Raw genomic sequence first — 144,179 nt, forward strand, 5'->3', positions numbered from 1 at the left:
GAGGAATGGTAGCTTTAAAAATGTACTTACTGTAATGGAAAGCAGACAGGAACAACTCTGAGCTGCTATTATTGACCACCGGTTTGCTTTGGTTTCCTGTCGTACCCCTGCAGGCTACAGACACATGAATATGTGAAAAGGGAAAGGGACTCCCTCTAAACGTCTATCAAAACCCTATCTATCCAATTATTGGCATTAGATCTGGGATGTCCAACCAACGGCAGCCTCCAATGAGAGGAGGTGCAGCCCATGGCGATGCCCGTGATATTCCAACCATGTGGACAATGAGTCAATTAAAAACAGCCCCTCAATGGCTGGCAGACCTTCAAGACAGGAAAGTCATTGGATATTTATTCAGTGACACTGCACTTGGAATGAATTCACAAGAGGTTTCAGTCCATTTGAAGAAGATGAGAATACAACGGAGTAATTGAAGCAAGAAATATAATCCCCATCTTTTGAAAAGATGGACATAGTATGAAAATTTAACTCAATTCAATATTTTTTTTCATAAAATTGTGTTGGATAGGCACACACTCAAAGGGGATTCTTTTCTGAACACATTTCACCATTGATAGTTGCCAGAGGGTAACACTTTTTCTGTTGTATGAGAAGCGCATTGAAAAAGCAGGAGAAAGAATCTGTGTATCATTGTGCGTGACTGTATCCGTGCATATGTATATGATTGTTGGAGAGGAATGAGAAAGAAAAAAAATGTGGGGGGAAAAAAATCACAAGAAGAGAAGTGGTGCAAAAATAAAACACAAAAAAAAAACAAACAAAAATAATGAAATAAAATGCTTTGGACACCTGTTCAAAGACATGTTGCTATTTCTCTACCATGAGAAAAACATGAGTCACACTGGCATAGGATCAGTTGATTGGAGGTGTGTCATCTAGCAACCCCGACATCTCTGACAGTTAGCGATCCCACACAACAATCTATTTTAACCACAACAACAACACAATTCAGTGTGCAGAGAAGCTGTGCTTGACACAAACCTGTCCGGCGCTAACAAGAGCCAGACGCATCAGCCTGAGTGCTATTCTTGGCAGTTTCTACTGGTCGTCTCTGACAGACAGATCACAAAGCAAGGCCATGAAGACTACCAGAGGGATTTTACTTCAACCACTACGGTGGTTAGTGAATGCAATGATTGTTTTTTATGTTATTGTTACAGATTGCGGCTCCCAGTTCTTCACGAATGGAAGCACGGGACTGCGGGTTAACTTCAGACAGATGGACTGGACGTCAGAGAGATAGTTTCAATGTCTCTCTGATGTCAAACATTTCTCTTGAAAATGGCAAAATATAAATGGCAAGAGATGGGAACGTTTCCTGCTGTGTTGCCATTCACATATTGGCATTTGGAAGATCTTTTTCTGCCAAATCGAAACCTGTAATATGGATGGATCACTATTGGATTGGTCTTCAACCCAACACTGTGTGTTAACACTCAACTGTTTTGATGGCCTGCCAGTTGATATTCATAAATTAGTGACACATAAAATGAGAAAACATAATAAAGTGATAAACCACTAAAACCAACTTGATGACTACTTCCCTCTTCCCTCACTTTCCCAGGAGCAGGACTTGGGATAGCTGACTGAGTAAACCCCCTCTCCAGCATCTGTTTCAGCTCCTCCAGGGGACCTCAGTGTGTTCTCAGGCCACTTCATTGTCTCTCCAGCATGTTCTAGGTCCATCACAGGGCCTCCCGCCGGTTCTTTGTGTCTGGAATATTTTCAAAAGGAGGCATCTAGTAAGATACTTAAACCACCTCAGCTGGCTCCTCTTGACTTGAAGAATCAGCGTCCATGTTTGCGCTCCTCACCCCCACAAAGGCTAAGCCCGGGACAACCTGCAGAGAACTCTGATGAGGTTGCTGAGATTCCTCATGGAGTAGATGTATCCATCTTGCTATCATACTGATATTAGTTTCTGTTTCATTTCTTCAAAGCCGAGCTGATGATACCAAATTTTGCTGCATAAGAATGTGGCGCAATATTAACATATGAAGAAATGTAAATATCATTCAGGGTCGGAGAAAATCCCCATTTGCATTTGGATACGTTTTCATCAAACTGAAATTAGACTTCACGTCATGACTTAATGCATTCCTTGGAAAGGTGAAACTGTGGCTACGTGTTCAAAAATAAAGATTAATACTCCCGAAGCATCATTGCAGCAGCTTTACCAAAGATGACATTATTTACCTTTTTCAGGTTTTGCAATAGATGCTCATCCTTTAAATTGTAATTTTTATGAGCAATAAAGTTTGCTTTTATTTTTTAATGAATTAACTCACATCCTTTCTCACTTGGACAGCATTTTGATGGGAACTGCCGCAATCAATATATTTATTGATTTATATTTTTATTATTCACCCTTCTCAGGACTGAATTGAGTATCAAATTTATCAAGTTAAGTCCAGCGGCAAGTCTGTCGAGTTGAGTGACAACTCGATTTGAATCCTCAAATAAAATTTAAATATATTTTCAGACGTTTCAAGATGCAAGAGCTATGAGTTCTCTCAGCACCTGAAACAGCTCACATCACTTTAGATTTCAGAAGCCGCTCACTTCAAGACCTTGTCATATCTATCACCACCTATGACCTCTTATTTAAGTGGATCCTCAAGCGGCTAAAATGAAGTTGTGCAAGATAGAAATTTCAACATTATACCTTACTTTTTAGTCTGTTTTGTTTTGTTTGTAGATCAGAAATATCGGTGGAAGCCGGACATCTGCAGATCAATCGCAGAGGTTTTGGAGGATTTGTTTGCTCTCCTTCCACGTACTTCGTAATTCCAGAGAATGTTAAAATAGCTGATCAAACACTCTTCTGGATGCAAATAACAAGACCAGCAGCCAATTGGAGAAAAAGAAATGTGTGACATTGCACTGAAAATAAGAAAAATGTGACAGATAACATGTTTTCATCAAATCTTTTCAGTTGTAATGTAAGCACATTTTTCTTCTTTGCAAAAGCTTTAATGGCCTTTTTGGTTCAACCTTTAAATCAAATAAACCCTACAGATCCTTCTATACTGATATAATGGCATTTTGAGAGGGAACTTTCCACAGTAGCTGCAACAACATGTTTTTACAAAACACCTCAGTAGTAGAAGACATTCCTGTTCCTCTGTCACCGTTGGCCAGTCCTTGTATCAAACCTGCCTTCCATGCATTTAGATTCTATTAATTAATTGCGAAATCAGAATGAGTAAGCAGCTGCCCGCGCCGATCAGTCGGGTGAAAAGCAAACGACATTTGTCAGGTTTATATGGTTGCCAGGCTAGTCCGATGTTGAATACTGAATATTGTTATTTTCTCTCCCGTTCCTTTTCTTTCTATTCTCATAAATGTCTCTTTCTATCAGCGGAGATGTTTCTTCATGCACCTGTGACCTTTTGCCACTTGTGGAATATGCAGCTTTGTGGCACAGATTTACCAAGGTTTCTCTTCAGTGTGACTTGGACAGTACCTTATACAGTGGGATGTTTTGATCAACAGTGCCTCCAAAAGAAAAAAAAAAAATCCAAAGGTTATTGAATCTCACTCCAGCAAGCCACTAAAATGAAGATGGTAAAATATTGTCAGAGCTGAAAAGAATCTGTAACGCATTAGGAGCCTGCTCAGAGGAGCAGATGAAAGGGACTGCCCTTGTATTGGAAGAACTGCCGGGGAGGTGAAGGATTCTTCTCGGGAGAAATCAGAAACACTCCTTCGCCCCCTGGCACACTGACAGTAACTCACCATGCCGTCAATCTGTTTTAATCAAATTACTGTGATGTTTTTAATGGTCTATTTTAAAGATACAATGACATAAATCAGAGAAGCTGCTGGTTTCACATTGTGAGGGCTGTTTCGGATTAGATTCCGATAATATTTCCTTGTCTTTCAAGCTTGGCTTTACTGCCTTTATGAGGTTCGGATTAGCAAAGAGATAAGGCGAGTCGAGTGGGAGCTTCGGCCACATAATTACAACATCAAATAGTCACCGCTTTTGAAAAGAGAAAATTCAGGTAGACAGTGCAGATTATATTAAGCACTAAATCAGCAGCCAATTATTTCCGTTGAAAGTGGGAGACTCAAAGAACTTTTTGCTTAGTGTATGATTTTAGAGGGAAATGTGTGGTTTTTTTGAAACTATTTCTCTAAAGGTGCGTTGTTTCAGCCAAGTTACAATCAGTGTGTATTTCTGTGTGTGTGTGTGTGTGTGTGTGTCTGTGTGTGTGTGTGTGTGTGTGTGTGCGCGCGCGCACATGTGGAGTCATTAAATATCAAACAATTTAAAAACGCAAAAAAAATGTTACTGCTGCTATCAGATGACTTTTCAAAAAGTACAGAGTTTCCTAATTAACTGAGCCTTTAGAATAGCATGCTCCATAGTCGAGATGACGGAAATAAAAAGCAGATTTTGTCAAAAAATATCCGCTTAGTAGCTGATAATGTCATAGATCCCAAAGGTAGGAGGTGGTAAGGGGCCATTTTCCATCAAAGCAAATAAAAGGGGAGATCACTCCAGGTTTTTCAGTGTTGTGGAAACCTGTTTAACATGTAATCCATATGTTTTGCACCTCATGAGTGTCATAAACATGTTACAGACTGAAATGGCACAGTGGCCTGTCCTGACACGAAATAGCAGGATTCCCTCAGCCCATCTAAATCCTTGAATCACTCAACACCTCAACGCAAATGGAACTGTTTATGTTGCAAAACAGGGTTTCAAAAAAGGAGTATGTGTAGTGGTGTATTTAAAAAAGGGGATTTATTATAAAGGTTTCACAAATCTACCTTATGTTGTTCAGTCACACTGTACAGGTTCAACACTAAATATATTCACAGTTAATATATGGTAATAACTTCTTCAATAAGTTAAATGATATCTTGACCATCCATAATATAATCAGATTTTTTTTTTTATTTTAAATGGAGTCTGATATTCATTTGTATGACTAACATGATGAGTCTCGGGAAACAGCTAGAGTTCCAACAAACATAAACTGAAGTTACGAGTGTTGTGTCTGGCTTGTGCTCTGCATATTTTACGAAAACTTCATAAAGGCCTCAACTTGTAACTAATAGTATTATTTAAACATTTTAAAATATGTAATAGGGCAGGAATAAAACTCAATAAGAACAGTCTTTTGGACAAACGCTTCACTTGTAGGTCCTTATATTAATGTCATAATAAATGTTACAACTCTGGGGTTTATTATTATTATCACTTTTGAATAAGTCATGAATTAAGTTGTATTATGCTCGTAATTTATAATATTGAGCAAAGAGCCACGGTGCAATAAAGCAAATGCCAACACAAAATCCTATAAATAGTTTATTAAGCTACTGACACTTTCATAACACATATAGTTATAATTAAATGCACCATTACATGCAACTTTTATAACCCCTTTTAGAATTTTGTTCTGATTTTGTTGATTAAACCACATACATTTTATCTTCCTTTTCATAGTTTTTAAGACATCACAGAATGAAGTGCCAGCAGCCCTGCCAGCTTGGCTGCGTCTGGCACACGAGGAGGACGAGAGGAAAGTGACTTTCACCATCCCAGCCCTCTGTTTGACATCATGTTTTGTTAATGAGAGCCAGCTGCCCTCGGCATCAGCATTCAACTTAAAAACATGAAAGTGAGGACTTTAAATATGTCCAGATTCTTTTGTGCGCCACAGGCAGAACCAGCCTGCTCGTCAGCATTACAATCAATGGTGCCTATGATGATCAAGGGTGGAAATGAGCCCTTAGCCTCTGAGCTACACACACATAGACACACAGAGGGACTTGCACACAATGACACAATGAAATATTGTATATTCATTATAGAAACACTGCGGCTTGCTGAGCCATGTTCTGGCTTTCTTCATAATATATTTAATCAGCGTCTTATTACAATATGAAAATAAAGGTATTATTCAAGAACTTTTTTTTTGGGTAGAGTCAGTTCCATGTTTCGAAGGGCTATAAAGTTTAAGAATTTATGTTCCTGTTTCACAACTGGATCCGTAACATTAGTGTTTTCCAACCTCATCTTTATTCTATTACATTCTGATCATGAATGGTTTTTTAGTCATACATCATACATTAATTGTGACTTATAATTCATACATTAATTGTGACTTATAATAACCGCTGATGCCTTTTTATCCTATTTAAAGGCCTGAGTACATGTTTGACTTCGGGAACCAGATGCTGATTTACTGCATTCTCCCATCTGAGGAAAGAACACAGCAGAGAGACATTTGGATTTAATCTCTGCCAATTCAAGAAAATCAAGATTATGTCAAGCAGTAATTGATTTTTGCGTGGGGGGAATAGCGAGTGAAAAGCGAAGGGAATTTTCCATGTTATCTGAGTAATGTTCAGAGCCCGTGCATCGCTCTCATTTCTTCTGTCATGTAGGTTTATTTCCAGACATGGTGGAAGCAGAGGTACTGAAGCATGTTGTTTACGCTTCCAATCAGGCTTGCTATAATTCCCTCTTTTAGGATAACAACCACTTCGGATGGCAGATGTATGATCTTAACACCTCGGAATTAGTGCTCAGAGCAAGAGATGAGTACAGTTTCTTCCGTGTGCTAAAAGTTAAATCCGGCCACTTTGAAAGATTTTGTGACATTTGCCAAAAAGAGGAACTTCTATTCCCCCCTGACAATATCTGTTTCAACATCCTCTGTGTGGATTCCATCTGAACTCAACCTCTGACCTTCCCCTTGTCCCTGAGCCCGAGTGTTGCCCTAATGCTGCCATCCACCCCTCCAGGGTACACAGTGACCTCTGAACTTTGCCTCACCTCTGAGGCTCTGCTACCAACTTTGCACTCTGACTTCACAGGAACACAAGACGGAGAGCTGGCCCTTTTTGCTAGTCAGGCCTGAGGGCGTCACGTGTTGTGCGAAGCTGACAGCCACCTAATTTTCAATGCCAGCTATTGAATAACGACTTATCAAAAGGGGATGCTTTTGGTACCCCAGCTTGTGCATCATTTCATCATGCACTTGGTTGTAAATAAGTAGCAAACACTGCTCAATGGCCGGTGACACTTCCTAACTTCATTAATTAGGACCGGGTCACTTGGGTCAAAATGTTTTTATTCTCAGGAAAGAGCACTAAGAGGATTAACACTAATAGGAGGGATTATAAACAGCTCTTACCCAGCTGGATGGTACTTTCCTGCCTGGTCACTTCACTCCCTGGGCCTGTGAAAAGGATGTTTAGTTAAGAAAAAAGGGATCTGGGTAATGATGCCTCGGGCGAGGTTTGTTTTGCAAACACAAACATAGAAGACCCGATGCTTACCTTTGACCTAAACTCCAAAGAAGTAAGTCCTTAAAACAAAGTGGTTTTCAACTCAGGATAAAGGCCATCGTTCACACTCTCGCATGACTTACTGATTATAAAATCTCCAGATAGTGTGAGTGGTGTGTTGGCTGAATTGGCAAAAAAGTACGTTTCAAGGTGAATCCAATGTTTAGCCACTTGCTTGTTTTTTACTTAAATGACAAAGCTGCAAATAGATTACTGAACTCCATCCATCCATCCATTATCTACCACTTATCCTGCTGTCAGGGTAAGTCATCTTGGCTTATGTGATGTCTAATCAGCAAACAGAAAAACAAACACATTGACAGTATCATATTAAAATGTCTAGCTAGATAGTGTTGATGTGATAATACTGATGGTATTTACAAAACAAAACAAAAAATCAGGTCAATAACTTAAACTGGATGAGTAGATGATAATGGGAAACTTAGCATGAGGAAGACTATGAAGAGGGGATGAATTTCAGTGTATTTTTGCCGTTTTCCTTCGTTATTTTCCTTTAATTACTGGACCTTTTCAACTATTGTTTGTGTGGATTTCCGTGTTGCAGACTGATCCAATCCATTTGAATGAAAATGAATAAATAAAACATTGTACATCATTCCAAGGAACACAGGAGTTTTTAACAGATGGCTCTTCCTCAAAATAAAATTTTACTTGCGTAACAAGAATAAACTGTGCATTTGTGACTAAACAGAGTAGCAGGTTCCTTCTGAAGACTGAAATATCAGGAAAGTATTTCAGGTGCCATGTATTTTTGAAGTAGTGTGGCCCCTTGGTTGTCACCACCTGTGCTTCTTTGTTCAGATATACAGATTTAGCCTCAATATATAGTCACAATTTTTCCCTAAACTAAATCCTATTTCCCCTATGGGGATCGATAAAGTTCATCTTATCTTATCTTATCTTATCTTATCTTATCTTATCTTATCTTATCTTATCTTATCTTATCTTATCTTATCTTATCCTGTTCTGAAAATACTGGCATATACTGTTCTTGCCAAAACCAAACCAAAAATTTGTTTCATGTTGTACTTCTTACTTGGTGATCATGGCTTACAGATAAATTGACCAGAAAGTTGGTTTTGGTTAACTTTACTTAGCTGTGGACTTTATTTATTTGCATAACAAACTGGTAACATAATTATGCTACTTAGCACTGTACAGAAACCTCTGCCGCTGTTCTCTACATATACAACACATATATTTATACATTTCAGTTTTTATACCTTTAATGCTTTTTCTTCTTTTCACCTCAGTACCAGTGCATTGTATTTGCGTGCACTTCAAAGGTTAATGTTTATTGCTCAATGTTTAATGTGCACTTTATAATTATTTTGTTAGCTTCGTGGCACTGCAGGATAATGAATAACGACTTCTCAATTCCCCTGTGTGTTTGGTAGATGTGGAGGAATTGACAGCAAAACCGGCTTTGTCTTTGCGCTTTACTTGTGAATCGTATGTAACTTGTAATCAAATTAAATATTGTGTTTTTTTTTCATCAATAGACTCGAGGGAAAATTTTCCCGGCAACAGTTTCCTCATGGAGCCACAGTGACAAAGGAAATAGTTGCTGGAAGGTAAATAAAACAGATGAAAAAAAAAAAAAACATTAAACAGACAAATGATATTCCTATTTTGGATGTGTCATTTGTTTCTTTGTTGTTCTTTTTTGTTTTATTTTTTCCTCCATGAGCACTTTTTTAATCATACGATTCATATGTGCTTATTGAGTTTAGCTTTGTAACCCTTGGAAAACAAAAGAAAAATATGAATCCAGTCAACAATGTTGTGGCTCAGTATAAAGTGTGGCGTGCATGTTCTCAGGTCTGTGTCTCCTGGTCTTCATTAGACCTCGGCCGAACATCTTTGTGGGCTGACAGAAGGAGTCTTTCATGTGTCCCCTGCCTGTTCCCACTCACCAGAGCCTAAGCAGAAACATGCCACTGCCCAGGGCAAGGTCAGATTTCTCACCATACCACTGCATTAAAGCTACATCACTCCCTAATGGAGACAGAGAGGGGGGCACTGGTTATTTTTCATCAATCTCACAGACAATATATTCCATCTCATCATAATGAAAGAGAAAATGGCAAATGGACACAATCCATGTGGTAATAATCTGGAGAGAATGCCTGGCGCTGCTCTATGATCTCACTGACCTGTAACTCACATCAGAGTGAAATTCGGAGCTTTCAAATCATTCAGGTTACGATCAATGTCATCTGAAAAGGGAAAGGAAAGTCCATCCATTTTCGGTTTTAGCATCGTACTTCAAAGTCAGTCTTGGATCGTAACGCCGGGATCCAAAGGCTGCCCATCCTTTGAGGAATAATGTTACAGCTGCTTTGTAGATGGATGACCTGTAAAAGTGGGATATATTTGATAAATGGTGTAACACACAGCTCGTTGCAACCTCAATCTCCAGATCGGGGCTAAGAGATCAGCAGACATGTATTATTACACTCCATTAAATTAATTTTCTGTTTTTATTCTTGGAGTTAAGCCTCATTTCCTTAGAGTAACCATGGTGTTTGTTATGCAACATAAATTACAGACTTTATGCTGTAGCATTCAGTGCATTCATTAAGGGCAAATCTGAGCACCGCTTGAATCCGTGGCTTCTTCCTTACAACTGAGGTCTGTGTAAAAAGACCCATCAAAATCCCCAACTCAGTTGAAGGAAACAGCCCATGAGCTTATTTGCAGCCTTTGGCTAATTTGCTAACTCATCTATGCGGTCTCGGATATCTGCAGAGAAAGTCCAGTTTCTTTTTTCCTGATATTCGTGACAACTAATCGAAATGAAAATACCAAAAAAAAAAAAGAAAGAAAAAACAGATGAGATACCAAAGAGGTTTCTCATAGGCAGTAATGGAGTTCCTATTGAGTTTTATGATTACACAGAACTATGTGGAAACCAGAACACAAGCCTCATGAACAGAAGATGAATACACATTCTAAAGACCCATTTTATTCAAGGAGCAAACTTACTCATATTTAGAACAATTCTTGAACAATACCCCCTGCCTGTTTTCCACAATGGGGTTTGATATCCCATTATGCAGTTGTTGCATATTTTCTTCTCTCTCTTATATCCTTCCAGACTTGGGCGTATTGCAACATGCCTCAAAGGAGGCTAGAGGCCCTTTTGTTTTGAGGTTTTCACACTTGAGGGTCATGGTATTCGCGGTGTGTGGAGAGAGACTGTGACAGGCTGAAAGGGAGAGGGGCTAGGCTGGCTCACACTGAAAGGAGTCCTAGCTAAACACTGGCCTGGCTTCTAGAAAAGAGAGAGGGATTAGCATGCACAGACCAAGAGGAACTAATCTCCTGTGACATAATAGAACTGTACATAAACAACATCCCTGAGAAGTGAGTGGCGAAGCATTGACTGACTGAAGAGGATGACTGTGTGAAGACAGAGAAATTTGTTGGCAACGTTGGAAAATGGTGATGAGAACAGACTTCATCCCGAAATCTATACGTCTGGTCTCTGAGGATTCTTCACACATACACCTATAAAAACAAACAGGTGTGCAAACACACGCACTTCCCAGACACACACACACACACACATGCAAATTTCATGTCATTCTTCCGGACACAGCATGCAGGCTACCATTTGATTTAACACCAGTTAACTGGACATCAAACAACAGACCTCTCAAAAAACCTGGCAGTCTGAGGACACCCATCTTCTCACATGAAATGTAACATTATTAAAACCTGAATATATATTTTTGTAAAAGAAAGCCATATTTTCCGTTGTTTGGACAAATTGGATAAATTTGAACTGATTACAAAGTTCTGTGATTTGCCTGCTTGTCTGTTTCACTTCAGTGCATCAATATATTGTCCTCCGAGGCTTCAAGTTTGGCTTAAACGAAAGTCAATGTTAGTATAAGGATTGGCAGAGCTGTTATGATTTTTGGAAATGTGTCTGTTGTAATTTGGATTTATTTTTGATCCAGGGGGATTTATTGATGCATTGAGTCTTTGCTGGAATAACCCAAAATAAATAACATCATGCTCAAAGATGTACTTCGTGCAGAGCAAGAGTTTCCTCAACCCATGACATACTGGATGATAGCCCCCTCATTTGCATAATGATGCACAAATGCAAAATGTGAAAAACAAAATAAAAGTAAATACATGACTTGGTGATTAGTGTGGGATATGCAAAGGTAGAAATAAATGAACAAGTTATGACATTGATAAAGAAAAGGAGGGTAAATAGATTGGAATTCAGACAAATAATCATCGATTACTTTTTTCTGTCTGGACTGAGAAAAAAAGTTACATACGGTCCAAAAATAGGACAATTAAACCTATAAAATTCCTGAACAATCAGTTGGCAAGGCTTCTTTTGTGCAGTTGTGCTGCGCGAGTTAAATGCAATGGCTCCTGTTTCTGCAGGAGTTCATCCGTCTTTTTTGTGAATTTTACTTTTGGCAAAGTTTAAAAAAAATAAACATGACATAATGTGAAGAAAATTCTCTCACCTTGTATGAAACTGCTGTGTGTACAAATCATTTCACAGTACCATATTGAAATGAACTTTTAAGCCAAATATAACATTTGCTAAAAAAAATACTTAAGACACACATTTATTGGACAGAATAATTTCATTCATTGAAAAACATTTACACCTGTAGGTGTTTTTGGAGTAAGAAATTCTCACTATCAAAATAAATCTTTTGATTTTTTTGCCCATATATTCTGTCTGCCACATTAAAATCCGAGCAATGTATGAATACGCTAATCTAATAAATGTAATAAATATTTCTGCCTAGTTTTTTTACAATAAAGGCTTTACCTTGAATGTATTTTAACCCTGCATGGATACAGGTTAAAATACATTCAAGGAAAAAAATGGAATCCCTTTGCGGGATAATGTATGATACACAAACAACTTCAATTGAGGTTTAGGAAAAATAAAATCATAAAGTCCACAGAATAGGGGCTTAATTCCAGCCTCACTTTTAGCTTTATCTCCTTGTAAACATTTTCCCTTTTCATTTCATGGGGGTAAATGGCCGCTGAGCGAAGGGGGGATTTAATGCTTTTCAAACACACAAGTGCTCTGAGAAGAAGAGCATTATGTTGAGGGGTGCCTGACTTCAGCAATGGTAAATTCACTGGGGCTGTTGAGCTGGATGACATGTTTATTTGGACTTGCAGAGCGCATGTCCCTGGCTCCTCGAGCCATCAGTGAATACGCTGTATGGGTAGTCTGCCATGGTGGATTTTTACAGCCAAAATAAGCATTAGCAACTGCCAAATACTTCAGCATGGGGAGGAGAAGCATGTCTATTTACTGCTCACGGCGAATTCAATTCAACAAACAGCGAAAGGAACGGGGTTAAGGATTATTTTATTACTTAGCAGTTTGTACAGTTTCTACCATGAAAAAATAACATGTAACGTAAGACAGTATTTACAATTCAATTTTTACAAAATGTCTTTACAAGATTTTTGTTGGTTCAAAAATTTGAGACTGAAACACACAAAACATACACATCCACGCACATTCAAACCAAACTTTGTAATACACACATAAATAAATATAGACATTCACTGACTGTTCCACGACAAACATTTCTACAGCCAAGAACATGTACAGTTCATCATTTCCACACGTTATAATTTCATTAATAAACATTACATATTACTCCCAGTATAATTCTTTGTTAATCTGTTAAGGAAATATTGCTAACATATTGAAAAGACATTATTTCATGCCAACAGAATGCTAACGGAGTCATGCAAAACCATTACAAGCTTTCAATTTGAAGCACAAACTTGTAATTCATTTACTGTTCAAAAATCAAATGTACTACATGCAACATACTATTTGAAATATTCTGGGTTAGACAACAATGACTTTGAGGTTACATCGTCCATCAGTACTGACTGTATGCCTAAGCACCTCTTTAATAGGTAACACAAAATAAATAGATTAATTTCTATTTTTTCTTCATGGAAAAACAATTGTTAACAGTTTCATGTCATTTGCTTCCTCCATTAACAACCGCCTTCAGTAAAGATGGGAAAGTATTGATTTGAGTTGTGATCAAACTGCTGTCCGCTATTTGATCTGACGTGCGTTGAAGTTCTCGCCAATCGAATCCAGCTGAAACTGTGCCTTTGTTAACAATGACTGCTAAATCAACTGGTTGTGCCAGGAACTTCCTTATGAGTTGGGTAGCTGCGTACTAACAATTGCAAAAACATGAGATCTTGCAGTAAAAATTCAACTGTACAGACCAACTCGTATGGCGACGCATCAGTTGGAGGGTTAGGAAGGAATAGCGGATGTATAGTGGAGCCTGGAGGACCCGCGTTTAATTAGCAGGGGGGTCAGTTCATAGTGCTGTGTGCCATTCAGTTCCGCGCCTTCCTTCTCGAGCAGGTAGCAGAATCTCCCTGTTTCCCGGTCCGCCAACTCAGTGTCTCTCTACTGATGGCTTCTGGTGATGAGGCTGGTGCTGTCGGAGCCTGGGCCCTAGAAACATCGGCAGATCGTAAAGCCATCAGTCGCTGTCTGCGATTCGTTTTTTATAAATAACTGACCGCTTTTCCAACGATAAATAAATGTGCTTATTTTACAAATACCCAGTAGTGATTTGTGTGTTATGTAGGTTATAAATACTAATGAATATACTTCTTGTTCTTGGCCAAATATTCAGTAGAAAGGTTTCTGTCCAAAAGTACCACACATTCCTCACAATACTGGCAAAACCAAACACTAAATTATGCATTTCCATTCACTGCTGTTGCAAATATAAGGAGTTGATATGTCGTGACAGATTTGTCCCTCAACCCTCGTGCTGAATCACACAAGGATCTCTGCATTCATCAAGACCGCAGCAAAGTTCAATAAAGGGAAGTTTATGGTCAGACTTTTGATTGGAAACTCAAACCAAATTAAGTTTACTGGAAGTTATTTGTTTGAACAGTCATTTTGACCGCCCATTCAAAATGTCATGTCATCCTCAACTTGGAATCAAACCTCCGAATGCCCTCCGCCCAAGTTTTTTTTCTTCCTTTTTTTTTCAATGCAATTTAAACACTCAGCAGTGTTCCATTGGGTTCACGAAAGCATTCTTGACGTCTATGAGGTAACAATATCTGCGTTGCTCCTATCTGATCTCCAAGTAAGGAAACATTTTACTGTATGTTTTTCTTTATTCTATTTCAAAAGTTTAAATGCAAAACTTGAAAAAAATCGTGGACGGAAACTTGGCCAGTGTTTAGTGGGAATTTGGTGGGGAGTCTATTCTAATGACAAACATGGGGGAACACTACTCTTTAACCAAATTAAATGACTGGTATTCTGGTTGTTTTCATGAGTAAGTGCTGCCTGAAAGCATTTTAAATGTGAATCCTGTTAAGACATAGGTGCCTCAACACACATCTAGCAGACACAGACCAAAGTGTATTTACATGACATGAGTAATTTGATGCCACAACAGTAGAGGGGAACTTACGGTGTTGAATGGCGGGGAGTATGCTTGGAGTCTGAAACGTCTTGACAGTGGCAGGACCTTCCCCCCCAGTCGTTATAACTTGTACCTCCAGTCTGTAGAAGGTGGATGGTCGCAAGTTGGACACTACAAGTGAATTATGATCCTGCCGAGTTAGAAAAAAAAGGGTGAAGAAGAGGAGAAACAATCAGTTAAAATACAACAGAATGTGCCTTTGACTTACACAGGTTCAGTATCAGAATGGGCTGTAAACCAGCCGGCTATCTGCTGTGTAGCTGCCTTTGCAGACAAAAACAAATACTGTGTTTTCATAAGGCTGTCTCTCCTTTTTGCAGTCAGCTTGATAAAGTGTGCAGTGGGTGGTGTTATTTATAGTCGAGCTCCAGAGGCTGGGAGGTGCAGATAGGCGGAACGTGTTGTTGATGGAGCAGATTATGTCAAAAAGCGGCTTTTTCACAGCTCTCATGGACGATAACGATGAAGGGAGATGAAAAGATAGAGGAGGAGAACTTCCAGCAGGACACAACGGTGCTTTAGATCTATCTGCATGTCTGTCGACACACCGGCAGTTATCATTAGATTCATGCAAAGAGGCCACGAGAGCGTTATCCTGATACCTCCCGCACCTCTGCCAAATGCTCAGACATGAAAGTACTTTCGTTACTGCAAGACTAAATATGTGACTTTAAATGTCTGACAAGCACTGGGCAAGACTCTGCATTAAAAAATAGCCGTATGAGTGCCATATTGAATCATGGTATCGTACTATTGACATTGTGATACATTATTGCATCACGAAATCTTTGTAAGAATTATTGTCCATTATCTAGGGTGGGCGGTGTCATTTATAATTAGTGATATCATTAATATTCAGCGCGATGGCGCTGGTTCAAAGTTCTTTCATTTGAATCCTGGTATACATTGCAATCAGAGGCGATTCAGAAATATTCCGATCAAAACAGAATCAAATTCATCCGTACATTTTATTTATTAAAGTTCGGTATTTGATGTCATTTTTCCTTCACTTGTAGATACATATCAGTAAAGGAAATGTGACTTTTTCCGACCCTGCCCACAGATTCAGTAACATGTATACATTGAAAATATTTGATTATGAGGCTGTTTAAGGAGTTACAGTTAAATAAAACCAGTCCACCAGAGTCCAGATATACTCACTGGAGGCAAAATCTGCGACTGGGAGATGATGCTGTTGGGGAGGCTGTTTTGCCGGCTCTCGGTGGTGATCTCAGCCCATGTGACCTGGAAGCCTGTGATTCGCAGATGAGGGGCCACCATGGACACACGCCACAGGAAGCTGCCGGTGATGTTTCTCTCGTTGATAGAAAAGGCAGCTGTCAGGTTTTCTGGCTTTGCCAAAACTTTTGGGACTCCTGTAGCTAAAACAAAGTCAGAGGAAAGGCGGCCTCAGTTTGAATATTACCGATATTAAGGGAATAGTCTGACATATTTGGAAGGAAAAAGCATATTTGCCTTCTTGCCAAAATCTGATGAGAAGATTGTTACTATTTTTATGCATGCATGCTAACTACATAGTAACTAGCTGATATTAAGAAAGACAGCAGACTTATACATCTAGTGTTTCTCACACCAAATGTAACAACATTCAGTCCAGGAATAAAACAGACATGCTGTGGTTTCACTGTGCCAGACATTTTCTTGGAGAAATGTAAAAACTTCCTACAATTCCCACCCGGCATTCTAAGTGCGACAAGCAGCAGTTTCTTTGCCAAGACAAGAAACAGTCCCGTACATAGCCTCTGCGGATGACCCAGGTGTCTTTTTTCTATATAAAGTATCTTTTTTTTTTTTGCAAAGTTTAAACAAACAAAACTTGAGTTTTATTAATAAATGGTATACAGACAAGAGAGTGATATCAATCTTTTTATGGAACCTACTGGCAAGGATCAATGAGACGTTAGTATTACCTAACTTTTTCTTTTAACCTTAAGATTAGGAACATGCCACTATGTCTAACAAGGATATATACACGAAAGGAGACAGATATTAATATGCCCTGACTTCTCATGAGTGCAAATACTCACCTCCCTCCCCAGGACAGGGGATGTGTTTCTGAGTCTTACTCCGGATGGTAGCGCAGGATGGGGTGAGGAAAGTGGTACTCTCATCCTTGGAGCGTCTTTTGGACTTAAGCATGTGGACTGTGACTTTGTACTTGCATGAAAACAGCAGGCGTGGGAGGTTGATGTAGTTTTCCTGAGCCAAGAAACACATTATTCAGGCCTGATGACTTTGACTTGTCACCCAGGTCAAGTCCTGTGGAGCTTCAGAGATAATTAAATACACAGCAAAAGGGCAGATCATGCTCCATCTCAAGCTCAAACAGGCTGCACATTAAAAAAACTACTCTGAACACTCATATGGTAAAGCTTAAACACCATTCTTCTATTCAAACAGCAACATTTTTTTTTTAGCACTGCCAAATGCAACACATTTTTTTGTGTTTCTAGAGTTTATCCGACAAGCAAAATGTGATGCAGCAAAAAATTAAGGATCCATTTGTGATTAGGGATGGGAAATGCCTTTGGATCAATGCTAATGAAGTCAGTGCGGCGCTTTACATTTCGCACTTATTTCAAACCTTCAAGATCTATTTAGCTCAACAACAAAATGCCTTTGTCACTGCTTTTTGAGGAAACAAACACAAAATCCTGCTGACTTGTAGATTTAGACCTTGCATTTGTCATAAAGAAGTTCAACATTAATAGGCAGTCTCTTGAGAGGCAGTGCGTATATTCTCTATGATATAAAACAGCTTTGATTAAAAGTGAATGAGGCACTGTGCTCACATAAAAGCACAGGCCTGGAATCCTTCCCAGTGATCTATAGAAAATGGATGTATATTTCCTAGCAACCACAGTCCTGCTCCGCAAAGAATGTGTTGATTGCCAAGCCTCTGCCATCCAGTATCAGCCTGAGCCCAAAGAGTTAACCCCACCCCCTAGACTCTCCCAAACCCCAACACAAACCCTTTTTCATCCTAAAAGAATCCCTCTGCAGAAGCATGGCTGGGGCTGTTGGAGGTGAATGATTCCCCCATTCCGGGAAAAATTGTTCACGTAAATGCGTTTTATTGGCCATCACCCCACAAACCTGACCACAAGACTGACTCATAATATTGAAAACAACAGCCAGTCATGTGCCCACTGCAAGTCCAATGCAACTGTGCTTCAGGTTCACTCAGTGGAGTCGTATTCTTTTGAGTAGCCGTCCTTACAGCGCAGGAAAAAATAGGGTAGGCGTGTGCTTTGCATTAAACAGAGCTACTGATCCGGCCACGGCACTGCTTTCTATGATCAGACCCTCAGTGGGATCATGTGAAAGAGTGTCTGGTTACTAACCTGTGTGACCGATTTCTCTGGTCCTCGCGTCTCGTTGTGGTTGCAGTACTCCGGCACCCATTGGACATGATAGCGACTAACTCCAGGTTCTGATACAAAGAGAGGAAAAAAAACAGAAAGATCACATGCTGCTGTGAATATAAAAAAATAAAAAATATTAAATATCCAAATGCCAAATATCTATTACAAACAGATTCAATTTTTGCAAAGTTCTGGATTTACTAATCAATTATTCATTTTATTTTTTATTTTTTTTGCTGACCAAACACTTAAACACTGACAGTAAATTAATCAGTGACAGTCTTACCGATTGGATCCAACTTTAATGATCCCAAATGATGCGTCAGATTGTAAATCAAGCAGTGGGTCAAGGCAAAGGGAGTGTATCTTCTTTGTTCAGTTTTGTGATTAACGGCACAACAATTATATTCATTTATTGAGGACCCACTGACATTCTGCCAGAGAAATTACTAAACCTAAACTCAGCACTTCCCTGTTTCTCAAATATTGAAATAGAGTGGATCAGACAGTCTAATATAGTGGATCAGACAGTCTTAAAGTAGTCCTAACGTTTCTATCTGAACCTCTGAAACACTGCATATAGAAAAAAACAGTATGTAAATAAATGCGCAATTCCAACCGTCCAGCCATTCATCCATCTTCCACTGACTATCTGGGGTCAGGTAGGGGGGCTAGAGCCTAAGAAGAGAGGCTAAGACTGCCTTCTGCCCAGCAACTTTGTCCAGCTCCTCCAGGGAGATCCCAAGACATTGCCGTGTCAGCCAAGAGACCGTCTTCCCTGGAGTCTCCTCCCGATGGAACATGTCCAGAGCCTCACACCAAGGAGGCATTGAGAAGGCATCGAGAAGGCAGCTTGACCAGATGCTCAAGCTAACTGAGCTGGCTCCTGCTCTATTGTGAGCCCCTACAAACTCACTCTATCCCTAAAGGACAGCCCAGACTACATGCGGGGGAGACTCATTTCGGACGCGTCATTCCAGCATCTCGTCATTTTGGTCACTACACACACCTCATGACCATAGTTGCAGAAAGGAATGTAGATCAGTTGCTAAATCTAGAGCTTTGCCTTTAAGCTCAGCTCCTTCTTTACCACAACAGACTAGTGCACTCGTTACTGCCTGTCGATCTCCCGCTTAATTTTGTTTCCTGATTGTTGACTAAAACGCTGAGATACTTGAACTCCACCATTCGGGACAGAACCTCATTTCTAACCACGGAGGGTACTCCACCTTGTTCTGGCTGAGGCCCATGACCCCGCATTTGGAGGTGCTGATTCTCAGCTGCTTCACATTCAGCTGCGAACAGCTCCAGTGAGAGCTGGAGGTCACGGTCAGATGAAGTCAACAGAACCGCATCATCTACAAAAAGCGGAGACCCAATGCTAAAGCCACCAAACTTGATCTACTCAACGCCCTGACTGCACCTTCAAATTTTGTCTATAGGGGTTATGTACAGAAGTGGTGACAAAGGGCTGCGCTGGAAACTAATCCAACCTGCTTAATGTATTCTGTCTCCCGGCATAAGGTTGAAGCCTGTAGAAGGTGGGAATCGAGGCTCTGGCCAACGGGGGACTCTGCCAGATGTTCCCGACAGATCCTCATAATATGTCCGGGCCTGTCAGGCCTGACTGCCATCCTCCCCCACCATCTGAGCCAACTCATCAAAAGGTAGTGATCAGTTTACAGCTCCGCCCCTCGCTCCTCACCCAAGTGTCCGAGAAATACGACCACAAGTCCGATGTCAGGACCACAAAGTCAATCATTGAAACTGTAGCCCGGAGTGTCCTGGTGCCAAGTGCACTGTCATCATTATGCCTGACTATGGTGCTTTCTATGGACTGTGGCAAATGAACAAAACGTCACTTAAGTTTAGATCATCCTAATCACTTACTTCTCACTGTCATTGCCCATGTGACTATTGAAGTCCCCTACTAGAATGGGGGTTGCCCACACCTGCTCGGCAGCTTATTGGGTACAACCTCTCTCAGGAAAACTGGTACTTGAGTCCAATCTGTGTGTCGAGATGAGTCTGACTATATCTAGGCAGAGCATTGTGACCACACACTAAAGTTTAGGCTCCTTTACCACTAGTGGGGTGACATTCCATGTCCCTCCTGTCTTAGGCCACCACCCAGCTTACACTGCATCCAACCCCCTTGGCTGCTCCTACAGATGGTGAACCCACTGGAAGGGACATCCACGTTGAACATTCTGAATGTGCCCAGCTGAAGTCCATAATTTCATTATGGGGGTCTCCTGAACCGCCAATCCTGGACTGTCTGATCTCTCACCTAGGACCTATTTGCCCTGGATGACCCTTCCAAGGGCATGCAACCCCCCAACCAATAAGCGCCTATGATCACTGGGACACGCAAAACACTCCACCATGGTAAGGCAGCTGGAGGAGTAAATGCACAAAACAAAGAAATCTAACAATGTGATTCACTTTGTTTGAGATTTTCTAATCATCATTTCAGTCACTGACAGTCACGATAACTTGTAAATCTCTTTGTCTGCCTAAGAGAAGATTATCTAATAGTGCAACAGTGACCCCACATGCATTGTTTACAGGGAAGCAAAGCCTCAAAGCATCAATTTTAAGCATCGGGATCAATACATATATCTATCTGGGTTTCCGTCACAGACTCGTGTGTGAAGATGATAACTTTTGCCTTTTGAAGGAGCAAATATGATGTTGAGTCTCAGCCCTTAATAAGTTCATAAATGCCTGTGGCTGCCCCCAAAGTCAGCTACGAGAGAATGCTTTGCCCCTCCATTCCAAGCTTGTGTACCTTTATACACGCAGAGGCACATTATACCCATATATATGCTGTTGAAAAATAGTTTATTAACAAGATGACAATCATTCTAATGAAGCTCACTTCAATCTTTAGCTCTCTTTACTTTTACAGACCTTTATAGCAGGTTGTACCTCAGTTATGCCAAGCTACAAGAGCACTTTTAACCAGATCTGCTCTAACTGCCCTTGTGTTCTTTTATCGCAAAAAAAAAAACACCCATCTAATGGTCCGGCATTTAGTATTTATTCTTATGTGTTTCTTAAATGTAAAAAATATTTGTCCAAATAAATATAAGGTTTGCCTCAGGTGGCTTGGGTTTCAGTGGGGGGATAAAAGTGGCCCTTTGAAGGCTTTGACGCAGATCTAGCACTTGGAGCCCATGAGCTCTTTGGAAGCAGAAGAGAGGAATCAAAAGGAAGTGGGAACTCCGTGAAAAATAAACACGATATGCTTAGCTGGTGTCTGATGGATAGAGGAAGTGGTAGGTAAAACAGTAAATGGGACATGGAAATGAGGTAAGAACAGAGACTCGGCAGAGTGAGATAAATCATCGGTGGAAGTGAGCCTTCAAAGTGCTGCCACTGACGGGCCGCTGTCTATTGTCCGTGAGTTGGGACGACAGGAATATACATTATCTAATATATTGTATGCTGGAGACAACCCAGAGGCCGGACTGCTTTGTGTCCCGGGCACAATGAATGAGACTTTAAAAACAGTTCAGTCAACTTTCCCCTTTCTTCTGTCACACAAACCAGATGCCCGCGTACTTCATCTCTCCGTGCTATCTGAATGTCTGTGTGTTTACAGTTGTGGAATCCAGAGTCAAATACTGGGTCACCTGTGAAGACTAACAAGTGGCAGCAGCCCACACCATACACTGCAGCACGGGACATGAGCGGAACCAGGATTAACAACCTTCCGCACCACAGTGATTCCCAGCCATGCCTGATCGCACTCAGCATCTATTGGGCCAGGAATACCCCCTCCCTCTCTCTCTCTCTGATTCAGCAGTTGGTGTCTCACCAGGCTTTCTTTCAGCCAGGGTTTGCATTCTTGACTCTAAGATGTAGAGTTTGGCTTGGGTGATGACATATATTAGTAACATAACATAGACCAGCGAATGGGATTTGACAGGTTACCCTGAGAGCGTTGCTTTCAAGGTTTCCATATTTCCACTCTGGTATTAACAGAAGGGCTGGGGAATGGACAGCGCTGGGAGAGGCATTCCTACAGTTTTAACCCCTTGCGGTCCTGCAACCCACAACACCTCTGTTCCCTGTGACCTCAGGTCTCTTAAAACAAAATAGACCACTTCACTGCTAAAGGGAGAGTGAAGATCTATTAAATACAGCTGTCAATAAATCCCGTTCCATGGTTCTGGCTCTGTATGTGTGTATTGTTCTTTACTAAACAGTGGCTCCACTCTATCAAACCATTTGGACGTTTACACCAATTTCACCAGCACTCACATTATATTACTTGCACAAAACCACATTGTTTCATTTATTCCATTTGTGCAATGTGATAACAGTTTAATACATGACAGCCTTCGGTTGGTTGAGTAACTGAGAATTAATCCAAACCGTAAATAAAGTGTACATGAGTCATTGTGATTCATGAGCATACTGGGCTACAAACTGAATTCTAGCAATAAACAAATGCAGACTACATACCTCCCCTGTTCTTCCAGTAAACACGGACTTGCAGCTGACCGTCCTGGTAGAAGGGGGTCCCGATCTCGAGAGGGCCAGAGGTCCGCTTTGTTAAGGTCGAACCGAGAGGCAGTATCTCCCCCTTCTTTGACTTGAGCACCGATTTAACTGGGAAGAGAAAGGAGACGTGTTTGCTCCTGTAGCTAAGACACAACAACTCTGTTGTGGAAGCATAGTAACAGAAAAACAATAATTTCTTTGTATAATCCCAGCAGCTACAACACCTTCTCTATGCATAAATATGGTGTAACTTGATGAGCACGCATAGCACTAACACTGCCAATGTTACAGGTTGAGATCCCTCTAGAGCCACACACACTAAAGTATACACACTGAGGCTCTTAGTCGGCGCTTCCTAAACATGCAGGAGCTCAGAATAATTACATATGTGCTGTATGTATAACCTGGCCAACCCTGTTCTTAAGAGTTTCCCATTTGAGTGTTTCTCCCAAGAAAAATAACATTCTCTGAAGTATAAAAGAAGACAAAAAAATTGGATTTCGCGAGGTTAGCTGAGCTAATCTTATGTGAATCTGCAATCAAATAACTATAACTCCTTCCATGTTTTTTCGGTACACCTTATTCTTGATTGCAGTAACCAAGCCAGTACATTTGGTAGAGTTTTGAGGTGAGCCTTAACCAGCAATAAAGCTGTGTAAACACAGAGTAGGACTAGCAACAATATGAGGGCCATGGAATGTCAAAGAAATTTAGTAATTTGAAACGATTACAGATGAATTGACAACGCAAGCTGGGCGAGTACAGATTTTAAGTATTCCCAAATTGGAGAAACGCCTTTAGGGCAACGTCCAATGGGTGCGAGATAGCTTTGATGGACAAATGAGAAATTTGAGAAACGTATGCAGTGTTACCAAGAAAAACAGCATTAAGAGAGTCCAAGAGCAACCAACTCTCGGTGACTAAACAAATGGTGCGTGGGTGAATAGAGGTTTTAACCAGGGTGCTGTAGACCTCAATATTTGATCTGTTCATTTGATATGATCTGCTGATGGCGCTAGACACCTAGGGGATAATTAGTTCGGGCCTGAATGTCTCAATCCAACTGTATGACAATTACATGAGAAACTGTTAAGTGGTTTTCCCTGAAAACCAAGAAGTTTAACATGACGAGTCTGACAGCTGAATGAACAAGGAAAAAGAAGCAAAACTGATTCATTATGTTTACCTGATTCGTTGTTCTGGGCAGTGCTGAACTGGAGGGAAGCCTTGAGACTCTTCAGTCGCACCTGTCCCCAGTATGCCACAGCCTGCAGTTCCACAGTGTAGCTGCTATTTGCTTGCAAACCCTCCAGGTCGACCCAGCTCTCAGCCTGTGGCAACAGAAAATACTAAATGGATGGCATTTGTATGAAACCGCAATGTCACTTGAGCCTCCTTTCAAATCCTTGTCACGTCCAAGTCGCTGCTCCAACTCAGCTCTACCCCAGCCAAAGCAGGCCTGTGGGAAAGCCCTGTTTATTAAGAACACATGTGGAGCCGAGGAAGGTATCATGGTGAGGAGATAGCCTTCAGGGCCTTGTGAGGGAGCCATGTTATCAGAGCCTCCTAGGGTTTCCTCACTGTGTTTGACTTCTAGCATTCCACCAACAGCGTGAGCTATTGATGAGTTCTTGTTATTGGCTGCATGTTTTGACATTCTTCAACCGGCAGGGTGCTTTCAGAGCCCCAAGGTGCCAAAGTGGAAACCAGGAATACAAGTGTCAATAAGTGTCTGATCTTTCCTAATACTATCTTCTCTGTGCCACATCTGCTATACATTTCAAAAACTAATTCAGGGGAAGACTATGCAGGTGTGTGGGGACTGTCTAGACAATCTGTCTTTCTGCTTGATTTTCTTGTGAAATGATCTTCATAGATACTGATCCGCATGCAGCTGTGAAGCCATATTTTACTGAAAGCGTCATACCAATGGGTCACAAAATGTGGCTTTTAAATTTACTCATATATGAAAAAGATAAATGGGAGTAAAACCAATAACGCGATAGGAGTACTCAGTTATTCATCATAGTTCATTTATAGCTAAAACATGATTACATGATTATGTAACTGCTGTTCATTCCCAGTGATAATAATAATAATTTATCCTTTATTAATCCCCATGGGGAAATTTATTCTCTGCAATTAACCCATCATGGATGAACCGTGAGCAGTAGGCGTACCGTCCACCAGCGCCAGGGGAGCAGTTAGGGGTTCAGTGTCTTGCTAAACAACACATCAACACACTCGGAGGACAAGCCGGGAATTGGACCGGGAATGTTCGTTTCCAAAGACAATTGCTCTACCTCCTGCGCCACCACACTCCACTCACTGCAAACGTGGATATTTTTGCTTTTGACCCTTTTATCCCTATCAAACTGTGATATGTGGATTTTAAACTTTGGGGCTGTTTATTCACACATTTGCAATTTGTGATTTGTTTTCCAGTGGCCACGAAGGGTAACTGCATTGCTTGACATTGAAGTCAAATTTTATAGAGGTTCAGTGAATTATAGCCCAACTCTTCATTTGATTTCTTTGCAAATCAACTGTTTACGATTTATGAACTCAATGGATAGTTTTGCATATGTCAGTACAACATCTTATTCAGTTAGTAAAAATAAACAAAGCAGGGTAGCCTGTGCTTTCCACTGTGGCAGTTTTGGAGTTAATATGTAAACTGTTAATCAGGATAGGGGCTTAGCAATATACGCGCATTACGGCTCAGTCCTCTTGTACAAATATATTCACTCACGGCTCCAAAAATACAAGATGGCAATGGGTAAAATGCCTGCTTAGAGGTCTCAGCATATATTCTGGGAGTTTCAATATCAAGGTTTTGCTTTTCGCTCTGGTTGGTGTGCAGCCATCGCAGTTCAGCATGTAAACTGCCTCTTCCATAAAGGTTATGATTTCATTAATGTGTGCAGGTTTGTCCCTCTCTCTATGCATGATGAAAAAAAACTACACTGCAGTCTTTCACTGAATTCGGGGGAGAGGTGTAGCATTAATCCATGAATAAGTAATTATTCATGGATTCAGCCGACGGCTCATCCCACCCCGGTGCAGAACTGAGAGCTTCAGATGCTCCTTTGTGCCCACGGCCGTCAGACTGTACAACTGGAATCCGGACAACACAAAACTCTGAGCGGCCGGAGGTGCATCTGTGCAACCACAACGTCACTACTTCACTCATTTGCACGTGTCATGCCCAAACTCCGTTGTCTTATTTTTTTTCTTTTATCATTGTTGGTGTCACTCCATTCGCATCATATTTTTGTCATTGTTATTGTCACTCTGTTTCTGTTGTTATTCTTGTTGTCATTTTGATTGTCTATTCTCACCCTGGCTGTCTTTTTTTTTTTTTCCATTCTGTTGTATATTCTTATCCTTGTTGTTTTTCACTCAGCTGTCTATTTATTTGGATGTCTTTTGCTATCTTTTAATTGTCTCTCATTTATATTTACACTCATATTCATTGATACTGTCATTGTCCCGCTGCTGTGACAAAATAATTTTCACGAAGGGGATCAATAAAGAATATCTCAGCATATCTTAATCCAAACTTTTAAAATGTGGGAGCTCCTTAATGTTATTGAGAAATCAAAAGTTACTGTGTATTCTTTCAAATCAAAATAATGAAAAGCCTTACTTACAAGGTTCTCCTCAATCATTTAAGCAATTCCCCCCAAAAAAGAGCAAATTATATGCCGTGTTAATCCCATACTATAATATAATAATCTACACATGCACTTGGTGACCACAGATGCAGTAACTGCCAAAATCTATGCATGAATCCTCATATATTCAAGGTATCTTCAGGCACATTTTAAACATACTCCACTTTGATTTCAACATGCTTAATATTTCAAAATTGGTGACCACATAAGAAGCAGAAAAAATGTTAAAAACAGGGCTTGAAAAACATCTAGTCTTTCTTCCTAATTGAGAGGTTCTATATGACTGAAACTGTATCTACCAGCTGCTCTTGCTTCCAGATTTGTGTATAGCTGTTTTTAGTTTTTTAGCTTAGCTATTAGCACACAGCCAAAACACATCACACGACTCCCGGTCTCTTCCAGCATCCCCGGAGCACCACAGAGCAGACAATCTCCTGCTGTTTACTCGGACAATCCCTACAACCACCGAAGTAACTTGTCACCAGGTGCAGCAACTGAGCTGTGGGGTGAAGCAGCAGGTTTGTCTGAATAAATACCAGAAAATATCAAGCAAAGAAAAGTGTTTACCATGATGTGGGTAACCACGTAGTTACTGATTCATTTCCCAAGGAGTGTGATTATAACACCCTCAAAATGTATAGCAGAAGGGATGTCATGCATTTTGCATCTGAGTATTGACATGTTTAAAAGCAATGTTTTTCTTTTAAAATAGAACAAAAGTTGTGTGTCTGCACTGTGACTAAAACTGCTTCAGACATTGATGACCTCTCCCCAGGCTAAAACCCAACTTTTTTTACCAAGTTTGGCACATTTGCCAGGATGTTGTTTTGTAATCCAGCAAACAGACAGACAGCATGGAAAATATAACCTTCTTTGCCTCTATAAATATATGCAACCCCTTTTCTGTCTTGATCCTCTCTTCAACCAGAGCCTTGCATGGTTATTTATACTGATGTGTTGAGACCAGAGAAGAAGACACTGAGATAATCTTGGAAGAGACCCTGTAGAGAGCAAGAGAGAAGAAACCCCAGAAAAAGAACACATCACTAAGACAGGCTAAGAAGATTACCCCGTTGGTGGTCTTTCTCCTTTTCTTCTTGGATGGAACCATGGACTTGGTGGGTACGGTCCAACTCCAAAACACTTTGTAGTGATGTATGGGGATATCGGGCTCCTCTGGCAGGGTCCACTTAAGACGAGCTGTCACCAGACCTTCATCTCCAAGCGTCACATTGGTGACATGCAGACTGGTTGGCCTCGGTGGCGCGGATGGATCTGATGACAAACAAGTAATAAAAATCAGTGGTAACAAATTTTTTACATCTGCAGACATTTAGGAGTAAATGGGCCCGTGTTTGCAGAATATGTATAATTTCAAGTTGAGGGTGTAACGGGCCAAAACGCTTTTCACCACTTGAAAGTTCACAGGGCATTTAAGGAGGGGAACCAGCGTGACACTGTAAAGTAATTAGTCTTCCACTGACAATCTGCTGTGAGATGTTATGACAGGTGTCACGTAACATCTATGGCCGCGTACGACAGGGCCAGAAATCCTGGGTCGGAGGTTAACAAACACATGCTGCTCATTTTTAGCATAACATTTTAGCATTCTAACCAATGTGTATGTGCAACCGCGGTAAAGCTGGTTCTGGACCTATTCGTGTTTGCTGTGACCCAGCCTGCTGCTGCTTCTGATGTCAGCCTTCTGCAGGAAGAGAGACAGGGCCACATGCCAAACACCAGACCAGAGGGAATACCCCTGTAATGAGAAAATGATTCACGCCACAACCCAGACTCTCTTCTACCCTTCCCTCTCCCACCTGAAACACATTTAAACCGGTCCAAAAATTGGACACATGAGTTCCTCTACCAGCTGATGTTGGCTAGCAAGATAAATAAGCAGAGAGCTTTAACAAATTGCTCTAACAAAGTATAGTACAGAAAATTGCACTCAGATGATATTGCCATACTATAAAAATAACAATCAAATGACAGAATGTCCAGGAACTCATCAAATCTGTGACGGCTCCCATCAATCTATCAATGTCCTGGCACTGATTGGCCTGATTGTGTATCGGTTTTCAGTTCTGATGCAGAATCATTTTCCCACCTGGTGCCCTGCTCTGTCAGACAGGCGTCCAGAACACTCTGGGGAGCAAATGTACGGAGGATTGACGGGACGATTCAACACACACGACACCAAACACATTAATACTTCTTATATTTGGCAGAAGCTATCAATTTTGTTGGAACATGGTAAGCGTTTTGGACTGGCACATATTAAGGAAAGCAAGATTATGTTTCTAGAATAAAATCAAACTGAAAAATTAAAAAAAACAATTTAATTTGCAAATGCCATGTTAAATGAAACACACTTGCACAGTTTGGACTCCAACACACAAAGATTTGGTGTCATTCAACATTGAAGACGCAGGGCATGGGAATCAAGTTACAACACAGGATACCATCAGAGCTTTTTTTTTTCCTAATCTTTAGCAAAGATCTAAAGCGCTCCTAAATTGTGTCACAGTCTCTGGAAGCAAGACAACACTTGCATTCATTTAAACATGCAATATCATGAGTAATTCTGACACATTACATTTTATATGCATGTAAAGAGGGGAAAAACCCTCCTTTGAAGACAAAAATGCTATCTGGTTGCAACACAGAAATATACGCTCTTTACATCCAATCCTTTCTCATTACTAGCATTCAACTGCAACTCCTTGAACCACCCTTTCATTTTACCCCAATGGTAACATGTGTGGAAACTCTGAAAGGATACATTTATAACCGAGGGAACAAAAAAAAAATAAAGCAAAATAATAAGAAAAATATGTCTAAAAAATTGTACTACATAAATGAAGTTAGTCAAGTAAGTTAAAAAATAATTTCTGGCTTTACCCATAATATATCATTCATTGGTTTGTGCTTTTTTTAGCCATAATCTATTCCCTTTTTTGTGTCTCTAAAAAAAGACTTTCAGAGTCAGGCAACATGGAATAAAACAAAATAAAAATTAGGATAAATATAGAAATAGTACTCTGGTACTCTGTAAATTCAGTTAGTCAAAGAAGTTATGAAATAGCTTTACTCTCTTACTCTATTACTCTACCGATAATAACGTTTTTATTAGTTTGTTAAAAAAATCTTGGTGTAATCTATTCCCTTTTTTCTATCTCAAAAAGGGGAAAAATAAGAAATACTTTGACAACAAGACTTTATAGCCCTCAATTAAACTTTTTTGAATTATCACATATTGAATGTCATACATTTGCCAACCATAAACTTCTCTGACATTAATAGAAATAAAATCTGTAACTGACAAATCAATGAGTCCATAATGGCTGTTTTTTTTTAAACAGATACTTAGCTGAGCTACAAGATTTAAGATCTCAAGAAAACACCACACAAAAGGGTGATTAAGAATCCTGTGCTGAATAAAATGATGCATTCCAGTGATGTTGAGTGAAAAAATTGATGAAAAATACAGGCATATAAATAAAGATACTTTTACAACAAAGCATACACTTTCCTTGAGTCAGCGGAAAAGAAAAGAAAGCTTGGCTTACATGCAAATGGAAGAAATGCCACATGCTGCTTGTTTGCATGGACAGGTAAATTGTCAAATCAGGTTTCAAAACTCCTTCCCAGGCAACACCTGCTCCAAGGTCTTAACCATAACAAATGGAGGGCAATGGGTGTCAAACAGCGACTTTACACACAAAGCAAGGCCACACACACAGACATACACACACACACACACACACACACACACACACAGGCGCACAGACACAAACCTCTAGAGGAGCGGAAGTGTTTGCTGGGCGCAGTGAACCCACGGGTCCCGTGGACATTGACTGCAGCAATTCTGAACTGGTACCATCTGCTTGCTCTGATGTCGGCCAGTTGGACGCGTTCCTCTGCAGTCTGAGGGACAGATGGGGAGAGCGCAAACCGTAGGGGTCAGGGTTCATGAAGGGTCAAAGCCCCATGTGAGTTTGCTGCCACATCAGTCATCTATGTGTTTCTCTTTACTGAACTTTAAAAGACACTGTGACTTTGAGGAATGTGCAATTGTCAGAGCAATTGTTTGCAACTGTCTGTCAGTACAATGCAACGCTTTCACAGCCGAATCTTCAGGCATTCTGAAACATATGAGGATACATTTTGAGTGATATTAATTCAGACAAACCCACATAGAGGCAAAAAATTATTTAAATAAAAAAAGATGGAATAAGCAAATAAAAACACATTCTCCCTTACAAGCACACCTCGGTACTACCGACTATAATCTCGTAGCAAGTTTGTAGATTTGATTTGTACCTGAGCCACAGTCTGCCACTCTGTAGCATCATCTTCGCTGGGATGGATTCCATGGTTCCAACGGCGTTGCACCACATAGAGGACAGGCTCCACAGAAATGTTGAACTTGGAAGACCACCGAACCTCCAGATGACCTGATGGCTGCTCCAAAAACACTAGCTCCTTCCTGGGTTTCAAAGGAACTCCTATAAATGAAACCAAAGGAAGATAATATTGTGACAATTAGTGATTGAGGTGAAATTTCACCGCTGTTTGGAGCATCGCAGGTTAGCTTCAGCACACATTTTGTCGTTTCCTCTCTTGGGGGAAAAGCTACTTGGTGAGACGGACGGCAGGCAGATCTGAGAATGAGACATGACCTCACTGTAAGACTTAATTCATGCCGTGGGTCAACAATATCATCTCTCTACTGTGACCGATGTGTTTTGGTAGCTACATTTTCTAATAATGATTCACGCAGTTAGTGTATAGGTATGCACGAGGGTGTGTTCACTGCATATAGGATGGAGCGGATTGCAGAATAAACACCAGCCATGGCAATAATGAATTGGTGAAAAGATTTTAAAAAGAGCTTTGGATACACAAGAGAAGGCTGAATATAGTCAACATTTTGCAATAAACCGCCAAGCACTTCAATTTATTATGTTGGACCGCCTTCGCGGCCGAGCCATCCAACATTGCTCCATCTTTTGTAAACAGCAACAATGCGGGCTCGACATTACCGCAAAGCTTGTGAGTGAACAACCTAATCAAGACTATTTTTGAATGTTTCATCTCCATAAATCTCTTTCCTCATTCAAGGAATAGAAAAGCGATTGATTGAGTCGCATAAAATCTTGGAAGTTGAAGAAAGGCCGTAAAGGCCCCTGGCATATAAAGTAAGTACTTTGTTTGGTCCCACTGATAACAGATTTCTACATACAAACAGCTGGGGGTCATTGTTCTGCGGTTTCACAGCTCCGCAGCAGTGTGTGCCTGTGTATGTGTGTTTCTGTATTAGTGTGAACGAACGTGTCACATTTCCTGCATAATAATACAAGCCAAGGTAACCACAGCATTCCTGTTCTCCCTCTGTCTTAGCTCATCTTCCCACACAGTCACACAAGTGCTCCTGCAAGACAAAAACCACACCACACAGAGGCCTACAAAAAAAGTAGCCCACATCTGCACACAACCTCTCTCTTCCGCAATATGTAGGAGGGTATCAAATACACTTATTGTAGGTTTGCTCTTTCCAAAGATAACTTTTGAGTAAGGTTTGGTCCAAGAATCATACAGCTTTCATTTTTCAATGGCCATATGCTTAATCCATGCACTTCAAACCATGACGTAGCTGCTGTATAAGCACGATCGAGAGCAAAGCATCCATTCATGTCTTATTAATTCCAATAATTACACTTCAGGCCATAATTTTCAATACTGCACATACTGCTGTATTGACTGTTGTGATCACAGAGGTTGCTGCTTTTAGCAAATGATACCATAAGAGATGACTAACAAGGGATCCTGAGTGACAGATTCACTCGCTGACATTTTCTCTGAGTGTGAATGTGACGCTCGCTAAATTTGATACCTTTCTGGCATGGATTTTTCACTTAACATCTCAGACAGAGTGATAAATTGAATTTACTGCTTACTCACACTATAAACGATCAATGATTCATATATGCAACTATTTCTGTGGCGACTGATATGAAAATGAAAGGACCAGAAAAGCTCAACAGACCACCTACTGCCCCTTCTTTCATCTGACTCTACAATGTGACTACATTCGATTCTATGCTATGCATTGAATTATAATCCTTATCATTTATGAGATTAAGCTTTCCTATTCGTTTAAACCCCACTGAAGTTCCACCATATCTTTTCCGAAGACAGCTCTGGTACATTGGGAACAAACACACACACACACAGACACACACACACAGACACATCTGAGAGTGATCTCAGCGGGGGAAATGGTCCATTTCGCTCCGCTTGTGTTTGCTAATGGCTTCCAGCATCATGGACTATCATGGCAAGGACTACACACAAATACACGCACACACTTGTGCACACACAGAAACAATTAGATTTGTCATGCCATGAGCAACTGATTAGCCCTTTAACACTAAGGACCAGGGCAAGAATTTATGAATGTTCACCAAATTGCTAAGAATAATTCTGTGTAAATGTAGAAATAGGTGTGACCTGTCATCCGCGTGCTGTTTGTTCAAATTCTGTGTGGTCTGATTTGCAAGTCTCCCTATGGAGCGATACTTTTTGTACCTTATTAACACAGTGAAGTACAGCAATAGGTTTGTCAGGAAACAAGTTATTTCAGAGAAAGATCATTTATACTGAAATGAAAAGGATTTTTATTGCAAATTGATCATATTTATTGTTAAGAATGTATGAAAGTAAAGCCAAAAAAATCTTTGTTGACCAAAGAATTTTCACTTGCAGTTAAATTCTCTTGTGCAATCGGTGACGGTTTGGCTTGAACAGGGTAATAGAGTCAGTATTACACCCTCCAGCACAATGTCTGCCTATAAGACTCAAGAGTAGGCATCTGCATGAAAATGGTTTCGATAGCCTTTTCATTTTAATATCAAAAGTAATTTTGCTTACAAATGTGCCCTGTTGCACTGCATAAGAATGACACATAATTAACTCGGAGTAACAATATGTCGGATGGTTTTCATAGCCAGGGCCGCTGTGTTTGAATTTTAAAGGTCACGCCTGTCTTCATCTTCCTAGATTAAAATGCCATTCACCTTTTCAGCATGACATCTACCGTGACATCCTTCAGAACTTCTCTGAATCAAATTTACTCCAAGCTCATCCGTGTGCTCAAGCCGAAACTTGAAATCATATGCCCTTCCCTCTAACTTAATACAGTAAGTACATAAACATGGTTTCTCTTACTGCAGTGTGACTGAACACATACGCAGTCTATCGCAGCCGAGGTTCAAAGAGCGATTCAGGCTCATCTCCCGCCGCTCTCACTTCAACATCTCCTCAACTTTGTTATGGCCTTGGGGTGACAACGATTGCGTGCTGATAGTGTAGTTCCAGCTCTCATCCCTAAGTTCAGAGACGCTCTTCTCTCTAACATAATAAATCAGCACCCTCACAACGTCACGCTGCTTCAGAAACACTATTAAAAATAATTTCCTGGAGCAAAGATATTGGGGTACATCTGTGTCTGTATAACATCAAATCCAACATAATTCTTGACTGATGATTCTAATTTAAAACAGAAAATACAAGGGGGATTTGGTGGGTTTGAACAGACTCAAAAATGTATTATACTAATCAGCCTGTCTGCAACCTGCAAATCATCATGATTTACGCAAATTAATATGTAACACGGAAGATTACTCAATACACCATTAATGACAATAATTCAAACTGAAAAAGGAAAGAATATTGAAACATAGTGATTAAAAGAAGACATTCCTCAAATAGGAACATTTTCGGAGCACTTCACTTTTTTAGTCCCGCGATAATTCATTGTTTGAAACTCTGCTGATGCCAGTGCACCGGTTATTATGCAATTGAGCTGTCCCACCAAACTCTCTTTTGGATATCCAGAATTTTTCACAACAAAGCCGTTGTTTAGCTGTCAATTTTATTCAAACGCTTTGGTTGTTACTGCAGAAATAAGACTGCGGATAGCAGCGGCCAAAATAAATGTTGTCCCCAGAGTGTCTGGCCTCAGCTGTGGCTCTGTCATGCTACAGTAAGTCACTGTTAAGCCAAGTTGAACCAATCCGAACTTGTTGAGGCAAAAAAATACCCGCTTAGAAATTGTTCCTTTAATGGTAAGATTGCCACTTGCAGTAACATAGGAAATGCCATCGATCAGTTAGGACAATTTGTTTTGGCTTTACTTATCACAGCGCTGCAATGCAATATGAGCCCATGGTATTACCTTTGTAGAGGTTCTTGGGTAGCTGGCACGTGTGACCACAACCATTGGAGCAGCACTTTTTGACAACTGAACACTCCCCGTCCTCCTCACAGCTTTCCACACAGGCTGCTGCAAAGCCACTGGCCTTCTCCGGAGCAGGGCAGTCACCCTGCTTCAACCCCTCCACTGACTTCAGGAACTCGCAGCTTGTTAGACACTCATAGTGTTTCTTGGGAAAAAGAGGCTATGGAGCACAGGAAGAAGGATGAGAGGGGGAGAAATGTACGTCAGATTTCTTTTCAGTTCCAGCCAAATGGCTCCGTGAATGAACAGAGACTGTCCTGTTTAAATTTCTAGCTTCTGATTCAGGTTGGAGTTGAGGCTGTTAAATCTTTCTTTTGCTTTTATAACTTTTGTAATTTGCACCTATGTCAATAACTTTGCATTACTGTATTGTATTATTGCGCACTGATATTGATTGCCTACGTGAAATGATGACTTCAGTAAAAGCCTTTAGGGCATAAGATACAGTGACTTTCTGCACCAGCACTTTTCCAATAAGCTTACCAGCCAGAGCCATTGCTTTGAAAAACATGATCCTTCAGACAGATCAATGCACATCTCCAAACGGAATACGCCAAAATGAGAAAAAGCATAAATCATTTTGAATTATTATAGCATCTTCAAATTGTCATTTATCTTTTTTTATTTTCGGTTTGTCATTTTGACAAACATTATGGCTGTGCAATGTGAGAGGGAGCGGTAACTACAGTCTGAACTCCATGAAATAATGTGTCACTAACTTTTCCGCAGCACAGGGTGTTTCTTTTCCTGTTTTGGTGACCTTTTATTAACATCGTATGAATATAGCCACAGACATAACACAAATTGCAGGATCTCCGTGTTTATGTGGGGAGAGAAAAAGTTAAATAGCTTTAATTTAACCTCATTGTGCTGTTACATTGTAGAATTATCCCGCAATCCTATAACTGTCCTATTAGTGATTTTTTTATAGGGATGTTAAACCAAACTACAAAAAGCCAAAATTAATAGGGGTATGCAAAATCCTGTAGAACTACACAAACTCCATTTTTAGGCTCGGTAACCATTTTAGTTTTCCTAACAGACACAGCTACACAGCAAACCTGTGTTTAACTTTAAAAGGGGCAATTTAATTTTAGGTGTTTCGTGCATCTGCAGTTCACAAAACATCCCCTCAAAGCTGAGATTTGGATCAGACCATGTTTTTTGTGTGTACCGTTACACTCAATGCAAGCCAGCAACAGTATTTCATACCTCACATAAATCCTGGCACTGATTTTCCTTCAGGTCCCAGGATTCTTTGCAGGGCTCCAGGCACTGTGAAAAGGAGAAGGGTGTCAGTTCTTCAAAGAGTCAGCCACATCAAAGAGGCGCAGCTATAGAGATGGAGCTCTGTGTGCTTATAGGCTGGATTCCTCACAGGTACATCACTCAGCCACTCCGCCTGTATATTCTCAATAACCAGTCACACCTCTTTGATTTGCAAATGCCCGGCATGCCTTCAAAAGACATAAACAATCAACAAAAAGCATATGGTTTATCCGTAATGAGCAGGCCGACATGCACCGACTTGTTATCTACTCGTGCTTGGATACCGCCTGATGTCACCCCTGACAGATTCCTCCGTTAAGCCCGGTACTACTAACTTTTCATTCTGTCTAGGGCCTAAATTTCACTCTGCCACTTCTTCTGCTTCGTATTTTCATGTCTTGGCGTGATACTGTCTGGCATTGGTATCAAACCACCCTCTCTTTGCCACAGTGAGTGCTAGAGTCCTTAATAAACACATGATTTAATGTTCTTGGGATTCCCTTTTTTTAAACACGTGGAACAAATTTACTGAATGTCTGGCATAGGCGTGGGATAAAACTAAACCTCAGCGAGAATGCGGCACAAAGTTATTTTGACAAACATAATAGGATGATAAAATTCCAAATGAAAGTTTACCAATTTAGTCAAACTGCTCTAAATAGAACCGCTCACCCTGAACAAATCAAATTCAATAAAAGCTAATGTAAATCCATGCATGTCCAATAGAATCAGGCAGATGCTGCCGCAGGAAAGGGCATGTGTTCAGATGGGACTGAGAGAAGCTGGGGTCTTATGCGCTCCCGCTGCTGGCCACCGAGTGCTGGTGTGAAAACTCTCAAGCGTTTGCCAGGCTGCTTCTGTGAAACACTGGGAGCAGCCCAAACCACACCAACCAGAGACCTGCCAAAGCCACTCATTCTGCTCATGCCTCGTCTTAGTGCTTTAGCCACACAAAGACACAAGGCATAGCTGTAAATTCTCAGCACATTCTCTTGCAGTTTTGCATTCTTCATTGGAACAGGCCAATATGTGTGTGTGTGTGTGAGTGTGTGTGTGGGTGGGTGGAGGGGTTGGTTTGGGGCGGGGGGTATTGCAGATATGGAGAACTACCATCAGTGAAGAAGCAGCTGTTGATTCAAAGGTCAAATTTTAACCTTTGGTTTATTTCAAGCAAACTGTCAAGAATACACAACATGTAAAGTACAGTACCGCTAACAAGAAGAATGAGAGCACCTACTGAAAAGATGCCATTTAACATACTGTTAGGTGGAAAAAAAATTGAGTCATAGTCAGGTGGTCAGAGCTGTATTTATGAGTCTTTGATTCATTTGTTAGCTCACTGTCGTTATTATACCATTACCAGTGAAAAGTTTATTTGCTTTTTATGGAGTGTAGTGTTAAGGGTGCATGATGAAACATAAACTTTGCTTCTTGAGGAGCATGTTGCACTTAGGACCACGTTCACGAAAAAACTCAACTCCTGCATCGGCCTTCTCCCACTTCATTTCCGTCATGGCAAACCTACCTCTAGGTACAATTGTAATAAAAATTTGGTTTAGATTAAGAACCCTCTGGAAAAAAAAGGAAGGAGAAAAATGCCATTAAGTCACTGTCTATATTTTAATGCCCCCCTACTTTCCCAGGAATGTCAAAGGGACAGCAAAAACAGTAGAAAAAAATGCATTTTCCTTCCTAACATTGTGATAAACCAGAGATTGGTATATGTGATCAGCCTCTCTTTCCAGGTTATATCTCAGGTTTTATCAAAACAGAAATTTTGAACCTAACTTTCTTTATCCCGCTTATTTCTGTGAACTGTATTCACTTCATCGGATCCAATAGTATTCCACTTTCTTCAGGCAAAGCAGGAAAGATAAAATTGGGTCAAACACTAAGTGAGCACTCAGATCTCAACCCAATCTACCTAAAACTGTAACTTAAAGAAAATGCCAAGTCCACTCTTTAGACAAAAGTTTAGATTCTATATGAATAACAGAAAACAAACAGCAACAAGATAAGATACAACAATCAATGAAGAAAAACCATTTCAGAAATGTATAGAATTGATTGGAATCGAGCTAAACGTTTGAAATTATCATCATATTGATTTTAAGTTGCCTTGCCAAGTTTTTATATTCTAATTGTGAGGCTATCAAGCCAATAAAGCACAATAATGATGTATTTAGCATTTCTTTAATTACCTAATTTAAAAAAAGATACATATTTTCTGTTAGTATTTAAAACACGAAGCTTCTCACAGTCCAGGGAGTTTTTGAAGCTTCATCATAATCTGCAGTTAATAAAATGGTGACCTTATATCATTTATCATGCTCAAAAGATCCCGTGCCTGCAGTGCAGCAGCAGCACCAGCAGCAGCCGCAGCCGCAGCTGCAGCAACCTCAGCATCAGTCTCACACAAGCACCATGCCGGAACAATGAGGAATTGAGGCAATAACTTGTGCTGCAGCAGCATCTAAAGGACATTCTGCCAGTAGACGCACATGTTAAAGCCCCCAAATCCCTTCTACAAATCACTGAACATACACACATAAGCCTGGGGATCAAGCTCATTTTACTCATTGAAAGATATTGTGTGCACAGCCTGAATGCATTCCTCTGGCTTTTTTTTAAGGATGGATCTTTTTCTCGTTCGCCACAATCACTACAAAACAAGTGAAAATAGAATGGTCGTTACCTCGAGAAGCTAAAGTGTGTGCCAAGCAGTGTGAAGCATAACAGAACATTGCTTATTGCACAACCAACACTGCAACAAAGAACAGAATTAGGCTGTGTTCAGTGATGCCTCACACACTCTGTCCTCTTATGTCTTTATCCACTGACTACCCAGAGCAAAGGTGCCCATCAAGTGATAGGCCTCTTGTGGTAGTGGGATTTTTTATTCCAGAATTCTTTATCAGGAGAGATAGGGAGCACTCTCAGCAGGTGTGCCAAAACTGACATTCTGTCAGCGTTTGTCGCTTGACCACATCCACAAGCTGACATTCAGGAGGGAAGAGGTGGACCGATGACTGATGTCTTGCCAAAGCAAATACAGCGGCTGTATATAATTACAAAGGTGCTCTCATCAATCAAGTGCCCGATTCCATTTTACACAGTTTGGTACTCCAACTAATCCATACCATCCATGCCAAAAATATGCTAGGGAAAGCGCCAAAGCACATTTACAGTAAGCTCGAAGAACCATCACATGCAAATTAGACCCTCACTCTTCAGAGGCATGTGCTCTTGCTTTTAACGTGATAGGTTGTTAAAAGAATCCGGCCTCTAGCGGGGGAAACCTACTTATTAGAATGAAACTGCTAAAACCCTTTCAATGTTAAACATCTTGCATATATAATCATTTATATTAATCACAGCATATTAGGACTTTGCACATTGCAATGCCAATAGCAAAGTCAGTGTTTTGACTTTTTAGATGTAATGTGTGAAAACAGCAAATGGGGCAGAAAATGTAATTGAGCTGTATCTGCAATGCTTGGGCACCAGAGTCTGGTCGTCCCCCAAGCAAATCTCTCCGGCTGGCAGCGCAACTACCATCTGTTTGGATAGCCTAAGGAACGCATGCAATTACCCTATGCAATGTTAACATATTTCTGGACAAATTTCTCCAAAGAAAACACAATTGGTTTTGGTATGAAACGTAAACAAGAGCCTGGTTTGTTTCAGCAGGACTCAACAAGAGCATCTGAGCAGCTGATTTCCCCTTTGTCCTCTTATCTCCCTACCAAGAGTGACACATTCTGCATGGTTAAGTAGGAACATCCATAGCGGTCTTTCACTCCCCATTTCACGCTGCAATAAAATGCAGCAGTTGTTACTCTGAGGACTCTTAAAGGCATTCTGTGGGGCCGATGAATTCAGGCTGAATGGTAGCCAATGCCACAGCCCATCTTCCCTTGTCACGAATGGAGCTGGGCGCAGGGAAGGGAGCGATGGGGGAGATGATTGCTATGTAAAGAACTCAGATTCGGCAATGTGGGAGCATGAAAATCATTCGTTGTGAAAATGTTTACTCCGGAGTGAGTGACTGGAGCAATATAAACTACATCATTGTATGTATGTATGACACGTCAATCAAATGTCTTGTAAAATGAATCAAGAAACGCAGCGTCAACCAAATAATAGGTTAGCCACGATTCATAATGGTCCAGATGATTTATCCCATATTGGCAGTTACATGAGCTGTTGGGGCAAATCTAATTTTAACAATGGTAAGGTACTCCATTAGTAGAACACACCAGTACATTCTGGTGAAATATCTGCATTTTTGTCTGCGCCTCAAATTCGCACAGGCACTCACATTGTTTTCTCCTGGTTATCACAGGAATGCAGACGTTACAAGAAGCTGAACAAATCAGTCCAATTACCTCCAGTCAACTGAAATGATGGCAAGTGATATTTACAGTGTGTCTTTGCTGGTAGATCCTCGGCTCCTCCCGGAGGCTCAGATACATAGGAATCTTGGTTGTTGATCATGCACATTGTAAATCTCCCTGTTAATCTCAGTAAATTATAGTTATATTCTGCTACCCTGGCACTTTTCATTCTCCCAGTAAATGGACCCAATTATTTCAGCAGCTGTGTGCTCTCTGCTCTCATATACTGACCCATTCAGAGAGCAAGTCGCCAGCCTCTGCTTTGCTGAAAGAGGCACTTAATCCACATATTCAATCACTTCTCACTCAATTTCGCCTTGAAATGGTTGTCATCTCCCCTCAACTTCCTCAGTTTCTTCTCAGTTCTCATCTCATATTTTCTATCTCGGGTCATCCCGCCTTTCATTTTTCTATCTCTTTTTGACCACGTCCACTTTAATCCAGATGACTTTTAAAAGCCTTCTTTTTTTTTGTTTTCTGCTTCAACCCTCCCTCTGCACTAAGCCTGTGTTCATACTCAGAAAATTGACGTTTTCCAAAAGTCTCTCCAGAGAAGATAAATTTGACAACACCAGGCTCACATTGGACAGTGGTCAAAAGCCTTTTATCTTGTGATATATCTTTCACAAACATCGCCAAGGCACTTTTCCTTGCCAGCAATATCATGCGGCCGTATATCTCCAGCACTCCAACACTTTTCTCTGATCATCGTGTTGTTTGTTTTTCCAAAGCATATGGTCGCATATCACACAAGATGATGAGGTGATGGCATATGTCATATTTAAATGTCTTGTTGGATGGCTACATTAGTGCCAAACAATGTCATCAGAAAACAGTGGAAAGCCATTAATGGTGTCCGAAGAGACATTTTTGGGTGTGTGTGTGTTGGTTTATCATTTTGGCAGTCCTTGTAAGTGGGACCTAAATTATATAACTCAAATAATTACCCCAGCGGGGTACTTTTCCCGGTTGCCTCTGAAAGCCTTAAAAAAATTATAAGCCTCAAATCGACACAACTTTGGCCCATTCTATGTATATTTATTTACAACACAGTGCATAACAGCACACTACTATGTGTTTGGATACTAGGAAGCAGAGAATCAGCAGCACTGCAAGATGCAATGCACCAAGCTTGGGAAGTTTAGAACAGAAGAGAAGAGAGTAGAATGTGTGTGTCATTGGACAAAAATCTACATATTCATTACACAGTACTTGATTTAAAAATACGTTAACAATAAAAAAGAGGAAACCTGGGTTATGTTTAAACCTAGACACTGCCTGTCAACCACTTGTTAGTCCAATTGTGGTGCACTCAGGAATGTTTTCCATCTTCTCACTTATTCTTTGCCACAACGCATGTCCCACATCAAGCTGCGCGATAGATAATCGTGTCGATTTAAGATGTTTGCTTGATCTTGTATGATATTTTAATTACAAGTAAACTAGGCTAAAGGGTCTTCGGTTAAGTGTAAAATCATATGTGAGTGAGGCATTCCAATAAGTCTCTGATATTCCAATAGGTTTCAAAGGACTGTATAAAAAAAGGAAATAAATCAGGAAGAAGATATCCCTGTGTTGAGTCGGTTTAAAGTCTAGACACACCATTTTCTCAAACCTGTGTGACTTCGCCTTTTGCAAGCTCTTCGAGATCCATGATTGAGTATTTCATTTCTGTGCCGTAGTAAATCAATGAAGGTATATGCGCAGGTCAAGCGGAGAGCGAGATGGATCAGGTAGATCAAGATTAATGCCGTGCTAACTTGAGATTTGAGTCTGCGACTCTACATGCAGCAGTTAGATATGACATGAGGTTTTTCCGTAATATGCAGTGCGATTTTTATACAGCATGTAAGTGCCAAGCTTAGCCTACCAGAAAGGAATGAAAATTTATATTTTGCAATCTGGCTTTTTTTGTTATTAGCTGATAGAACTTTAGCCAGGCGATGCTACTGATGTTTCAAATGCAGCTGCCAATGTCCATAATTCTTAAGAATCGTGCTCTGGTGGTTCAGAGGTACACAGATAAAATTATACCCACGCCGGTTCGGTTCCAGGATTCTTCTCTTCATTTGTCTTCGATACCACGGGCTGGAAAGAATTGTACTCGATACCCATGTGGGAGCCGGGTCACCGGTTTGTGTAGAGTAATGCTGGTCATGTGCTCTCTTATGTCTCCCTGAAGGTTTGGGTATCCAGACTTTATGGAAATTAGGTCCTGAGTGCAAAACCTCCCTATCGTCTTTCTATCTACTTGCCCAAGAAATAATAAGCTTCTCTAGTAAGTAATAAAAAATAATCTAATGTCTTCAAGAAAATATTTTCTCACATAAAATCATATACAGGTCTGTAACATATTTGTTTTCTTGGTATTCTCACTTTAGCATATCAACATTTCTTTACTGTAAGTGATACAAGATGTAGTTATGCTGACTATGAATTTTAATGTATCAATCTGACGCAGAGTGCCTCGAATTCCCCCGTCGCAAGGAATGACATATTTTCCAAATCGCTAAGTGAAGAGTGTAAGCTGTGAGCTCGAAGGGGAATGTATGCCTCGGACATTGCCAGTGTCATAACTCTCGAATATTTACAACCAACTCAAACGGTATTCTTCCAACTAGTGGGCTGAGCTGAAATGTAGACAGCTGAAGTCTTTCTGTCTTGTTTAATAAACCAGACTGGGAAATGGTGAGTAGCCTAGCAGGTGGTGTCATAGACATTCTTTGAGCATCACTTTAATTATTAATTTAAATGCAATTGAGGGTGCAGACAACAAAGGGCTGAAAAGGAAGAGCTTGGCAGAAAGTGAGAAGAAAAAGAGGAGGAACAGGAGGGGCAGTGCATGAATTATACATTTAGCCTACAATCAGAGGTGTCTGCCTTATTTATGAGCAAAAAAAATGCCACAAAGCTAAGCCAGAACTACTTTGTCTGCCATGGAAAGCAATAGCTGTTCATTTAATACTTAATGACTCAGAAGTTTCGCCCAGACACCCACACATGCAGCAGCACACCGGTGCCCCGAATGCATCGCCTCCTCCGTCTCTTACAGGGCCATCTCACACTGTTATTCACCGCGGTGACATGAGTCAAAATTACAGCGGCTATAACAAGAGCCTGAGTTATCACCTACTTCTGGGCTCAGTTTACATTTCGTGACAATTAGACTCAACAGGATGTATCCATCATGTGGGGTCAGATTGATGATAAAGAGGCCAGTGGGCCTTTGTGACATTGCATGAGAAAGAAAGCAATGATAATTAACTCACATTTTCCAAGGGGAAAATGAAAAATGTACCTCTCGATAATGTCATCATTTCTCATCGAGGATTGAGCGGCAAGTAAACAAGATATTGAATTCCAGCTGCGCTTGTTTGTTCCGACAGTGACCACTCAGGCCGCCTCAATCCCCTCTCATCTCAAATGAAATAGGGGCATGGGAAATCTGTCTCAGTACGGGCTCACAACATGTAAAACCTGGCACGCTATTGAAGTGAGGAGAGCCATCCTAATCCCAGGCTGCAGTCACATTCCACCACTATCGCCATTTGTTTATCTAAGTCTCAGAAACACTTCTCTTACACTAATCCTACTTCTCCCTCCCAGTTTCCACCAACAGCTCCTTAAAGTGGGCACATCAATCTCTATATTGTAATATCTTGATTTTATAAAATCCCTTGTTATTGAAAAAACGGGGTTGATCATTTATGTATAGAAAGAGAGTCAATATAATACAGTAAATGGAGATTTTCTTCATTGCTAATACATGTACAGTCAGGGGTGTTTTCCACCCTGCTTAAAAGTCTTAAAAGTCAAAGGTTAGGATTGCTGTTGATTAGTAAGCCAGTGACATACATTCGGGTTTTCCCATTATCCTGTAACTGTCAAACACAATCTTGGGGGTTTAACTGCAGGATGCAAAAGCTCTGACTGGAGCGGGAATAAATCTACTAAGCACATCAGCTTTACGATTCTTAGATTCTAATCTTCCTTTCGTCAGTGTGACTGGTGGCGCGATAAACAGGGTCTGACCAACAAGAGATTTTGTGGCTGATGCTGATTGTTATTTTGAAGAACTATTCAGTCTGCTGATATATCTTTTTTTTTTCAATTGCAGTAAAAATGTGTATTGTGCAAAGATAATACATGAATAGGTATGACCAGATTTAAAAAAAAACCTTATGACAGAATATTTATCTACATTTTTACTTATATAAACAGGTTCCAATATTGAAGTAATATATACTTTATACTTGCTTTATCATTTCAACTTGGTAAAAACAAAGTGTGAAATTGTCTGTACCATCACCTGCTGTGTCATAGCAATGTGACGCATTAGCTTTCTCTGATCCGATATAACTTACTCAAAAATTGACCCCACAATGAGTGAGGGACATCGGCAGTACATTAAATTTGTACTTAGAAGGAAATCAATACAGGCTACATGTCATACACACACTGAGCGTGCCTCCTACTGAACAAACCTAGTGACGATGCTATTTCTAATTTATCCAAAGAACATTTTTCAGTGCTGAGAACCAAATATACAAGCATCTGGTCAACAGTAACACTCCTGTTTCAGGCCTCACTGGTCTATGATATTGACAAACCAAGATTTAATCTCGTACTAGACTAAGTTAGTAACTTCAAGGTCTTTTCTTTGTGGCTGACAGAGTCACAGCAATGTGGATGTAAAGGGTGTGTTGTTGTCTATTGTGATCGTAAAAGCCATCAAAGGATAATCTCAGTGTGACTTGTCATTATTGCTAAAAGAGGATTTAAAAACAAAATAATAACAAAATAATCCTGAGAGAGAGAAAGAGATAGAGCGAAAGAGAAAGAAATCCCTTTTGACATGAAAAAGGAGAGAGAAATCAGTGAAAAGTTGATCATGTTTTGAAAATAAAGGACTAAGTGCTTTATGACCAACAGCTGATGGCCGTGTGACATGTAACCGTAATATTTCATAGCATAATGATGTGGAAGTGTTAATTTCTTAGATATTGAACTGACAGCCTTTAAGAGATCGGCTTTAGATGCTAGATCTTGCCACTGAAGAAGTCTAAACTCTGGTTCCGCGGGCATTTCGCCCCCTCTCTTGTAGCCACGTCTTTGGTTTTTTGCTGTGGGGGTTTCAATTCTCTGCCACCCACCATGTGAATAATGAGCTCCACAGATAGCAACCAATGAAGCGACCCCCCCTTTAGCCAATGAAACTTAACAACCATGTCCAGATCAGGTCCTTCCTGCTGGGACTGACCAGCACTGTTTCACACTCCTCCACCGCCCACACACAAATTGCCTCAAACTAAAATATAACAAGTCAGAAGAGGGAAAAGCGAAACATAACGTTGGAACTTCCAAACAAACTTATTCAGTAAATGCAATACAAAATAGCTTAGATTTGGTTTTACACCATTTTGCAGGCAAAAGGACGGGCTCTCCAGATTCATGTCGCATTACCTCCTGGTGAATTTTACTTTGAGGTGTCAGTGCTGGTAATGTGGCCAACACAAGGAGGTGAGACGAATGTCTGGCCTCAACATGACCAAAAGGCACTTTGAAGTCTACTTAAGCACCTAACAATCCTGGCCATGCTCAGATGTAACCTACCAGCCGTACTCTTTCCAGCGTGCCTCAGGATATACTAACAACCGCCACAGAAAAGATGACCACACAAAAAGCCTTGGAAACGGTCTTGACACACTTCAAGCTGCAGAACTGACATACAGAGTGCACGTACCTCGCTGTCTGTTAAAGATAATTGTTAGCGGGATAGGGCTTCTGAATTCATTTCGTAGGTTCAACACAAACTATGAACCTATTTATTTTGGCGTGAGAAAATGTGGGGGTTGGTTGGGGTGGGGGGTTGGGGGGTGGACGGTGGGCTTTAAAAGACACTTTTGAATGAGACATAGTAGCATTCCAGGGATTGTTATTCAATCAAAGTGCTACAAAGCTTCCAAATGTGGAGACGAAGGCACATGTAATCCAAAGGCGTAAACGCCTCTTGTTCTTAAACATTGCATGTGAAGTTCGAGGTTCGATTCGGAGGAGGAAGCGCTGAAAAGACCAAGAGATTATGTGAGATCTATGAAAGACATGTACGACTCACTGCTGTCAAAGAGACCAGACAATATTGCTTTCTAAAGCTTTTCTAAAGCAGACAGTTTATAAACGAAGTGCAGTGTCAAAGCCGGTATACAGACAAGATGTAAGGCCAAAGCATCATCCCACTGCGAGATGGTGTTACAGACAGATGCTTTAATTCTGTTCATGTCAGTGATCAGCACTCAATCTAATTTGTTGAGGGATCCGTCTCAGCGGAGAAATAATACACCACTTTAAATAGATATTCAATGTTTTTACAAGAAAAATATTACCCTTTCTTTCCTAGAAACTACAAGTGATGGGCACTTTCCAACAGCTCACCATTGGCCAACTTATCTGGGCATAATACACATGTGCTTTCTTCTCCTCCCTCCCTAAAAACATTTTGAATGATGAAACATGCGGGTTTGTTACAGACCAATGTTTAGCGGCCTCAAGTCAAGTCTAGCATTTGATTTGGTGCCTGGATCACACCCGTGGGGAAAGCAGGCCCACTAATATCACCCATAGTCAGAATGGAAAAGCTTGTTGGCTGTTCCTGCACACCCTTCCATGCACATGCAAAAAATGGATTTTCTACGCAGGAGCAGAAAAAGAGAACACCCTGGAGTTTTTAAAACTTTCAGGGAGCACATCCAAACTTTTCAAGTGGAGCTTTAACGGTAGGGAAATGATAATAGCTCATATAGAAATGACTGCTGTCTCCTGGCTGAATGGAGTTTGTCTGCTGCCCCAGTGTTATGGCAGAATAATGACTCCCTGGCTCTCCAAACGTCACCTCACTTTGCTTTGGAGAGGGCAAGCAGGTTAATTACCATGACAAAGGGGACACTGAGAGCGGGGCCAACTCCGGACACTGCATACGAGATGACTAAAATGACTTTCTCATCGCAAATGGAAACAAGAGGCTTTGATTTCCGAAAATGCCCACAGATGGACGGGGTCACGGTATCTTTGTCTAAATTATTAGGCAGCCATTTCTTGCATTTTCTTCACAGGCAGGGAGTTCTCTGTGGCTGCTCAGCAGAGCTCTGGGTGGACAGATCTTCTTCTCCCCAGGGAGTCACTGCCTTTGTCTCTCTATTTGACTGTGTGCTGTTCATGAAGTGAAGAGGCTAATCAGCGGCTGTAGAGCTATTCACGGGGAACCACTGTACAGCATGGGCCTGTTTAGCACAATTGTGTTGAGTGCCCACAATAGCTCTGCGTTTTGACACACTACATACACAGACTATGAATGTGCACTCAAGTATTTTTGTGGATGTGAAGTGTGCTCCTGTTTGCTTGCAAAATATTGACTTTTGGCCCTTCATTAAACTTCATCACTATGCGCTGGCCTGTATTTTGATGGGCAAAACCAAGGCCTGGGACAAAATTGAATGAATCAAATTTGAAAAGCTCTTGAAACTGTTTGAAATGGCAAAGTATCAGAGCTTTGTATTTGCACTCCACTTGTCCAGGCATATGATTATTTTTTTAAAGGTTCATATCAAATTCTGCCACATGGATTTACGGCCTCAAATCAGTAACAAGAAGCACTCACTCGAGTGCAAGTTGAAGCAAGAAAGAATAAAAAGGATCTATTAAAAAACTGAACCTTTGCTGAGTTTAAGCAATGTTAGCTAGTTGATTATGAAAACAGTATGCTGTGTTTAGACTTGCAGGCAGTGAAAACTCTCGCAAGCATTAAACTCTGTCGAACGGCTGGGGAATGATGAGTGCCAAGAGTCGATGTTGGCCATCGGAGTGGAAAGCAGAGAAACAAGTTTCACTGCACAAAGGAGTGTTGCTTTCTTTAAAGCCTTTACATTGAGGTAAAAATGCACTCTAGAACCAGATGGTTAAAAGTAATAAGAGACATGTTTCCTAAAAGCCCATCAGACGTCATTAAACTGCTTCATTGCTCGACATTCTTTGACAGCAGTTAGTTATCTTAAGTAATTAACCTACCCACACAATTTATAAAGTGATTAGTAGAATTTTATTGACGAGACTTTAACGAATTGTGGTAACAGCGTGCTGTAAGAGAAGTATGTAACCTAGATATTTGCAGGGCTAATAGAAAGCACAAAGCACAATAGCTTTGTTGTACCACAGCCAATGCAAATTTCCATTTGAAATTCAAAAAAGGGATTTGTAAATCAAACAGAAGGGGCTCTTTAGTGAGGTAGTTGGTGCAATACTTATTGTGATTAATAAATCACAAGATGTGTTGTTAAGAAAACACAAGAAACACAGTCTCAGCATTTTCTAGTTAATCACATTTCCGTGCAATATAGTTTCTTTACTTACATGCATTCCTTTATAACTAGGCAAATTCTTATGGCTCTAGAGAAGAGCCAATAAATACGACTAAGAAAAACTAAAAGGCACTTTTTACACTTTTCCTTATTTTGTTTCATACACAATGTTCATGTTATTTCTGGGTTAATTTTAAAATCAGCAGGTAAACATATGCAAGGGAATCCCTCTGAGTGAAAAGCTCAGGCTCGAAACAGCTCTCAGTGCTCGAGCCTTTATTTCTCATTTCATGTCACACAGATGTCATGGATCATGGATGTCATCACGGATGTCTTTATATTACCATCTGCTTTGGACGACCCAAGCATACAAAGAAAAGGCACGCTACTCCTCAGCAGGTTTCCAGAAGGGTAGCCAATCAGCAAATAGTGGTCTTTTTGCTGATTAACTAATATTATATGTCTCTGGGCGGGGGAGGCAGCTGGTCATGAACTAGAGGGCTATGCCAAGGGTCAATGTACAGGCCGACTTACATTTATGCTTAATCACCACCATAGGAAATGCTGATCATGTAGGTATGCAGGGTTTCATTCCCTAGATGTGTCTGTACACACGTCCTAAGAGATCTTAACCTATGTCTAAATGCCTAGTTATGGTTCTAAAACAGAGGTGTTTGATCAGCGTTGTAATGCTGTTTAGTATTTATAGCTTCAGCTCCCAAACAATTTGCTCTGCAAGCTACAACTGTTTGATTTACACAAAGAAGATCCTTTACAGCAGCATCAGAGTCCCACCGCCAACTTCAGTTTTGCTTCAAAAAGCACCACACAAGTATAAATGGCACACCATCTGCATCCATTGTGGTGCTTCACCTTGTGTTAATAGAAAAGTCAACTGTTTTGTTGTTGTTTTAGGAAGCACGATAAGCAATCATATCTAATGGATCTTTTATTTTCACCCGGAAGATAACAAAATTCATTTAGTGAATTTGGACACATTGCAAAGTACACAGTAAAGTCCAGTGGCCGGACAGACGAGCCGGAGCTGAACATTTCATACTCGGTTACACACTTTATGTATGAACACATTATAGCCTTTGACAGCATTAAAGCCTATTGTTCCGATTTCAAACTCGAACCATGCTGTGCTAGTTTATCGTCTTTGCTTCAACTCCGCGGCGTTCTGTCTCTGCAGTCTATACAGCACATCTCTGTGAGCCTTGTCAACAGATCCTAGAGAGCCTGTCAGCACCATCTTTTCAGAGGAGCTGTCAGCACCGGCTTTGTATCAACCCTCTTTGGGACAGGGCAAGAAATACAAACAAGCCCTTAGGGAGGTATACCATAATACATCCCAAAGAAATTCCAAATTCCAAATAAGCATGCAAAAGGCATTAACACGACTTCTTAGAATGTTAGTTCATTAAATGTCATTTACAAGAAGAAATGAGTGTCAATGAAAGTTGAAACAAACTCATGAGGACTGGCTGAAAAAAAGTTTTTAGGGGTAGTTTGTGTCAACAAGTCTCAAAGTGATTCCTGTAGGCATGACAAAACTGGTCCTGTCGTGACTCGCACACTTAATGTTGAATTATCCCCTGATAATGAGGCATGCGTCTCATTCATCAAACAAGTGAAACCACATTACCTTAGAGCACTGCTTGTGATTCTGGCACCAAACCAGGGATCCATTATTCTGCAAGAGAGGAGGAAAAAAATATCATCAGTCATTACACTGTATGGCGCGGGTAAATGTTGTGATAGACGCAATAGAAATATATTTACAACGATATCTTAATCGAATTAACACGCAGTAGGTTTGGCCCTAAACTTTACTGTTACAACGCCGACTATTATGACCATATTTAAACCACGGCTCTCTCGATCACATCTAATTTTAACGGTGAAAGTATTTCAAAGACCAAACGAGTTTTGCATGCTGAGTGCGTGTAACTTAAGCAGGAAAGTGGGGTCGCAGCAACAGGGCCAGGCCTCGGGGCAAACCTCTGGTCAGTTTCAGCAAAGCATGGTGACCTCAGCTTTTCTGAGGACCCGTTTGATCTCTCAACAGACGTCCCCGAGGTCACTGAGGCAGGACCCGATTTCAGCACTCCTGTGAAGACTGCAGATACTGCCAATTTCCTCTAATTGCCGTGGAAGTGCCACCTTCTGTGCTGCAACAAGGCAAACATTTGGTCCTAATGGTGGTGTATATTTATAAATCCTATATGCGCAAATATGGAGAGCTGTGCAAGTGGCCATTTCCTGAATTCTATTTGCAAGTATTATGTTGTCATTCTCAGCAAGCATAATTGGGTACGGATAGCAAGTACAAGGCTAGTATTTCAAAATAAACGGTCAACTGATCAACACGAAAGAGCGTAAATATGCAATCTGTCATAACACATGACATTTAGGTCAATATTATACGTCTGCAATTTAAACTGCAAACAGATGTTTCAAACTGATAAAGGGATACATATCAATTTAATATTGGATAAAAGCTACATATTTTATGACAAAACAAAATCCAGAGTAATAAGCTAATTTATTTGTACTTATTTGTATTTGTATTTGTACCGGCCATCTTCTGTCCAAAGTTAATTAATTTCCTATCACTATTTCATCTCCAGGCTCAATGGTTTGATGTTGTTGAGCTGCTTAAAGCTCAGTTTTTTGACCAGGTAATCAGTTATTTTTGGTTTGGATGGAATTGATTTAATAAATCAAGTGGGGTGATTGAAGACTTGAAACAAAACTTAAACAAAAAGAAAAATATGCCAAAATTAACTAAAACAGACTGTGAAGCCGAAGCAGCAGCGAATGTTGCCGCATTACTTGGCTTCTGTCTTTGCAACCATAGCAAGTCTGGAGCACATTTTTGAAGTCGTAGTAATACACTCTCTGTACTCCAAGTGATAGATGCCCCCTAGCGAGGGTGTTTTACGTAAATCAGGCGATCATTTAGGGAAAGTGAAATTTATGCAGACTGCAGTGTTAGACAAGTCAAACAAACGGCAGGCTTTGCCAAGAGAGATGAGTGTTGGGGACCATTGGTATCTACATTTTTGGAACACTAGCTATGAATTGTGATATTAAAGAACTAGGTATGTAACCCCCAGTCCGGACCATTCCTAACCAGATTTTTTTTTGTGCCAACAGCTATGCACCCAGATGCATTTCCACGCCATAAAACACATTTATCTATTTGGATTTTTGATAATAAGTGACAGCATTCCCTTTTCTGGCAGGAGAATTTCTCACCACATGAAGGATCCTAACGACTGTAACAACTACTAATGCAACAGTGTGATACACTGATAACATCCTCCATGGTTGCACGATTGGGGTGGAGGGTGGGAGGGAAGTGTAGAAAAACATGTGAACATTTTGTTTATGGCCGCTATAAATGCTTCTTCTTCTCGTCACTTTTATTTTTTCATCATATTATAAGGCATCTATAAATGTCTTGCTAAAGCATTTTCAACAGAAGAGCACAGGATAACACGAAATATAAATGAATTCACTCTTGTCAATGACCTGGATCAGAGCTTCAATTTTGGATATTCTGAAGCTTTACAATATAAGCAAACTTTTGGGGTCTGACAGCAAAAAGTCTGCTTAAGTTCAATGTCAAGTTCAAAGCCTTTTCATACAATGTAATCCAGAAAGACATTCCTATGAGACCTTAGGAGAGAATTTATCATTAAAGGGCTTAATTTGACATCCAGTACCAGTAACTGCTTTGCTTTTAGTGTCAAGGATAATGGTCAAATGGCTTCAAAGGAATTCATGATTGTACGGTCACGTCTCCAGAGAATCTCCTCCACAAAGACTGCAGATAACGATGAAAAATACATGAATCTCAGTGGTGAAGAGATTTAGAATATTTGTTTCATGAAATGAAATTAGGTGCTCACTCGGCCAATGCGTCGGTTGTGCAAGGCGTCAGCTCTTTCTTCTATAATACACAGATCGAACGCATTCAATCTGTTTGGCCAAATATCGATCATCATGTGAATTATACCTCAGCGGTGCAACAGCCAATGATTAAGCCCCTGTGAAATTGACCAACTTATATGAAATGATCAATCCAGCCGGGCCGACTCCCCTGTCGGTGGCAGCCTGTAAATAAGATCTTGACACTTGCACTGGAAGCCAATACTTGGGGAAAATTTATAGACACCTTCACGATGTACACCGTGTCCTCAATCACCGGTCCTCTCTTCCGGCACCTTTCTTCCCCATCAACGGATGGTGACAAGGCCAGATCCACAGAGGAGCTAATTTTGTTTTGTGACAGCATCCCTGTAGCAGAGACGCTCAGCAGGATGTTGCCCCAGCTGTCCAGGCGTGACCTCACCATGTCAGGGACCAACGGGGAATAATTATAGGTCAGGACTTCATCCCTGTGTCTCACAATGAAATTCCTCGGCACTCGGGACATTATGCAGCGATGGGGACTGTCAAGCACTCCGGAGAACGAATGTTTTCCAGATATCAGGGTCAAGGAGAGGAGGCCAGACAGCGGCCTATGAATGTGTGGATAAGTTGAACTCACCACTTTGTTGCCGACACTGGCGGAGTCATGTAAACAGGACATTTATCACAGTGATACATTATGGCGGTTGTCAGTTGAGAAGTAAGAGCAGGTGGCTAGGGGCGTGTTGTATTGTCTAGACAACTGAGAAACATGGACAAACCCCCCTTTTATCTCAGAGGACAGCATTCCACCTTGGGAAAACGCTGGTCTTTTGTCTCCTATGGGGCCAGATTAAATGAACGTCAGTTTTCCTTAGAGAAAAGCTTTTGAATAGAACCGATGTGTTCGCCAGAATTAAACCACCTTTCCAGTGCGGAGCGTCTCGGTCGATTTCTAGCCACGCTGACAGGAAGCGGAGCATCAAAGCAGAACGACGTCCTGTGTGTCCGTTGCCGGCGCAGGGGTCCTCAGGCAAAACCAAAATAACCGGTCCTGAAGGCCACATACGGCACTAAATAAAGGGCCCAGGCTTTTCAAATGGAATGGGTCTTAGGGCTGTGGTCGGTCGACTCATCAATTATTTACTTTGTATGAATTATTTGACAAGAGCTGTGAAAGTGAGCTAATATGCTCGAGCGTGTATCTAACGTTAACAAAAAAGGGTGGTTGGGTGACAAAACTTGTGTAAAGATCTCTCCGGTTACAAATGGAGGCTCTTTGTCATATGGAGTAGCTCAGGGTCTCACAGCACCAGCTACTGGGATTTACAGACAGGACTGTCACGGTTTAAAGCCTGTACAGAGAGGTTAGGGAAAGCTACATAGACCCCTATTCATCCACTGTCTTCGCCAATGAAAAACTCCACACATGAGACAAGCACTGGCTGAGGTTTGATTCCACCGCATGTTATTTAATATCAAAGGCGCAAACAAGGGGACATGGAAAAACTACTTTCCAATGTTTTTTCTTCCTTTCACTTAAAGCACAAATCGCTCAAGCAAGATGCTTAAGCGCCGCATTTTAGAAATGAATGACTGAATTTAAAATGTTGGACTTTTATTGCTTTGCATGTAATAACAAGACCTCACGGACACACCTTGTTTTTGGCTTCACGGGTCCTCACATAAATAATCCACTACAAGGCTGATGCTTTCAGAATACATTATTGCGAGGGGCTCCCAGCTTGCTCTTAATATTTTAAAGTGTCCGAGACTAATATTTATGGTTGGGTGTTCCCCTCGGTATGTAGCACTGGGGTGACAAGTTCTCAAAATGTGGACTGAAATGTAAATAAATCTGTATTTGGAAATACTATTACGCCAATAAATCTAGAGTTGCTGTAAATCTGACAACCAACGGACAACCCGTGGGGTTCCTAACGCTGCGGTTATTTCCATTTCACATCGAGACATAATCCCAACAATTAAAACACAGATTCTGGTTGGTCCCATTTAAAATGGAAAGATGCATGTCTGTAGCATCTGCAAGCGTTAAAAATCTCCCAGCCCCATTCCAGCGTTTGATGAGAGATCAAATAAGAGCAGATAGAAAAAAACGTTTTTTTTTAAATTACAGCTGCAAAATGCATTAAGAAAAATATTACAACATAACCAAAATGAGTAGCAGATCGAATCGATTATTAGATACTGGCACTGTTCATTACGACGTAAAGATTACGAAAAAGATGAGACTACGATAAAGTTATAGCTGACTTTCTCTTCAGATATTTAACTCCATATTAGATGGAAGAGTGGCGTTTTTTTGAGGAAGGGGTTATCTTAGATTTCCAATCGAATATCAAATGACCCAGAATTAAGAGGTCTGTCATCTCAATCATTAGAGTGGTACGCCGAGCTGCCAGTTGCTCTGTTACTGTAATAAGATCAGGCAGGGGAAGCAGATCCACCTGTAGGTTATGCTGACAGAGCACGCAGCACTGTTGTGGCAAAAATACATTAGTGCTTATCACATTTACCACAATTGGGCACCGGTGTTTAGCAGGAAGGTGACCTCGACAGAGAAGCATCAGTAGCCCAGTGTGTATCTTCCACATACCTATGAGGTGTTATGCTGCCATTTATTGGCCAGGCAAGGGGGTAGAGGGCAAGGGGGGCCGGAGCCATGTGTTTTTGCAGCTGACCAGACCCCCCATTTTCACATGAAAGGAATGGAGAGGACATTAGACATAAGACAGTTCTTGCACATTATCAACAATTGCCTGCTATTCTTGGACCCACAAGCTCGCTCAAACAACCTACCTTATCACTAACCACAAAAATGCATCTCCCTTCAAACAAATACCTCCCTCTCGCATTGCTCCTTGTTGAATAGGTCTTGCTCAGACACTGAAGTCCATGATGTGGTCTTTTAGCTTGTCTTAAAGGGGTGATTCTCCACAGCTATTTGACTGATTTCACCTTCCAACTTTGCAACCCAATGCAGCGGTAAGTAACACTGCTTGCCAGGGTTGCACCCTAATAAATAAAACTCTGTCAACTGGATGCACGGCAGCGCTAAATTCTCTCCTTCGAGGATTTTAATTAAGAGCTACATTCGCTGGGTGTAAAACACTTTGAACCAACTGCAGCGGGTCTGTGTCCAGACGGCCTGCATTGAAATCGCTGCACAAGAACAACCTCGTGTTTCCAAAGTGATGTAAAATCCCGACAAAGGAAACAATGAACGCCGGCTGCTTAATTAGCACTAATTACAAGTGTACCTCTCTGTAATATTTTGTGAGCGCTGGGGATTCAACCCTGCACTTTGAGCAAGGGGGCCTTTGTAAATGCAAATGAGGGGAGCATAAAGGTAGCCACCAGATAGATAGCTGAAGGATCAGTGACTAGGCCTTTTCTCCCTCAAGTCCTGGGGGAGAACAGTGTGACCAGCGGAGGGTGGAAAACAACTTCTGACACCACATAGGGATCTTTCACTGAATACAGCTTATACCTCAGTGGCATCAAACAAGGACTGCATCACAACATGGTGCAAAATCACACTACGGATGAAAAGAAAGCGGATCCTCTGACCTGGAAGGAAGACATCGGAGCCCTGGCATAAATGGGCAAAACAAAAGTTGGGGGACAAAAATCCATTACGGACTGATAAAGTAAATGAAAGAGTAAATTGTACAGGCTGACTTTTCTGAGATGCATCCATCATTATTTGACCACAATATGAACATAGTCAGTGAGCCTCATTGTCAACTTTCCTCGCCCCATATTATCAATGTAAATCTGCAACGTGTTCGTATTTTCCCTGAGTAAAACTCCTGATCAAATCTTTCCTTCCCTCGAAAGGATCTCATGTGAGAAAGTATTTCAGCACCATTCTCTGTCTCCGTGCGCTCTCAACGGGCTCCTGAGGAGCAGGTCCGATGGTTCGCCCCGCACATCCATTCATGACACGAACCGAGCCCGGTTCTTTCCTCATCACCCGGACGCAAAAAAGCCAGAAGTTTGTGAGACCGAGTCTCGTACCTGGGAGTGTTTGAAGAACGCGGAGATGCGAGTGATGTGCAGACTGAGGCATCTCGAAGCGCATCTCGCTCGGTAAACACTGGCAGTGAAGAAAGAGTCGTCCTGCTTCCTCGCAGACACACTTCCCGGGCTCGACAGGGCTGTAATCCACAAACACAGAGCCACGCACACGTTCAGGGTCCAAGATGACATGGTCCGGCGATTGTGTGTTTAATCCCACCACGGATCGGACAATACTGCGTGCTGGCTGCGCCGGAGAAACTAAAGAAACTTCAATTATACGCCGGGGAGGAGCGACGGGGGGATCGTGGCTTCTGATTGGTCGATCCCGCGATGATTGACAGGCGTGAGGAACGCGGGGCAGGTAGGCTGCTGTACGGCAGAGCCCACAGACACGACCCACTCGGGACGAGACGACGACATCACGGATCACAGTGCGTTAACTGCCATTTGAGCCCCATCAAGAAGAAGTATAATCTACTCCAACACCATCTCTCTCTCTCTCTGTCATTGATTTAAGTGTGTGGTTTGGTCCCCTTATTTGAAAATGTAAATAAGTCTTTTTTTCTCCCATTTCAGATGCAAGTTAAACTATTGTTGAAAAGAGTTTTCAACAATTCACAATCAACAGTTCACGCTCTAAGGAGTACGAATGTGGGTGTGTTATGAAAACTCCAAACATAATCAAAAAAGAGGCATCTGTTTATTTTCAATAATGCTTCTCAGTGGCACAGACGGAAGAAAAAATACTACAACTTCTGCCTAAACGCTGCGATTTGTTGCATGAGACGACCGCAGCTAACTTATGATCTTGCCTCTGGCAAATGTTGCTGAAATTATTTGATCTTGCAGCATTTCTAGAATTATAAAATCATTTGGTTCAATGTGGGGTCAATACATGCCAATGGCGAAGAGTCCTTTTAGCCAGTAACCAACAATGTAACTTAATTTTGTCCACTACAAAACGTTGTTCCACACTTGATGATATTCCTGTGCTCTCTCAACACAATGATGGTCGTTTGTGTCCCTTTTGTCATCAGCTCTCCTCACCCTGCTAGCACCTGCAGGGTATTTAGACCAGCGCTTTTTGTACATTTTTTAAACAGTTTGAAGCCCCTCTGGTGATTCCTTCAAAACTTGCACAGTATAAAGACACTTGTTGAGTTCAGATTCATTGCAATATACTCATTATTTCACTAATCCAGAGGCTGCAAACAGTATCAGGTCGAGTCATATTTGATCATTTACATTTGCAAAAAACAGTGCCCTTTTTGGATAGTTGGCAACCATTTAGCCCAAATGTTGTCCCAACACCTGCAATTTGCTGCCTTACTTAGGAGTATATAGTTGTGCCAGACCCGTGTGTAATGTTTCACAACTTGTAATTTTGTAACTCAGACACATATCCAAACACCCTTTTTAATTGCAAAACAAAATGTATACTCAGAGCAGCAAGCAGGAGCCGAATTATCATCTGTTTTAGTCTCTAAGATGATGAGAATCACATAATAGATTACATAAAAATTCTGTCCCTTTTTGACCATTATATTTTATATGCTATGAATTTACTTATTCTGTGTTAAAGAAGAATATGTGGTTATTGTCCATGAGACTTGATTTTATATGTTTGTTTGTCTGTTTATTTTTCATTTTTCTTTTTTAAGAGAGAACATTATATAGTCAATACACCTGTGTCAATTAAACTAATTTGGGGTGTGTTCTTAGTCTTGCATCTTTATCTGTATGTCTTTCATATATATATATATATATATACATATGTATATACTGCCCCCAAAAAATAAAGGGAATAATTAAACAACACAATGTAACTCCAGGTCAATCACACTTCTGTGAAAACAAACTGGCCACTTAGGAAGCAACACTGTTTCATTTGACTTGTTTTAAGGGCATGACATTAATGTTGGATCAGCGTGTGTTAGTGTTTTTTTCCACTTTAATTTGGAGAGTGACTCCAAATCCAAACCTCCATGGGTTGATACATTTTATTTCCGTCAATCATTTTTGTGTGATTTTGTCGTCAGCACATTCAACTATTTAAGGAACAAAGGGTTTAATTAGAATATTTAAGTCATTCAGATCTAGATATATTCATATATATACATACATACATACAGACACACACGCACATACAGTATATATATACACACACGTGTAGATATAGATATATGTATATACATAGATACTTTAAAGGGCACATTTCTGATTTTGCAACAAATAAGACTTTGTTTATTGTCTGTGAGAAGGTGTTGCTTCACAATGAGGCGGACATCATGTCTGCTAAGGTGTCATGTTTATGTCACAAGGATCTGTAGCTGGGACAAATTAGCTATTACTGCTGCAGATCCTTTTGAAAGGAATGTTCATTGTCCCTTTTCAAATGTCTGGCAATAGCAGGTGCTGGTAGGCTTTAGTCCAAAGTAGGAAAGGAATACTACAACATTATAATTTCCACTCCAAGCTAAAGTCACCTTCAGACACCAGGTTCTCATTAAATTCTGTATCTCCCTCCAGAACTTCTGTATCGAATCAGTACATGTTTACTTATAAAAGGCACAATACAATAAACACCTTGGTTTTTATTGCTTGAAAATATTTTGCAATAACAACATGCAAACAATGAATGTAGTGTAGTTTTCCATGGAAAAACCCATAGTTTACTCAAACGTACGAAAGCAGGTTGAACATGCTGCTTTTAACTGATGAGACAACTCTACTAAAGTGAAGAGCAAACATGTTTGCATTATCGAACCTTCACATACGAACCACAAATGCTTGCCAAAATCCCAGGGAAGCCCTTTCTATTAGTTACTGCCTCCTAGTTTAACAGTAGCTTGGAAAAACACTTCTTCATGGAAAACCATTAAAACCATCCTGTTTAAATTCCACTTGATTGACTCTTAGCCTTCTGGCATTATTTCATTGCCTAAAGTAAGGAGAAAATATGACACGTACGAAAATCTTGAAACCCACGGAGTAAAGGAACGAGTGTTTATTTAGAAAGTTCCCTTTACGAGACACTCCTGCTTTTGTCAGTTCATGGAGAACTTCCCTGAACCCCATTACAACAGCAGCATAATGAGCTTTTATTGGTCTTGCTCTTAAACTGAATGGAGACTGGGAGTGAAACACACATACTCTCCCTGCATCGGACATAAACTGTCATCATGCCTCTGGCTATTTATACATTCATTAAACAGACTGACCCGTAGCTCTTTGCGGAGAGTCTGATCTGGCCCTGGAAGCGCCATCCTGAACATCAGGCACTGTCTCTGGTGATGATGACAATCTCACACACACACACACAAATAAAATAGCCTTGGCCACTAAATCCCTTGTCATTCATAAAAAAAATGACATTCTGCTCAGTGAAAGTAAATTGAGCGCAATAATAAGCTGTATTGGTCTGTTACAATTTTTTGAAAGCACTGAAATGTGTGATATAATATCATCTCTCAGCTCGCTCATGATAAGATGGTTGTGTTCATTTCCCTGGTGGTCTCAGACATACAGTGGAACTTGCAGTGTGAAATCCCTTGCTACTCTTAAACTATTTTAACACAGATGTCTGTGTACCTTAAAAACAGTATAATGGCTTAATTTGTTGGCTTATTACAGCCATGTGTGGTAAGGGATTTTATAGTGTGCAGTGAAGGAAACAAACTGTCTGTGTGCGGTCCTGCTGTCTCCTGCAGCCCGTGGGACTTTGACGCCATGCCTTCATTGACTGGGAATAGCCTCTTTCGGTTGTGAACTAAGATTCATAAGCAGTCTAGAGTTGTCACTGAGGTCTGAGTTGACTGAACTCTATCCCCAACAAGGGTCACTGCATTATTTCACCTGTAATTACACAGTGAATCATTAGAAACACATGTTTACATATGGAAATAGAAAGGCATACGAATGAGATTTTTATGTTGCATGGATGGTGCTATAGTCTGTTATTTAAAACCATAGGATCCAAATGCCACAACTGCTTTTTACAGGTGTGCACTCTGATCTATGCTCATCGCTGGCCCAAAGAAAGGGCAATCCTCTATAATTAATGTAATTACTGCTATTGAACTATTTCTGAGTTGTGACTCACAAATAGGTATCACTGTTGTCAGAGTTTTACAGGCACTCAATATTCCTGGTATCCAGGAACTGACATAATAAACAAAGACTTAATTAGCAAAAGCAGACAAAAGGCAGTCAATTAATGAATAAGCAATTAGCTAAAATGAAATCATATATGTGGGAATGATTACAAGACTTAATTCACAATAGGAGTGGCGTTATCTGTTTTTGCTATTAAAATCTCTGGGGATGGCATGCTTGAGGATTTTGTTCAAGGGCACATTTTGAAACACTGCAGTCTCTATTCCTGTCCTTAGCATTCTGGAAGATGACTTGATATGCTTGTGTGGCCGGGGACCTGCTCCACTCACAAATGTGCGTTTCTGTCATTGGAGCTGACAAAAGGCATCTCAGAAGACAAGTCTCTGGTATCAGTTTTCAGCCTGCATACACCCTAGAGAGATGCTGTAATGGTGATCAAACACAAGAGTATCTATAATGCTTAAAGTTGCAGGTGGAACCATTCTCCACACCTCTGGTGACAGCCCCTTGATCGGCAGAGGCAACCACACATTAGGAAAGAAAAAAAAAACCTCGGCGAGCAAAGCAGAAGGTAGTTAGTTGATGCTGATATATTGTTTGTCGAAAGAAACGTAAGAAAGTCTTTGCGCATTTATTTATATTAATACAGCAATAATTAATACAGCAATAATCTATCATTGACAGGCTTTACTCCACTGTTTTAATTATGCAACAACAACAAGTGCTATGTTGAAAATAACCCCGGATGATATTGATTATATCATCTAGAATGACATGTTTCATTATACTGACACACAGAGGTTGACACAGACAGTTTAAAGACTGTGTTTACAAAACCAAAACTCAGAGTCAACAGATCCACCGCATTTGGTATGAACCACTGTTTAATCTGTGCAGTCTATGATTAAATTCAACTTGGATTTTTTTTCGGGATACTAATTGTAAGTAAATTACTTCAGGCAAACCAGCAGCCAACATAAGATGAAAAGCACGAGGCCTATCTCTGAGAGCAGGCTAAACCAATGACAGCGCAGCAGATAACATCTACGGTTTATCCACCTTGAAGAGGCATAAAACATTAAACTGTACCCAAGTCACAAGTTTCCTATCTGTTGAATAAACAGCTGTAATTATACCCGCCAGGTTGGGAAATTTTAAATGTGCATGAAACCGAGAAAAGCACCCTCGCACATTTAAATACTGTGAGCTTCTGTCATATTCCTTCAACGTTAGGTGAGATATCTGCAGTGAGTTTGCAATTTTCAATCAAAGTAAACAGCATAAATATGACTGGATTTTTATTTATCAGTTCCAACCGACGCTCCTCCTAATGTTGTTCTACCAAGCAGAACAATACGGCTGTAACTATAGATAAACTTTGAGCTTTTTTTGCAGTTTTATCCCGTGACCTGTTCATTTTTATGATACCGTGCACTGTTATCTTCTCGGGCAACGCTCGACTGGCAGGTCGTTTCTTAAAACAATCAAAATAAATGGTGTGGAAAGTTCTCACTTCTCTAAGTAGGTTGTCTCACTGATATAAACCCTTTTGCTTGAAAGCTACTTCTTTGTCCATTCATAATTTCAAGTCTAATCAGACCTTCACATCCCATTCTAGCATTCCTTGTATAAATATTTGTTATTTATATGAGGTTGGAAAAAACCTCACTTGGTATGAAGACTTCTAAATAGAAGTCAGCGCGGAATATTTTCCTTCTTTAACCACGTCTCAAAACAATGCAGTGTTGTGAAATGGTGGGGGATTACAGTCAAAAGCTCAAGCTGTGTTCACATATAAACCACCCACTCTGAGCTAAAGTTACATTTAGACAGTGATGGTTGACTGACAGCTGTGTATCCCTTGCAAAAGTTGTTATGGCATGTGAAGAAAATAACAACACCCTTTTACAAGGTGGTTTATTTTCAGATTGGATTCAAAAATATGAAAACAAACAAAAAGCGATAGACGAGGCATGAGTTTTGAAACAGGATGAAGAACATTTTTATCATTTCAAGGAGGGCATGTGGATGGGTGGGTTGTCTGTTGTACCACTAGATGGCACTGTGGCCACAGGGAAGTTTCTGGCCTAAACAAGTGCATCGACAACACCCTCTTTTTTTTCCTCAATATTTTCCAGGAGATGATCCAGCATTTAATATCCAACAATGGATAATTTAACAGGGGGATTTTGCTCTCTTTTGATGCAAACAATTATTAGATATGATGGAAAAATAGGACACATTTGTACTGTAGCCCTAAATTTAATGTTATCTCTTCTTTCTGTGCTGCTTGTGTCACACACCCCAAATGGAGACACTCACTCATTCTAGTATTTTACACATATGCTCTATGACACACACCTCCTAAGGCATAGCTGTATTTATCTGTGCTCTGTAAACTAATGTAAGCATGTATTAATAGATAATTTAGCTATCGATCTTTATATATGTCATACCTGTATATGCTGGATGAGTTTTATCTGAAAACAAGAAGATATAGTTCCTCTTCTCGTGTTTGTTGTATAATACCATCAATTTGTACCATAAAATAGTCCAAGCTCACATTGTTATCCCTGCATCCCAAAGGAACAACCAAATACGACAGCCATGTTCAAATGTCATCTCCTGAACGTTGAGGTCAGTGGGGAGATTATGTTGAGTGGCATGTCACAATGCTGTACATGGTGCCCAGCTGAGTGGAAGCCCATTACACAGCATTATACTACAATGACAAAGCACGAGGCTGAAACCAGGGATCCACTGCACAGCCAGTGTGCCCATCCCCCACCTAGTACACAGTGTCACTGGGAGATCACTTCTAACTAGAAAGCATAGAGTAAAATGCTGTAAAATGCCCCTGGGTTGTAAAATGAGAGCTGAGTTAACACCCCCACAACACCGCACCCACACATATTTTCAGCAAAACTCAACCTGGTGACTAAAGCACTGCTGGCTCAATTTAAAAAGCCAAAGAAACAAAAGAAACCATGAGATAACTGTAACTACATGTAAAATCTGTTTGTCCTTACAACAGAATGCCTAACATTTCGATATAAAATCACAACAGCCTATCTGAAAAGGCTTCTTAAGGACCTGAAGATGCCTCGCAGTCTTGTCTAAAAGTGTTTCATTAAACATTGTGAAGACAACTTGACTCCTTACTTCCCTTTTATTTTTCAAATTCATTCTTTTTTATTGCGCCACTATTTTTTGGACTGGTTAAACCGTGTAATTCATTGGTCTTTTCTCCACATATCTCCTTCCATGACAAAAAAGAAACACCTCCGACTATACGAGACACAAATCTAAAACACAGTTGCTGCAAAACAATACTTCCACAGCAATCAATGGCCTCTGTTTGCAGTGGGAAAAAGTGTGTATCCTGACTGATCTCTCTATCAGATCAGGTCAAAGTATGCAATTGTACACCTGGTAGAATGCTGAATCTCAGATGACTGCCTGTGTTTTTATACAACTGCTCACAGACAGCACTGAAAAAAATACAGAATTATAAACTAGCACAGTGGCACAGTGGTTAGCATTTCTGCTTCAAAGCTAGCAGGTTCCTGGTTTGAGTACTCCTGGGCCTTTCTGTATGAGGATTAAATGTTCTCCCGATGCCTGCATGGGTTCTCTCGTCTCTCTCTCGAGGCAAAAACATGCACTAGGTTAAGTTAGGATTGTAAATTACGAATGAGAGAGTGACTGCTCGTATGTCTCTAGTAGAAGCCCCGTGATCGACCGGCAACCAGTTAAATCCCGCCTCTAGCTCAACGTTAGCAGGGACTGGCACCAGCAGCCCAACGACCTTTTGCGCAGATAAGCAAGAAAAAAGACTGAATGGACAAATTAGGAGTATTATAGAACTCAATGAGATAACGTCTGTCTTTTTGCAGTATTTTCAAATGCCAGTCTAATTTAAAAAAAATTGTTAATGCTACAGAAGTGCATAGAGCACATCTGGTTAATTGTTACAATTTTAAATCTGAGAGACCTAGATAGATTATTATTAATATAGACCATCTGAACCCCCTTAACGGACGCCTGCATATACCAGAATTGTGCTGCTATAATGTGAATATAATGTTAATTGGAGGAGCCTTTAACAACCATTCAAATATGATTCATTAACAAGCTTGTTTTAATCGATCAAATGATGACAAACTCACTGACAAAAAGTTTATGCGACAATATCCGTCCGTTAAGTGTCCGAGTAAAAGGAGAATTTAAAGAAAGCAGGTTGTGTATATTCCTTAACAAAATCCATAGTATTTCCTCATTTTTTGCATTGTGTAATTTTATTACACCACCATTTGCAAGCACATGACCAAGTGCTTCTGCTTACACAGAAGACACGAGTTTTTTGGTCGTATCTATAACTGATTAAAGAATCTGGCATGAGTGATTGGTTGTTAAAGCACCCTGAGTTGACCCAGTTTTAGCACAAAATCTGAGCGCATGCCCAAGGGTAGACGGCGTCTCCATGATTAACAGAGAAACATTGGCTTTTTTTGGTTATCCAAGTGGACAACTAAAGCATTGCCATTTCTTTTAATGTTGCTAATAATCCTTGCAACAATTACAAAAAAATTATGCCTGATAATTGACTATTATTTTCCAGTGGTCTGGACAGCAATGCATTTTGTGGATTACAGATTAGGATCAATGGTGGTGCACATTTAGCCGGAAATACTGTGTGGGAAAAATTCTAAAGTAGAAGATGGACAGCCCTAATATAAAGTCAAGCCAGCATGCCAACAAAAACAAAAAAGTCAAAGGAAAAGAAAAGGGCCCAGTAAGAAAAAGCCTGGATTTTCTGAAAAAAAAAAAAAAAAAACTAGAGGAGATGTTGCTAAAACATGTGGCAGATTTAAAAAGATAGTGAACAGTAACAAAATAAACAAACATGATGTGTCAGATGAACTTTCAATGCTCTCCTATGATATAAGGGAGTTTGAGAGAGAACTGGATCTTCGGGAAAGGGGCAAAAGAGGATGAATCAAAAGAGGTAAAAAACTATTCTGCTGTCTGTGCACTAAGAAGGTCAGATTATCTGTTTCTGACTCAAATAGATTATAGGATGCACAGTGTATGTTTATTTAATTTGCATAACATATGTGTGGTATCAGTGCAATATGATATCCATATATATGAGTGGCCAATGACTGGCCAGTGATTTGTTTGTCGAGAGCATAATTTAAAGTTCTGTTGTGTGAAGGTGCCTGGCTCATTAAATGACTTATTTTGAAAGCTTTATTTAGCTGGCTTTGTGATTAACTTAAAGTGGGATTGTTCTGTGTGCTCAGTCAGTCACATGCATCAGTAATAACTGTGTGTTGTTTGTTTGGGTGCTTTTCAGTGGACACTTATATTACAAGTCTTCAGCTGCACATTTCTTTGAGCTGATTTCATTCACTCCATTCTTGCCTTATGATTGGTGAGTGTAAATAGCAGCACATGCTTTATTGAACTACACAGACATAACAGTTCCCTGTTCAGCTGTTATTTTTGTGGTTCTTCAGCTTTTGACTGTGAGGTGTGTGACATGATAATGGCAGCTTGTGTCTATTCATACTACTATAGACATAATACTTAATAAGTAGGAGTAGACATAGTACTTATGTCTATGTCTATTCTATCAATATAGCCCAGTGGCTAATGCAAAAAAAGTAACTCTTTCAAGCATGTACACATTTACTTGACAAAGAAAAAATCCCTTCAAACTAGGATGCACATAGAACAGTTTTCACTGCAGCCATTGCAATATTGCATTTTAGAGCCAGTATCTGCAGATACTAGTGACGCGCATGTAATATGGTGCTCTAATTTTCCTTTTAGAAATTGTGTTATGGATCTATCAAGTTTTTAACAATACAGTAACACCAAAGAGATATCTTACATTGGATATCTCAACATTGGGTTAATCTTAAAACACTCTGAGAGCATAGTTGCTCGCAATAAACTGCAGCGTTCAATACACTACAGTAATAAAACACACTGAGTAAGAAGGGATTTTATACTTGGCAACAGATCCCCAATATTTTCAATTTGTACCTTGTTATTTTATACTCCATTATATTTGACAAAATGATCTGAGTAATTGTTCAACTATTTGTTTGTGCGTGTGCGTGTGTGTGCATGCGTGTGTGCGTGTGCGTGTGCGTGTGTGTGTGCGTGTGCGTGTGCGTGTGTGTGTGTGTGTGTGTGTGTGTGTGTGTGTGTGTGTATGGGGGCGGGTCATTAAGGCTTAAACCAGCTTGTTTTCACAACTGGACTTGGTGTTTTCACTGCAGGTCCAACAGGAGTGATATACAAAATGACCACACCCTGGGCCAAATATATTAACGCTAGTATTTGGCAGGAAGTTTCTTGAGATAAGGAAGTAAATATTAATAGAAAGAAACTGCGTTTGTGGTGTTACAAACGCAACTGTAATGTTATCGAATCAACTGGATGCAGTAGCATTCATACCGAGAATAATAGGTTCAACAGAATTTTGATGAGATGATTACCTTTGAATTAGTAGAATGGACCTGCCTTCATTCCTCTCCAGATCTCACCACATCTGTTTTTCAACTGTGTAATTTGAGCCCTCAGAACCTGTAGCTCTACTTCAGGTAGAAGGTGCTGGCCTGGATTCCTCAGCAGAGTGGTAGGGAACCTATTTAGGGAGTAAGATTTAAAGAGAAAAATGAGATTCTTTTCTATTCCTAGCTTATATTGGCTCTTGGTCAGTATTAAGAGCTGCTTGGAGCAGAGTAAGAGTAGGGTATTTTTTTAACAATCTAGAATGATTTGGGTGATTTGCTGAAAATTTCCAACCAGCCAGCACCAGCTGAGGAGTTGATGGTTATCTGTGAGGAAGCTGGTGATGGTTAGTGAATAGAATCACACTAAAGCTGTCCTTGTCTCTTGTCTGTGTCCCTGATATTTCCATGACACCCCATTTTTCTCCCATGCCAGGTCTTGTGAAATCACTACACATCAAATCGACTTCAGAATGGGCAGCACTTTACTAATCTTTAAATTTCATTTTTTTAAATCCACCAAAACCTTGTATTTTATTGCCGGGTGGCAGACCAGGCTAATGTAACTGTGATATCCAGTATTTGTGCATATATCATTTTGGACAGGCCTATTTATCAATTTTATATAGTAAGGGAAAGATGCCCTACACTGTCCCACGCGACTGTGGAGTGATTTAGATATCAGATATTTTGATATCAGTTAATAGGTTTTGTGAGCACCATGAATAGAGAGAGTGACGGAAACCGTCAGCTGGTGTGCTTCAAGCAGAGGTAAGTTTTTAATTCATTCTGGGTTCTAAGGTTACAACAAACTGAAATGATGGTACTTTAAGCGATTAATCTTTTTGCATCTGAAGGGTGTGACAGTTTTCAATCCCTTTTTATATTCTTTAGAAGTGTGCAAAGCTTAGTGTTCATATATTCATATGATATACTGGATGTATCCATTGCCAGTTTGATTTTCCTTAACACTGTTCTCTTTCTCACAGACAGCATCGCTGTCCACATTTAAATTGTTCTTACATTAATAGGTATAGGAAAACACAGTAGTTTGAGATGAGCATATTTTAGGTTAAAAGACCTTCAAATTATAACTCATATGGTCTCCATGAAAACTAAGATGTTTTGGGTAAACAGTACTAAAATCCAAAAACAATGATTGAAACCATGTCTAGATCTGATGTTTTAGCCCTTGAACACCAAAATTCAAAGGTGCCAGAGACCTCAGAGATGGCTGAACCATACTTGGATAAATACAAACATTTACTCTAGCCAGTCAAATCCAAATGTAACTGTTTTTTAATTATTTGTGACAGTTCTGGCTGGTCTGTGTCTTGTGTGTCTCTAGTTCCCATGGACTTTCTGAGAAATGTATGAATTATAATTCCTGATTTAACAGGCAATCAGCAGAGACTGGTTGCGGCCAGGGAAAAAAACATCTTTAAAAATGCAACATAATTGAGAACTAAATTAAACAAAATATTGTGTGTTGTTTAATTTTTGAGCTCAGTGAGATTCCAGTTTCTGTGCTAAGCTATGTTACAGCTGCTGGTTTCATTTACATATTTACTGCACAGGAGGGAGAGAGAAAGAGAGAGAGAGAGAGAGAGAGACATAATCTACTCATCAGCTTCTGGAGAAGTATGAAAAAAAATGATGCATTGCTCAATTTCTTTCATGTTTGATGGAAATGCATATGTCAAATGTTTTCTGTGGAATGTTTCATTTCAATTTTAATGTAAACTCCTTTGTGTAGAACAATGAGGATCCAAGTCTGCTTATAATGTCTGGGGTATCCACAGCCTAAGAGGGACTGAAAACAGTTTAAAAGTCACTGTAAGAAGAAAACATTGTAAAGTCATTTGGGTGCCATTGTGCTAGAGGAGGAGAAAAGGGTAAGGGGAGTCAGTTAGATGGCCAGGTCACCAACCCTTGACCTCTGTCCTCAACCCTTGATTCTATGACATCTGTCAGCTTTTCCCGCCTTCCCTCCTCCTGTTCTGTCAGAGGAATTTGATTATTGCGGGGGAGGAATGCAGCTTGAAGTAACACGCAAATAACCCAAAACAAATGGGGCAGAATATAAAGATGCAAAATATGAAGAGCATCTTCACCTCAGAGCTCAATAAATTTCTGCAGTTTCTTTTTTTTCCCAGACCACAGCTATTTTATATTACCACTCCTTTGCATTCAGGTTATGCCCATCTGAAAATATATGTTAATTTTGTCCTGCACTCTTCTTTGTCTGGGAAATTAGTCTGTAGCCTCTGACATAACAGTGTGCTACAGAAACCGTTCCACATGTCTAGCCAGTGCAAATGGTTGCAGTGGGGGAGGGGAGGTGTTGTACAGTGAGTACACAAAGCTTCCTCTTGCTCTCTGAGGCTGTGAGCTCAAATGTGCGTGCAAACATACACACTGAAAATGAAGCCTTGTATTCAAGACAGGCTCTGACGCCCTGATCCCTGTGCTCCTATTATTATTACAGAGTAAATAAAGCGTCGAGGCTTAGGGAACTAAACCCGATATGTCAGTGGACACCAGCACACGATGAGAAATAGATATGCAACTGGATATTCTCTTGCTACACACTGAGCATTCCCTGCTTTTTTTTTCTTCCCTAATATCTACACAACAGTCGTGTGACTTGTATCACCCTTCCCCCACCCCAACATATTACATTGCTCCTCAGTGCTGTCTAGAGAGGTCATGTGACCTTCATCAGCTTCCCGGTTGGGGGAGGGGAGGCACATTGAACCTGTTCTTTGTTAGGAGGTCAGCCCAGACTCTATGGCAGGAAGTGCTTCTACCAAACACTATGTAATAGAAGTGCAGAAGGCATTTAGAGGAATTCTAATGCAGCTGACAAGAGTTTTAGATCATTTATTGGGTAGAGAGAGAGCAGGCTGTTACAGCACAGTGACATGAGCTTGGTTGCAAACATAATTAATGACTCATTTTTAAACTGCGTGAAAATAAATGTTTATGTACTGTACAAATATTGCTGTTCGAGCAAGGTGAACCAATGGGAGTCAGAAGACTTATATTATTTGAAAAAAGATACAAATAAATATTAAAGTGAGGTTTTGTAGTGGTAACAATGGCCAGTCAGATGGATTAGGGCCTGTAGATATTGATGAACATGTAATTCTTCACTCTGCATCGGGCTGTGCCAGTAGACTCCTTGTGGAAATTAAAAAGAATAAAGATCAGTAACTGAAAAACCTTTAGTTTTGAAGAAAAAGTGAACAGCAGCTCAAGAAATCCATATATATTCCAAATATATACCTACTGGTAAAATGAACTGACTGAAGACAGTGCATAGCTTTGAGTCAGCTCATTCTTTATTTTTCCAAATGCCTCAAGTCACAATACTGGAATAGAGACCAAAAAAAAATAGGACTGAGAAAATTGCAGACCTTAAAATAGACACAAAAAATTATTGTTGGAAAACATCAAATGACAAAAAGAATGACCCTTTAGAGATACAGTATGAGATAGTCGAATCAATCACGCATTATTCAGTTGCCACATTTTTGATATGTAAATACTATCCACTACCAACCAATGCAAACAGCTGTGTGTCGCCTTCGCACACTATGACATGGCTTCACATTGTGATCAATCTTTTTTCTAGTAATGCACGTCTTGATTTTTTAATTTTTATAGTTGAGCAGCAAATTCTCTTTACGGGAAATTAACAGAAACCACAGTTAATGAAATAAAGCAGTGCTTGCAGAACATCCTAACAGAATATGTTGTTTTCTGTTTCTTCCTCCAATTTTATTTGAACATTAATCATTCAACAAATTAACATTTTTTCAAGCTCTGGTGTGAGTCACTGTTAAATTACCGTTAATCTTGTGTCTTTCCATTTTGGTGAGTAGATAATATAGTCTATCATAACGGTTTTAAATATCTTTACAATTCCAATGGACACTGATTAGATTCATTGAAATCGTTATCTTAACAGGGACAATACATAGAAAATTGACACAAACAATTAGGAACATGTGATGCACATAAGCAGTCTTTGTCCCTTGCCAGACTTTTAAATGTAATGTAATAATACAGAAAATAAAATAAACAATAAAATGGATACTCTAAAGCAATTTGACACTTTAAAATAAAAAATGGGCATTGTAATGGGCATTGCAAACTACAAAATCTAGATAACACCATCAATATCACAAATACTTAAAAAAGCCAGTGTGCTAGTATCCCTCCAAAAGTTGATCTTTGTCGCTCCCTTATACATTTCTCTCTTTACTTTGATATCAGAGAGGCTGTACTTTTTAAATGTAAGTAAGGTAGAATGTCATTAACCATATGGAATTTATAAATGTAAATGCCAACTTGCTCTTCCAGTAAAATGAAGAGTTAAGATGTGTAGTGTCCTGGAGGACAAGGACACTACAGGATGGCATCTGGCTTCCAGCCAGGAACTTATTGATTGCAAAATATTTACAGTGTTATGCGTCAATTTCCATGGTGTTTGTATCACAAAACTGGACGTTATGGTCCTCAAATGTTGAATTTAGTGAGAAACTGCAAGGAATGCAACATGTAAAGAACATATGACAGACTTTACGCCTTAGAAGAGGAACTTGAATATCTTCCATACTGCAGCAAAATAACTTCCTGTCAGAGAAGAAGGTCTGTAACCAGAAAGAGTAATTTGTCACTGAACACCTCAACACACACTTCAATCTTCAGAGGCAATTAATGGTCTTGGGACTAGCTGCCATAGGCAGGGGAAGCCAAGAAGAACAGGAAAAGAGACTAACAGATTTAAAAAACTACTGCGCTAAATCAAAAAAAAAAAAAAACCTTGCGGTGTGAGACCTAAATAAATATCTTGTTGCTACTCAAAAGTATCAGAAGGGGTGTCGATCACCATCATCATACCTGCTGTTGTCTCTATGGCTGCACTGTCATATTTTGTGGGATGTTGGTCCCAGAATTGCCTCCAGCTCCATGCAAACAACACAGAGGAGTAACACATTCCTCTACCAATCAAGGTGACAACAGATTAAATAACAAACTGGACTAAAGTAGCCATCTCGTTACAAGTGGCTACAGTCATCTTTTCCCATTAAGAAGGTTAGGCTCCAGAGAGACATTGACTATGGCTTCTGCAGGCTCCTGGGACCTAAGCTTATCCAGCGTAGCAAAAAACAACTAGATGAATTCCTCGGGAAGCCCGGCTCTCCTCCCATAGAAGGGTGTGATATTACGATGGCCAAATGACACCCACTGTGGGAAAGTCTTCCCCAATTAATAGGGTAAATTGCCATTACTTTTAAAACCCTTCTGCTTATCAATCATATGGTGTTACAATGGCATACAGATGTTGTTCCTCCCTTTTAATGCTGCGCTGCAATATAACAAGATCCACTGAGGCTCTTTTAAAAACAATATTAAACCATACAGCATTTTCATTCTTTTACGATACCCATTTTGTTTATATTCATATTTCACACTTAATGAGACAAATTCCATCCAACACAGCGCTGCTGTTTATTTATTTGATCCAACCCCCAGAGCAACTATGTTGAGAGACGGTCAAAGGGAAACGCCAGTTTTTTCAGAAACTTAACCTATTTGTCACGATCAGAGTAGTTAACCGAGACGATAGATGCCCTTCTCTTCACTGTGCAGTATGAAGTTCAGCAACCTCCCTTTGATAGTCAGAGTGATACAATAAATGGAAGCCTCAGGAATCAGAAAGCTGCATCAAATACAGACAACTGTAAAGCACTCTTATAAGCGAGTTTTTACATGTGCGTTCCTCTTTTTTTGGCTTAATGTTAATTATCAAACAGTGACATTACCTAAAAAAAAGAAAAGAGGAAACAACCAGGATTACTTTACTGACAAACTACACAGTATGGCAGCACAGACTCATACTGTACTGATATGTAAATGACTGAAAAAGACTCCAAATGCTGTTTCTCATGAATATTTTTCATTTCATTAAAACTGCGAATGTACATGTCACAACATGAACTAATTGTATTCTGATGTTTGTTGGATTATGTGTTTGACGGCAATGATTCCCTGGGCTATCGTTTATTGTGCTTAGCCGGGAGATCTCTTGTTTGTTGTATAACAAGGTTCATAGGAAATACAAGAATTTCACATCAAGGCCGACGTGTCCTTTCAAAGGTTAAATTTGTTTTTTATACAAGTCTAAATTTCCCCTCATGGGTTCCTTTTTAAGGCAGTTTTGGGACATGTTTGAATTTTGGATTGTTCACTGAATGATTGATTTATTTATTGATTGTTTACCTTCACAAATTCTTTAATATATGTAATCTGGAAACCTGAATGAAACCATAAAATTACGACCACATTTGTTTCTTTGAAAGGTCACATTTATTTCTTTGAAAGGTCACATTTATTTGTACAGAGGACGATCCAGTTTCAAACTATTCTATACAACGATGGGAGGAGAGCCTTTGGCTGAGAAGAAATACAAAACAACCTTATTGTTTTGGAACATGGCTGTTTCAAGGAATCATTACATTGTTATATTTATAACCTTTGAATTCAAAGGCCTCTAAAACATTATAATCAGTATAAAACATGATAATTAGTCAAATAAATAAGGAAAAGTTACATACACACATAAACACACACAGTAATACTTGTTTTCTCCAAATCTAATTGTGTGTCATTTAAAGTAATAGCAAAAAGAAAATGCCTTTTGTAATAGGCTGTTACAGTGACCCGGTAATTCTTGAACGTATTTGTAAGAGCGAACATTTGATGTGGTACAATGGAAGCTGGAGCAACGATTGCCGTGCGCTCATACTGCAATATGTACGGTAACCAAAGGAATGTGTCACACCAGTGTAGAACCGTAATGATGTCAACTTGTTATTTACTTTCCAAATCTGAATGACTGGGCAAGGCGAAAGGAGAATTAATCAACCCCCGTCTGACCAGGCAGGCGAAAAAGAGCGGAGTGTGGGGGAGGGGAAGTAGCCCAGAGGCCGGATAGGCAACATGCTCGACTGTATCGCCTGTCGTACACTGAAAAACACATACGCTGAAATAAAAGGATCGGGACATGAATGCGTTTTTTTGAGATATGTTTTCAATCTGATGAAAAACACCGCGTTTATATGACATTTCTTTGCGCCACGCAGTGCCCCACTCGTCAAGAGCGGTGTCAAACATGCAGTGGCTGCGAAACGTTTAGTAACGACACACGTCCATTAAAGCAAAGAAGGCGGAAATATTTAGCCGAACATGGCGAAGGGGTGTACAGTAATTGAACACAGTTAACCCAATCATTAATACCCTCGGCTGTGTTTTCAATTTTCAGGTTTAAGGTCAGTTAGCATCATCCCCACCCCCACCCTAGCCCTCTCTCTCCTATTCTCTGAAGTCTCTCTCCCCGCTGCCGCCGCTGCTGCTGCTGTCTCTTCGCGTCCTCAGTGAACGGTGAAACTCCAGAGTATCCCGCAGCCACCACCACAGAAACTCGGGTTTGTTCCAACTTTACCCGCTGTATGTGTTTCTGGTTGAATTCGCTTTGTAAGCACACCAGATTAGCCGACAGCGCGTCAAACACCAGCGGTCGGAACTTGAAATATGACCATAAGTAAAATGGGAGGAAAGTCGCTGCTAGCTTACTGAAGTTGGAGATTCTCCTTGTGGAAGAGGAAGAGGCGGCGGCGGACACCACGAGTTCACTCGCACAATAAAAGGTAAGCCAGTAAAAGTCGAGTGCTGTGCTTTGCTCCTTACTTCTTCTGTGTTTATGTGTGGATTTTCCCCAAGCGGGAGAGGAGAATGGCTTTCAGAAATTAGCGACTATGGCGTTGGCCGGGGGGTTGCCGGCATATCTTCGTCACCCATTGACCACACACGTGTGTTGAATTTCCTGCTGGTTGTGTGCCTCTAACTGTCCATTTTTGAAGAGTTCGTTCGTTGAAAACGTTTCCGTCTCTTCGTTTGTGTCACTTTGTCCACTCGAATACACCATGGTAGTTCAGCTGGACTGCTCCACTGAATAAAATAAGTTTTAGATGTTGGAGGGTGTTTTTATTTTAACATTTTTTCTATTCTGAGGATTCACTTTGATACACAACTTGGCCTCGATAGCATAATGCTAAGCCTTTTGCCGCATCAAGTCGAACAAATGGACTTTCCGTCCATTTGTGAAACGTGAATGATACATATTTATATTCCCATGCAGACTTAGGAAGCACATGAGTGGGGGAGGGGAAGGACATTCAACTGTACTATACATTGCTATCAGCTTTCATGGGGCTTCTCATTTTACTACACAACAATATTATTAAGTTGTTGTTGTTTAGTCACGTGTAACTGTATTGGATCTCAACAGAATGAGCTGTTTGTACATAGGAGATCCTGTTAAAATGGAAGCAATGATTCCACATGTCCATGGTACAGTACAGCAGCAAGAATATCTTTAAATAGACAAGGACATTGTTTACTCCACAATACCCTTCTTATTTAAACTGTAGCCCATCTTGGTATGTTGTCCTCTCTTATGAGATGCAGCATACACAAACCGATTTAAGAACTATAGCCTGGCAACTGAGGAGCTAATTGTTAATCTCCCCTGTGCTTGACTATGGTCACACGATTCCAGTAAATAATAGCAAAAGCATACACAACATTTTGTGTCAACCCAATTCTGGTTCAACGGATTTGAATATTTAATGTCAATATGATACCCTTGTTTTCTCGTTGACCTATCTTTTTTGGTCATAAGCAATCATGCTGATGAAATTGGAATGCATTGATAAGATTCAATATGTCATCGTTGTAACAACTGGACTTGTCATAAGGAATATGGTGCATATAATTACCCTCACAGAAATCACACCTCTTTTCTTGATAGTGCTAATCTATACATGGATAACATGGGCATTTTTAAGTTCAAGTCTCTTCCCAACCCATCTTACAGAGTATGGAGAAAAGATTTCACATTAAAGTGGTTTGGACACATACTAAGTAATATATTTTTATTATGTTCTTTATTTTTTTGATACCATGGAAAGGGTTCCCAGAATTTTTACATCAAAAGAATAGTATTGCACACAGTGGATGATATTGTCTGAGGTTGGTCCTTTGATTGGTGTCAATCTTTATTATGCACTTTTTCTGAAATTAAAAAATGCCTTGTGCTTTGTTTGCAGCAGGTATTATTTAGTTCCATTTACCTTGTTATCATGTTGCTGTTGCCACAAAACTCACTGGGAGGAACAGTACACCTACAACTGAAAATTTAAGGATTTTCTTCTTGGCAGTAAGCTTTGGCTAAGTTTTTGAGTCCATACAGTCCTTCAGAGTTTCCCAAGGAAGAATATTGCTGCCTCCACTTGAACAACCCAGTTAACTGTGGAGTCATTCGGCTGAATTCATATGTGAGAAAAGATGTTGAGGAAATGTCCATTTTAGCCACCAGTTGCAAAGTACAAAGATATTAATAGTTCTTTTTCTGGGCTTATGCAGCTTGCACAGTTCTCAACTAGAGCTTTGGATATCTTGAAAACATGCATGCAACTTGACCCCGGCTGCAACAGTGCAATTTTCTGGTTAAATCATGATGTAAAAGACATTTTTTAAGTCATCTTAACATGTTAAGGCTTTTGGCACTGAAAAAATAGCACTGGAGCATTTAATGTTTTTGTGTCCTATTTTTAAGATTGGTCATAATTGTTATTTGAGGTGTGAAAGCTGCAGTGCAGTTTTCCATGTGAACTCAAGGATTTTTTTTGAACCTCCTATTGCATAAGCAAGGTTATTTACACTTTTTGAATTGTAGGGAGACTGTCCTGTCTATTTTTCCATACTCCTCTTTTTCTGTATGAATGCAAAAGGTTTTTGGCAAAAAATAGACAGATTTGTGTGTAACTATAAAGGCATCAGACGAAGAGCAATTTCAAAAAACGTTTTATTTTAACCAAGATGATCTAATTATATCGTTACTCTCTGGACATGATCCCTCTGTCCTTACCATTGCCCCTTATTTCAGATATTTGCTAGTCTGTCCTGTTGACAATTCAGTGGATTTATCAAAGGCAAACTCCATGTAGAAAGATAGTTTACAATTGCAGAAAGAGTTTGCAAGAGCAACAATGCTATATTTACTACTGTAGTTTGGAAGGGCACAAGTTCAGATAGGCAGTGGATCCCAAAGTCTAAGTCTAAGCCATATTTATGCCCAGTGTTCCAGACACTTTCTGAACAACAACCATGTTGACCAGTTTTGTTACTTGAGGTGAACATTTAGAGAACCCAGGGGGCAGTAATTATAAGGCTGGTTAAGTGTTAGCTGTTGAATAACAATAGAATTTTTTCGTGGCCCATTAACACGTTTTGGATCACCATTGCAATGACTGTGTCAAGTAGTTTCTAATTCTTATTGATAACTCTGCAAGTTTAACTAATATTGAAGTGCAATAAAACCTAATTAGAATTAAAGCATTCCTTTTCTTACGTTGGTTTTCCACTGTTGCTCACCAACCTTTGTGTCGAGTAATTCTAGAACATTTGTGAATATTATTAGCCTACAGGTTAGAGTCTGTATACTCTTTATTCAGTGACATAATTTCAGAAGAAACCCCTTGTCTTTGTTTTTTTTGACCACCTGAGGTCTTAGGTGTGTTATAAGCTGATGGCCTATAAATATGTGAAGAATCATTATCCATTTATCTGATGGCCTAAAGCCAGTCCCTACTTAGCTCAACATTGATTTTTGATAAGTAATTCCAATTCGACTAGTGTGAACTCTATGATCAAATGCGCAGTTCATTTTAGTAGTGTCTTTAAAACCGAAATGTATCCTTTGCTTGCAAGTAGGGCAAGGAAGTCCCTGAGAGAGCCCATGATAGCTTTTTGCTGCTGTAATCCTTTGTATCTAGATGTCCAAATATTTCTGTAGCAGTATTTATTTATTATGGGCCATGGAGGGAGGTGGTCATCCTCTTCTATGCAGTGTGCATGGGCTTCTTGCCAACTGGCAGACAAGTGGTTACTCTGATATAATGTCCATACAAGTACTGGCTGGTTCAAGGCTATAATTATTTATTTTTACTTGCTGTGGATTTAGCTTGGCTCTGTTTATCATTGTGTGAACTTGAATGTTGTGCCTGGATTGTGTCCTTGTGAGTATTTAAATGAAAACCAGAGGGGTGACTCATTTGAGGCTGTCAGGTAAGGGAGATTCTGCCTTTATGACTGAAGCTCCTGCAGCAACACTTTACACTTTACCTGTTTTCACAGAAATTTTGTTATGCTTTTGAAATAAAGCTTTTTTGTAGTCCTATTTAAATGCAACTATATAGTATTGCACCCACCAAAAGGCAACATTGCACAATAAGATGCAGGCTGTTCATACCATTAAATTCTATAAAAAGGCTTGCTTGATAAAGACTGACTCAAGCTAGTCCAAAGACTCACAGTCAGTCACTCCTTATTGTGTCGTTTGAGCTAGAGATTGCTGAAAGGCAGGGATTCAAGTTTTGTTGTGATTGATAAGGAGATTGTGGAATATGGGGATCTGAAATATGTTTGACTGCACCGTCACAGAGTTCCTTATTTGTAGTCTATCTGGATCTTTGGTCTCAAGACCTTTTCTGAATCATGCAAAAAGCTAGTGGAGGTGATGCAAGGACAGGAATTATGTGGAACCTATGGCTTGTTCTCATTTTTAGCCTGGCAGCTTCATTTTGAGCCAACTGGGAGTGATTTAGCGTGGTGTAACTGCAACATGTATAGAGGCAATGGTAGATAGTGTTAAATATAGTTCAAGACAGCTTAATCTGTTTAACCTCTGTATTTAACAAAGAGGGACTAAATCATTGAGTACTGTGATGGTCTGAAGTCATAAAAATGGCCAAAGACGACAATGAGATTCCTAGTGGACGGCAATGTATTAAGATTAAGTTGACAATTAATTGAACCATATGCTTTGCTGAATTCTTGAGACCATGTTAAAAAAAGTAGTCAATGAATAGGTGTTATATTTTGAGAATTGCTTTTGGGTTTGGCAGAGAATAAGATCTTTACTTCAGTGAAATTAAATAATGGGCATATTTTTGAAAGTGACCAATGATTTCTTGTGTTCTGGATTAATGGAGGAGAATTGTTCCTGTAGACAGACCTATGATGAATGATGCAGCTGATCAACTAAAATCAGATGGGATTTATATCAAGAGCAAGTCATGAATTAAGTGGTATAAGAATGTAATGAATGTTCGTAAATGTAAGAATGTCATTGACCACTCCCATTAATGCGGCCCCCATACTAGACTCATGACAGTGATTAAGTTACTCATAAGTTCAGTGTTTTGACTACTTTTAGTCTTTCAAAAATGTTTAATACTGAATGTAGTATATAAGTTGGTCACATGGCTGAATTATGGTGGTTTGGTGGTGCTGGTGGGGGCTTTCTAAAGTGTGGATGAGAAGTGGCAATTTAAAAATAGTAAAGGAACTGACTTGGAAGTAAGATAGTAATTCATAATCGAGGAAGGCACTTGTGACAAGAAGGATACATTTTAAAACATTTGTGGAGGCCATATTACAGACTGAAGGTGGGAAAGAGCAACATTTTTAGAATGGAACTGCAAGTAAGGCTATTAAAACTTTGGCGATATTTCATGAATTTGGCATCATCTGAACAAGAATGATTTTTAGACAAAAATAGTGAAAACAGAATTTCACAGCAACTTGAGAGAAACCTTAAGTTTGTTTAATGTGACGTTATAAAATGAGAACTTCTATTGGTTTAATGCTTACATTACCTGAAATATCTCCTTTGGAAATGAAGTGTGACTTTAATCATGTACTCTTTCCACCTGTGGGTTAAATTTTTTTCTATATTATATGTAGTGTTATACTTTATCATTGCTTTTTTGGCTATATTGTTCAAGTTCTGTTGACCACTTCCACTGCTGGTTCAGTGATGGAGTGTTCTGTTCCGACACTCCATCTCAATGCATTATTACCACCTTAAAATGCCATAAACAGTCTTTCATTCTCTTTAATTTTTCCACATGGTTATTTCCTCTGCATTATGACCCACATTTTTTTTAATCTAAGGAGGCAGCTACAAATTCCCGCCATTGTGTATCCAATTTTGCAAAGAGATTCCGCTCCACCCCTGCAGCAATGACCCCAAAATTGTGATGCATTGTTGGCTCATAGAGAACCAAACAATGACAGGGTGATGCTTCTCCATCGTATAGATTTATAAACCGAGGACTAGAAAGGCTTGTTCGGTATTCCCTTGCAGAAAGTGACATGTTAACACAAAATATTCTATCCGGTGAATTGCTCTTCAGTTCTTGCAGATTTTGCAATTACTCAATTTTCCTACCAGTTCAAATCTGGCGGTATTATGATCTGTTCCCATATTCCATTTCATTCATAGAGATGGAGATGAAAAACAACAGTACAGTAGACCTGCCTTGAAAATACTGAGAGTTTTGTGCTTCTTGTCATGCAGTTGCACTTCATCTCCTATTTCCTTTTTATTTATTTTTTGTCATTTTTGTATTGAAAGACTAATCTACTGGTAATTTAGATCTAAAAAAAATTCATCCATGGATTAGACGTCAATAAAAGAGCAGGTGCTTTTGCTACAGTTCTTGATGCTATGGATCCAATTTTTGTTAACTTTTACTAGGCTTTTATCATACATTTGACAGACTTCATACAATGTCCCTTTTACTTTTTAAGTTCTAAAATATTTTCATACATCAAGCTGATTATACAGTACTAAAGGATTCAATACGCTGTAGGCGTGTGATGATTGATGATGTGTGAATCCTCATGTTCAGTTGTTGTTTGTGCTGCTATTTGCACATGTAAAAATGAATCCTGTCTTGTGAAAATAAATTGTGGTTTAATTTGCACCTCTCCAATCTGAAGTTCACACACTTGAGCACTGATTGCTAATATATGTTGAAGTGAGATTGTTGCCCAGATCTGTGACTTTCTCAAGAACGCTCTACCCCAACAATTTACAACTAGTATGTAATGCCCATATTTAGAGGGGATTAATACCTTGGAATATTCTCTAAAAGAAAGATGGCAGGTCCACTAGTGCCGCCCATGTGAAGTAAGAAACAACGGTTAGTGACTGTGGTGAGTTTTCCAAAGTATCAATACGGATCATCATCATAAAAATAAGGTCAGAACTTTTATGTACTTCATGCAAGTGCAATGACAAACAAAAGTTAATCTTGCACAGCAAGTCATTGCTCCACCTAATTGGCTGAGTAATGTGGACTCAATTCTGGATTTAAAAAAAGGAAGAAAACCTTGTTTAAAAATCCTTCCATATAATGTTAGAGTTCACAGAATATGTTTCAGGTCATTTCTATACATATGGAGGCCTCACAGTTGCATTAGCTGTCTTACCTCACAACTTGCAAATCATGTGCAGCCATTGGTTGAGAATCTGTTTCTTAACTGTACCTATTCATTTTGAATCTGGTTGTGGATGAAGACTGAATGATCAAATGTGCGAATACTGCTCGTGACGCCTACTAACATCTGAAAATTTCTTAAAATTGATATTCTTTCCTATTACACAGAGCAATTTTAAGACTACTTTGTCGCGATCATCTTAGGACACAATTTCAAAAAAAGGGTCATGATGTCAAAGTAACGTGATATAAAATATTATTAAATGTCCATGGACTCCGCTTTAAAGGCACACAATCTAAATGAATAGAAATATCGCAACCATATTGTGGGATCCTGAATTTATTTTTTCCTTTCAAGCAATTGTGCTGAATCTATTGATTTTAAATGATGTGATAGTCAATTCTCTATAAGTTTTTGGGTTTTTGTCGATATTTTGGATCTTGACTTATTTGGGGGCCTGCTTGGGATAAACCATATTGGGGCTTGACCTGCAAATTGGGACAGTCTCCTGTGAAATATTTGATTTCTGCAATATTGTTTAAAGCCTACCATACAAGGCGAACTCTTACTTCATTTTTACATTAAACTCTTTTGGCCTTTTTACTAGAGGGCAGTGCAGCTATCTGCAAAGGATCAAATTATACCGTGTATAGACAGTGTGACTGCCCAAGCAGATTGTGACCAATTGTACACCCAAATGTAACCGCTACAATGACTGAAGGGTTGAAGACCCCCATTGTTACTATTAGGATTATTTTTAATTATCTTGTAACTAGCCCTCATTTTCTTTTATTAATCATTTAGTTGGTCAGAATGTTAGATCAGTGTTTTCAAACAATGTCCACTGCCCAAATACATTATACAGTGTGTGTGTGTGTGTTTGCACACACACATATATACAGACATATAACACTGAGTTTTGTTTTCTTAAAATTGAACCAACTGTTTATTCATCAAAATTGCAGGTGATTTATTTTTTTAAACAATTATCAGTGTTTCAAGAGATGTTGTTATAATGCAAAATTGTGTTGTTTCCCATTAAATATTCAGAATGGCTAGTTAACTGTCGGTAAACAGGTGAACACAAACTTGTAGCAAACATTTACACATTTATCTGTACATGAATAAGAAAAAGTATGGTGCTTTCTACAGGAGAAGCTTTCTTAACTTGTCTATTGATATTCTTATTACGTATTTGCAACCTGTTTATCAAACAATGTTTCAAACACATCACCAACCTAAATATGACCCATTGGCCTTATATTTTTTCGCATTTTTCCGGAGTATCGCAGATACAGAATAAGTCTCTTTCACCCATTCATGGAGTTCTCATATCAGTCTTGTTTACAGTGAGATTTTTGTAAATGCATCCGTGAGAAAAAGGACAGAAGCAAACATGGTCTGATGGAGTCTATGCATTGATCAAAAATTGGTGTGGAGAGGATGGGCTGGGTAGGTGCATCATTGTGCCACAGTAACATAACATGTCTATTGGTCTGATTTGTACAAATAATTGCATACGCCATCATGAATTAGTTACAGTTGTGCAAACACTGTAGTCTGACACTTAGTACTGCTCTAAGTTACATTTTGAGTTTACATCTCATTATACTTTTCTATATGCCAAACTGGTTTTGAAAACTATTCAAAAGAAATGTTGAATATTTTTTTCATGTGTGTCAAAAGCACAATGAAGGGGAGCTCTTTCTTGTGTGTCACCTTATTGTAAAATGCTGGTTAAAACAGCTAAAGGTTATCTTAAAATTCAGATCTGTATTTTCAATCTACCTTTTTGCCTTGTCTCTTTGACCCTGAAGTCAAATCGAAGGAAAGTTCAAGGAGTATGGGGGTTGTTTAGGGTGGCATGAGCAGCTGTTGACAGAGAACCAAGATCTTCTGGTCACCATAGCAACACTTGTATTCCCCACACTGGTAAGTTGCTGTGTTTACAGCTTATTTGTGCAATCCTCATGTTGCTGAAAAAAAGAAGTGCTGCTGAGGCTTTTATTGCAACAATTGCAAACCCAAGGACTATGGTTCTTCCTTATAGATCAATGCAGAGACATGTACTCTATCAAACTAAATGACTGCAATGATTAAATGGCATGCTATCTGTTTTTATCACTTAAAGCGATAAACCATTTTAAGATATGCTGTATTTTTTTTTAATAGATATGTGCTAGTTTCCTTTTTTTGTTTGTGGTCACACCAATACTGTCATCTTAGGTAGTCTCTTCATTAGAGTCATCTGTTTATCTTCTGGATTTCCTCCTCTGATTTCTGAACAGCATTTGGAAGAAAGAGGTGTGTGTGAGTGTGTGTGCATGCATGCGCACGCGCTGAGCATCAGAATAGCTTTGTGTCCCACATTCTCTTCCACACAACGCACACTCTTTCTTTCCACCCCCATACAACATTTTACATATGGTGTTTTCTTGTGTACTCCACAAGATACCATAGTATGGAAGGAAGTATAGACAAAGGCTACTTTCTTATATTTGTTTTTAATGGCAGGCCTGTAATCTGATGGATTCCTTTTCCTGTGGCATTTTTTTAAGCATAGCTGGAAAAAATTGATGTATTATGCAACAAGTGCTTGTGACAATGTGGAGCATTTTTCTTTGCTAAAATGGCTGATTTGACCATTCCATAATGGACTTGAACAAATGTGTTCTCTTGTGCACTAATGATAAACAGGTTGGGCTTCTCACCACAGAGACACATTTGACACAGATCACAGCAGATGTATTATGATATGAGGCTTCCAAATAAAAGGCATCAATGACATTTGGAGATTTGTGACAGTAATGGCAATTTCACTGCTCAAGCTATGACTCGCCTCTTATATAAAATTCCAAATTAATCAACATATTAATATACTGCAACCATTGTATTTTTTGACAGTTTTAGAGACAATTTTTTTTTCTTAAATGCGCACCAAGTGTAAATATTTTGAAGAATGTATGTTAGTTATTTCACACAAATAAGCTTAATGCTACATTTGATAAGTGGGGACTCTTGGATTTGGACAAAAGGCCAAATTTTTCAGAATACTTTAAACAAAAGACATTTGTCTGATTCCCTCTGGTTTGTTTTCTGCCCTTGTGAATTAGAGTTGAGAGTTGAGTTGACTCTTGTTTCACAAAAAGGAAAATTATCTGGGTTAAATAGTAAGTTGAGAAGGCTGTTCATTCTCCCCACAATCATCTTTCATTGCACATTCCATGCTTGTATTTATATTCATATATATGTTTGTAAACATATTTAAGCTACTTTTTAAGAGTATCAGTTAAATTTTTATTGTGTTTTTCTCTCTCTCTTTCTCTGGGGGATTATGTGAAATAAAGTAGGACTAACTCAACTGTAAAGGGACATTGGCAACTATTGTGAAGACAAACACACCAAGATAATGTTAGCAGGAGCAGTGGAGGCCACATCCATAAGCCGAAACCATTCCGCAGATGTTGGCACTTGGATTACTTTAGGCAGTGAAGCCCAGGTGATGGTTCTGCTGGAAGGAAATTGAAGCTGTCAGTGTACCACAGCACTGCTCCATGGAAAACATCCATGCGCTCAGCCACTCTGCTCTATATCTCATAAAGTAATTTATTTTCTTCCAGTATTGTTATTTTACTGCCTGCCATTCATTGCAGATTGCTCAGTGCAGATATAGTGATGTGCCTATTAGCTCTGTAGTGCAGGAGGGAGGTAATAACACAAACATTTTGCAGTGAAGGTTGTTGTATTTTGTTTAGATATCTACAGTGACTTGCCATTCCCCTATTCTGTTCTCTTGGTAACTGAAGTTCGTTAATCTAATGATCTCACCTGTCATATTTATGGCATCTTCGTAGTTGTCTTGTGTAAGTTACTTTTTATTTTTTAACCAGTGATGCCTCAAAATTTGCCTTTGCATGATGAACTTACAAACGCATCCACTTACTCCTCTGCAGAACTTTGAGAAAAAAACATTATCGGTAAGAGATAATATACAGACCTATTAAGAATAGAGCTGGTTGGTAATGTGTTTTTTGTGTTTAATCCTCCACATTCAGATATTCTGATTCACCTGGAAGGGTTCTGTGACTGTTATGATGAGTGGTTTGCAATGTTTTGATAAAGGACTTACTGGGATATCTTCAATTGACAATTCAGTAAACTTCTTTTTTTTTTCAACTTGACAATGCATGTTGTGATATTTTCAGATGATAAACCCCAAGATGTCTGTTAAAACAGTTAAACAACTGACAGTTTAATAATGTTTAACCCAGTGTAATTTGGACACACTCTTATTGTCTACAGTAACTGGAAAACATGGCTGGAATCATCCACAGTCAAGAATGGTTGCTATTTGGTGCTTACAGTGACTACCACATGACACCACTAGGAAAGTGGGACTCGCGAATTTTACATGATGCTAACGGGCTCTGCATGTGGGTAGATCTTAGGTCCTGGTGCTCCCAAGTAGTAATCTTCCATGATAAGTCCTTTTAGTGATTCTGTCTGTCAGCATCCCCCATTTATTCCCGAGGGACGACATAAAGCCTTTTCCTTCTTGGCGGGGCATGTGAATTTGCTGTTATTTATTGAAGGAGAATGCACATCTAAAACTCCTATTGCCACGGATCTATCTGGAAGTATGTCAAGGGTTTTGGTCATATAATGTGTGATAAAAATAGCACTGGGTGCCATTGTAGTAGCAGTATTGTAGTTGCACTGTGTACATCACACATGTGGTACAAATGGCCTAGTTTATTTGGTCAAACCTGTAACCTGAATGTCTTTCCAGGTTACAGTTTTTAATGACAGCCATTCATGTCATTTAGAGAGCCAACAATCTGTTGGTTTACATCATATAGATTTCTGTAGATTTCATTATTCCTCACTGTGTAAAGGAACATTAGTCGCTGGGTAGTTCACTGACCTACATTGGCTGTCACTAAATGACTCCTTTGGAAAGACAGGCAGAAATTTGACAAGTTAAAGCAGGGACAGCGCAAGGAGGATCTGAATCAGAAGAGCAGTAGAGAATTCACTGTCGTGGTGTAATATGTAGTGATACCATGGACACATGAATGGAACTGCGGTCTCCTTAATGTGCCACCTGTGCTTTGCCTGCTATAAGTCAAAATGTCCGCTGTAAAAAGGGTCTATAATGTGCAAATGGTTGTTGTGATTACCTGTGTGGGGATCATTATTTATCACCCTGCTCCCATCCTTCGGCTTTGATTCCCCTCCCCCACACCCTCTTTCTATCTCCCCTCCCCCCTCAAGACTGCAGCCCAACCAGAAGCTTCAAAGGCGGGTTTTACTCAGCAGAGCAGTTCAAGAGAAAATGGCTGCTGTTTCCAGGTCTTGTTTGCACATCTGTCAGTAGGTGACTGTTCAGGAGAAAATGGGGTCCTTGGTATGCTGGTTTTCAACAGCATTCTTTTAAAAACCTGAGTGTGCTGCAGACAGCGGGTTGTGTAGTTGCTATTTCTCCATTAAATCTGCTTTCAAATGTTTTTTTTTTTTTGTTTGTTTGTCTGTTTTTGGTTTGACAGCCATTTATTTGAATTCTGTAATGGATTTAGGAATACGTATCAATTCATTTGAGGGCACTGCACAATTGATTAGTTGCAATTAAAATGCTGCTTAAATACAACAGATACTGACTTTTGCAGTCTCAAATTATAAACTGCATGTTTTAATGCATGCTACCATCAGTTGTGAATGTTGTAAAGAGCCTTATATTTGTAATCTTCAAGATTTGCTTTGCCGTCCGCAGTGCATTAGGATATGTGATGTTAGTAGAGTGTAAACATTGTTTATGTCATGGCTGTATTAGGTCTTATGTTCCCCAAATGCATTTTTCTATAATTGAAGTCCATTTAGTACAAAACCTATAACCTACAGTACAGACAGCACTCAACATTCTCAACACAAATATAGCTACCCCATCGCCCCTTCATTTCTTCTTCTTATTCTTATTCTCTCGGCTTTTCCCTTCAGGGTCCCTTCATTTACATTGTTAAACCTCACTGTTTGTCAGTGGCACCTCTCTTGCCAACCAAATAAAGAACAAGAATGAATGTGATCTTTAATATTAAAAGCACTGACAGAAAATAGGCAGATACTAATCCCGTCTTTCGGCCTTCAAGTGTTACCATAATCAGGTTCAGAGTTTCTTTATGAGCCATCTCCTTGTGTGCAAAGTCCAAGTGATATTAAAAACGGGCGAAACTAGAGTGTCCTGCAATCGTTGGAACCCCAGAAAAACTGATGCTTAAAGTAATGAGTAATGCACAGCATACAAGTTGCAACTTTCTGAGGTCCTTGAGTAACATTAATGTTGAGATTTTTATTCCGACGGTTATGGATTGACTGAATGAGGAAATGAAATTGTGTCTTTGTAAGAGGGATAGAAAAAAAAGAACTCAGCTCTTTGCTTGCTCAACCAACTCCCACTCTTCACATAACTGCAGTGGATGAAAAGAAACATAAATTAGCAGTGCAGCATTTGCAGATTTTTCAAAAGTTGAGGATTTAATCAAGACCTACAGACATACTGAGGGTAACTGATAACTTGCCACCCTGTTACATGTAGCAAGCAAAAGTGTGTTTTTAAAGACAGTCTGGAGATGTGTAAACTAAATTTATTTCATGGAAGTTGTATATTTATAGTGGATTATAAGACCTGAGTAGGAAGTAGTATGCAAAAATGTTTTCCAATTAAGACCTGATGACTCAAGAGTGGTGTTGGTGTCCTGAATTTCTGTTTAGATTGAATTGTAGACGTATCATCCAAAGTGTCTCCAAAACTGAAATTTTGATGAAAATTGTGAAACCACTTCTCTTAATTTTAGAATAATAGAAGTTATATCTATGTATATCGTTTTTTCTACGCAACATTATTGCGATAGTGTGCTGCATGTCTTTTTAACCGCTGCCCACACCCCTACTGGATATGTTCAGTTGCTTGTATTTTTCCTGTTTCACACCAGTCAAATAATGGAAACATCAACACGCCCATCCGCTGGCTGTGACTTCTCCTGACAATGACCTGCTTTGTTCACACACAGGTTCAAGGAGTTGGCAGCTTTCAGTCCATTTCATGTCTGGTCTAACTGATGGTGACATTTGTGCTAACATGTGCAGCTCGTGCAGGTAACCCCACTTCTCACTTCGGAGTGGAGAAGTGTCCGTGCCATTGCAGAACTTAACATTTTGTCTATTTTGCTTGAAGGCACATTACTTTCTCAGACAAGTATTGTAATGGATTGCATTATGGGCCCATCTGATTTAAGGATTATCACTGCTGCCTTCCCTTCCTGGTACTCAGGGCCCCTTGGGCTTCTTGGGAATTACGTTTTCAGTTGTTTAGTATTTTGTTATGGTGTCCTTGGGAAGCGTGCCACCCTCTTTTCTTTGATGTGGTTTGCCCCTCCAAGTCTCATATGAAAGGTAATTAGCTAAAGAGAAGTGTGGCTGTGGTCAAATTAGGGCACATTTTGGCCTTTTTTGTCACACTAAAAGGAATGAAGGTTCTGATTTGGTTTTTTTTCCCCAGTTTGCGTGTGTTTAATTTCCTGCTCTAATAATATGTAAAATTCTTACAAAATAAGTTTAAAAACAGTATTTTAGGCTGTATTCCTGTGATTACAACTAATAATTCTGTGAGGTGCTGTTCTACTTTTGGGTTCAACATTTGATGTAAAACATGCTTACTCCCTTGTGCGCAGTTCCAGCCCCCTTTCTGTTTTTACAACAACCTTCACGTTGTGGCACCAGTTATAGCTGATTCTATAATTCTAACCCTTGATATGTTTTCTGTGGTGCAGTAAAATACACAATCTGAAAAAAATACAATAAGTTGAAAGAGTGAATTATTCACTTTGAGTAATACACTCATTCCCTTGGGTTGTATGCCCACTGGTGATTGGGACAACACCAGGTTCTGTGTATTCCGCTTGTTGCTATGCTACCTACAAGGAACTTAAGTAGGCCTGAACAGTATGTGGCATGAAAGTTGTACAACCTTACAACCTTCAAAACTGATTCAATCCTTGCTTTATATCTCTTGTTTTTACCCCACTGAAGTTATCTCTCCATTTGCGTCCTTCTGTTGAGAATGACTTTCTTGTCTCATCCATGTTTGTTTCCTCTGTTGACCTTATTTCCTGTCCATCATCAGTACTAAACTGCCTTTGTACTTTCTTTAAAATTTGGTTGTTTTTAGTTGTTCAAAGCATGTGCGTTTCTTCAGCTATTTTCTGATCTTATTTTTTTTTTATGGACAAGCATTTGCATGAGGTATTGGAAATTTACGAGTGCTGCACAATTGTAGAGTTCAACCGAACTTCTATTTCTACAGCTGTATTAGACCCAGAGGTCATCTAGGCTGGAATGTTGATAAACATCTTCAGCACCTATATGGCTTAAAAAAACAAAACAAAAAAAAGAACCTTCAGGGGGTGGAGGTTAAATGACTAGCTATGACTAATTGGTTTCTTTTGTAATGTACAAAGTGAGCTGTATAAATGCATTTAATATAGTTAAAGCTATACCAAGACTTTTGAAATGGCTGCTCAGGCCAAGAAGGGGTAGAGCCACTCAATTCTTTTGTCTAAGCCAAATGTATGTAGACACTTTCATTAGGGCAGAGACAGTAGTCTGGAAAGACTTACCTTGTGTACTTGACATGGATTCAGTGGTTAAATGACCCTGCCATTGATTATGTCAGTACAAGAGTGAACATATACTAAGAGAGACCGAAAGACTGCTGTTTGTTTTTTAAAATATAATGCATTTGGATGTCTTAAAGGAAAAAAAAAGAATATTGCCACTGTATAAGTTTGTATTCATGGTTATCTGAGTCAAGGATGTATTTCAAATAATACAAGATCACACAGTATGTTTGACAGTTTTCTAAAACATGTAACATTTATTCTTCCTCTTAATTGATTATTTTACATATTTCTTTATCTGCAGGAGTGAGCCCAGACTTCGAGCATACATCTACGTTCAATTGGACTAAAATGAGTATTACCAGTGACGAAGTAAACTTCTTGGTCTACAGATACCTCCAAGAATCAGGTTTGACTTACAAACAGAATGAATATGTTACAGTATTTCTGCTAGGCCTAGATTGCCTTGTCTGTGGTTAATGTTGAATTGATTTGCTATGGTGTTGAAGGTTTGTTGTTGTTTTTGTTTTTTTTTAACTTCACAAGATTAATACGTACCTAAACTGTCCCTTAAGAATCAGCACATATGCTGCCATATTTCACAATTTAAGATACACTATGTCATGCTCACTTGCATCCAGTCAGGTTCTAGGTCTGGTCGATGGAATATAGAATACTATTCATCATCTGATATGTGAACTCACTGTAGATGCACATTAAGTTTGTCAGTGTACTATTTCTTCTTGTAGATAAATTATTGAAATTGTAAGTCACATGCTCTAGTCTTTATTGAGGTAGCCTATGAAGACAAATAAAGCCTATTGGTAGCTTTCAGAGGTCAAGATTGACATTTGTATCCTGAATTACACTCCCAAATGTCATGCAATTACTCCTAAGCATTGTTTGAATTTAACAAGACATTATTCTAGTTGTGTGCGCTCCCCCCTTTAATGAATGTGAATGGTATTTCAGGATTCTCTCACTCAGCATTCACCTTTGGCATTGAGAGCCACATCAGCCAGTCTAACATCAATGGAACGCTAGTGCCCCCTGCAGCCCTCATCTCCATCCTGCAGAAGGGGCTTCAGTATGTGGAGGCTGAAATCAGCATCAATGAGGTGAAAACACAGATCTCTTACTGTAATCACGATTATAATGGTAATACACCACTTTCTCTCATCTCTTTAGTCATAGTAAGACTGAAGAAATTAATATCTGAGGAGGCATTTTGAAAGGAACATCTTCTTGGAAAACATGCTTTGTTTTTTTTATGTTTTTATTTGTAATTAACCTTATGGTGACATTCGGGTAATGTTTTTTTTTTTCCTTGATAGGATGGCACAGTCTTCGATGGCCGGCCAATTGAGTCGCTGTCACTTATTGATGCAGTAATGCCAGATGTGGTGCAGACGCGACAGCAGGCCTTCCGTGACAAGTTAGCCCAGCAGCAGGCAGCCTGTGCCATGGCAGCTTCAACATCTGGAAACCAGTCCAGTGCACCAAAGAATGGCGAAGCCACTGTCAATGGGGAGGAGAATGGCACACACAATATGAGTAAGTTAAACCTGAGGCGTAATTTTTCCACTCATCGTTTCATCGATGAAGAATATAATCTTAAAAGGAGATGCTACATTCACGCAACATTTTCTCAGGTGCTAGTATATTGAGTTTAATGACTTTATCCCCTTTGGTCATTTTCATGACCGGTATTAGTTTTCAATGCTGGAAAAAGTGAGTGTAAACGAGCCGGTGGTTTCATTCAGCTAATTGTGCAAGTTATAGTTATGAGTTATGCATCCCTCTTGAGCGGGGGGTTGCCACTCTTCAGACGTTCTGCAGTGGCTATCTTGCATTGAAAGGAAAAAAAAAAATGGAATCTAATCCCAGCTATTATATATGCATTTTAACGTTTTAAGGGAATGCCTCTTTGTGTAGAGATCACGGTGATAGTGTTTCTTGTAATGAAAAAGTGGGAGTGGTTGTATTTTAACTAAATTATGAGTTATGTAATAAGAGCTCAGAGCTCAACATGTGTTTGTAGCATGAGGATGCTGCTGAGAGCGAGAGAGCAAGAGAGATCAGCCACTTGCCCATGGCTGATCTTGATTTTGTGACCCTCTCCTAAGATAACCATTATCAATCCAAAAAAGTCTCTGATATATAGTTTTAATTGTACTTTTGGAGATGCATTTGTTTCAACCGCCAACAGTGTACCTGCTTGATATGTAGTGTAAAATCAGCCAAAATATATGCTCGCATCATCACCTCAACACTCCCAAGGTATATAAAGAGGATCTGCTGTGGAAAGCAGAGCAAAACAAATGTATTTTTTTATATGTGGCTAAAGTCTTGAAATCAACTGCTCCTCAACCTTTTTATTTTACCATTTTCCTCAAAGGAATCAAATAGACCAGCATAGACAGTTTTATTTAAAGTAGGCCTATATGTCGGTGTTTCCTCTTCATAGAGTTTGGTGTATTCTTATAAGACAAATAGAAATAATAAAATGTTTACAGATTTTATAGTTCAATATTTCATATATGCAACAAACAATAGTTGACTTAGACATAGTATAAATATAGGTAAAACTTTATATAACATGTTATTTTCATTATTCTTTCTTATTTGTTATTTTTTATGGGTCAAATAGGCTTTCAGTCTCAAGGTGGATTTTATTTGATGGGAGAAGGGGCAAACACAGCTCCTTTTGATAGTAAATGTTGCAGACCCCTGCTTCAGAGTCTGGTGCCTGGCTCAACGTAATGTATATAGCTGCCATTAATGTTATTTCTACCTCTGCTCTCCCAGGCAGACAGGCACGTCGTGTGAAAAGGGCTATACTGACAAGGAAATTCCATTTTATCTTTTTATAGTCTTTTACAGGTGTATTGTGCTTCCTATCTGTTTTTGGTTGGGAGAAGAAAATTGAAAGATGGGGCAGGCTGCAGCTGCACTTCTTGTTCTGTGCTGCCACAGAGCCATGGGTTTTTGATCTGAAGGGCTTCACATCTCCAATATCAAAGCGCTAACAGCCAGAGTTGTTATTATTGGGTTACAGAAACTTTCACTTCCCCTCATTGTTATTTTGTAGTCTGACAGATAAGAACCAACTGAGTGAAGCGAAGAGACCTGACACATATTTAGATCCCTCCAAGCTCTTCATTTCAAATATTCTGGCTGGTTTTTTTTTAAATCATAAATTATTGGTTTGGAAGCCACAACTGAGTGAGATCACTCTCTTAGTCCTCTTGATTTTAATATGATGGCCAAGGGGAGAAGACACTAGTTTGCTTATATGACTCGCCCAACTGCCTCGAGAGCAATAGAAGAAGAATAAAGAAATGTCTTATTGTCGCATACAGTTCTACATAGAGCTCAATATCAGAGAAATTTGACCACTGCATTTAACCCCAGCAGAAGGCAGCTAAGGAACAGCGCCAGGGGAGCAGTTAGAGTGTCAGTGTCTTGCTCAACAACACTGACAGGCTAGGAGAACCAGGAATCGAACCTGGGATTTTTGGTTCCAAAGACGACCGCATGGGGGCCAAGTAGCACAAATCTCTGATCGCCTAATTTAATCAGTTTACATTTCATACCAGCTGTAGGTGACATTATAACTGTGATATAATCCCACCCTGAATAGACTTAATAAAAGAAACTCGCGTCTGAGGATATAGCATTATGGAGCTCTGACAGCACACTAAGCTCACTATTTTACAAGCTAAATTCTTACCTATAACTGTTCTCTTCTTACTTCGATGGATGGATGCACAACAAGCCTCTCTGATCTGTGATACAGAGGGAAATTAATAAATGTTAAATGCTCTCTGTGTTCTACTTAGGCATGTGCATATTTTGTTGTTTTGCATTACATGTTAATTTTTGTATGTACATTTTTTTTTTCATTTGTGTGTGTATGTATGCACGTGCGTGTGCAAATTCGCAACCCCCCACTCATCTCAGATAACCATCGTGAGCCTATGGAGATGGATGTGGATGTGGAGATACCGGCTAGTAAAGCCACAGTATTGCGAGGCCACGAGTCTGAAGTATTCATCTGTGCCTGGAACCCCGTCAGTGATCTGTTGGCCTCAGGGTGAGACTCTGTGTTCAATCAGCTCTTATTTCATTCAAGATGAGTCACACTGTATTCTGTGTAGGATTATGGTTTTATTTTTAAAATATATGATTACCGGCACATAAAAGCCATCAATGACACCTTACCTTCAAACTATTTTTTGACCTTCCTATTGCAATCGTATTCTGTTCAGTTCAGGGGACTCCACCGCCAGGATCTGGAACCTCAATGAGAATAATAACTCGAACTCCACCCAGCTGGTGCTGCGCCACTGTATTAGAGAAGGTGGCCAGGATGTTCCCAGCAACAAAGACGTCACCTCACTTGACTGGAATGTAGGTTTCTGAATCTTTGTGAACCTGTATTAAAAGTCAAAAACAGTATTCCTGGCAGAGCAATAATTTCAGGATTCTATATTCCCATCAAACAGAGTGATGGGACACTCCTGGCAACAGGCTCCTATGATGGTTTTGCAAGGATATGGACAAAGGATGGTATGTAGCACAGTGCTGTTTCATGCCATTATTATTGTGAATGGTGTAGCCTCTGAAATGTATGCAGAGGATCTCTAAAAGAAACTGCTATGCCTCTTCTCATTAGGAAATCTTGCAAGCACCTTGGGGCAGCATAAAGGGCCCATATTTGCACTCAAGTGGAACAAGAAGGGGAACTCAATTCTCAGTGCTGGTGTAGATAAGGTATTTAATGCAATCCCCTAATTATTCTCAATGTCCTAAAAATACATAAATAAGAAATGCATACAACCAGTTAAACAGTGACCTTAGCCCTTACCTTATAATCTCTAATTTTCCAGACGACAATCATTTGGGATGCACACACAGGAGAGGCCAAGCAGCAGTTCCCTTTCCATTCTGGTAAAACATATGTAAAATGCATTTAGAACATGACAGCTGAGCACGGTGGATCTTAAATTCAATGTGAATATGTTGTGATATGACTCCATTCAACTCAAAGCTCCAGCACTGGATGTCGATTGGCAGAACAACACCACCTTTGCCTCCTGCAGTACAGACATGTGCATCCATGTCTGTCGTCTCGGCAGTGACCGGCCCCTCAAGACCTTCCAGGGCCACACAGTAATCTGCCTGTTCTATTTTACTCTTGCCAGTTTCCTGTCTTCTTATTCCATATCCTTATGAGTGATGTCTGTTTTCAGAATGAAGTTAATGCCATTAAGTGGGATCCATCGGGAATGCTGCTTGCCTCCTGCTCTGACGACATGACCTTAAAGGTGAAATTATTGTTCAGAGGAATTCGATCAAATTACTTAAAGATATTGACTGTTGCTGATACTTTGTCGCAGATTTGGAGTATGAAGCAGGAATCCTGCGTTCACGATCTGCAGGCTCATAGTAAAGAAATTTACACTATCAAGTGGAGCCCCACAGGCCCAAGCACCAGCAACCCCAACTCGAATATTATGCTCGCCAGGTGAGAAGCTCTTCACATGAAGTTTTGCTTTCAGTCCTATCAGCAACATAGAAATTAACAACCTACATTTATTAATTTCAAAAATACTGCTTTTTTTATTGTTAACACACATACTGCATGTACTTTTTACCAAAAACAATATGCCTGAGTACAATTGGGAAGGGAACAAAAATCTCCAGGCTTGTAATTGTCAATGGCCCACTGCCTTACACCCTGACCCAGATGTGCATGCATGTGTAAATGTTCCAGTTCAAATACCAAAGGAATTTACAGTCCCAACTGATGTCCAGTATAATGGTCTCTAGTTCTCATTAATAAAATCTTAAAATTGTCTTTTTTTTTTAAGCATATTTTTGAAGAATGTCATAATGCAAATGGCACAAGTCCGCTTTGAACACTCCATCTGCAATACATATGCAATTTACCTCAGCCTTGCCCATGTCTCAATATTCATCTCTATGATAGTTGTTACCAAGGCAACCTCCAGATCATTTTGAAGACAGGGCAGACAGGTTTTTAATAGCCATACTCATCTGACTCATGAGGGATGGTATTCAATACCTGACCCAGAAAAATTCTAGATACTCAATCATCTGAATTTGACAATCAAGCCAACGCTACCTGCACAGCGGTAGCATCCAAAGCCGCAGATGGCTATTTGCTATTCAGTGCTTACTATCTGTAAGTTAAGTTTCGAAATGAAGGTGTACTTTGGTTTTCAGAGTCCAATCATATTCAAGTCACCATCCTAATTCATACACTGTTGTGATGCTTTAGTACATCCTCAGAATTGCACATTTTTGCTTTTTTTTCAGCTTTATGATCACTGTTCCCCCCCCTATCTCTGACATCAACTTTTTGACATTAAAATGAAATAAAAATGTATACCATTTTATAGCTAAAGCCTTTTCTTTGAAGCCTGTAACTTCAGAAGATCTGTCCTGCCTATGACTAATTTTGGCTGGGAATAATGCACTGTAAATTCTTTTCTCCTTATTTGAGGGAGTGATATCTTTAGGTCAGTATAAAGTATTGTGAAGCTGATTATACTGAGACGTAAAAGACTTGTTTTCTGTCACTGCAGTGAGACGGTCTATCTTAGTTTTAAAGCTACCCAAAAACAGTAGGAAATGATCGAATCGTAAAAATTGTGTATTCAATTGAAATTCAGCATGCTACTGTTTTTGGCATTTTTATACCATGGGAAGACTTTACCCAAGTGACTGTATACCAAGACAAGTTTCTTGCTTTGACATCTGATGTGTCTCTTTGTCCTGTCTACACCTGCAGTGCGTCCTTTGACTCGACAGTGCGACTGTGGGATGTTGAGAGAGGGGTTTGTATTCACACATTGACAAAGCACCAGGAACCCGTTTACAGTGTGGCCTTCAGCCCAGATGGCAAGCACCTTGCTAGTGGCTCCTTTGACAAGTGTGTCCATATTTGGAACACCACGGTAAGTGTCTGCTACGAAATTGCGTTTTTCTGAATTGCAAGACAAATGAATATTTCGGTGGTTAATTGTTCAATGCTGATGTTCCAGACTGGGGCTTTGGTGCACAGCTACAGGGGCACTGGTGGTATTTTTGAAGTTTGCTGGAACAGCACCGGTGATAAAGTTGGGGCCAGTGCATCAGACGGCTCGGTAAGCTAAGGCTACTTAATTGAATAAGTAGTGATTCCTCTGTGGTGGTGCTTACGTGTGCATGCAGCGTGTGCATGCACCGACTGTCACCACGGTGACATCAAATCTGTTACTTTGACATGAGCGAGTAAAATTCATCTTTTGGGTCAGATGTATTATTTCCCAATTCTCTACCCTCCAGGTTTGTGTTCTTGATCTCCGAAAATAGCTGGCTTTGATGGTGAACCCTGGAATGTGCAGCAGATTGCCCTGTTCTGACGTCAGCAAACACTCTTATTGCTCAAGAAGGGTTGCAAGGTGGAGCGAAATAAACCCCTCACAGGAGCAAAACTGATGACTGCAGCAGCTAAACACCAACTGAACTCAGCGCATCCTACAGTTTGCAGATGTGTTTATGCTATGCCTGTTTTGAGACTTAATGGAAGCCAGTTAAAACATCCCCAAACCTTGACTGAACTCAACTCCCTCGGTGCATCCATGTTGTACAAGGTTCCTAATGAGGAAGTGCCGTGATCCCTGTGGGCCGCTCGTCCAGCTGTTATCAGTTTATACTGATGGATGAGTATTTTGAAAAGTATAATTGAGACACGTGCAAAAAGGCAAGAACATATGAGAGAAGGGTTGTGGTTTTAAAATTCTTCTGAGGAAATGTTACTAAATGTCCAAATGAACGAACTAAAGGCATGACAAAAGTAACATTAGTACTGAAGCACTGGTAATGTCTGTGGACAGGGTGCTTTGCCTCTCCTCTGTGGAGAATAGTTTTGTCTCAAGAGCACTTCTTGCTTATCGTGTCTGTAATCCACAGATGGACTGTTGAAAGTTGAGTGTGCCGCTACAAGGTAGTTCTTAGCTCATGAGGAAATCCTGCCAGGCAAAAAGTTCAAGACGTAACATCTTAAATTGGCTCAACTCACTCAAGATTTGAAAACATGGAAAAAATGTGAAAAGTGTGGTTTACAAAGAGAAATTTCTCCCTTTTTGGATGTAAATTTAAAGAATGTAAAGATATGTAAATTAGATTTATACACAGACTTATATACTGTGTATATGTTTATATACAGTATACCTTATTGATGTCATGTAGGGGCTCAGTAATGGCTTGAGCTGTCACATTTTTACCAATAATCCATGATAAGAATTCTTTTTAAACAGTTTTGTTTTTTCCTGTAAGGCACAAATGGCATTGGGTTGGATGTGTTTAGGAAGTTGGCTGTATCTGCTGATCACTGGAAGCTATGAAAGAAATGTGCAGCTCATTACTTGCTTTCATGGAATTTTCTGGTCAATAACATGAGTGGGAAAAGTCATTGGTCTGTTTGTTGAATTGACTCAACAAATCTGTATCGCTAAAATTATTGAGCAGATCAAAGTGGGAAAAATTAGCATTACCACATTTTGTTTTTTTCTTTTTGGCACTTTCTTCTGATCAGTCTACTGAAAATCCAAGTTCCATCTATTGCTACCAGCTGATCAGTTTTGAAGTATATTGTGGGCTAAGCAACAATAGTGTGCTGTATATCCGTCCCTGCTTACAGGGATGTCATGTTAAGACAGTTTATTCAGACTAATTTCTCAACACTTTGGATTGGCTTTTTTCACTTCCTTCCCCTTTCAGTCAATTTCTGATAAAGCAATGTGAAGTGCACTTTTTGTCATGGTGGGCTCAGCAAATGTTGATTTTTGCTGAAAGTGAAGGGCCGACATTTTATTTTTGTCTTTTTTTTTTTTTTTTTTACATGTCACAATTGGATGTTAATGTGTGGTACATTGTTTTTCTGACTTTTCAGAGCCATTATTGTCTGTGTCAGACTGAGAATTGGACTGTGGGTTGGTGGCCAATGTGGATTAAAGTGCTGTGACAGCTACTATCTCTCGCACCCTAGTCCAGGGTGCGGTCACCTGTTTCCAAGACAAAACATTCAAGTCATTCAGTGTCTCAAATAAATCACTCTATTTTGATATCAGAAACAATGAAGCCTAATTTTTTTTTCTCCTCTAAATTTTTATATATTTTTTTTAAGGTATTTTACTTTTCTCCCGTAATAAGAAAATGACTGTTCCAGTGGTTCTACAGCTCCTCTGCAACAATTCGCAATGTCAAAAAATGATGATCCACAAAATCTTGAGAAATATGTGACATTTAATATCAAATAAGATGGATTTGTGCAAAAATACAAGAATGACATTAGGACATATAGAAAAGTCTGTATCCCTCATTAACTGGGAGATTTATAACTATAACAGAACCAATTCTGAGCAGTTTCAGAACCCTTCAATTCATTTTGAAGATCAGTGCTACCAAAGATACCAGCTTTGCAATACAGTAAGATAGTTAATATCTATAAATAGATAATAGTTCAACACAGTTGGAGACAGAATAGAATGGTTCAAGCATATATACATTAGGCTTGGACTAAAGAGTCTCATTCTGTCCCAGGAACAAATTTATTTTCATAACCAGTAAATAAGTGGTGAAATATGAAGTCTAAATCAAACAAGGCATTCATCTGAACAGTGTAACACTCAAAGTAGGTTCAGGCTGTTGCTAGTGCCTCACAGAGGTTCCCAAGGATTCTTCATCAGCGTCTACATCCTCATAGTCGTGTTGTTCGCTGGAAATGTGGATTTCAACTGTACTAGAATCTGAATCTGTTGAGACAAAACATGGGAAGGGTTATTGCTGGTAGAGGTCAGTGGGCAGGTGCATATAAAAGTTTTATTGTGATTACATTTCATGCCTTTTGAGTTCATCATCAACTGAATTTGTTGGGGAAAGTAGAATGATCAACCTTTTGTACAAATGATTTAAGGCTTGTCATGTCAAAGAAACTAATGCTGCTGATACTTGTTACTGTGTCAAGGATATGGGCAAAATGGGAGGAATAACTTGAAAGAATTATGAGGCCGATTTTTTTTTGTTAACATAATATTACAAAATCTGCTTAAGTATGGAAAATCACAGGCTTGACTTACACAATACTTGAACTTTACGGTGTTCCCTTGGTCATTTTAAGGACATTTTTGATAAGAACATCAAAGTAATGTATTTCTGATAATTATATTTACCTGTCAATTTCTCCAGAATTAATCTGGAATTCAACAAACAAGTGAATTTGCAGAATGAAGGTTTGTATGTTGAACGTAAAGAATTGTCTGGAAATAACTTCAATGTCTGTATATAGATTGTATACGTGACATTATTTCAGAATTTATTTGGTAAGTTCCCCAATATATCCTCTAGATTATCCACAAAACATAAAATATTTAAAAAAGGGGTAAACATTCATACAAAAGAAACCTTTCAAACATTCACTTTAAACATTCCACAGGGGGCTTAATGACTTTTCATCGACAACAGCTCCGCTCTTGTTGCATCTCAATGTAGGTCATGGCAGCGAGCCAGAAAGTACATATTTGGACCACTAGAAACCCAGACTTACTTATTCTTGTTCTCAGACAGGTCAGGGTTTACTTTGAAAATTACAATTGACTGAACAGATCCAGATTTGTAATATATCGCCCGTAGACGTTTTTATTGACAAGGGTTTACTTCAGACTGCAGCCGAGGGCGGCTTCCATTGATACACTTTCACTGAAAGCCACGGCGGCATATTTTGAGGTGTTTGTGCAGTACTTAACAATTTAAATTTTTATAATAATTTGACACCTAATTTCTACTTGTTTTTCAAATTCTACCTTTAAAAGATATATTTTTATATTAAGACATTTTTGCCAAATTGTATACACCGATGTTTTTAAAGATATCAGCTTTGACGTGTGTTAATGGTAAGACCTCTACATGTCTGCATTTTTCAAGGGGGATTCCCAATAACCCCTTTTCAAATATTGATTCTCTAAATCAAAAGAGTGTTTGCACGTAAACTCATATCTACTGTAAATAATTAGTGGTGTATTGGTCCAAAGCCAGGTGCTCCATCTAATGATATTGAAATGACAAAGATTGTATTTAAAGTTAGTGAAATGATGGCGAACCTTACTGAGCTTAATCTATCTTGTTCACGCACTTCTGCGAATTAGAGCAGATGTGCATGACGTGCACTTGGAGTGCTTTGTTGTACTGATAAGCGTTTGGCGTATTTCACGACACGGTTATAAAGAGGTTCTGATCCTTTTTAGCCACACTGATATAAAAAGGGAATCACATGAATATCTGTGAAAGAGTTACACAAAGGGGGAAGAGAGTTGTGTGAAATCAGGGTGGGGAGGAGCTGGCAGACAGTGAAGGAGGGAGAGAAGCGAGAGAAGACACTAAAGCTCTATGTGTTAACTTTGTACAAAGAGATCACTTTTGCAACTGCATTCAGTCGCAGCCACAACGTTACACCATAAACAAGCATATCTTATCATAGAAGAAACACATGCAGGCTGCTTCTCTTGTTAAAGCACCATTATTCAAAACAGACAATTCTGCAGGGTGTTATATAATACTACACATTTTATTGTCACATTCAGCAAGTCAGCTACAGCACTGCGTTATAAAAATATAACAAATTATAAACATAGAGCTTCAACTTTGTTCTGTTTAATGACTTTCAAATGAATTCGGTAGAAATAATAATAATTATAATAATAATAATAATGATAAAGTGGTTATCATTTTGGACAGTTTCTTCAGTGAACATTTCTCCAAAAGATAGCGCACAGCAAACTTTCACAGAGGAGTCCAACCAGAGCATCAGAGGATGCAGTGTAGCGTGTCAGCATCACCAGCCCTGATATACCGGCGAGCAGTTTGAGCCACTGAGATCCCAATTACCTTCTGAGAGGACACTGATGGCATCAGACTGATGCTGCCCATTTCCTATCATATTTTTCTTGGCTGCCTGGACGTGACTCTGGTAGATAAGGGCACCTCCAACCATGGTGTTGTGGCCTCCTGTGTTTGGCACCGAGGTAGAAACGGAGTCCCAGGCCAGCTCCCTCCTCCGCTGCAGGCTGAGGTCAATGTCGAACCCCGTCCAGCCGTGAAAAGCCAGGGTGTTGAGGAATGCTTGCATTGGGTTCAGTATACCCTGAAAGATTAAAAATGTCGATCAATCAAGATGTCTAGCATTTTAAATGGAGTGCCAACATTAGGCTCAAGTTAAAGTAGCCCACCATAATAAACCATGTGATGAGGGCTGCGTTCTTGATATTCCTCAGACTGCTGTCACTGATGTCAGTCTGCATCTCCAAGTAGAAGAGGAGACTCTCATTAATGATGTTGGGAATCCAGCTATAATCACCATCAAAAGTAAAAAAAAAACAGCTTCAGAATAAAGTATATATGTTTTTTCCAGTTACATAATACAGCGTTGAGGTGAGATGGTGTAATGTCTTGCTGTGGTGAAAACAAACAAAACTAACTCTTCATTAGCTTGACATTGCTAAATTTGCGGGAATACTGTTTTGCAGCTTATTCCCAGACAATTGAAAAGAACTGTGGAGATTTTAAAGTAATAAACATAAACCAATGCCTGCAGGATTTAAAAAAAAAAATCACCAGTATCTGTAGATCTGTTCATTAACTTGGATATCATCAGTAAATCAATTGGACATATTCACTTATTCATGTTCATCACATAGAAACAAAAAAAGGCTGCGAATAAGCTGCATCAGAAAAATATATTTAATTCAATATATTGAAGATAAAAATGACTGATCACATACCAAATGAAGAAAACCAGCATGATTTTAAAGAAGCGGACTTTTATCGCACTGGCCAGCCGCCTCTCATTTTCTGTATAGATTCCCTGTCGTCCTTTTAGTAAAGATGTCACTGAGTCAGAGAGAGGAACGCGTGAGTTATTCAAGGTTTTGTGATACGTTTCCTTCGAGGACGTCAGTTGTGAGTCAGAACGGGTAACTGACCTGCGGATATGGTCCGATTGAAAAAGATAGGGTTTGCCACCAGGACCAGCAGCATGGGTGCGTATGTGGTGATGTAGTGGGGAACGGCATGCTGGAACCCTTGCTCACAGCTGCGCACACAGGGGATAAACAGCACCAACGCCGGATATCACAAATTTACCCAAGCAATGTGTTCTCATTACCAAAGGAGGTAAACCCTCATTTCAACAGCTGGTGACGCTATCAAATTGGCAAACTAAATGCGTAACTTTGGACGACAAGGCCTCTTACTCTGAGATGGATGGGTAGTAGAGCATTGCCAACCCCTCGATACACAGCAGCAGAGCCAGACCCCAAGTAATCATGTGGTAGAGGATAATGGTGCTGATGGAGAAAGAAAGAGGTCATGAGACTGAGCTCACAACACATGCTGCAGCTTGCTATCTGGAGGGCAAATTGTTTTATGTGAAGCCAAACAATTGTGAAGACTGCACACACACACACACACACACACAGGGGAGGGTAACACATTGTTAACCAGCTGACAGACAAGACACACATTATAACTCCTCTATGGACTCCAACTTCAACAAATGAGCAGAACAAACTTTACGCTTTCCAGTATTAAAAGAACATGATGTTTCTATAATCAAGGATTCTGGGAAAGAATGGTGCAGCACCTGATTCCCGCCGATGTCTTCACAACCAGGAAGACGTCGACTGCATAGCAAAAGGTCCACCAGAATGAAGCGCTAAAAAACAATTGGATCCACATCTGGAAAAAAAAAAGCAACATACAATATATGACACATGAAAAATGAAAATTAAGACAAATAAATGTCTTGACTGATGGGCATGTAATGAGCAGCAATTTCTGGTTTCTGATGTGAATGAAATTGGTGATTTTATTTTCAAAACAGACATTTAAATTTTGACAATTCCTGAAATTATTCAGCGCTATTAGAGGCAGGTTTACATTCAGGAATGACTGAGCAACATTGTGCTCAGCATGCGAATACATGTTGTTAAAATGTCTTACACTATAATCCATAAAGGATGTGATTTTGTGTCATTAACCTTTTTTTTGTTAACACGTCTTAAACTGACTTACTGCCTCATAACCGTACGTATAAGTAGCTAATCGGCTCATTATTATTCACAATAAAGCCCCTATTTTTATTCTGCAAGATCATATTCTTCAGTTTTAGCAGAACCAATTGTGCTGATTAGTCTTATAATTGCTCCTTGCTAGAAATATATAGGGAAGTTGTTGTATCTCCACTAGAATCTTCTTTTGTGTGTGCTTTAGAGTCTGTTCTTATGGGAAAAAAAATGATTATATTGTGAAAAATGAGTTTAATTTCACCTTTGATAGCAGTTTTGACAACTATTACACAGCATTGCTAGTCTGTCGGTTAAGATTGTGCAGATAGTGGTGTTGATACTTACACTTACACTGAGCTAACAAAGAGCTAATATGGGTTATGGTAAATATGTTTATACAAATATGAAGCTGCTGTCACATTCTATTTCCGGCACATCAGCCGCGTTAGCCATTTGTCTGTGCAGTTTGAAGGATTTGCCAGATATAATGCACATACTGCACTGCCCACGCAGAACAGCTCCGGCCACACATCAGTGCTGTTGGCCACCGAGATGCGGGCGACAGTGTCTGGCAGGCCCAGCCAGAGAGAAGACCTTAAAATGATACCTGGAACAGAACAACAGAGGGGAAACAGATGGGCTCTATTCATTACTGCTATTTTGAAATCAGAGCAAAGGAACAATGCCAGGAGAGAGAGGAAACTAAATTCAGACTATGCTGAATACATAGTCAACTTTATGATGAAGTGCTTTGAGTTGAACTCCTTTTTAATTGTGGGTTTACATCATGGAAATGTGATCTGCCTCCAGGTGTGGTTTATAAGCGCACTTTTCAATATGAGACTCTGCTGCAAAGAAAGAAAAAAAAAAAGGTTGGGAGCTTTACCAGAATCTTTATGTGTTGTGGGTCTGGTGTTGTGTGTTTCATTTGGCAGTGTGTTAGAAACTGCTCAGTATGTGAACCTCTCTCTGGCTCTGCGTTACTGTAGCCACGATGTTATCCACAGCCTTGAATGTGTTACATATTGTATTGAAACAAACTGCATTTAAGTAAATGATAAATAAATTTGGAAAAAAAACAACAAAAAAAAAAAAAACAACCATAACCAAATGAATAAAGATATTATAGGTATTAAAAATAAACAGACAAAAATTAGAAAATAGAATAAGAATAAAATAGACAAATAGGTAAGAAAATGAATAAAATATGGCGATTAAATTAATTAATGAAGTCATTAATCCTGCAGCAGTAGGCCGCAAAAAAAGGCCATTTGCAAAAAGTTTGAATCATCATGATATGTGCGTTTTTAAACATGAAGTAAGACCACAAAACTCGTACACGTTTAAGCATCTAAAGGGTTAAAAAGCCAACTCAGTTCAAGCGTGGTTGCATCCAGTTGTAACCAGGGTTCCCTGATCCAATGGCGGACTTTACCTGCGCATCCCAGCATGTCACACACACTGATGATCAACAATATCCGCGAAGAAGACGGTGGTCGAGGAAGAGGATACTGTCCGAGCCTCCTGTATCCCTTGCGTTTGGGCAGATTTTGGAGAATAGAGAAAAACAGGCTCAGGCTGGCGCTGCCGACGCTCAGCGCGCCGAAGATGATCGGCTGGAAGGAAACCACCAGATCCGTGGCCGCGTCCCGGTTCGGGCAGCAGAAGGTCTCCAGCCGAGGGGATGCCATCGCGGAACCGGGAGAGAGAAAAAAGAAGGAAAGAGGGAGACAGAAGGAAAAGAAAAAAGGGGAGGAAATGACCGAGTCCTTAGCTCAGTTCTCTGAGAAATCACGGGGTGGAAACATCATGTGCTTTTATTTAATCCTTGCAGTTGCAGCCGGGGGTAATACACAATAGGAAGGGCTGTTGTGAGGAGAGTGTGATGCAAGGTTAGAGCCTGGATGCAGCTTTATTGGAAATTTTTTGCAACACTGACCCCCACACAGGCCCATCCCGAATATCAAGAGAGGCAGGGCGAGAAGAGATGCTCCAGCAACAAAGGATCAAAGATTCAGGGCCCGGATCTGACAGTGTCAAAGATCTCCAGGTTAGGTGGTTTTAAAAGCTGGCGGAAGTGGCTTTGTGGATTCCAAGCTCTGATGTGGTATAAAAATATACATTTTTACCTGTTTGACTGTATCCGTGTGCAACGGGTAAAGTGCTTTTTTGGTTTTTACTGTTTTTTTGCAGCACCTGTGCCTCCTGTGTGCCTTCCTGTTTTTTTTTGTTTTTTTTTTTTTGAAAATCAGGCACATTCTTGTCACGAGCTGGCTGGATTAGACCAAACTTCTTGTGTTTACACAAGATTCTCTGTGTATTTATGCATCGAAGTATTTCACATTTACACTTCCGGGCAGATATTTTACAGGTACAAGCGCATGCATGAATCACAGAAATATACTTTTCTGCTGCTGCAGCCTTTTTACCACAACAGGCTTTGGAGTCCATCACACATATCCTGAACTTCATTTTCATTCTGGACAGCAAACTCTAGTGAAACTTAGTGAAAAGAAAATATGAGGGTGAAATTGCTGAAATTACCTAATTTTCTCGCCCTTTTTTCGCAGGTGCATGTGTCAGCAGATCTTCAGCCTACTGTTGCAGGTTCTCAAGCCAAGGAACACCATTCAAGTTCTACTGACTACTACTAATACTATTACTTACTGTCAAAGCGCTTAAAATTTTATTCCACCAATGTGATTTCTACCACAAAATTCATTGCGATTGCAGTGGACATTTATGTGAGCATCACAAAAGTGTACATTAAAATAAAACTAGAAGAGCAGTGCATGGATCTCGGTTGGAAAAACATGAGACACCACTGACACAAAAGGACATTTAATACCTGCAGTAATAATTAAGGCTTTCATACAGACTAGAAAAAGCAATCTGCTGATATAAACCTTCAGACAGTATTTGGACATTAAGTAGCATTTCAATCCTGCCTTACTCTGTAAAATTAGTGAAACAAGGGGTAGGAATGAAGACTTTATTTTTGACCCCCCCATCTCCTGTCTTCCTTTGCATACCTGCATCTCAGGCTACATCTACACTAGTACTGAAGTAACATTTAGAAGTGAAATGTTCCCAGTCAACTCAGAATTAGTTCAGAAAAGAAGGTTTTATCTGTTTTCTGCCTTTTACCCTTCCCCCTCCACACACACACACACACACACACACACACACACACACACACACTGCTGCAAATATAGTCTCCATGACCGAAAGATTGAAGTCATTTGAGTCTACAGTGGTAATTCATTGTCACATGAACATTGTTATATTGTTATATTCTGTGGAGAATGCATTACTTTTACACTGTGTGAGTGCAAACATGGGTGTCATGGTGACGCAGTGCTTAGCGCTTCGGCCTCGCAGCACGAAGGACCCTGATTCGATTCTGATAAGGGGACCTTTCTGTGTGTAGTTTGCATGATCTCCCCATGTTAGTGTGGTTTCCTCACACATTTCAAAAACATGCAGTGGGAAAATTGCCCTGAATGAGTGAATGATTGTTTGTCTATTTGATCGCTCCTCACTCAACGACATACTCGGTTAACAACAACTCAGAAGTTTCGACGTCAATGTATATGCGTCGGGTACAATGGCAGCGCAGTTGAGAGTAGTAATGTACCCAAACGTAGCCGTGTATGATAAATTGGGCTCAGGCAACTGGCAGCGCTGAGATACAGCCGGCATCTTCTCTCCTTCAGTCAATAAGTCTCATTCAGTCACCGTAGTATATTTTAATTAGTTACCTCCAATTTTTCGACAGTACTTTCGATACTTTTTAATCCCCTGAAGATGTCAGATGAAAAAGTCCAAACAATTGCTTGCTGGGTACTTATATGTGACGATTTGAGTTGGCATGAAGGGAATCCTTCGCTTCATGACGAATTCCCTTAATGCTTAACGTGGTCGTTGGAACGGATCATCGCTGTTAAATGAGGAGCGACTGTTTGTGCGGCCCTGCGATTGACTGGCGACCAGTCCAAGGTGCATCCCGCCTCTTGCCCGATGCCAGCTGGGATCGGCTCCAGCATCTCCCCGCCAAGTGCAGGATAAGCAGCAGGAGATGGATGGAAGTCCTATAGTTTTCTGCACACAGACCCTCACGGGCCACCTCTGCCCATTAATATATTCGCCATATTTAATTTCACATTCTTTGCACATGCAGTAAAACAATCTGCCAATTTCGTCTTGCTTTAAATTATTTCATTTACTTGCCAAACACATACACAAAGGACTGTATATTGCAGTGCATTCAGTTGTAGTATTGTAGGATGCATTTGTTTTAAATTTCGAATATTGTACGTCTACACATAGACCATTGTCTGACATGTCATAAACAAAGACTGTCAATTAATTAATTGATTGATTAATTGATTAACAAATGAATTTATTGATTCATCAATTAATTGGATAATAAACTCATTCATTCAGTCATTCATTCACTTATTATCTATACTGCTTACTCTGCATTCAGTGAGATGGGGATCCTATTCCAGCTGTTCACCCTGGACTGGATATTTTTTGTTTTAAATGAACCTACTGAATGTTTTTGGAGCCATGCAGTCAAGGAGAGAGCATTGAAACTCATACGCACAGAAAAGGCTCCTTGCTGGAGCTCCCTTTTTGGTATGCCATCCTAAACAAAGACATTTAGCTCCTCAGAGTCATGTAGTTTGACTTATTTTTCTGCCAATACAAGAATAATGACACACCATTAGGAATTGGAGTTGTCACATTTTACAGCGTGTAACATATTTATAAACACATTTACACCAGGGAATGAAACCAAGTGGGGGACCAAAGAGGCCTTCAGTTCAATCTCGGCTCAGAGACCTTCATTAAGCTCATAATAAATACAAGAGTCGGTTAATTAAGGGAAATGGGTCATCTGTCCGGCCCTTTGGCCTCCGTGTCATGTGACGAGCCCAGCCCTGCTCTCAGCAGCACGAGGATTAGGTAAACACTGCTGATGATGATATAACTGCTATCTATGGGTCGTCCTTTTGTGTTTAAATCGGGCTCCTGGGTTTTCCAGCTTTCATCCACAGATTCTACTACAAAAACATTCTGGTTCTGGTAACCGGAAGGTTTCAATTAATGTAGTTACGTGAATGCGCATGTTAAAATGTACAGGATGAGATAAGCTCAACACAAACAATGAATGTGAGGATGTGCAAAAGTAGATTCTTCTGGTTTAATCTTAGATACTATTAAATTAATATGAGCATTCTCATGAGGTTTGAAAGAAACTGAAGGAGAGGGGATTTTCTCAGATAACAGTTTTGTGGAATACTGCAAGATTTATATTTGACAAAGGACATTTTTTCATGATTGACATTTCAATCAGGGGAGGAAACACAGTTGTCAAGTTTCTGTCAAGGCAATGATGAAAATATTAAATCCATGCCACGAAGATTAAAAAGTCTTTGTCGAACTGATTTTTCTGAGCCCGGGAATAAAACAGAATCCGTCTCATAACCTTAGTTCCTTGTAAGAGGTATAACATTTGCTGATCTTTGGTTTGCCTACTCAGGTTTGCTTTGATTTGCTTGACGGCTTAAAGCCTATAGCCGAAATCGTTTCCTCTCCGAAAATGCTGCGGACCTCTTCCAGAGAGAGACGAGGTCACGGCGGCTTCTGGATCTCTTTCCTGGACTGAGATCTGAGAGAAACCGGCGGACACTGTGGCTGATTTATTTGGGAAAACAAAGCATCAAGGTCTTTCATTATTCGGTACAACAGAGAGGGCATTCATTGAGTTTGTACAATGGAATTCTAATCCACGCACACCTTCCCTGACATGGCACAAAGTCAGCAAGCAAACTTGCAGCCTGCTGCCATGGATTAACAACCACCCCAAAGGAGTTGGGATTGACTCGTATTGACTTTCTGCTTTCTGTTGCTGCCCTCTGCTGTCCAGACAGCCTACGGTTGTTGACACAAGAGCTGATGCTTGTATTTTTACTATCTTTTTCATGTTTTAATATATCTGTAGTGCACTGTAGTACCAGACTGCAGTAAAATAATGATACAAACATTTTGTGGAAAGAGGTCGATTCAAGGCGATTATTTTAGTTCAAGGAGGTCTCTCTTAGTCCGACCATCTAAATTCCACTCATTCAGAAATACTGATTTTTAAACCTCTTATATAATCATCGCTGTAAATACTGATGTATGACATTCAGACTTTCAAGCTATTTTTCCTTGCATTATCTTCAGTTTATTGATCATTTTAAATCAAAAGGAAACGCCGACAGAAATGACCTTTCTGACACTGACTGACTGGAGGGCCAAACTAGACAGAGATGGACGTCTGTTTCTAGTGTCAGAATACATCATTTGTTTTTATGAATTAGTCTTTCATGATTAGGAAACATAGTTGTCTGAAGAACAATAGAACTGCAGTACGGCATCATTTACCATATTTATGTCAACCCAACCAGTGAGGCATGTTTACCACAATGGTAAATCGAGTGGCCGCTAATCTTTTAAAACATTTAAATGATCATGTCACAAACAACCGTATCTTTTTTTTTTTCTCAAGAATGAAATTTCCCGGTCAAAACATTTCCCTTGAAAATTTTGAGTCTGCTATGAAAAGTGGCTGCAGTGATAAAGATTCTTTGAAACATCTACATTTCCTTCTAGTTAAAATCGTCTTCTCGTAGCAACTGGGCTTGATTTTCTTCCCTTGCAGGCATTTCATAGCTCATCTTCTTCAGTTTGAACGGATTGCGGGGAGTTTCCGAATATAACCGGCGGTTCCTCTCTATTGGACAGACTTCTGTGAAGTGACTGCTAACTAAACCAACCAGGAACGTGTGGACACGCAAGCAAAGTTTCCTCACATGCCTATGACATCCGGCAGTGGGTTTAGGGAACAATCTTGACCCCGTGGGACCTGAGCTTGAGTTGGCAATGGGGTTTTAGTATTTGCGAGTTATTTGAGGTCAATGAGAAGATGATGAAAATGAAACCAGCTGCAATTTCTCACAAATGAAGTACTTTTTGCTCAGAGATGTCCTTGTGTGAGGACAGCAGATTTATTTTACTCCACGATCAAGGACACCCACTCTTTATTATAGCATCACGTTAAAATTCTGTGTATGTGAGTGTGTGTGTGTGTGTGTGGGGAGCGGAGATGATTCATGTAATTAAGTCATTACACAGGTGCTTCCTGATTAGCAGTTATAGATTGTCGCAAAGACAAGTCTGACATTTATATAACAGTGCAAACATAAATGACCATGAAAAACGTGTTAAAACTCTGAAAGGCGATGAGTTTTTGTATCTGCTGCATTTTCTCTCTCCATCTTCTGCAGAGTCATCCCATAATTGTTCATAACTGTCAGCGTCAATTGTTATTGTTCCATGAGTAGTCAGAAAAGTTTTTATGCATCGGGATAAACAATCAAAGTTGTGGAGCAAACTAGAAGCTCCAGACATCTTAAATATACTATGTTGTTTTGAAGAATTCTTATTTCTTTCAAATGACATTTTCTAATGATTTTCACCAATTGAAAGATTTTAATGGATACTTAGAAAACATTCTCAACCTTATAGCCATTAATAAGCAATTTAGATGATTTTGTTCCTGTACATTATTTCATCTGCATCTCATGACCCCTTCAGGAGCTGGGCTTTCAATTTTCTTTCAGTTTCAAGCCGCAGCTCCTCATTTCCATTTTGTCTCACTCGCCTGCCTTCATTTGTGATTGGTAATATTCATTTTCACTCAGTGTGACACCTTGGACCCGTTGACCCGGAGCCTATGATTTTGCACAATCCCATTTCAGCACAACATAAGGTTTTCAAAACAATAAATTTTAATATGTTTGTTTTGCTTGTATTTCTTGAAAGTATTCATATAGAGACATACTCTCTTTCTACTTAACCCTCCCCCACCTCTCCTGCCTGCCAGTGTCACAAGTCTCGCAAACTACAGAAACTTGGCTTGCAGGCTTCCTCCCTCCCACTCTACTTTTAACTGCCACATTCAACCACCCTGCTTCCTGGATGGCAAATAGTTTGTTTGAGAGGAAGTGACATCACAGTGGATGAGAAGTAAATGAGTTTCAGGCATGTTTTGACTCACAGCTCTGCTTGCACTGCTGTGTATGCAGGAAGAGAGAAAAAAAAAAAGACCAGTTTAAAAAAAAAAGTTCTTTAACACCAGCATTAGGTATGTCAGATGGATGCAGGGAGACACCCACAGACACGTCATGTCAGACCGGGGCTGCTGTGTTTTTCTCAAATCCTCTGATGAGTGGTGAGTAAAATCAGCTTTTGTTAGTTTGCACTACAACCGATGGTTCTATTTACAAAGAATCCTCCTCGACTCATGACAGAATCTAACGACACTGGGAATATTTATGATCTTTAATGCTGATACAGACATTGAATCAGACTGGGCTCCCGTGCACGATGCAGCTTATAATGGACGTGCCCTCGCTCTGCAGAGGCTCATTGCACAGGTATGGCTTTGTCAGGGCTTGAACTGATGGTTTAGTGGATTTTCTGTTCAGCCTGAGTTTGTTCTTTTGTTTTTCTTTCACTATAACAACATGCTGCCTTTGGAAAAGTTCTGCTCTTTGGCATCCGCCAGTGCGTGCAAGGCAACATCTTCTGTTCATTACAGAAGACTCTGGAATGTTCATAGTGGATGTGGATATTTCATTTCAGAACAAAGCCTTGACGTAGATTCTTATTTTCAGAAAAAATAGTGTACGATGTTTTCTTCCCAGGGTACATCCGTAAACCTGAGCACTCTGGACCAGGTCACCCCTCTTCATGGAGCGTGTGTTCAGGGCCATGCAGCTTGCGTCAAACTTCTGCTGGAAAGTGGAGCACATGTCAGTAAGACATTATTGGCCGGTTACACCGTTCACACTTATTACCGAAAACAAAGCAACACAAAGCGCAAACAGTGTGTTCAGTGTGTCTAGTTAGGCAGATGCAAGTGATTAACTTTGCACATTCTGGGTAAAAGAGTGAGCAGGCATTTCCGTGAATGCACAACAAGCATTAATTAGCAAACAGGCAGAAACCGATCTTTATTAACACCTTAAATAACCGCTCGGTAAACCAGTCTTAACGTGACACGACACGTATCAGATCTCCTAAAATCCCCTTTTCTCACTGTTAGCACGTCAATTTTTATTTTGTTTCTTAACTATTTGTTGGACAATGTTGTGATTGATTTCATGTAATTATATTCTCGCCAGGTAAACGCTGCAACGATTGACGGGAGGACGCCGCTGTCTGAGGCCTGCGGCCGAGGTCACGTGACCTCCGTAATGTTGCTCCTTCAGCACAGGGCGACTCCCCGGGGAACCAGCCAGTCCAGCTCTCCAATCCACATGGCTGCAGCCAGAGGTTAGAGGTTGCATTTGTCTGCATGGATAAACTTCACTGAACCAGTAAATTCGGTCAATATCAAACACGCGAAGGCGGCCGGAGTGTCAGACATGTGTGAATATATATAATGCATGAAAAATAGTGCATTGGCATTCTAGTAAGAAAATCAAAAGATTGCACATTCTTCTAGAGATATAAAGTGTCAGCAGAATTCAAAGCTTTATTTGTTGAAATGAAATGCTTCTCATTGTGATGATGCTGGTAAACTGTGCGCAGGTCAGCCAGAGTGTATTGAGCCTCTAGTTCAACACGGCGCAGATGTGGATCAGAACATCGACCAGGCAGGAACACCCCTGCATGTCGCCTGCTCAAATAAGCACCCAAGTACTGCCAAGAAACTGCTTCAGCTCGGTACCGATGTTTTCCCTATTTACTCAGCCTCTCGAAACTATTAATAATTTAGCGCTCGGCACAAGAGTAGACCAAGTGAGATAAATATTTATACATTATTCTGAGGAGGAAGATCGCATGTTTTGCATATTATTGCCTCAGCTGAATGCTTGTGCTTCGAGGTGCGGATTGATGAGTGCACGGATCGACACCGGACTTCTGTTTTCACATTGCGGATCATTGAGAATTTGATTCAAAGTGGCACAACAACAAGCGAGGATTCAACAACATATGGATTTTGAAGGCGGGTCCTAGTCCAGTATTTGGTGCAGACAATTAGAAAGGAACCTAAAGCCTCTGCTAGCCTCTGCTACAGTGGACTTTAGTGAAGTCGGAGGCATCTGGTTTCTATTTCTGACATCAAATACTTTTAAATGTATGAAAATGAGTAGTTATTATTCATAAGGATTGTAATAGGAGGGCAGCAACGCATCAGTAGAACCTAACAGATGAATTTTTTTTTTTGTTGGTGAGGATTCATCCATTGTAAGAACCTTTTCTTCTGCATAACTGTTGTCTCAACTGAGATGTGAAGGTTATGTACGATGGAGATATCACACGTCCGTGCTCTCCCTCAGGTGCCAGTGTGAACAGCTGTGTTTCTGGTGAGTCGCCCCTCCACGTCGCTGCCCGGCTGTCCAGCCCAGAGATGGTGAGCGTCCTCCTCGACCACGGGGCGGATCACTCCCTCAGGAACCTTGACGGCAAACGTCCGGTAGACCTCGCGCCTCCCAACAGCCTGGCAGAAAGGTTGCTTAGACAAACTGGAGGTATTCCTTCTAAGTAACCGAGAAGCAGCTGAGGCTTTCGCTGGCCTCTACACTGGGCTCGTGCCTCCGGTCCTCACCACTAATCCAAATATCTCTTTGTCACGGCTCCTACTTTTCCTCTGATGCTTCCCCAGTAGTGTCTTCTCTGAAGCATTTGTGTCGGCTGCACATCAGGAAAACTGTGGGTAAGCAGAGACTGGCCAGGATTCGGGATCTTCATCTTCCCTCTCAGCTGAATTATTATCTTCTCTATCAGACAGACCTGGACGAAACTCCGATGCAGTGACTTTGCCTCGAAAGGAAATTACCTCACAGTCAGTGCATTTCCCCCCCACATCAGTAGGGGGGGGTAGTTGCACAATCTTACATAAAGAGGGCAACGTTATCACTCAGGAACCTGCTTTTGACAAAGCTGAGGACTCCTCATTTAAAATCTATACCACATATAATAATTGTTCAAAAAACAGCAGGAGAATGAAACTATAATAGATTCAAAATACTCTTTTGCAAATGTCTTTTTAGTATAATGAAATATACTGAAATATGCTGATACATTCCTGACTACATTTTTCTTTTTTTTTTTTCTTTAACGAGGTTGTTTATGTGGCCATTAGTACCTGGAAGTGAATCTGAGATAAAGACTAAGAGAATTTTATAATAGGTTTGATCTTATGCGTGGAGAAAGTTGTGCATGTGGAGTTAAAAAAGAAAGCTGTTTTCACATTTGTCTGCAGCATAGTTTAATTTTACTGAAATTACATTTTAAATTCTTATGAGTTTGCAGCATTGCTGCGGTAATGACACTCATGAACGACATAATTTTTTTATGAGGAAGAAGCACCAATCTATTCTGAATAAATAATTCTTTCAGTATATGCACTGCATCAGTAAACATGTGGTGAGCTATAGTAATACTTTAAATATTCCAAAATAATAATTGCTTTATACATGCTTACATACTTTATATAAAACCTCAACCACAATATTTTGTCCCTACAGTTCAATCACATTTTGTTTACAGAGACTGGATAGTGTATTTGTAATGTCAAATGTCTTGAATGTGAAATACACTATTAGGCATGAAAGAAAAGAATCCATTATTTTGTCTCCAATTAAATTGTGTTTCAATAGTAATCCCAATCTTTGAGCAACGAGGTGAGTCTGTGGACAACCTGGTCTCCCCGATTTTGATCAAATATAATTTCTACCAGAGATGGATCTATAACATCCAATTTTGAGTTGAGGGGGTTCTCGTTGATTTACAGTGATCCATTCCTCCTAACACATTGTAATTTCAGGCATTTTTAAAATGAACTTTATGGTCACAAAGGGGGCATTACCAAGCTTTAAGCTCCCAAGATCTGACCTCTTGTTTGTCAGGCAGCTTTGATTCCTACCTACTATATGACTATCATATAGCTGATAAGTATAGAAACCAAGCATCATTGGATGTAGTGGTTGAGGAAAATGTGGTCCACATACGGAAACACCTAAATTGTGATGTCCATACATGTAAATGACAGGTCTTAGGTTAAAATAAACCTTAGGATACATTAATCAACCTTTTCCACACCCTTTTCTTCTTCCCAGAAATGTGGATGATAACTACATTTGCATTCAAAATTGTTTTTCTTTGTTTATCCACTGCGGCGACCAGACTAATACAATGCAAAAATTGCTCATGCCTTTGTAATTCTTAGCATGTTTTTCTTTCCCAGCAAAAGCTATGAATATTAAGTGTTAGTGTAAAAACAGTTGGCTCTTACCCCGAAAGCTATGTGCAGCCCTACAGTAGTTACCATCCTTCCCACCAAAACAAACAAAAAACAAACAAACATCAAGTCCACCAGTCCCTGACTGCTCTGTAAAAACAACCATTCAGCGGGACGAGCAGTTCATTCATGAAGCGTGAAAAAGGATTAGGATGAATGGAAATATAAGGAATGGCGTGGAAATGGAAATAAAGCAAGCTTCCATTCTTGTATTTCAAATTACTTTACTGAACAATCCATGTGTATCCAAAGATGTACTTTTATAGAACAGCTGTGGTGACGAGTTTGAACATTCAAATTGTGAGTTAAAAATGGGTTTAATTAAAGCCATTTTCAGACCAAAGATATAAATGAACAGCTATAACTGATTAACATAAAAAAACAGTGAAATGATAATTTAAATTATCATTTGATAACTATCAACACAGTGAGAAAGAAATTAGCTCTCAATGCGCTGGACTTCAAAATGATTCCAAATAACCTTCTCTTGTCACAGTTACTGCAAATTAAAACAGTCAAAGAAAGCTATATTTAAAATTTGGAAAGTCCTGATAATGAGTCACAAGTCCGGAGAGTGGCAGCAGTCAAATTGCTTTTATCCATGGTTTACTGTCAGTAGTTCAGCTACTATCACTCACATTCTTAATAATCTGGAATACAAAACTGCTTGTGATTAAATATTATGTTATTCTTTATTTTACTCAACATTAACATGCTCGCCCCAGCAGCAAATGCAAGAACATCACGACAGTGTTGAACGTAGCACTCATCAATTGTCTATTGATCCCCTGTCCCAGTGTCACTTGGACTATATCAGTGTCTTGAATCATCATGACACCCCAAAGCCAGGGAATCACTGCACTGGGTTTAATTTTCACTGGCATTTAATGTTAAAATCTGTCTAGTCAAGGAAAATCATACAGTATCCAGTGCCTGTCAGTGGTGACAGCCAAACAATCAGGTTAGATGACTCTGTCTGGGAACAATGGGCATGTGACCATTAAAATAAAACTTCCTTCCTCTATGACCTATTGCTTTTGCGTTCCTCCAGCTTTGCAGTTTTGTTCTAACATAACACCTTATCTGGATTAACTCAGGTACTGTGTTAAATTTCAGCTGAGTGGCATTATTGGTGAAAGTTGTACCATACTAAATAACACACAATGTATTCCTTACTATGGGTTTCTCTTTGAATGTATAAAACAATTAATACATCCAGCACAAACCCATTAGATATATTAACTTCCTATTAGATACCAACTGAAATAATTTTGAACAGGTGAAGAGAGATAAGATAAACAAAAGCAAAATGAAGTACAAAACAAATGGAGCATCCATTGCCCCACTTGTTTCTCTTGAGGACAAACATTTTGTTGCCCCAAAAACAGTTGTGTTTATAATCAACTCAAGATTAGTTCACTCATTACTGCTTGAATCCTTCCCATCACTTGAACATGAGTGACCACCGACAGCACAAGTTGCGATGTTGATGCAAGGCGGCCCTTATATGAGTAGATCTAATAAACAAATACTGATCATTCCTTGTGTGGCAACTCATGTCCTGATTACTTTGAGCAGGATCTTGTTATAGATACCAGTGCCTTGCATTTTGCGGCACCATGTCCTTGGACTCACCAGTAATTGCTTTGGTATTTTTAGTCTGCTTGTGTTGGGGTAATTAAAATAAATTGGAGATAGTGGAGATGGATCTCCTGTGGCTCCTTGGTCTTAGTGGGAAGAGGTTTAGTAAACTCATATACTGCCATGTTTTCAATTAGACACATCTGCACTAATGAGGGTCGGGTAAGGAATGTGAATGCTAATGTGATACAAAGCTTGAGCGGCATCAGCTTCAATTTTTATGAAGGCAGGAGGGCGTGCTACGGTCCCCTCAAAATAACAATACGATTACAAGAAACAAGACAAGAATCTAAAACAAGTTATACTGAAAAAGAATTGTTTATTTAATATATGCTGTAGAATTATATTGTATAAAAACTGTATATTATGATCCCAAAAATAAAGCTTTCCTACATATTGTGACTTCTGAAATAAATACATTTATTTTTTTCACGATCCGCTTTTAAAAAAAATTATGATTCGCTGTAACTGTGTTAAAAGAGTCTGTTAATCTTCCAAGTGCCTGATGAGAAAATCCCTATACGTAGTAGCTTTGAATCAAGTCACTTATCCCTAAAGTCAGCGCTGCTCTCCATGAGCGGTGATGAGTAGGCAGTAGGAAGGGCAGCAAAGGTCTGTCCTGGTTTTGTCTTTGAGCTCTGGATGATCAGCCTTTAGGTGATCACTGAATCCCCACTTCCCACAGAGGGAGACCTGCGTTCAACTGACGAAGAAAAAGCTCACGACGGCCGCTGGGTCGAACTCAGCTGGTAGAAACAAGACAGGTTCAGCACCATCAGAACCAGCACCAATCCGACGAGAACCTTCTGCACCCAGAGACATGAATTCAGCTTCTGCTCCAGCCGGGAGTTGCAGGCCATCACCCGCATGAGCTGGGAAAACAAAAACTGGGTCATTGAAACATTCTAGAAGCTAGTCACGCTACTGCAGACGCAGAGTAAAGTAGAAACACTCTGATCATATTTGGGAGAAATACCAGTATGAGGTCTGCTGCAGCTTTATTTGTGAAGCATTTTTCAAAAAATGTAACAAGCTGCTTAACAGCATGATATAAAAGTCAATTTAGACACAGGAGAGAAGCCAAAAAAAGAAAACTTTTATTCATTATCGATACTATATCTAAATATCTATATCTAATCGGTTTAGCTTGTACTCAGAGTTGTAGAAGCTTGTTCAAGATTTCATTGGTCACCCTGAACCAGACGGCAATATTGCAGGGCAGCATTTAGAGCGAACCAACCATTTACTCCCTCATTCACCCATCTGGACAATCTAGGCTCTCCAATGTTTTTTGGGAGGAAACCAGAGAAAGCAATGGGAACCCATGCAGAGACTGGGAGAACATGCAAACTCCACACAGAAAGGCCACCTGTTGGGATTGAACCAGGGATCATCTTGCTGTTAGGCAAAAAACACTAACCTACACTGCCACCATTCCCCCCCAAAAAAAAGAAAGTTTTCATCATAAAAGCTTTCATATTAAAACTGTGTGTAGAAGTGTGATGGAATACAGAACTGGTTCTGCATCTCTCATCCTGTACAACAAATCTAGGGCTCCCATTGCTCTCAGATTTCAGTCTAGATCCTGGAAGAGCCAGTTGATCCATGTGGATTTATGGGGAGTTTCAGCAGTCAAGGTGTGAAGACATGAATGCATGGATGAACTTCTCGAGACAAGCAGTTAAAATGAAAGACTTAACCAAGGCGATATTTCTCATACAATCCAAACAGGGATGGATTACATTATACGCAGAGGGCTCAAAGAACAATGCCTGATCAAGAAATGCCTCCAAATGTTTCCAAATTGATGGTAACCTGCTTACTTTAAGAAAGGAAATGAAAACCAATGGGGCACAGAATTCAAACTGGTAACTTGGCTGATAATTTTATGCACAATATCCCTTTTCCCCCCTTTTTTTGTTACCATGCATCATCAATTTATGAGAATTACCATGTAAAATAATGAGACATCAGCTCAACAATTTTGTGGTTACTGGTCTGGGGGAACATGGTTTAAAAGCTGCACTTTGCTGTCACAATGTGTAGCTGCTACACAATATGTATTGTGGTTGGCTGATCTGAGAAGAACTTAAAGTAGGTTGCTAAATTAACTAGGATTTCATGGTCTTCACATGTTTCTTCTGCAGTAAAATAGTGGTACCGGATTTTGCATGATCCAATAAAAAAGGGTTGTTATGGAGTATTTCATACATGTAGCACATTTGTGGAGAGCCGTTATACTGGTCTGTCCAGCCTAAATAGGAATTTATGATTATGTTTACAGAGGAACAAAAATTGGCATTACATTTGTGGATGATCTCAGCGAAAGGAAGCAAATAGATAGAGACGAGACTGGGGCCAAAATTAGACCACTAGAGTCACCAGGGAAAGCTTTTTTGGGAGGAAAATTTCCTCATGAAATGAAAAAATGAAAGACATGAAAAACTTACACAGATGCGATGGGAAGAAAACCTACACTTTTGCATATACACATTAGCAAGTTGAGATGTGTGTATGTGAGTATGTGGCAGTCCTCAAGTTGGTTATGTAAAATGGAAAAAAAAATTATATATATAAAAACTCTATCACTGTCTGTGCAATCTGTGTACAGCTGCAGCCGGGGGAAATTAGCTTTGCATAAAGACCAGGAGCGAGGGGATACAAACTGGTATTTTGCAAATGGACTCTTAAGTGAAGAACTTTAGTCTGAACAAACACTGTGGCTGTTTCCTGGGCAACAACGTTAAGGAGCTATTCTCCGTGTAAGGCAGGGGTGGGCTGATACTTTTTAAAGGGGCCATGTGAGAAACCTGAACGGCATTTAGAGGGCCAAACAAACAATAACAGAAAAGCAACATACTTGTATAACATGTTTCTAATGAATGTTTTTTTCATTCATACTCCATTTGACTTCATGCTTCAGATAGGGACTACCAAAGGGCAGCATTTGAAGAAATAACTTCAATTTTATAAATCACTTTTCTGATCTAGCCATTATTCAAAGCACTTTTACAATATTGCAACAATACTTTTGGAAGCACACACACACACACACACACACACACACACACACACACACACACACACACACACACACACACACACACACACACACACACACACACACACACACACACACACACACACACACACACACACACACACACACACACACACACAGATGATAGAAATACTTTTCTATTTTAGTATACAACAAAAAACCAAGAGGTGAGTTATTTCGGGGGACATTAAGGTCATCATTACGAGAAAACCTAAGAATCTAAAACTGCTCAGCATTAACAAAGAAACAAAACAGTTTGTAAAAAAAAGTGCAATAAGCCAGGGAGCTGATAAGGATTTGCACTGAGACACCACCTATCAATGTCTACGTTCAAACTACATGCTGTACTTACTGATTTGAAAATCAAGTTATCATCTGGTGCCAGGGTGCATATCTTTGGAGCATGCAATGAAATAAAATAAATAAAACAAATAAATAAATCAAAATTCATGGGTGTTTTAATGCAGGAAATAATGAAGTACATAAAATAAAGATATGTGACTTAAAGAGATTCATTCTGCTAACAGTGGATGCCCCCCCTTTCCACCAGAGCTTACCGCTGTGTTTAATTCCTGCTGCCCGCTGGTTGCTGCCTCAATGGGCCCGTCCCTGAGAGGGCTTGCTGCTAATTTCATGCTCTCCAGAACACGACAGCGCAGTCTGAGGGAAAGAGAGTCTAATGAGCCACGACTGTTAGGTTAATACACAGCGTCTAAGTCTGCTGTCCAAACTGTAACCTAATCTGTGTGGTAACAGACGACCAGCATCATAAAGAGTCCAGTAACTGTTTTTGTTCAAGGATAGAACTGAATGCACACCTGTGTTCCATAACTTTGGTTTTTGGAACTTCCTTCCAGAACTGTGCAAGTTCTTGGGATGCAACATTTTCCATCTCGGCAGCCATGATCAAAAATCGGTCCTGGGGTGAAGCCTGGGAACCTGCACCGAACAATCCGGGGAAAGTTAAACATCAACAATAAGGCAAAGATGCTGCTTTAAAAATAGAGATTCAAATCCTCCGAGATTTCTTCAAATACAGCATTTAATATTTTGAAAGGAACGGCATGCCAAGAGGAATTATTTAAGAGGAGGATTTTTTTAAAATAAAATAAAGGTAGCCTAATTATTTTGTGAGAGACAGAAATAGCAGGCCAATATTAGATATGGTAGTATTAAAAGCATTATGCAGGCAAGATAAAGAGCAATCCTAATAGGTTTTTGGCTGGATGTGACTATTTCACCACTCTTGAAATATTTCATTATGGGAAAAAGAATCAACTGCTGGTACTGCCAAAATACTGAAAGACTTAACCATTTATTGTGAGCATTTGGAAACAATCTCAAGTGAGAGCGTAACAAAACCACAGCACCTCCATGCAGAGACACCACTATATCCACCGAGGTTCCGGGATCACAGCAGCTGCTGCTGGGTTTCACTCGGTACTTCTCAGGTGCAGTGGTTCGTACCTGCAATACACCTTTATTAGAGCGTACAAAGGGGGAGGGTCCACACAATTCCGGGTGATGCTAATTGCTGGGAAGAATATTTCATTAAATTTAACAGACATTATATAGAACAACATACTGAATTTGAGTTTGAGAGAGGTACACACTATTTATGGTGATATTCACTGTTTTTCCAATTTAATTAAATGCCTTTGAATAGACCATTTGTTTGCAACCTCTGACAGAGACACAGCTTTACAATACTGACATTAACAAATGTTGTTCGTTCCAATCTGAAAAGCAGAAATATTTATGATGCAGAAACTTTCATTTAATGAGCTCAGTGACTAAACCATTTGTTTTGTTTATATTAATCACTATATCAGACAGTTTTTTTTAAAACAAAGAAGGATAACAAAAACAAACATACTTGCACGCACGCACGCACGCACGCACGCACGCACGCACGCACGCACACACGCACACACGCACACACGCACACATACACACACACACCTTGAAGGCCAGTGGATTCTTGGTTACATTGCTCAGGATAATGAGGCTTTTCTTCTCTGTCTCTCCAGAACCAAAGCTGAGCTCCTCAGCCGGGCTGTAGGGGAAGAAACAAAAACACTATACAAAGGTCCAAAGAAACTACAGTCTACAATCAAAAGCTTAAACATTGTACGCATGGTGTAACATTTTACATATCTGCGTGTGGTAAGTGTGACCATCCTGTTCTTTTCCATGCATGTGGTCTGAGTACACATGAATTGAGTGTTAATGCAACACACAATGTTATCTGTTAGGCTTAAATTCGTAGCACTAATTTGAAGATTAAAAATAAAATCAAAAGTAAAATCAAAAGCCTACTTTCAAACGAATTTCTGTTTAGCTCAGACAGAATAATACATTTTTGACAAAAGGCCAACCAAATAAATCAGAGTGGCCTTATCACTTCCCTTCGCTGTTAATCACATTCTAAGAACCAAGCACGAAATGAAAAAAATGTGATCATGAATGTCGGGTAATCAAGAGTTGCCATCAGCAGAATTAACAGTTGGCATTATTTAAAAATCAGTATTCCATGATTCTTTGCTGAAAACCCTTTTAACAACCTCATACAATGATTTTTCATCCCTCCAATGAATCTCTCCTACAATAGGCCTGTCGTTGGCTTGGAAAGCCATCGTTGGGCACCTTCACGAGACAAATGAGCATTTATAATGAATAAACATAAGCCTTAGAGAGCGAAGCAATCATGTCACACATCAAGGCTGTGAGTCTGATCGGCGAGTGTCAGGGGACCAAAATTTGCCTCACTTGCTTGTTGATGCTGTGCACCCTATACTCCATTTCTAACAGCCAAACTTAAAAATAGAGCCATAAAATACACTGAGTTGATGGATTCAGCTTCAGTGAACAGTGAACACTTACTGCATCGCAGGCTTTTGCTTTGCCAGGAAGAAACAAGTAAATGGATTATGATATTGTCCTTCTAAGAGTTAAGTTTCCCACTGATAGAGACTGATGCCATGCAATATTTCATATTTCAGTGTTTTTGTTTTACCAGTGGAACAGCTGTACATCCCGGTGCTCGCTGGAGCTCAGGGTGAGTCTCCAAGCAGAGGAAACCTTTGGCAAACACACGATCAAAGACCCTTTTCTGAAGCCCCGGATGCGAATTTGACTAACAGCTCGGAGACACAATTGCATTTAAGGCTCATTTAAATCTGTTTATCACTCTGATTCACAGCCTTGAGCTGTCAAAATCCAAACATCAAAGACTTTACGCGAGAAAACACATCCGGGAAGACATTGTTTAGAAAACCGAGGCATGATATGCAGTATGAACATGCACTAAAGAATATTTCCCCCCTAAAGCCAATAATGATCACTGTTAGCAGCAGCTCCTTAAACTACACCTCCTTTAGGTCAATACCATTTGCAATTCAATGAATTCTTATTCGAAACATATGAAGTATTTGACAATGTGAGCTTGAAGAGAGGAGTGTTACTTTCATAAACGTTCCCCCCGGACCCGATTTACCATGTATAAAAAAAACTCGGAATACTGACAAACTGCTTATGCTTTCTCCTCAACATATTGAATTTCTCTGTGCTGTCATAAGCCATGCCTAAGTATAGGTTTTTAACTGATTTGAAGCCATCATGTAGGAGTCACGGCATGTGCACGGAAAAAACTCTGAACCTCGAGTGTCCAATGGAAGCAACGATGAGCAAAATCCATTTTTGAGTGACGGAGGACTTCCAGAGTGTGATTGATGTTGGAGCAGAGCCTCGCCCTGATTACTGTAGCATCGTTAAATATTAACAGCAACCAACTCATTTCTACTCAATGAAGAATTGATCGGTAGAACCCTTAATTCCTGCCCACATATGGCCAGATCAATTAGGCTATTAAGCTACACGTCCGTCGATAGTTTAGCCTTTGAGCCAATACGTGCAGAGAACATTTCTGCCCTTAAGTACAGGAGCCTTTTTACACATGTATACACATTTATTCAAAGCAACTGTAAAGGTTAGATGAGTCCACAATATTTTGAGAGCAAGCAATTTTGCTGCTGCCCTCCCCCCCCTTCTAGTAAGTAGGGCTTGATGTGGTAAAGCAATTAAACATCTAAGGTCAAGTTTGTCTCAGAGGCAACATCAACCATTTAATTGCAGCAACCCAGATCACTTCTAAAGGAAGCAACACTAAGTGATTGTTGTATGACAAACTTTTTTTTTACTGAAATGATTTTCAGCAGGTGATGAGTTCATGTTGAAAAACACACAAAAAAGTGATTACATTCCAACAATTAAGTCAGTCGTGATCTATAAATGTGGAAAGAAAATGATTTGGGATAATTTCATATAGATTTTTTTGTTGTTGTTCAAAGTTGTTTTCCTCGGCAAAAATACCCCAGGCACCAGCTGAGGGTGACACAGCCAGTCTCTTTTCCTGCCCTAATGAATACATCATTATACCAGAGGCAATGTGAGGCAACATTGTCCATCAGTGTGTGTGTCCATGATCTTGTTGTTGATATATGAATGTGATGAAGCACAAACATGTATAATAAAATATGAGCAAATAACAGTTTATCAGATTTCTGGTACGAAAGTGGACACAACACACAGCGCTACTTGCGACTTAATGGTGTAATGTTTAAGGTATATTAACAGTTACCCTGTGTAAAAAGCTTTTCATATTTTTAAACTGTACCACTGGTATTAGCAAATGACAATGAAACTACTCGGCTGCAAAATCAAATTTTTCTTCTATTTCATGCTTGATTGTCAACTTACAAATCCATTTATGCTAATGGAGACATATCAGTTGCTAAATGAATTGATCACTTACAATAGGAAACAGTCTGTAACCATAAATAGCGCTAAGGTGCTTATATAATTTGCCTGTTTTCCCAAAAACACCTGATTGCTAAATCCCGTCATTTTTTTCTTCAAACATCTATATGTGCTGCTCACAAAAGCAGCAGCCGTGCCTTTTTACCAACCAGTAGACTGCATATCACAATATCTGATCAGTGCATAAACTCACATATTGGCCGTTGATGATATAGCTAATGACAATATTAATAACTTACATATCTGCCTTATAAACCAGTAGCATTTATAATGTCTGTGTGAGTCAGACCAGCTCTTATTTCTTTCCTAACTGTCCAAAATCAACATCCAATCTTAGTAAAAGCAAAAGAAATGGTTGTAGTGTTTTATACTACAGGGTGTGTATCAGGCAAGCATGTCCAACCCACATTTCATATTTGAACAAGGATTGGCTTGTATATCAAAAACATGCCCTAGTATTGTTAGTTTATGATGATAATTTAGCTGGGCAAATAAGAATTAATGATATTAAGAGACCCCTTCCTCTCGGAAAAAAATGAATAGATAAATTAGACCATAGGACAGAAATTGATTCAATATGTGAAAATGCAAACGTTTTTACAGGGAGTTTCACAGAGAAGGGGTTCTTGTCTGAATGCATTACATTAGTCATTTTTCAGACTCAGTAATCCCTTTTTCTTTTATCACCACAAATTAACTTTAGTAAGTGTGTACACGTTACGCTAATGACATGCTGTAGGAGTACCTAACGTCAAGCAGAGGGCCTTTGAATGTGGTGAGGGGCTTCCTGGCTCCTTTGGCTCTGGCACATGCGTCTCCTTTATCACCGTCTTCTGTCCTCAAACTGTCTTCAAGGAAGTTCACCTGAAACAACAAAGAACACGTAATTAGAAAGGTGATAATGTCATCACGTGACCCTAATCTGGCTCTCTTCTCGGAAATGCGGTGTTTGACCCCTGCCCTTTAAGAAAAGCAGGCTATCAGTTAATGAGGGCCTCGGTAATCATCAATGATTAATAACTGGTTCCAGTAAAAATTGGGTGAAAGGTTAGGCTTTCAAAAAAGAATATTTCATGATCCTTTCATTTCTCAACTGAGGAAACCCATGAAGGCTCCTGACTCTGGTCCTTGATGGTCTTGAGGGGAAGCAACAATCAGCATGTTTGAAAAGGCAGAACTAAAGTAACCCACAGACTCATGACTTTTGCGGAAACAAATTGAAAAATAAATAAATAAAGGAACCTTGTATACAAGCAGTTCAACAAGTCCAAAGTGGATTCTCTCATTTCAGCAGAATCCTCAGAAAACTTTCACCTAAATAGTCTTGAGACCCACCACAAGGCAACAGCTGATAGAAGGGACATTGTGAATTAGTTCTGGACATTTGAAAACATGGCGAGTTGGCAGAATGGATGCTTCAATCACTGTGAGTCTGAATGTCGATAAAAAGCATTTTAAAAAACAGTGAGAGAGTGAGCTCTGTGGGAGGAGTGAATGGAGGGAGGGCAGGAAGAAAGGTGAGCAGACGCTACATGTGATGGGAACAGTCATAAGTGTGTCAGTCCATATAAAGAAACCAAACAAAAAACAAAGCACGTCATTTTGCCTTGCATGCATGCGCTGTTCAAAATGAAGACATCAAGAGATAATCGGCTGCCATTAAATATATCAATTTATTAATTATTTCAAAGTCCACATTTCAAACAAAAAAATGTTAAGAACGTAGAAAAGTTGAACATGCTCAAATTTTCAAATATAAATTAAATAAAGATTGTCGAGTGTTTCATGCTAGTGTCATGGTTAAAAGTACTGTTAAGGCAAATTGGTCATTCCATATTTGACTAAAGATTAAAAAAAAAAAAACTCAACTCATTTTATGAGAAATTAAGTGATTTAAGAAAGTTATCTAAAACATCAAATTACATTGAAACAAAATAGACCACAAAAGACGATAAATATAAAAAGATTCCATTCCACATAGTGCGATTGATAGGAAATGCAAAGACAGAAATCATTTCAGACTTTATACATAACCAACAAATTAGACATTAGACGATTTGAAGTGATCATTTTTTCTACTGTAATATAACAGTAATTACTTTATACTTCTGGAGTAAATAAGGAGTGTTATTATGAAATGGTGAATGGGTTCAAGTGATTTTGAAATGGTCCGTTAAAATGATGAAATCCTTGTCCCTCAGCTCTGGACATGTGAGTTTTGAAAAAAGTAGGCGTAAGGTCATGTAGCCTTCATTGCTTCCTCACAAAATCAGAAATGTTGGAAATTTTTTTAAACAGAATAATACAATTTAGCGTTTTAAATTGAAATGTGTGCTCCAGGATGGGTCAAATGGGTGCTGATGCCATCAGTTGGCTGGCAGGCAGGTGGACTCACAACTATTAGATTCACATGAGTACACCTGCTTCTCCAACTTGCAGAAATTCTTCCGGATTCAGAGCTCCTTGTGTGGGTGTGATCCTACATTGCCTTACCACCTCCAGCCCTTGTTTCAAAAAAGAGAGAAAGGCAATTAGCTTCCTGAAGCCATCAAGTTATCAGCAAAGCTATGGCTGGAACCAAGAAGATTTCACATCAGGAATGGTGGGGGCAGGGGAGCGGAGCTCAGCACAAGCACTGTTGACAGGCTTGAAGAACAGGCAGGCTTGAACTTTAACTTAGCTCATGTTTGCTCAGAGCAGAATGCTAATCATTGCTTTATATAATTTTGTAACTTTTTGTCCAATGAAACATGATCAGCAGCATTGAGAATGAACAAGTGGAAAACTGCTCTTCAGTTTTATTGAACGAGTCAGTTCAGTTGTCAAGTCAATGAATTATCTGATAGACTGGAATGTTGATCAGGAGCAACATAGTAAACACTTCACTAAAGACTGACAGTTTTAAAGGTCAGTATATTAAAAAAAAATGTATGTAAGCTGTACATGTTGCTGCTGCAACATAGAAGATAAATGGAAGTAGAAGATAAATATACAGCCCTCATCTTAAATCTGCAGTTAAAATCAGGCTTTCTAATTTTTTGTACAGGGTCAGCATGGAGTCTGTTGTTTTCTCTGTTTGACCTGATATGTCATGTCCCAACTGTGACCCAACTGTTTCTATATCTCGCATGTATGCAGGGCATCTATATCCACTTCAAACCACACATTAGCAGGATTCCATGTTTAGGTAAACAGGTTCACATGCAAACTTCTGTGAATGATTTTGGTGGCTAACAGTTGAATGATTTAAATGCTTTGTAAATCTAAATCTGTTGTGCATGACCAACGTGGTGTTTGTTAACAGCAGGTGCACTGTATATTTGCAGATTAGCACGTTATGGGAATAGAACTGAGAGATGGAGGGGTCTCTTCCAGATGCTTAACATCAACTGAAGGTCTGTTCCTTTCCGACAAAATCAAAGCGCCAGTCAAAAGCTGAAAATCTTGACAAAGCAAAAGGAGGACATAAAAAAAAAATCTTTGTTTGAAAAGAACATGTGACTTTGTAATAGTCTGTGCATCCTCTGTCTGCATGCCGTCGGCTGGAAAAACAGGATTAACAGTTTCTGAGTTGAGGTGGGTAGTTTTGCTGTGACTGAAGAGAATCTGAGAGGAGCTCTGGCCAGAGAGCAACTCGGTGGGAACAGTGATATGGCTACAGCAGGGAATGTGTTTAACTAAGAGACTGCTTCTGCAGACCGGAAGAGATTCCAAGCTGATGAGAGAATCAGTGTGCAAGCTGGGATGTGGGGGGCTTTGTTGGCAGGATTTAATTGCAGCCAAAGACATTAGAAGTCACCTTCACAGAGACAATGAGCAAGAGCTTAAAGTTTGCTAAATCAGGGCACTGCTTGCAATATAACTCACTGCCCTCTACACGGAAAAGTCTGCAGCACACAGCAGTTAGAGAGTGAGTGATATTTAAACGCGGCAGTATTGTCACAATTTATTGGCCCTGCATTTGCAGGGTCTACTGGCAATAATTGTATTAAATGTAAATGTATTTTAAATTTAAATGATTTTACACCAACTGAAATGATCTTTCAGAATAATACTATATTGAGAAGCATCTGAGTAGTTTAAGGTCAGTGATGCAAAAGTGGGAGCGGATACTAACCACTGGAGCCTTTTTTGTGTGACGTGGTGGTGGTGGGGTGTTAGTTGCAATGACGTACACAGAGCAGATCAACCGAACGAGACCAGACACATAAATTGAGGAAATCTAGTCAATGTTCTACACCTAAAACAGATGTTCCATCAATACATTGATATGACAACTACTGGCACCAGACCAGAAATCCACAGCATGGAGGATCGTCACCTGGAACTGTAAAAGTTAAAGCTTAGATGCTGAATAACAAGAGTGGAGTGGACTACAGTAACTTCACTGTTGGGCAAAAACAATATTAAAAGTGGCAGAGACAAAAAAAACAAATAACCCAATTCTTGTCTGAGATAAAAGCGAAAAAAAAAAAAAAAAAGCTAAAATGATGAGGTAAGTAAGTTGGCATTATCAAATAATTACATTTCTGAACCATGTGGAGGATGGAGAGAAAAAAATAAAAACAAATGTCGTATTTGGACTTGGAGGGAGATTAGTGTAAGAGATGAACATCCATGTCTGGAATTCAATATTCAGAAGAAGGTCCACTGAAAACTGCTCCAACTCATGTTGAAACTGAGATGCTAATAACTAGAAGACAATAATACTGACGAAGAGAATGACAGTCTGACGATAATGAGCCACTTCAGGAATAAATACAGGACAGCGAATCACCACGTCACATGCAACAGTTAACCATAATCAGATAAACAATTAAATCAACTGCATTCCTCTTAATCACTAATATCTCTAAAATCTCTGCAAACTTACACGGCACACAGGCAGCAGTCCTGTGATTCACTCTAGCTTAACCAATTGATCAACAAGGATAAAGGAAAGCCAAATATTCCAGTACCTAAAAAAATGAATAGAACCGAAGAAGTCTTGCAAGCACTAGGATTGATCCCAAGAGGAAAAATACCTTTTTGGGTTTTACAGCAACGTCAGAGTTGAAGCTGGTCTCTAGGGCATCTTTCCCTTCCATTTCACTCTCTTTGCTCTCTGTGTCGTCCTCACTAACAATAGGTCCGTTGTCAGAGATTGGTGTTTGGAAGTCATCGTCAGGAAGAGGAGGGTAGCTGTACTTGAACGGATCCTGGAATTCAGGCAGATGTGTTCTATAAATGCAAATATGTTTTAAAAGCACGAGGCACACCATGTTCTTAGCAAAGATCATGTGACACCGCTACTAAATATAGTTGCAGAACTTATATGAGAAGACCACAGTCAGATTAATAGCTTATATTCTACGAATACAATAAAGCTACATCTCTTTGAAGCTTGTCAAATGAAAGCAGTGATTTTAACAATCCGGAGAAGAAATTCATACAGGACAAAAACCCAATACTATATCTATAAAATATGCCCATTACAATGGTTTGTCACATTCTGGAATAAATATATCAAATTTTTTACATGAATATAAACAGTTAAAGAAAATAAAAATATAGTGGAAGCAATGTTTTGTTGACCACTTATGGAAACATTAAGACATGACTAGAGCAACATCATATCATGTATTGTTACAAATCTGGTCAAAAACAACTTATTTTCATTTGGTCATGATGTTTCCACTTTGGTGGAAACATAATGATGGTGGAAACATGGTGTCAGCCAAACAAAGCACTTTATGATACCAATTACATACAATTTTTCATACAGTTATCCTCAAAATACCAGGTGATATTGTGACCCAGCTTCTAATCTAGAGAACAGCCTGTTTTTACATTCTGAAGATACTTGGAAAATATGGACATTTATACACGTAGAAAGAGAACATACCGTTCCACCCATGTGAGGTGGCAAGTACTCCGGGCCTATGTATGTTTGCACATCGGATCTGGATGCAAACCTAAGCTTACTGATAGCCTCTGGACCTAACCAAGACTTCACAATCTTCCAGGCAGCTGGAAGACAGACAAACGTGGCTTATGCTCAGGGTGTAAGAACCAAACCACGAAGGGTTTTTAAATGAAGTAAAAAATTACAGTGCTGTAATAGACTGATAATACAGAGATGAGTGGGTCTCACCATTCATGATCCAAGGCATATCCACGATAATCATTTTGGCTGAAATGATAAAAATATTGAAAACTTATATTCAAAATAAATAAAAATGAAAAACAAATTTGACTTCACTGTTGGCACAAATTATTAAGTGGTTGTAAGATGCTGTATTTGAGAGATCGTGTTCATGTTGGTTTTAAATTTGCTTACTGATTGTTTGGGTTTGGGGGTAATAGGTTATACAATTTCATGCTTATTTTTAAGGATTGTACATTTGGGCTTCAGAATACGATGATATTAATATTACTAAATCATTTAGAATATTATACAATATAAATAGGTATTTTGAATGAGTTTCATTCTTTCTTAGCTAGTATTCATCTAAGTTAATTTGGATTTTTAAAGAATGCCTTTTTTATATTTTCAGTACATGAACAAAGTGAATAATGTGGCTTACTTACCTAAAAACTTTGGATAGTACACTTTGAAGCAATTAACAATGTACTTCACAAAGTCCATATCCTGTAACAAAGTGAAGAAAAAATACAATGATTAACAGCAAGAAGGCTTCAAAAATCAAGTATGTTTCAAGGATGTGAGTTAAGAACAATGTTAAAATGTCACTTGCATCCTAGATCTCAAGGATGCACTTAAAACAGGGAAAGAAAGTGCATTACAAACTCCTGAATGAATCCATAACTAATGCTTTTAAACACTGAGGCCGAGAGGCCCTTGTCCATTTTTAAATTATTTTAATCAAATACCATTTCCAAACTGTCATCCATAAAATCTGCTGTTTACTCTTCGAATGCACTGTTTAGTTGCTCTTTCAGTAGTAAAAACAAATAGGAAAATTAAGAGTAAATGCCGACCATGTCACAAGATTTTCCCAATATAAAATGGGTAAATTTAATTTACATATTTGAAAATGTAATCATTGCACAGAGCTAACATACGATATACCCATTCGAGAAAGTGCATTACACAAGATTGTCACCTAAAATTCCCATTTCAAAGAGGAGGCCGTGATAGACCTTTATCCTTGGGTTCCGTACTTGTGGCAGTCATCGGCAAAACGGGAGATTTATCAATAGATACAGCCCCTGTGTTCTGGCTGTGCTCCATAATTGGCTAGAACCCTCATTGCTATGCAGGGGACTCACTCCCAAGCATTAATGAGATCATACTGACTAGCCCCGCTGCAGCTCGTGCAGTGGTTCAACAAGCCTCAATGAAGCCCCTTTTTCAATCACCACTTCTATTTCATTGGTGTTCTGCTCTGTACACCTTTCTGTCTTACCCGTATGGTTTTATTTAGATTTTCTTGGTTATTTTTTTAAGGCTTAGAAACTTAATATTGCTTCTGGTGAGCTCCATCCGGGAGCTAACGCCTCTGACACAGTGAGTCTATGGATTAAGACTGTCCACTCGACTTGACCAGCGGGATTTAAAGGTTACTTTAATCTCCAAAGAGCAAAAAAAAAAAAAAAACATTGAAGAGTATCAGCCCATGTGAAAACACAGTGGTGTTAACAGGAACATAACAAAAAATGCAAAACATTTATATCAGGGTGCTGCACATCAATAAAAAAAATGTACAGGCAGAACAAAAGGCTAAACTTTCTGATATTATCACGACAGACTTACTATATTTCCAAGGCCAGAATCTGACATGTCAAACACAACAGTCAGCGGCATCCCAGGTTCTTTCTTCGCATACCGTTCCAGCCAGAAAGCAACATACTTCTTCTTGTCCGTGATTGTTTTTGCATCCTTCACATGCAACTTCACTTTAAACCAGACTGGACATAATGATTTGAACAGATTGAATTAGTCTTGAACAGACACTTTGCGGGATTCTTTTGGAAAATTGCAAAGTCATGGCTGTGTAAAAAGTATCACAGAAAAACTGTGTACATACAGAGCTTGTTGCCTTCTTTGTCATAGCCATGGAGAAAGACAGCACCGGTCTCAAACATCCATTTAGGAATTGTGCTCTCGGTGAGATCTGAACAAATGAGACAGACACACATTATCCCGCTTACCTGTGTTTGTTTTTATCAGACAAATGAAAAATCAGTCAGGGGTGTTTTTGCAGTTCTAACATTTTGAAAACTGCCATCCCTATTTTCAGCATTTCTTTTTATTGGGTAAATCAATGGGCATCAAAAAGGAAATGATAAAATGTGACTAGAACAGCTCTTGTTCACCCATTCTTTTATAAAGAATGGGTGAACAAAGCATTGAGTGTTTTTTTTGCCACCTCTTGATGTAATATCAAACACACAACTGTTTGTTTGGGGTGAAAAAAAAAAAATATCACACACTATCAAATCACTTCCTGATTAATAGGTGAGAGTTCAGGTGCAGAGGTGACAGGGCCCCAGATGCCCCTGGACCTCTTCCTAGGATAAACTAAGTTTCCTTAAAACAACTGACAGATTAAATGAATTTGCTAGATTAAAAACAAAAAAAGGCTATCAGCAATTTGATTAAATTCTTCAGATAACAGGAACATGGAGGATTGTTCTCTGAGTAGTCTGTTCATAGAGATGTGGTGTTTGACACACAATGTATTTGTCCTGGAGCAGCAGCGAGAGAACCACTGACCCACAAACATGAAAATAAGAAAACTTTTTACATTTTTTTTTCCTGTCAGGCTGGACTTCAATTTGACCCTAAATGTTTCTTTTAATTCCTGTTTGACAGTGTTTGGGAGAATGAAGAACAGGATCATACAGCTACTGGTTAAACACAGACAAATATAAATGGGTTTTGCTGTTCGTAACCCGGGACCTATACTCACATTTAATCTCCACTACAGTTGTGACTGGTCTTAACATACAGTTAAATGAATATCACTCGGCTGACTTACCATTTACCCCATATTCTTTCCTCCAGTGAAGACTTTCATCAATCATCTTCAAGGCATCATCGACAACATATATTCTCCACATCAGGTAGCCCTCCACCAAAGAATCATCTTCCTGAAGTCTCTCCAGATCTCTGGGGTCATATCTATCTGTTGAGTCTGCGAGGATAGAACAGAGGCTGCACATTGAAACTGAGGTTAAGCTAAGGGCTAAACTTTGCACCTGACCAACATTCTAGCAACAGATTATCCAAGCCTTTGGGATAAAATGTCGAAAATAGGGGGATTGGTTGAAGGGGCCAATGTGGACACCATATTGAACTCAGGTGGAAATGCAGAGCTAACATTAGCTGATTGAGCTGATCTGGGCTCTAGCAGGTAGGTCATGGTCTTATTAAGATCGCAGGGCGACACGTCAACAAAAGTAGATATTCCAATTATATTGGCATGAAATATTCAAATGTGCAGTCACAACTTCATGCGGATGTAGATGACATGTCAGAGATCAAGGTCGTGTCACCTTTGCAACAAGTGAGTTACCTTTAAGGAATTCATTCTTGAATCTTTGCCTTGTTTCTTCAATTTTTTTCTCTAGATCCTGTCACAACAGAATAACCGACCCATCAAAATCATGCAAACGGAGGCGGAGAGTAACACAGCTCGGTTTATCTACCGTCCACGATACCTGTTCGATTTGCTGTTTGTCAAGTTCAGCCATGTTCCACTTTGTCTCGACTCGCTTTTCGCAGTTCCTTGTTCAGCTAGCCCGCTAGCTAGCTAATTTTCGGATGAATCAGTGCAGACTGAGAAACTGACATCCTGTCGTTGCCATTTTGGCTCCCTTCCTGGCCACACCTCGCCGCTTTGTTTTTTTTCGTACGAAACTACAAAGAGGAGGGGCTGTTGACTTATATTCAAGATAGCAGGAGATGTGTATATCTAATCAATTTCAAGACTCTTTCGGCAGATCACGTGACCCATACGTTGGTTTAATCCTGTCAAGTCAGGAGTGTTTACAAGTTAATCTCCCAGAATGCACCGCGGCTCACACGCGCGCCGAATCGAGTGAAACGGTGTAAGTTAAGGTAAAAAAAAAAGGTTACACAAGTCTCACATGTAAGTGTAACTCGAACTTTAAGCAACAAACGCGTTTTTGTTTGTTTTTTTTAGTTATTGTGAACTCGATAGCTCAAAGGTCCTCGAGTTGTCAAAAGGAGGGTTCAAGCCGCCGGGTGAGCAGGAGCCTCCACAAGATGCAGAAATCGCCCTCGGAGAACTTGGATGGAATTAATCGATTGGCATTCAATGGAAAGATATTTTTATTTAATTGCGAACAAGCATCGACTACAAATGTCAAGGAAAGAAAAGAGTTTGTGTTGTGCAGCTATTCTTTCAAACCGGAGCTAAATGACTTTTTGAGGGTAGACGATGGAACATCTGTCATCGATAGGAAGAGGTCATCCCGTGCAAGTATTTTGAAATGTCAGTGCACCTTGGACACTCAGAGGAGATGCGTCACCACTTGTGTATTATTGTCTAAAAAGAGCGATAAAGACGAGAGTTTCCATTACTGTCTCCTCACACTGAACACCTCAAACCAACTGGAGCCCTGCATCGAGTTCAAACTCCCTTATCAACTGAGCAGAGATGTATCTATCCTCCAGGGTCCCACAGTTTTGTGGAGCCATGCTGGCAGAGTGTTTTACACATCCGTGCAGACAGGAGAGGTGAGACCTACTCCATTTCAGCTGTCAAACAGTCTTTATGGACAACTTCCCCTCTGCAAAGGAAAGACATTTGTGCTGGGAGTGCAGGGCTCCACCGGTCAGAGCCTGGCATACTTCCTTGAGAATGGCCACATTTTTGATCCATCAGTGCTTCTGCCTCTGGTCTATGTTTTCATCACCGAGTGCATTTTGGTGCTCTCTGCTGACCAAGTAGATGATGTTCTGACTACAACTGTGGTCGCAGCAACATCCAACCAGCAGCTTGTCTATTTTGAGAATGGTACCGTGAAAGAGACGTGTCAAGTGCCCTTTGAGCTCCCCACAGGAATTCAGGTTGCCGACACTGGAAGAGATGGCCTCCTCTTCGTCATATCCTTTCGCCATGGGCATGTTTGTGCCATATGGAAAAACACATTTCAGGCATGTGATGGGGGGTTCTTTTACCGTCTGTTCTATTTCACCAATTTGAAACTATTACTCAAATGTCACATTGATGTTCTGTTCCTCAGATAGCCTCCTCCTGGTCAGGGGTCAGCTCTGTCCATGTGGACAACTTCTTAGGATGCGGGACAGACCAGATACTCTTGCTGTTAAGTCCTGATGGTGTAACTGAACGACCCCTGGAAAATTTCATCATTACCGACCTCTGTGGGATTTCATATTCTGTAGGTAAAATGTTTCGTTATTCATTGGCATGCGAATGCTATCTATTGGGAAAAAAACAACAATTCTATATATTTCAAATAAACATTTTAGAGGGGCGGGAGCAGTGGAGAACCATCCATGTCTCTGACTCCATCAGATTCCCGTCTCTTTACTGTCGAAGCCTTAGAGTCCAGACTACAGGTGCACATTTACTTTACATCACAGTAAATTATTATTTACATTACAAAGGTGTGTTTGAAAACCATTGTTACATTCCCTCCCCATGATGTTGTTTATCAAACTGTTTTGATTGATTGCTGGTTCTTTTGTCATAATATGAAAACATGCCATTGTTGATAAATTATTCAATTTTTGATATGTCATATAGAGTGGACTGTCTACGCTTCAGGAGCTTCAGAGTCAAGTGGGAGTGAAGGAAAGAGTTCTGAATCAGTCACTGCAAGCTTTTACACAGGTGGTTTCAGAAAAAGAGCCTGCTCCTCTTAGTCACATAAAGGTACCATACACACTTTCAACACTTTCAGTAGAAACACAGAATCAAATCTCATTTTAGTTTTAATGAGCAGATCTTTCAAATTGATCATGGCAAGCATTTTATTTCTTGATAAGGTTAAACTAGCGTTAACCTTAAAACAGAGAGCTTCCAACTCCTAATTACAATCTAAAGAATTAATATATTATTTTGAGCCACTCATCCCTGCCCCTCTGTTACTGAGATTTGCTGGGGCACTTGTCACTCTTGTTGATAAGCTGTCATAGTTGCATTGGCATCTGACATGTAGCAATGACAGTCAGCTATTGTGGAACTGCCACAGGCTTTGAGGAGGCGAGGTGAAATGCAGGCAACAAAAATAAAACAACAAAAATAAAACCACACGCGATTTCTTATTTTCTTATCCTTTGTAGCATTAGGTACGTTATTATCTTTTTTTGTCATAAATACCTCTAGCTATTGCTTCTTGTCTCCTGAGCAAACACAATTCATCAAACTAGTACCTGCTATAATAACACACGTACCAAATTGGGCATGGGGCCCAAACCGTGCTTTGCTGCAAAGCAATATTTTGTGTTAAATTTGGAAAACAAAGTCATCCCAGCTGTCTTTGCTCTGTTAATTTACAGGTAAATTACCTTTGAAACAGAAATGTCTAACAACATGCTATTGCTGTCAATGCTGTCACCAGCTTGTCATTGCTGATTATAGTCCTTGTGCTCTCTCTTCAGGAAGGCCTTATTGGTCTGTGGGACAGTGATGATGAGTCAAAGGATGAATCCTGGGATGACAAGGACCAAGACATGCCAGCAGTGTCTTCAAAACCTCAAATTGATAGGCTGTGGCATCGTTTTGCTGAGGACCGAATGATTGTGGGAGTGATACTAACCACCGACGGCTCTGTGTAAATCCAATTTATTTGAATTTAAGTACGCAGCACATAGAGTGCTTGCATTGTGGAAAATCCACCTTTGAATATGAATCAATGACTGTGACACTGACTGCATTTAAAAGAATGTAAATATCCTGATTAATGAGGCTTGTCTCAGTTTACATTCTGTTGAAGATGTGTTTGTGTTTCTTAAGTAATCATATGATTTTTTATGTTACATTATTTTCGAGTTCATGTTTCTCAGTGACCCACATTATAAGAGGGTGAAAGAAATAGGAAAGTAATAATGGTACACTGAGCAATTCCAGAGATTAAATGATTGCCTATAAACATGTGTTAAGTTAAAAAATGCAACTAGACCTGGAAAACTTAAGTTGGTGTGTATGCCTTTATTGACGCTTCAGATGTTTAATACATTGCCATCGTCACAGACATGTAGAAAATACTCACATCATATCTGCTCATTGGCGGACCTCATAAAGGCTGACTTTCTCTCAGTGTTTCGACAGAGGAGAACATATTAGTATCCCAGCGCTATGCCCATCTTATATAAATGGTTGATTGTCAGCGAAATAGTCGTGTAAAATGGTCTTCACAAAAGAGTGGAAACACTGAGTTCTACTAAAATGGCTCATTGTCAGAATGTCAGGACCGAGAAACGATTTCCAGGGTAGATTTATAAGATGGTGGGGTAAAATAAATGTAACCTTTAATACCTGCATTTGAGTCAAGTATAATATCCGCTCTTAGATTGTCCTCAACTTTCTATGAATTTCACCAAGCCAGATGAAGGGTGTGTAGTTGGTCTCTATGGCAACGGGTTTTTAGTAATCGTCCAATCTCCTTCTGTGGTAAGGTGAAGCTATCTGATTACTTCTTCCACCTCTATGTTTTTTTTATTTTATTTCTTTAGAGGAGAAAAAAAGCTTGTGCCATAAGAGCTAAGTGTTGTTTTGATTTGTGCACTTTTCTAGCTGATGCAATTTCGTCTCCTGAAGATAGTGCTACTGGTAATCAGGTTACCAACAGTCACACACTCATCTACACACAGTCTATAATACTATGGTGTTTGAGATCCAGCCGGATTAGTTACTGCATCTGTGATACCTGATTGTTACTGAAGTGTTATTCTTGTTCCAGACCAGCGGCCAGTGTGAGCTTATCCATCCTGACAGAGAGGGGCCAGAGCTCAACGCCCGCAGTCATCCAAACTCAGAGCCAAGTGTTCTGGCTCCCCATGCTCAGCCCCTCATCATCATCCTCCTCCTCCTCAGCCTCCATGTTCTCAGAGCCGGCAGCCAAAAGAAGCAAGCAACACAATGCTGGTGGATCAAATGATCTCAACATACCCAGACTTGCTGTGACTGCTGTGACCTGGCTGACACCTCTGTTGAACTCTGCCTGTGTCAAGTGCCATGTCATTGTCCATTATGTCCAGAGAAAAGATGCCCTTGTGAGCAACCCAACACCAGTTGTCCTGGGTTGTGGAGAAGTTGCTGTAGACATCCACCAAGATTTCAATACCCAACTTTTGAAAAACCCTGAACTTATAGCAGGTAAGCCCAAAATACAAATTCCTACAACTTGAGTTTGTAGCTCTGAATCCAGGGTAGTGATGATCTTTTTCTTGTGCGCAGATGAGGTTCAAGAGGACCTGCTGAGCCTGTTGGCACTGTTGGATCACCAGGTCTTCTTCATAGATTCTCCTGAACACAGTTTAGGTGATATAAATGGCTGGATTAAGAAAAGAGGGGATTGGAAAAGAATAGAAGTGAACCCAGAATATCTAATATGTAATTCTTCAGGCCCCTCAGCTCTTATGGTAGTTCGCTGGCTAAAGACTAGCCCATTCCAAGGGGAACTCTCTGTCCATTGCAGGTGAGATTCCAGAATTAATTACTAGTGATAATTTATCATGTTCTGAGTGGAAATTTGATTTTATACAGTAGAAAGGAAAGTTGAAAAATAAGGTCAGTTGTCAAAAGTGCCAAAATGGTATTTTAAAATGGATTTTTTCAGTTGTTTGCAGCTACAGTACAGTATTGGTTTTTGAATATTATTCTTAACAGGGACCTCATTCAGTGTTACTTAAAAGAACTAGAGATTATTTTTGCCCTGGGGGAAGTAGACGCAGTCAATTTTACACTGTACATTCAAAGGTAATAAGAATTTGATGTTAAGTTGAATGCATCAGTGTGATATTTCACTAAGTAAGAGAGTATCCACTGACAAGCTGAATACTTTCTGCCAAACTCTCAAGTTAGTTCATGGGTGTGACACAACTGACCAATGACGAACATGCAGAGAACCTCATCAACTAATATCCATTTAATTCAAAGCAACATGACGCATGTGGAAATTCTGTTTGTGTTGTTACTTTTCAGCCATTTACAGATGCTCCAGTTCCTGGACTCCCTTCTGGATTACCTCCCGGGTACCTGCTCCATCCAGCCTGTGAAAAGGAGAGGATTTAGAGACACACAGACATTTTCTTTGGCTTTGGAAAAAGAGGTGGTTTCACTCAGAGACTTTTTGCCATCATTGCTCTGTTGTGCAGAGGAAGATGAGGAGATCACACGGACTGAACCTGTGGAGATCCCAGAGCCGGGCTCCTTGGAAGGGCTCCAGAGATGTAGACAAGTATGGCAGCAAGATGTAGAGAGGAGCAGAATGAGATTAAGCCCCCTGTTGGATGTAGGTGGGTATCGCAAGCTTACTCAAAGCCTGTCTGAAGTCCAGCTCCAGGGGGATTTATCAGCTCTTGTAGCAACTCGGTGATCCTTGATCTGCCAAAATGCTGCAGACCTTCATATTGTTAAAAACAAAAAAAACATCCCCTGAAATTTTGCTCTAGTTGTGCGGCACATGGTGGAGCTAGATTTTTGTTCAGTGACCAGAAATGCAGTTCACTCTCTATGCTGGTCAAATTTCTGCTGTTGCGACAGCATGCAACCCATTGACCGAGCTGATCTGTGTGTATAGTGTGTTTTTATGTTGTATTTCCCTCCTTGCGCTTTTCATCTGATACTGATGTGATTCTTGTCTCTGCTAGGCTCATTCCTCTTTTCCTCTTTTACGTCCGTTGATAATCCAAGTCCTGAGTATAATCTAGAATGTTTATGGAGGCCATTTGCCATGTAGTAGGAGTCATATTAATTTTAATGTGAATATAAACAGAATAAAAAGCCTTTAATATCTTGTCATTGGATTGTAGTTTTAGTGGTGCTTTTCTCTTATGGGTCTGTCAGTCGCTTGTGAACTGATAGATGCTGTCTGTGTAGCACATCAGTGCTGTCAAAAAAGAGATCTTTGAAGAGAATATCAAACATAAGTTGAAACAAAAAAAACAGTCTTTCCTAGATTTGTTCGCAAGAGTGGTGGCACTTTGACCAGCCATATATATATATATATATATATATATATATATGTGTGTGTGTGTATATATATATATATATGTGTGTGTGTGTGTGTCAGAACAATTTTCGTAAACATGGCTGGTCAAAGTGCCACCTCTTGCGAACAAATCCAGGAAAGACTGGTTCTTTTGTTTCAATATATATATATATATATTTCTTTCTGTCTTTTTTGACCCATGGGGCTTGAAAAGAATGGATGTGTAGTTTTTTGGCAAGTGCTCTGGGAGGATCACAGCAGGAGAGGAGATGAGCTGCCCTTCTCTCATACTGCTAAAGTACCACCCTTCTTGCACCAGGCTTGACTGAACATCCTACCCCCCGAAACACGGCTGACTCACAGCTACTTCATACACTGTATGACCAAGAGTATTCGCTCACCCATCCAAATAATTGGAATCAGTTGTTCCAATCACTTCCATGGCCACAGGTGTATAAAATCAAGCACCAAGGACCAGTCTGTTTTTACAAACATTTGTGAAAGAATGGGACACTCTCAGGAGCCCAGTGAATTCCAGACTGGAACTGTTATAGGATGACACCTGTGCAACAAATCCAGTCGTGAAATTTCCTCGCTTCTAAATATTCCAGTCAACTGTCTTATAAGAACATGGGCGTGTTTGGGAATGACAGCAACTCAGCGCAGAAGGGGTAGGCTATGTAAACTGATGGAGCGGGGTCAGCGGGTGCTGAGGCACATAGCGCGAAGAGGTCGCCAACTTTCTGCAGTCACTTGCTGCAGACCTCCAAACTTCATGTGGCCTTCAGATTAGCTCAAGAACAGGGCACAGACAACTTCATAGAATGGGTTTCCATGGCCGAGCAGCTGCATCCAAGCCACACATCACTGTGTGCAATACAAAGTGTCGGATGCAGTGGAGTAAAGCACGTGGCCACTGGACTCCAGAGCAGTGGAGATGCATTCTCTGGAGTGATGAATCACGCTTCTCCCCCTGGCAACCTGATGGACAAGTCTGTGTTTGGCGGTTTCCAGGAGAACAGTACTTGTCTAACTGCATGGTACCAAGTGTGAAGTTTGGTGGAGGGGTAATTATGGTGTGTGGTGGTTTTTCAGGAACAGGCTTGGAGCTTCAGTTCCAGTGAAAATAACTGAAAGCTTCAGCATACAAAGACATTTTGGGCGATTCCATGCTCCCAAACTTGTGGGAACAGTTTAGAGCTGGCCCCTTCCTTTTCCAACATGGCGGTGCACCAGTGCACAAAGCAAGGTCCATAAAGACATGGGTGACAGAGTCTGGTGTGGACGAACTAGACTGGCGTGCACGGAGTCCTGACCTCAACCCGATGGAACACCTTTGGGATGAATTAGAGTGGAGACTGAGAGCCAGCCCTTCTTGTTCAACATCAGTGTGTGACCTCACAAATGCGCTTCTGGAAGAATGGTCAAAAATTCCCATTAACATACTCCTGAAACTTGTGGACAGCCTTCCCAGAAGAGTTGAAGCTGTTAAAGCCGCAAAGGGTGGACCGGCATCATATTGACGCCCATGTATGAGGAATGGGATGTCACTTAAGTTCATATATGA

The 144,179-nt window shown here is 39.8% G+C and overlaps 6 protein-coding genes and 1 long non-coding RNA gene across 10 annotated transcripts; 3 read left to right on the forward strand and 4 right to left on the reverse strand.

Moving 5' to 3' along the window:
• Positions 1–12,704: 12,704 nt before the first annotated feature.
• anos1 (anosmin 1) lies at positions 12,705–56,953 on the reverse strand. The gene is made up of 14 exons (XM_086145592.1): positions 56,709–56,953; positions 50,395–50,442; positions 35,942–36,004; positions 34,667–34,889; positions 30,751–30,935; positions 30,225–30,354; positions 27,494–27,699; positions 23,934–24,078; positions 22,709–22,855; positions 18,215–18,303; positions 16,898–17,069; positions 16,011–16,231; positions 14,838–14,979; positions 12,705–13,852 (listed from the first exon to the last, which is right to left on the reverse strand). The coding sequence occupies exons 1-14, from the start codon at positions 56,898–56,900 to the stop codon at positions 13,794–13,796; spliced, it is 2,022 nt and encodes a 673-aa protein (XP_086001718.1). The 5' UTR covers positions 56,901–56,953; the 3' UTR covers positions 12,705–13,793.
• Positions 56,954–70,222: 13,269 nt separating this feature from the next.
• Positions 70,223–72,451, reverse strand: LOC147234912 (uncharacterized). The gene is made up of 2 exons (XR_015106001.1): positions 70,647–72,451; positions 70,223–70,537 (listed from the first exon to the last, which is right to left on the reverse strand). It is a non-coding gene; the product is annotated as an uncharacterized LOC147234912 (long non-coding RNA).
• A 2,274-nt stretch (positions 72,452–74,725) lies between these two features.
• tbl1x (transducin beta like 1 X-linked) lies at positions 74,726–99,590 on the forward strand. The gene is made up of 15 exons (XM_086145593.1): positions 74,726–75,072; positions 90,749–90,853; positions 91,417–91,562; positions 91,779–91,998; positions 94,408–94,540; positions 94,716–94,857; positions 94,953–95,016; positions 95,123–95,220; positions 95,337–95,397; positions 95,498–95,619; positions 95,700–95,774; positions 95,847–95,974; positions 97,265–97,430; positions 97,518–97,619; positions 97,801–99,590. Exons 2-15 carry the CDS (start codon positions 90,796–90,798, stop codon positions 97,825–97,827), a joined length of 1,542 nt encoding a protein of 513 aa, XP_086001719.1. The 5' UTR covers positions 74,726–75,072; positions 90,749–90,795; the 3' UTR covers positions 97,828–99,590.
• A 139-nt stretch (positions 99,591–99,729) lies between these two features.
• gpr143 (G protein-coupled receptor 143) lies at positions 99,730–106,550 on the reverse strand. Its single transcript, XM_086145594.1, has 9 exons — positions 106,012–106,550; positions 105,074–105,183; positions 104,153–104,247; positions 103,764–103,856; positions 103,494–103,603; positions 103,293–103,401; positions 102,741–102,858; positions 102,400–102,655; positions 99,730–100,271 (listed from the first exon to the last, which is right to left on the reverse strand). The coding sequence occupies exons 1-9, from the start codon at positions 106,265–106,267 to the stop codon at positions 100,168–100,170; spliced, it is 1,251 nt and encodes a 416-aa protein (XP_086001720.1). The 5' UTR covers positions 106,268–106,550; the 3' UTR covers positions 99,730–100,167.
• Positions 106,551–112,676: 6,126 nt separating this feature from the next.
• On the forward strand, positions 112,677–117,158 carry LOC147234915 (ankyrin repeat and SOCS box protein 9-like). Of its 2 annotated transcripts, none has more exons than XM_086145600.1 (8): positions 112,677–112,860; positions 112,986–113,065; positions 113,336–113,443; positions 113,816–113,966; positions 114,225–114,359; positions 114,977–115,168; positions 115,303–115,353; positions 115,425–117,158. In XM_086145600.1, the coding sequence occupies exons 1-8, from the start codon at positions 112,776–112,778 to the stop codon at positions 115,652–115,654; spliced, it is 1,032 nt and encodes a 343-aa protein (XP_086001726.1). In that variant the 5' UTR covers positions 112,677–112,775; the 3' UTR covers positions 115,655–117,158. The 2 variants fall into 2 exon arrangements, with proteins under 2 accessions (XP_086001726.1, XP_086001727.1); XM_086145601.1 differs by having other exon boundaries at positions 115,306–115,353.
• mospd2 (motile sperm domain containing 2) lies at positions 117,153–136,395 on the reverse strand. Of its 2 annotated transcripts, XM_086145598.1 has the most exons (16): positions 136,127–136,395; positions 135,982–136,039; positions 135,445–135,600; positions 134,491–134,577; positions 134,217–134,371; positions 133,031–133,091; positions 132,594–132,632; positions 132,345–132,469; positions 131,485–131,658; positions 127,206–127,324; positions 123,605–123,698; positions 123,013–123,109; positions 122,461–122,581; positions 122,200–122,302; positions 121,995–122,036; positions 118,619–119,453 (listed from the first exon to the last, which is right to left on the reverse strand). In XM_086145598.1, exons 1-16 carry the CDS (start codon positions 136,157–136,159, stop codon positions 119,301–119,303), a joined length of 1,617 nt encoding a protein of 538 aa, XP_086001724.1. In that variant the 5' UTR covers positions 136,160–136,395; the 3' UTR covers positions 118,619–119,300. The 2 variants fall into 2 exon arrangements, with proteins under 2 accessions (XP_086001725.1, XP_086001724.1); XM_086145599.1 differs by lacking the exon at positions 121,995–122,036 and having other exon boundaries at positions 117,153–119,453; positions 136,127–136,393.
• Positions 136,396–136,492: 97 nt separating this feature from the next.
• On the forward strand, positions 136,493–142,422 carry fancb (FA complementation group B). Of its 2 annotated transcripts, XM_086145597.1 has the most exons (9): positions 136,493–137,168; positions 137,678–137,833; positions 137,925–138,014; positions 138,202–138,330; positions 139,059–139,231; positions 140,360–140,775; positions 140,857–140,940; positions 141,025–141,097; positions 141,604–142,422. In XM_086145597.1, the coding sequence occupies exons 1-9, from the start codon at positions 136,695–136,697 to the stop codon at positions 141,995–141,997; spliced, it is 1,989 nt and encodes a 662-aa protein (XP_086001723.1). In that variant the 5' UTR covers positions 136,493–136,694; the 3' UTR covers positions 141,998–142,422. The 2 variants fall into 2 exon arrangements, with proteins under 2 accessions (XP_086001723.1, XP_086001722.1); XM_086145596.1 differs by having other exon boundaries at positions 136,500–137,168; positions 140,857–141,097.
• The last annotated feature ends 1,757 nt before the right edge of the window (positions 142,423–144,179 follow it).

This window comes from Fistularia commersonii, chromosome 4 (assembly GCF_037954325.1).
Source record: "Fistularia commersonii isolate RoL2024-O1a breed Wild chromosome 4, RoL_Fcom_v1.0, whole genome shotgun sequence".
NCBI lineage: Eukaryota > Metazoa > Chordata > Actinopteri > Syngnathiformes > Fistulariidae > Fistularia > Fistularia commersonii.

Bases quoted from the DNA above. Each gene is read 5' to 3' on its own strand.
- fancb (XM_086145596.1), top strand. From the start codon at position 136,695: ATGCAGAAATCGCCCTCGGAGAACTTGGATGGAATTAATCGATTGGCA. The intron at 137,169-137,677 runs GTGAGACCTACT...TCTGTTCCTCAG, and splicing joins CATCCGTGCAGACAGGAGAG to ATAGCCTCCTCCTGGTCAGG. The intron at 141,098-141,603 runs GTGAGATTCCAG...GTTACTTTTCAG, and splicing joins GAACTCTCTGTCCATTGCAG to CCATTTACAGATGCTCCAGT.
- mospd2 (XM_086145598.1), bottom strand. From the start codon at position 136,159: ATGGCTGAACTTGACAAACAGCAAATCGAACAG. The intron at 133,092-134,216 runs GTAAGTCTGTCG...ACTTTGTTACAG, and splicing joins ATTCTGGCCTTGGAAATATA to GATATGGACTTTGTGAAGTA. The intron at 127,325-131,484 runs GTATTTTTCCTC...TTGTTGTTTCAG, and splicing joins TTGCTGTAAAACCCAAAAAG to GTGAACTTCCTTGAAGACAG.
- anos1 (XM_086145592.1), bottom strand. From the start codon at position 56,900: ATGTCATCTTGGACCCTGAACGTGTGCGTGGCTCTGTGTTTGTGGATT. The intron at 27,700-30,224 runs GTTTGTGTCTGT...GTTTGTCATCAG, and splicing joins ACACTTCCGCTCCTCTAGAG to ATCCATCCGCGCCACCGAGG. The intron at 24,079-27,493 runs GTAATCTTCTTA...CTGTTGCCACAG, and splicing joins GGAGAAAGACCACCAACGGG to GCTGAGAGCTGGGTCGACCT.
- LOC147234915 (XM_086145600.1), top strand. From the start codon at position 112,776: ATGTCAGATGGATGCAGGGAGACACCCACAGACACGTCATGTCAGACC. The intron at 113,066-113,335 runs GTATGGCTTTGT...TTTTCTTCCCAG, and splicing joins TGCAGAGGCTCATTGCACAG to GGTACATCCGTAAACCTGAG. The intron at 115,354-115,424 runs GTAAGCAGAGAC...CTTCTCTATCAG, and splicing joins GCACATCAGGAAAACTGTGG to ACAGACCTGGACGAAACTCC.
- tbl1x (XM_086145593.1), top strand. From the start codon at position 90,796: ATGAGTATTACCAGTGACGAAGTAAACTTCTTGGTCTACAGATACCTC. The intron at 90,854-91,416 runs GTTTGACTTACA...ATGGTATTTCAG, and splicing joins CAGATACCTCCAAGAATCAG to GATTCTCTCACTCAGCATTC. The intron at 95,398-95,497 runs GTAAAACATATG...TTCAACTCAAAG, and splicing joins GCAGTTCCCTTTCCATTCTG to CTCCAGCACTGGATGTCGAT.
- gpr143 (XM_086145594.1), bottom strand. From the start codon at position 106,267: ATGGCATCCCCTCGGCTGGAGACCTTCTGCTGCCCGAACCGGGACGCG. The intron at 103,402-103,493 runs GTCAGTTACCCG...TCTCTGACTCAG, and splicing joins CAATCGGACCATATCCGCAG to TGACATCTTTACTAAAAGGA. The intron at 100,272-102,399 runs GTAATTGGGATC...TTGTCTCAACAG, and splicing joins CATCAGTGTCCTCTCAGAAG to ATTCAGATTCTAGTACAGTT.